Genomic DNA, 144,179 nt, shown 5'->3' on the forward strand with positions numbered 1-144,179 from the left:
TAGTTTCAGTGCTGTTGGAGGGCAGCGGGCTGTAACTCTATCGGCCCCTTCCCCGACCAGAAAACCCCTCCCTGTGTTATGAGGCAGGTGCCACTGAATTATGAAAACTCGCTTTATTTCAGCCTCTCCGCTCAGCCCACGATGCGGAGGTTTGCAAAACACTTCCCCTGCAGGAGTTCTAATAACTAATGCCTTTCTCAGCCACCGTAATTAGCTGTTTACCCCCCAAACATTGCTTTTTTGGCACGACTCTCTCACCATGAGCTCACTCACTTTCCATGCAGGGAAATTTCATGTTTGGGAAATTGGATTATTGGAGGATTTACTTTTCTTTAACAGTGAAAGTGGCTCTCAGCCTGCAGAACAGCTGCGAGGGGCGGCGGGAGGAAGGCGGCAGGAGGAAGGCGGCAGGAGGAGAGGAAGGCTGTGTTTGCCGGTGGACTCCTCCTCCAGCTCGGCAGCTTCTCCAGCTCTGCAGGACCGGCCAGGCTGGGTCAGAGCAGCAGCTGCCGGGTCTTCTCGTATGTCCCCAGGAAGATGAAGCCCCCCAGGCTGATGGCTGCCATCCGTGGGACAACACCTGCGAACAAGCTGAAAGGCAAAGGAAAGGCACTTTCAGAGGGTGAGCAGCGAGCAGATGCTGCACGGCTGGCTGCCGGAGCTTCGGAAAACAAAGACAGGAAAAATCCTCTCTTGCTGGTCTCTTTAATCCCACCCCACTGCTCACTGAAGGAACCTGTCTGGGCTTCCCTAACAGAGCACTCCCAAGCCGGGTGGTTTTTAACGCCTCTCCACGCTCCTCAGGTGCAGAAGCAAAGGTGCAGGAGGCTGCGAGCCGTGCTGTGGAGCTCAGACATATCCCCACAAAGGGCTGCAGGCAGATGGGATGTGTCCCATCCTCTGCTGCCCATCCAGCCTCGGCAGAGGGGCCCCCTCTCTCTGCCGGGAGCCCCCCACTACAGACAGCCCTGCTCACTGCAGCAGCTCGTTCCCAACAATATCCAACAGGGACCAGCAGGAAGGGAGCGGGAATGGCTGTGCATTCAGCTGCCATGATTTTTAGGTGCCTGATCCTAATAGCGAACAGGAAACTCGTGTAAAGCCAATTGCTCAACACATCTAAGCTCACAGTTGGTTTAACAACTTCAGGATAGGTCAATGTATCCTCCCAGAGGATCACAGGCTTACTTCATTGCAAGCCAGGATTAAACATTAGGCTAGAATCTGTTTGACATCCCCCCGCTGATCTATCGCACAACGAGAGCCCTTCGCAGCACGTTTGGCTTGCACTCCGTGGGGACACTGTCATCGGCTTCATCCAAACACGGCATGGACCCTTGTAGGAGCGTGTCCACAGTGGGACAAGGTGTAATTAATTCCTGGCGAGACAGGGCTGTGCAGGAGATGCCCACAATCCCAGGGCTGCTCAGAAGCTTTCCCCTCCTTGCCCGCGCTCGGCTACTCACGCTGCACCGGGGAAACCTCTGGCTGCAGTAACGCTGGTTTTTGTTGTAACGAGCTTTGCTAAGGAGCCTGGAGCACACAGGCAGATGGAAACATTTTATGGCTTTACTAGACAGCAATTGGGTCTATTACCATAATGACAGCTTTAAAACAGAGTAATTTGTACAAGGCATGTATGGACAGAGCGCTGATAGGGTAAATCCTGCGGTGCAGCATCGCTCTCGAAACACACACCATCCTTCTCCCACTGAATTAGGCAGCCCTTACCTCATTACAGGAGCAGTGGCAGACGCTCAGTTATAGAACAGCCCACTCGAGACACAGCTATTACACAAACGGGCAGATAACTGAGTTACGCAGAAGCTGCACCCCTGGCAACCTCTATTACTAACCATCACTTCCAAGAATCCTGGCCCTGCTGCCCCCAGTTTCCCTTTCCCACCTGCCGACCGTGGTCTCTCTGACCCACGCGTCCCCCTGGGCTCCCTTCTGCAGGCAGGGAGAGCTGCACAGCTCCAGGGCTGTCCTGAATCCAGAGCCGAGCTCTGCTGCAGGCCTGACGCAAACCGGTCCCTGCTGGGCCACACCTGCCCTCATCAGCAGATGAGATTAATTGTTTATTTTCTGCTGGCTCCATCAGAAACCCCTCTGGCGGGCACAGGTCTGCTGCCTATTTGTATTTGCTGTCTGTCAGCACAGATTCCACCTGGCACCCTGCCACTCCTCTCTCCATGGCTGTGTTTTCCCTTTTGCTTAAGCAATTCTCCCAGTTACTGGTCAGACCCAGCACCAAGGGCTGGGGGCTTCACCTCACCTTCTCATCACCAACATCTGCAATAAACACACAGCACATCAGTGACTGCAAGGACCAAACATGGGCTTCCAGGTACAGACACATCGCGCTCTCCCAAGCCGTGTGAGGAACGGCTCTGCAGGAGCCACAAATCTGCGAATCACGTTTAAATCCCAGAGCAAGGCCTGGCTGAAGGTGTTAAACCCGCACGGTGTACCCTCCCCAGCCATACGCACACCCTGCAGGGTGCAGCTCTTCATTTCAGGGTTCTCAGCCCATCAACACACCTAATCCCACAGTTCCAGCAGCAAAAGTGATGTCTTGGGGCAACAATTTGGCAACCCAGAGCAAACTCCTTCTCAACAGAGACTAACCAGGACCGCTGTCTAAAGTCACCCTTTATAACAGGTGCTGTGGTGCCTGGAGGCAGCAGAGAGGGACCAGTGCTGGAAAAGGTGCTGTGTGCTCAGCCACAAAACCTCCGCACTACGCTCCAGACCAAAGAGGTGGCCATGCTGAGAAAAATACCATTTTCATCTGACTACAGCTTTGCACTGAGCTCACTCCTGCGGGCAGCCTGTGTTTCACAAAGCAGCAAGCCCTGGGCACGGGAGCTGCTGTCACCACTCACCTCAGCGAGATGCAGCTCCGGAGAGCAGGGTGGTCCATGTCCACCCCGACCAGGATGCTCAGTCAAGGAACAGGACACCTGGTGCGAAGCACCAGCTCCGTTCCCATCTACACACAAGCTGCGACAAACCGTCTCACTGGATTTATCTAATAACTCTCGCCTTTCTCACCGGCCACTGTGAAGCTCCATCCACAGCTTTCAAAAGCCTCCACCTTCTTGTGTGAAAAGCAGCTGGACAAGAAGTAAACACGTTTTCATGCAAATGGCTTATCTGACGCACTGGCAAGAGTGAAGAGGCGCGTGGATCTGCTCACTCCATCCCCATCCCATCTCCCGCCCCAGGCCTGGCTCTCTCCGGACAGAAAGGGATGTGAAATTTCTTGGCGTGAAGCAGAGGGATTTACTAGGTGCAGACCAGGAAGCTGAGCCCTGCACTCTGGTTTTAATAAGGTGGCAATAAGCAATGCATCTTTCTGCCCTTAGAATTCCTCCTCTTCAAGCATGAGATTTATTAGAGGAGCCATAAATCATTTCATGTTGCAACTGGCCAAAAAAGCCTGACATTTTTATTGGTTTTGATTAATAGATTTATAATTGGCAGCAGGCATGGCAGCCTCTGCGTTTATTTTTCCCAAGACTTTCTTCCTTTTCCTTGCAGCTGATGCAGCTTGGCCTCCTTTACACGTTACTTTTTCTCCAAATCTCTTATTGTTTTGATTTCAATTGAATTGTGTTCCCTTTGGTCCTAGTCCACGGGTACTATCTTTAGGCAGTTTAATTTTGGGTTGTTTAGAAAAGGGCATTGCTGAAACACCCTGAAAAGAACACAAATATACATATTTATTTTCTGCTGTTAGCTGGGGAAAGGGCAAGGTTTCCCCAGCCAAATCCATGTCTCTTCACATCCTTCAGAGCTCAACTGCCACCAGCAGCATCCCAGCCACTTCCAAAACGTGCCCTAGAGTCCACCAAGCCACACAGGACCCAAAACTCATCCACCAATGGGTCACTTAATTATCTCAAAGAGCCAACCTGAGACAACCCATCTCTGAGCACTGCCGGGGGGCACAGCGGGACGTCTTCCTGCAATCGGTGTTCAGGAACTTCCTGCAATTTGTTTTGAATTATTTCCCACATGTGTAGAAAGAGGACTGAGCTTTTATTAGCTGGGCAAGCAGAGATCAGGTATTAAGAGAAAATCGTCTCCCACAAATCTGCAATGTGCATGCTGCTTCGAGCCAACAGTTTACAAGTGTTAGAACAGCACCCTGAAAGCATTGGCCACATCAAACGGATTAGAAACCTATGAGAAATTACAGTGAAAAGCCCCATGTAAAGCTTCCAAAAACCCTCCATTTCTCTCCCAGGCCAAGGGCAGGTGGGACAAAAGCCCCACCAAAGGAAGCGCAGGTTCAATCTCAGGAACCAGAGGAGCTGTTTAAGACATATATTCACTACAAGTGGCCAATACCTGGTATGACTCATGCACTAAAAAAGGGCAAGGTAGCGTAAATGAAACAGGTGCCTGTAAAAATCAGTGATCATTTATAAGCCTGTAAAACTTCAAAATGTTCTACAAACTCTAGCAGAGGACTTTTTGTTCACAATGCTGGTGAGAAGAGCAATTCGCTGTCTCAGGATGGGTAAATCAAGGTAACTAAGAGACTGGATTGACATCACCCCAAACTTCTACATTTGGTCAGAAGAAAGGCCAGAACATTTGCACACCCTGGTTACAGAAGGAAAGCAGCCAGAGAGCTGTGTGCGGCTGTCCAGGCCTACTCCTTGCACTCAAGTCTGTCTCAGAAAAATGGCATTTTTGCAACAAGTGCCTCACTGGAGAAATGCAAGTGGGCATGTGCTCAAGCCCAGACCTCATGGGAAGCTCAAAGGACAAGTCAGGGAGCACAGGGCTCCCTTCCTTCTGCTTCAGCTCATCCCTGCTGCTGGCACCATCCCAAATCCCCAATAACGTTTGTTTCTGTGCTCTTCCCTGCACGTTCCTCGCAGCCAGTGCTAAACCAAGGACACTAGACCTCCCCAGAGGAACCTTCTTGCTCCTAGCTACCGGAGAGCTGCTCCCTGGGCATGTGTAGAGCAATTAAAAGTCTTTTCTGTATGATAGGGTTTAAATACAAGCAGACTATCCCATCCTGTCCTGCCCCCCAATACACACAGACACACAACACCCGAGATGCGCTTCTGCAGAATGTCCTTACCCTGACAGGCCTTGTGTCCTCCAGACGTCACCAAGGGTGGCCAGAACATTCCCGCTCGCGTTGCTGGAACCAGCCTGCACCACAGAAAGAGAGAGATGGGAAACTGTTGGCAGAGAGGTCTAGTTATTTACTCAAAGCATCGACAAGCAACTTTGCTGCTCACTGCAAGAGGACAGCAGCCTTTAGATTTACTTAAAAATACATAAGTAGTGTATTACATGTGAGAATTGCCTCGAGTGCAAAAAAGAGCAAGCAGTAGGACTACAGGCAATTAAATTACATGTCGGATCTCATTAGTGTGAGACGACTAATGTAAAGATGCTGTTTGAATGGTTTGAGAACATCCCAACGCACCAGCATTCCCTTACCAACGCTGACCTGGTTGCTCAGGACAGCAGCAGACACAGATGAAATCAATTTCTTACAGTTTTATCGCAAGCACTATCCAAAGGCGAAGAAGCTGCACGAGATACACACCACAGCAACATGGTGACCACAGATGTGTGAGACTCGGCTGGGGAGGTGCATGTCACCAACAAAAAAACTGCCCCCATACTGAGGGACATGAGCAATAGAACAAAAAGCATCCACAGAACCTCTGGGATGCCTGACCTTTGCCAACACAACAGCTATTTTTGGGGCAGGAAAAGGCTTTAGGAATCTACCTGCTGAGGGCTTGTAGCTCTGGGGCTGCTGGGCTCTGCTCTGCATCAGCGAGATGATGACGGGAACACTAGACTTACTAGCAATTTCACTACTTACTAAACTTACTGTTTTTATAAAGCAATCTTCCTTCTCCCCTGGTTGGCAGATGTAAGCCATCACAAACTCCATGGCATAAAATTTTAGGACAGAAAATTCAGTGCCAGCCCTCCTCAGAAAAGACACACGCACACACATACTCAAGCCCAACAATTATCAGAACAACAGAGGAATAAATCCCTGATGGAAGTTTAACTTTGGGTGTCTGACTCTGCAAGGATTTTCTCCTAAAGACACTGCAGGAGACTCTGGAAGCCTGGCACAAACTTAAGCCCCTCTCAGACAGCTCTTTTGGGAAAGGACCACAAGAGCAATTCAAGGAAAGGAACACAACAATTTCATTAGTTCTGCATGTGGAACCTGTTCATATCTAACCTTTCCTTCAAGGACAAGAGCAGAAATCATTACTAATGGGTTCTGATTTTTAATTCTGTAATGCCCATAGAGAAACTGTGGAACTACCCAAGCCATTCACTGGTGTGTCTGCTGGCCTCCTTCACCCTTACCTTTGCCAACATAATTCTTGTCTTCGCTACATCGAGAGGTGTGGTGACTGCAGCTGCAAATCCACCTGAGCAAATTAAAATACCAAACACAAGTGAGACATTGTTAGGTGAATATGAATGCCACACTGCCTATAATTCCCATGGCTGTGGTCAACACTGCTCCATTATTAATGCCTACAGCATGTTTCTTCGCGCCAGAGTCCAGGTACATTTGTCAAAGGTCTGTACACAGAGTGTTTTATTCCTGTGTGTTGACTTAAGGAAACAGCTCTATACTAGTTAATTGTAAATCCAAACATCCCTGTTGAGATTACTGTCCTTTTGTTTTGAACTCTATACACATATGAACATATGAAGTTGGAAGGATAATGTTTTCAAACCTCTACAGACAAGTTTGAAAGGAAGAACCTGCTCGCTCATTTGAAAAGATGGGAGAATAAGCTCATCATACTGTGCTATGCCTTGCCAATTAATTCCAGCCATTCAAATGCTAGAAAGAGACGAAAGATGCTCTGCATCTGAGACACACACGCCACAGGGGCAAAGCTCTCCACAAGATACAGACAGGCTGGATCTGGACCTCAGCAGTCAGACCTGGGACTGTGTTTCAAGGAAAAACGATAAGCCAGTGTTTGGGCTGGAGCTCATCTCCAACAAACAAGATCAGCTCCATTTTGGAAAACAACAATGCAAAACTGCCCATGGGTCTTGGAAGTTGTCAGAAGTCTGGTGCCACGAGTGCCATTATCACCCCATGGGAATCTTTATTCTCCCTAATCACTCCCAAACTTCACCCTTGGAGCTCACCACTTGCACTTGGAGCAGCCAGCTCGGCTGCGGTTTTCCTCCTGAAAGACAGGAATCATCAGCTTAACCATCTGCACGTCTCACCCACAAATCTGTTTGTGTCTGTCTCCTTATTTTAACCCTGTGGTTACAGCCTGGCCTCTTGTGCTACCTAGGGACCAGCTTTGCTGCTTTTACTCCCAGAATCTTATTCCTTTTGCCTTATTTCCCCATCCTAAAAGTAAATCTAATCTTTCTCTCCCTCCTCTGTTCACAATATTTCAAGCAATTCATAATGAGGAAGAGCCAAAGTGAATGAAACTTTTAAAATGCAGGAGCAGCCCAGCAGTAAGTGAAGAAAGAAAAGGGGAGAAGAAAGGGGAGAAGAGAGAGACACTTGTTCTGAAATCTCTCTCTCTTCTTCCTCCTGTTTTTTTCCTCTGGAGCTTGTATAAATCCTGTATCTGCTACAGCAGGGAACAAAGTGACTCCGAAGTCTGAAGCCTACACAGTACCCAGGGAATAAGCTAAAAATAACCTATTTTCTGTTCCAAGTTTTATGGAATGTAGAAAAATTGATCTCTTTCTTTTCTTGGGAAGGGGAAAAAGCACTTCTTTTAAAATCTGTAAAGTAATGAAAAAAATCCAGCTTCCCCACTAGCTTGTGTTTTTACCTCCATCTCTCTCTCTCAACCACCTTGGCTTCAACATACTAAACCCCTGCTTTATGTAAGAAAGGAATCACACCAGCTGGTACCCTACACTGATTTCTTACAGTTAATTAAGGAATGTCCCATGACAGCGCAGGAGATGCAGGATCTCAAACAAGAATAGCAGGGAGGCTGAGTTAGTGAACAGCCCAAAACTCCGGGCTTAGGAGCAGCTTCTGCTCACATAAGTTCAGCCCATCTGGTTGACTCTGCCGGAAGCTTTCTAGCAGTGATACCTCACTAAAAAGCAGAAAAAGGGGTTGTACTCAAGAAGCCAAAGCAGAAACTATGAGTAAGTTAAACTAAATTCCATCCTGTTCTTGGACCTTCTTTAAGGTCAAAAATCTTTTTATTGTGAGCCAGTTTTTGAGTAAATGACCCAAAGGCTTTGAGAGAATGATCTGGTTAGAAACTTTGGTACTCATGTCAGCAATGTATTTTTAGAACAGTAAAAATAATCTCCATGGAAAATAGTGGCTTTTCAAGTCTGGATGTAGAAGCCCTTCCTTTGCCCACAGACCAAGATAAAATTAAACAGTGAACCACATGGCTATCAGGCCTGTATCAAGCAAAAAATCTCAATGCGTCACTCAGCTACAGAGTTGACAGCAACACTTTAGTCCCACTACCTTAGTTCCCTTATCAGATCCCAGTAATTTTTTTAAGCATTTGTTCCTATCAGTTTCTTATTGGTAGAAGGTTCAATTCTGGCTGATAGAGTGATAAGAACAAACACAATGTATCCTCATACAATGTTCTCAAATTCTTATCTGAAAGGTTTAATCAAAGCTGATTGGTTTTCATTTTTTTCCCCGGCTAACATCTGGATGTTTCAGACTCTTTCATCATTAACATTTCAATGTTTCTTTTTCCATCACTGGGAACTATTTGGTACAGATTTACCAATCAATTTAGAATGACAACAGCAACAATAAAATGCTTCATAAGCACAACAAGCGGCAGGATAGCGGCTAAATTAAATGCAAGTTTGTCTATGCTTGACAAAACAAAAGATTAAAGCTAGCATGTGTTGGGAACCGCATTTTATTGAAGGCAGCGAGTCTGACAAAATGAATGAGCTTCAGCCTTAACCCTAAATGTCCAAGATAATTTTAGAGTGACCTCTTCAACTTTAGTACACAGGTATCCAAGAAGAGGCCACAGCACTAGTGAGGTGCTGCTCACTCCCACCTACTGGAACCAGGTAAAGAGACTTAGAACTTCAGAATATTAATCTGTATCGGATTAATACAAGAGATACAAATCTGTACAACCAGAGTCCACTCATTCAAAATAGGAAGGCTGTGCACTGGACTGTCTAATACACAGTAAGGGCCAACAGATCTTTAAGTCACTCCTTTAGTCTATTCCTGCTGCCACTGAATTCTCCAAGAGCTGTCCCATAAGGCTGGAATCTGCTCAACTAGTCAGCAACCAGGAAAACCAGGTATCAAAGTATCAGGTGGACAAGAAAGACCCAGACACATCCAGCCTTACACTCATCATTCTGTCCTCTCTGTGGAGCTGACAAAGAGAAAAAGGCACCTTGTCAGGCAGTCTGTGCACACACAGACAGACTCACTCACCAATGCACTTATGCAGAAAGCTCCTTTCTCCCTTGCCCTAGAAGGATCTGGTGGTGACTTGGGCTCAGCAAGGAGGCATAAAGATGGATTTGCACGTGGGAGAAGGCTCTTAGCTTGTTAATACTTCTATCAGAGTGACAAACTCCTCTATTGGGAAAATAAAACTTCACGCAGTAGTGGAAAACTCATCACCTGTCTCCCAAGAAATTACAATGGACACGGTATATTCACACACGTCACTGAGTGGCTCAACTCTACCAAGCGCAGGGTGTTAAACAGAAAATCCCTCTGCTACTCACACTTTCCCAGTGACCAGCTCTTGATGGAAGTGTTAGTGACAGACATCTGCAGAGAATGATTGACCTTGACTTGGCAACAAGAATAAAAAGTCTTGAAGACTAAAGATATTCCCCAAGGTTCCTGCTGGCATTTCCTACCCTTTTTAGCTGTCATATGCAAATGAAAACTGAGAAGCATCAGAACAGAGTGAAATGTTTCACCTGAGAACAATAACATAACCTCAGAGTAAGGTGACTACCCGCAGAATTTGCTGCTAGTGCTATAGGAAAATGTTTCATGAGTTCTTTTGACACACTTCTCAAATAAGATCCTATGAAGGGAGGAAAACAAGTTCTTCAGTCTCCATATATATATATATATTACCCAGGACTGAATCCCAAATCCAGGTTGAAAAACTGAGTCACACAGGTCCAAACACTAAACCACACAGCATCCTCTTACACTGACTGATTTTCAAGTTCACAATCTTTTTCAGAACTCTTTTAATCAATCAGTTCTTATTTGAACTGTTATTGACATTATGTTAAATTTTTAAGAGGAAGTTTATTCTGGTCCTTTATCACTGTGGAAACACCAGCTGCCAATGGCAAAGTGACCCAAGAAAGAACCTCTTGGGATTTCAGCAGAAATACCAAGAAACAAAGCACTGCTCCTCCAGCGATTCATGTAGCTCAGGGTTAGAAGCACAACCCAAGCAGACACTGCAGGGAAATCTTTATAACTACTCAAAAATTTATTCAGAGCTATAGAGTTAAAGAGGCTTTTAGACACAGTGTGTAATCTTGTCAAAGCAGATTAGATCAAAACAAAAGTGATGGGAAGTCTTCCCTGCTAATGTGCAAAAAGCTCTCGTTAGTGCTTTATTATTCACTAGGCTTGCACCTCCATTCTTGGTGACTTTGTCACCACAGAGAATTAATTATTAATGTTAAGCCACACTTGTTTTTTACAGTAGGGAGAAAGAAGACATCTTTAACAGAGGCAATTTTCAATCACATTAAATGGACACTCAGGTTCTTTGACAAGCTGGAGCTGTCTCGCTGCTCCAGGGCAGCACTTTGCTTTCCCAACAGCTAATACCCCACGGCAGGATTTCCTTGTCACCGGTCCATGTCCATGGAGGACACAGGAAATCCACCCGTGGGCCAGCCTGCCCTGGTACGGTGCAGTGGTCCAGCCAGGCAGCCTAAGCCCAGAGAAGAGTCGAGCACAGAGTGCGGCCTCCACCAGGCCTGGCCTGCCCACAGCACGGGGACGTGCTTCCCTCTTCTACCTCCAGCATACCAAAGCCTGTGCCCAAATCTGAGCTGGTGTCCGAGCAGCTCAGACATCCTTAGGGAAGGTTTGGTTCAAACACAAGCTCAGGCTTAAAATTTTGTGTAGCTCTACCCTTGGGTTCCTCCTTATCGGCTGCTCAGATATCACCTTTTCTCACTCCCTGACTGCTCCAAAGAGACACCAGAGATGGTGATAAAGCTGGACAAGGCCTACAGGGATTAAATTATTAACAGATGAGACAAAGAGGATTCCAAATTGCTGATATTTATGCTCATGCCTATTACATTTCTACAAAAAGCCCACAGATCGCATACATACATCTAACATGTGCACTCAACAAAGAGGAGTCGGGCCTCTCCCAACACTTTGGCTGAAATTGCTGCCATTTCACAGGTGCTGAGGACGGAATTCAATAGATTGTTGCTCTTTGTTCTGTCTTTGCCAAATAATTGATTATGACTTAGCTAGGCACTAACCAACGCACACAGGGAAACAAACAGAAGCCAAATAGGACTTTTCGTACAGTTTGTTTGTGCTTATTACCCTGCCCCATCGGGATATCTAACATATTTTTAGAAGAGCATGTCTGTGTGATTTCACCACCCCACTACTACCACGGTGGCATTTCAAAGCATCACTGCATTTAGAAGTTGTTTTTTTTTGGAAAAATCTTCTCCTTTTAAGGTTTATAACATGATGATTTTACATCACTCAGATGCATACGTCCATTTTCTTTTATTCACAGGGTACTGGTGGTGTTTTCATAATTTTTGTTTTAGAGTGAAAAGAAAGGGATAAAATTTTGTCTGTTGTTTTCTTCCCTTATTTGAAGCTGTATGTAGGCAGTTAATAATTTTTAACCATTCTTCAGAAAGTGGGAAATTATTTTTCCAATGCCTCCATTTAGAAAAAAAGGCTAAATATTTTCACTGAAACAGTACTGGATTAGATCAATACAGGGCCTGCCTGTTATGTGTCTGCAGAGGCAATGGAGATGGAAGGTTCCCATCCGAAACCAGTTTAACCTTGTGAGTTTTGAAGCAGGTCCTCAAAGGACACATGAAAAAAGGAAGTTTAAAATACTACTGGTGAAAAGGAAAGAATAGGGAAACAACAGAGAAGGAAAACCAGGCTGGACAAAGTGAAGCTGGAAGGATGACCCAGAAAATACATATCATCACCAGTTACAACATGATCTACAAACTAGGACTCCAGTTCTGCAAAGATTTATGCTTGGGGAATAAAGCCTATGAAGACAGCTGGGCTGAACATTTCCCACCACCATGGAGCTGGAAGTCCCGGTACCATTCCAGGACCCACTGTCTCCTCCAGCACAAAGTGCTGGGTCTCCCCACCGTCTGCCAAAGGGGAAGGAATTGTCCATGCACAACTGCGCCTCTGGACGCTCCCTCTGCAACATTTCTGCTGGAAAGTAAGCACATACTACTGAACATCCATCAAAGAGTAGTGAGTCCAAGCACAGCTGGTCAGAATCAAGAAATATAGAGAAGGAAATGGAGGAACTGGGCTAAATTTCCAGCTGAGGTACCAAATTGGACTTCAGGAAATTACTCCTCAAGGCCTTGGGTAAATCAGATAACCTTTCCAGCTCTCTGAACATGCCTGAACACAGTATTTGTATCAATCTGACTGTAAAGAAATCAACAGAGCTAAATTAATGATCCTCTATCACACCTGCAGACCTACAGATTGCATTTTAAAGCATGTTTAGCCTGATAGCTTGGTTTCTTTCAAAACAAAAATGAATCATATGCTCCAATTGCTCTGATTTTCTTTGCAATAATTTGATGAAGTCAGTGTAAAATCCAACAGTAGACCAAATTTTAAGCAAAATAAAATCCCTTCCCATCACATAAACATGGAAAATTCAGTTGGACAAGGCCACAAGAGATCATCTAAAATATCCCCACTGACCCAAAATGAAATCAATTCTAATTAAACCATTCCCTCACAGCTCACATGCCCCATCTACTAAAGTGTGTGCAGTTTCAGCCAGGCACCCTTTCTCAGTCATGCAGTTATAGCACCCAGCAAAACGAAGCCACAGCCTCTGCTGGAATTCTGCTGCTATTAATACTTCAGTTCCCTTAACAGGCCGTATTTTTAAAAAATTACATACAACGTAATGGCTCTGATTTTGTAAGTCATCAAAGAACAAGCTTTGCTTTTGGTAATCTCTATTTCAAGAAATGCTATAATTTCTCTTTAAACAGGACTTATTTTTTCCACACATTCTGTTACTTGTTTGGAATCTCAAAATGTATTTTAGCTCCTTGGGGTAAAGCTCTGGCTATCCATCTCTTAACTACTAATCTGTTTTTTCTATTAAGACAGTTGAGTCTCTCCTCCCTCAAACTTGTCAGCTATACTGATGAGTCATTAATTGATTCTTTTTTTCCTCCCTTATTTTTGAAACAACTACAGTAGGCTAAAATCAAGCAAGCCTACTGAAGAATTCAATTAACTTCTGGCTTGTTTGGTAATAAATAGTGCAGCATTGTATTCTGCCACTCCGTATTCTTGTTCTAATGTCTGGAGATTGCCCAGATGTTTCGTCCTCCATATTTTCTTTTTGCCACGGAAGGCTTTTGCCTCCGGGCTGAGCAGCACAAGCCTCTGCTCTCCTGACTCCAGTTAATCTACACGGCTGTCAGAGCTGTCACATGAATGGTGAATCACGGCCTCTCGCTGCAATCACTTCGGGCCCTGGGGAAGCGCTCGGAGCAGACAGCTGCACAAACCCCCCACCCAAGCAAAGTTTCTCCTGGATGAGGGTTTTACAAATCAACTTTGAAATAATCGCAAAGCCTGAGTGACAGGCCCCTGGTTTTTAAATAACAGAAATTTGTCAAAAACAAATTGGTTGTCTTTCAAACAGACACCCTGTTTGAGTCTTTTTTTTCCCCTTTCCTTTGCTGACTTTCCTATTTCCAAACAACAACTGGATCCGTTTTCTTCTAAACAAACTTGAATTACAAAGGAATGTTGTTCTGCTATACTTAATAGATTTGCACATTTTTCTTTCTTCTTTAGTGTTTCCCAGTATAACATATAATCCTTTGCACCTGCAAAAGCTCCACAGACTGCTGACTGCCAAGAATCCACCACGTGACCCTGCTTCCATGACCAGAGATCCTGTGTTTAAAGAGAAAGGAAAATAAAAAGTTATTAAATGTTTGAATCTATCCGATCCCCATGTGAGTTAACTCTGAGGATGGGAACTTAAGTGAAAAGCTATTTTTGTGGCATTTTTCAGTGATGTAATAAGCGATTTTTCCCAAGGAACTTGTGTACTTGAAAAAGCAGATGGAGTGAGAAAGATGTCTGGAACTGAGGAGGGCTCAAAGCAAATTGCTTTCAGAGGTTTCATATGTATGTATTTAAGCCTGTGGCCATGCAACTTTGCAAATATTCTGTGAATTTATTTTCTTTTTGGCAGATAAAACAGTGCAAAGCAAAACACCAAACGGGGGGACAGCATGCAAGAACTATTATCAGTTCAGCCCAGATGTACCAAATACTCCCCTTTAAAACGAACAATACCCAGCACAGCGAGAGTCCTGTTTGCCCCTCTACTTTTCTTAAACCTACTCTTCCTCTCACACCCCCCAAAAAACCCCATCATTAAGAAATTACTCTTATCACTCCCATTATATCCCAAAGCAGGTGTGTCTCTGTTTTTCACTTGGCATCATTAGGGACCACACACCCTTCTCCTCCCCACTACTCCCACACACCGTGCTCCCCTCCATTTAACTCACAGCATCATTAAACACGCACATTTAAAAACACCACCAAGAATGGCGCCTTCTAAAAAACACATTTCAAGAACCACGTCAAACATTTTGATGAGTAGGATCAGTATCAGCAATGAAAGCCAAGGCATGTGGGATAATTTTATTATGCCAGCTACGGTCACTGTGTTCTTTCCTCTTCCACCCTGTTCCATCACCACTTCCCCATCTCCTGAAATGCTTAACATTGGAAGTCCTCTGGAGGAGAGGTTTCTAGTTTATGATGTGAGATCCAGTGCTGAGCAAAAGGCATGGAATCTACCACTCTTCTGAGGCCTACCGCAGAGAAATCAGTAATTCTATTTTATGGCTGTGGCACTATCTCATTCTTTTTAAAGCCATATTACTTCTATACTATAAAATTGTCTTCAAAGCAACCTGATAGCTGTGCTAGGCTGAGAGATTGTTCTCAGGCTCCTGGTCGGCAGTGCAGCCACTTCCCATCGAGGCACGACAACCCATTTCCCTCATTTGCTGACTCTTCATTTAGCACAGTGGCCTTGTGACTTGCTTCTTCCATCTTGGCTGGTGGTTATATTTCAGTTGAATGTTTTAAAAATCAAACTGTTCAAGCAACAATGGCCAGCCACAATGTTGCTTGGTATCCTGCCATAGCTAAATAGCTGCAGCTCTGCTGTAAAAAAGCACTAAAGGGATTTCAGTCTCTTTAATGCTAGCCATTCTTTTCCTGGTGTTTTCAGTATGGGTTTTTATTCTGCTGTCACCCGCAGCAGAAACTGATTTTCATCTCAGAAATAAATAAATAAGGATTCATAATTCTTCAAACCAGTATGACGCTTTTCTGGAAGAACTTAGGCTCTTTGGACACGCAGTTTTCTTCCATGCTGGATGAAGGACGTGTGCCCCCTAAGACAAAAGGTGCAGAAGCTTTCCAGAGCATCTAGGCATTGCCAAAGCACAAATCCCGCCCTCAAAACCCATTTTCAAAACAATTCAGGTGCTTAAGAAACCTCAAACTGAAAGTCTGGGTTTAGAAACTTAACTTCTGGAGCCACTTGATAAAAACAGAATTACTGTATTTTTTCATTAAATGTTCTCCAAACATCTATACATCTACAACTAAACCCAAAAAGCCAGACATTACTTCTGATATGCAAAAAACCACTACGGAAAATCTGCTGGAGGACTAAGAGGAAAACCAGCACATTAATACAGATGTTCATGGCTTTGCCAGAAGCCCAGCCTATTCTCAGTCATGATGGGGTTTTATGTTAATGACATTGTCCAAAGAAGTAGGAAAAGGTCATTCTCACTTCTTGGCATGTAGCTCTGCAATCTGGTTTCTGATAAAGCCTGGCTTCCCAGTACAGTTCTGCACAAAAAGCCTTTGCCAAGCAGGGCAAACGGTGATGAATTCCCATCCGTTATGCCTGCAAATTGACAACAGGTATTTGCAACAGTCAAGCAATACAGAAAATGGTTCAGAAGGGTGGAGCCAGGAACAGTTCAATTAAATTAGGGAAAAGGAGAATTGAGGCTGGAGAACAGGAAGAAAATTCCCCAACAGTGAGGTCTAGTGAACAGCAGAGCCAGCCTCCCCAGGGAGGAGAGGAAAGCCCTCTCCTTCGAGTCATTTAAAAATAGACCGGAGAAGGCACTCCAGACTGTACTGTGGGGAATAATCCTGCGTTGGCAAGGGTAGGGTGAGATGACTTCATGCATTTCTTTCCATCTCTGATTTCGGTGATTCACCCAGAGCTCCAAACCTGAATACGCAGAATAGCAAGACAGAAGTGGGGCAGGAGGACATCATCCCGGAGGAAGCTGGGGGAACAAGTACCACAGGGCCAAGAAGACCAGCAGGACTCCAACCCAAATTCTCTCTAACCACACTCACACGGCGGGCCAAGCTGATGTGCTAAAGGTCACACGTTTTCTCTCACAGCCCACAAACCCACCAATTGACAGGGCTCTGCAGTATGTTGGGCTTGCAAGTTCTTCAGGAACACTTGCCTTTGTGCTGTATCGAGCATGTTTTTAACAGTACTAATACAGGGCAAAGCACAGAACCTATTAGAGGCTTGCAGATATAGGTAATAACATCACTGTAAAACCAGGGCCTTGCTCCTGGAAAGAAATACAGGGTCCACACACATATACCCAAAACACCAACTATGGACAGAATCGCTAGCTATTTGCAGGGATACAGTGTCCAGATCATGCTCTGCAATCCTACATGCTGCACAAATTCAGAAGAGTCACTTCCACTCCGGGGATAACAGAGAGAGCTCAGGTCATGCACAAAAGCGAGTGTCAGAGGCCGGCTCAGAGCCCGCGGGTCACAGCTCCCTGCTCAGGGACTGCCCAGCAGGACAGAAGCACCCGTGTAATGCCTGCAGAAGCCCTGCAGCTACACTGCTTTTCCTACACATGCTCTTTCAATATAAAACATACACCAGGAATCATGAGCAACATGACTGCAACGATTGGATCAGTCTGGTTTCCCCGTCACCAAACGGCTCCTACCTGCTCACACTGTGCTCCTCCTGCAGAAGGCAGCAGGAGATAGCCAGACTTTTCCAGGGCAATACCCATTCCCACCAGTATTCACAGCCCAGGAAAGAAAACGACAAGGAGCACATTACATGAAAGCGGGCCGCCATGCCAAGCCTGTGTCATGTGTATTCTATTAAGCTAAAGGCTGAATAGAAGACTTTGTTTTCCACTTCAAAGGACCCCATCCCAATCTCTCGCTCTTCCCTTATGAATAACAAATTGGAAATAAATCTTCTGGCTGAAGCGCATGGAAATTCATACATTTGGGGCCCTCTGCAGCTTCCCAGCTCAATCACATGCTAATTTTTTTTGTAAACACTTTTATGTGATATATATGTAAATCTCGCTGTGCATTGCTGCACCATGTAAAGCAATACAGCCGGTGTATCCTCAAGGGATGGGACACAGTGGGAAGCCTGAATGCAGATTTCCAATTATTCACAGGGATAATGTTCGCAGAGAAGGCTCAAGTTTTATATGTGGGCAGAACCTCACTTTTCTTCCTAACCAGCCCATTTCATGCTGTCCCATAGGCCAGTGTCCTCTGCTTCTTGCCACAAACACTATTTAGCTCTTTTGATACTGAGAATACAAGGACACCCCATTTTGCTGGGCAGAAGGCACACTGGAAAAGTCTCTCTTGGGATATACCAAAGGCCTTTCAATCTAAAAAACAAATCTTTGACTAGTTCACACAACTCCTTACCTCTGCGTGCCTGTCACCTTTGCCTTGTGTTTGTGGTAAAGGTTTGGGGCAGAGGTCAACTGTCAGTTTTGTGCTGGATCTTGGTCTATATTCAGAACATCCAAGCTGTGGTGATCCTGGCAAAGCGCAACACTCGCACCTCTCTCAAACCTGATGACCAGAACAACATCCCAAATGCTGCAGGAAGCATCACGGAGAATGAGACACCTCTGCCATGGCCTTGCTAGTCTTCAGGCGCCAAGACACAAGCAGACTTCAAGGCATAGACTGAACTTGAGGCCTGCAGCTGAGTAAATATTACAATTCACTCCAATGATAAGCATCTGTAGTATTTCTACGTACCCCTCTGTTCAAGGCAGTGTTCAACTTCATGATAACAGAGAGGAGAAAAACCTCTCTAAATTAATCACATAGATTTGTGCGACTGTACAGTCCTGCAGACTGAGGAAAGAAAAGCAATTCTCACGCTTGTCTTTGCTACTAGGTATTTTACTTGCAACGTGGCATTCTGCATGGCTGATCCTTACAGATGCATGGCACATTAGCTACAGGAGAAGCAAAAAATTCATAAGCTGATTGCAGTTTCTATACATAAAGTCAAAAAGCATAAAGCCAAACATCCTCCCAAGTGAATTTTATGTGCTTATGTGCAGCATATGTGCAATACATGTGCAGTACATGTGTATATTATCTTGCAGGAAACATGCAAGCCCAAACATGGGAAAAATTCAATGATCTAAGTTCACTGTTGACATAAAAGTTGAGACTCTATTCACACTAATAGAGTTGTGCTCACTTATGCTCGTACTGAATTTGGCACTAGAATTAAACCCACACAAATCCTACATAAATTGAGAGAAAGAGAACAAAAGTCAGCCTACATTCAACAGCGTATTTTTCATGTTAAAAGCTTTTCATTCCCTTTTTCTCCCCATGTAATACTGCATTGATGTCTGTGATCCATTTGGATGTAAATCAAAATGGATGTGCTAAAAGCCTGGTTAAAGAAAATGTCTTCGAAACCATGTTTCCATGGCAAGGCAGAACATAATATGCCAGCTACGCTCAGTTTCCATGGCACAAAGGTCCATATATGCCTGGGGAGGAAAATGCACTTCTGAAAAATCACTTCAAAGTTAGGACAGCTTTCCTTAAGCATCTGCACTGCTACTGCCTGCTAATAAATCTGTGCTTCATACAGGCTTGTGTGAATAAATTACATGGAAAAACTACATGAGTCTTTTAAGGTTCTTCAGCAAGAAGCAAGTATCTGAATCAAATGGTGAGCCCTCTATGTTGATTACGTCTATATTCTACCAGACACCATTGGCATCAGCAACTTCCAGAGAACTGCTTGTGGTCTAGGCATGACCAAGAGCATCACAATCTGGCTCTGTATCTACAGACTGCGTGAGCCTGTTCTACTCCTGCCGTTTTAAATGCTGCATTGATGAGCCCAGACCATCTGACTTTCTCAAACGTGTCTGCAGTGCTGTAAGTAAGGATTGCATTTGTTTCTTTCTCTTTGGTGCAGATGGCATACAGCATTCCTTCAACTGTGCTTGGAGAGTGTGTGAATGACACTTACTGTGACACTAATAAAGCTACGGCTGTTTGCTGAACAGCTGTTGGGTACATTGTTCTTTTGTGAGAAAAATGCAGCCGTTATGCTAATGGCATGCACACGCCACATTGGCCGCAAGTTACATCACGCCTTGAAACGGCACCATGGAAATCTGTTTTCCTGATACAGCACCTAAGCAAATGGCAGACACGTTAGCGTTATTTAATGGTTAGGGCTTAATCCCTAAATCAGCCCGATCGTTACTCAAAGACGGAGCGAGGTATGGTAGAACACTTACACTGCCTGCAAGGAAATGGGTTTAAAGTTGGGCCTGGGTTTCATTTACTCTTATATGCAGCTGAGCACAGCAGAAAAGAAATACTAGACTGCTTCTCCAGCAAAAAAGGAAAGCTGTCACCTACCTATAGAGCAGGAAAAGCCATTTTAGGCCAAGTTTGGCTACATTCCTCTATTTTCTACTTACCCTGTTAAACAGCAACAGATTTGATTGTAAATTTTAGGAGGGAAATAGCATGTGGTTTATTGTTTCAATGGTCAAGTTATAAACACATATTACTGCTGAGAACCTCAGCTGCCTGGGCAGAAGCATTCTGTATACTTTTCATTCATATTAACTTTAAAAATCAGGTGCAATGAGCTCCAACCAAGATTAGAGTCCTCGCCCTCCATGGAAACTCCCCAAGCAGTCTTTGCACAGCACGCTTCAAGAGACGTCTCAAAGGCATGTCTGCACTGACAGCTACAAGCAAGGCTGAGCCCACCCTCAAACCAGGATTATTCACACACTATGCTGTCTATACCAGTCCCCACAAACTGAGCTCTCTGGAGGTCCAACTAGCAGAACCAAGCAAACAAGTACATGGCCAATGCCTTCATGTAGATCTTTAGTCCAGTCTACCAGGAGTTTTCCCAAGCTCTGTTCCTCTAAACACGACTGCCTTGTGCCTGGGGCGACAGCTGAGCCTGAACACAATAAAAGGGACTGAAGGAAGTGTAAGCCAAATCCCATGCCTGCTCTCCATCACGTGGGCAGAGCTCAGTTTAGGAACAACATGGGGAACTTCTGATCCAACCAAACTTCTGCTGCTCAGCCTCACAGGTGAATAGCTGGACTCTCCCATTCTCTTTACTGCACTGTCCTGCTTATTTCACAGGGTGGAAAAGAGCCTGTGCATATTCTTCAAACCATTGTCTCTTTCTGAAGCCATGAAAGCATTCCTCTGCTTGTTCAGCACCTTACACCACTATCTCATAACCACCATAGCCATTACAAACTCCCACAAGAGGGACCTGCCTGTGTATCTCACCTCCATATCTCTAGCGATTGCCTCTGAAGGTCCAACCAAATATCTCTCCTTATAAAACACCTGTTAATTGGTAAGACTTACAGAGCTGAGAGAATTGTATTATTGCTAAAGCCAATGACAAAGAAAAAACACATGGGCTCACTGTAGGTTTTGCCCAGCACCAAGATAAAAAGAGGGAAATCTGGGCCCCACTGAGTGCCAGAAGAGCCAGGACATCACCTTGAGCCTGGTCAGCCCAAGGTTTTTATCTTTCCTTGCAGGTGCTGGGCCCATGGAGCAGCACAGTCAGTGCCAGCCCTCCCAGAGAGGCTGTGTGTGCAAGAGCAGGACTCGCTGGCACACACGCTCTGCAGGGTGAAGGCAGCCGGACCCTGACGTTATACAGTCTTAGCAATGACCAAGTGTCTCATCTCAGAATCAGACCTGTCTAATGAAAAAGACAAAAGGTTCCCAGGATAGTAGGTTTGTTTTCCCTCCTTAAAAAAACAACCAACCAACCAAAGAACCCCTTATTTTTCAAGTCTACTCATTTGAGAACTATTTCCTCCTGCCCTGCCTGTTCCTTCTCTCCTCACTGGCTACCAGAGCCTTTTCTCCAGACATATAATACATTTGGTCTATAAAGAGAGCATTCTCCATGTACAGCTGTGTTGGAGTAACTCTCAGAGGCTCTGAAGTGCAGCCAACATGCAGAAATATAAAACCCAAGAGGACTGAGTCTTGTTTCACCTGAGATGGGTTTATCTTACAGCGCTGTTCTCCAAGGGAGCGGACCATTTCCACTCAGACGTAAGCAGCAGGCACTTTTGACAAGATGTTTCTGGACTCGAACATAACCAGAGGCTCCTGATTTTGTGGGGTTTTTTAAAACTCTGTTTTGTTGGGGGGGGGGGGGGGGGGGGAAGGATGCTTTGCATTTCTGTCGTATGAATAGAGCAGAATAGAAGATCACACAGAAGGGATGAACTTCAGTGTCACACTCATCTGAGCGGAGATGACATAGCCCTGGCAGCAGGTGAGAGCCAGAGCTGCGCCAGGCTCCCTGGAACCCACAACAACTTCATGCCAAATATGCAGCCCTGTAATTTGAAATTCCCACAATGAAGAACACATATACAGTATTTCAAAACTGAGTTATAGAGGCACCCTGGAAGTTCCAAGGCAGCCTACAGAGGGGCTGTATCTTACAATGTTATTCCAAAACTTGAACTAATAAGGAAGGCATTGGGCTCAGGAGGCACTGGAGAAGCACACAACTATGTTCTGCTGCCGGTCTTCAAGGCCAGCTGGCTTTGAGATGGGATCAGAAGCACTAACCCCACCTAAAAGAACCTAAACCTGATCAAACTGCCACAGTGCTAATCAGCCACGGTGCTCCTCTGAGGGCTGGTGGAGTCAACGAAATATGAAATGCCCCTTCTTGCCCTGAACTCTGAGGAGACTTCAAAATTGTTTTAGCTGTAAGGTTAAAAAGACAGAGAAGCACTACATTAACTCACCCTAGTAGAGAATTACAATCTCTGTCCTGATATCTGATTCTTCATAGCACAGTTTCCTTCTCCCCTTTGGTTTGTATCAATAATTTGCACCTAACTCAAAATATGGAAAAATTAAGAATTGGGAAGAGAACGGACATTAGGCGTACAATATAGCATTGGATGCTACCTACATTCAAAAAAATGAGGGTTTTTTGTTGTTGTTTTTGTTTGTTTTTTATTAAAATCACCATCATTTCTTTACTGTCGTTTCTTGAGTCACTGTGATCCAAGAAATTAGTCTATTGACTCTTTCTAAACTGTGTGTTCACCTGAGCAATTCGAAGAAAAGCCACTATTTCAAGCGGTATCTATTCCATGCTAATTACTGCAATACCCCTTTTCCAGCACACACAGTGTAGGTAACCTTATAGTTCAGTAATCTGTACAATCTTCTTCTTAGTTTAGTGCACGATATCGAAGTTTACTCTCCTATAGGACAATTAGTCTACATTCACAGACAGAAGAAAGCTGTGCACATAAATATGTGGCTAAAGTCCACTGAAAGCATAAAGAATAATCACAGCAGCTTGGAGCAAAGCAGATACAGAAAATGGGATACAGAGGCACCTGATTTGCTGCCTACAACAAGCCTTTATTGGGCTTCTTTAAGCTTAATACTCTGCTGCTGGCTACAGCCAGCACATGCATTAGAGAAAAGGAAACTCTTCTTCTTCCACGTGCCTTACGAGCTGTCTTTTACAGTGGAAAGATATTTTTCCTCATTTTTACAGTGACTAGCTTTTGGGGGGAATTTGAAGACTGAGTCTATCATCCCTCAGCTTACATAACTTTGTTCTAATGGTTTTAAAAATGACACAGCCACAGGACTCGTACTGTTCTCTTCTGTGAGATGATCCACACACATCATACACAACCGCTCCCGCATTTACTTTCTCAAGTAACCCCATTAATACAGTGCAGAATAGTCCCTCAGGCATTATCTAACCAACAGCTTCAGTAAATTCTTCTGTGTCGAGGCTGCACACTGTCTCTTGTCCTTTGCACTTCTACCTCTTCTTAATTACCGTCTCTTCATGCACCCATGAGAAGCCCTACCCTGAATCGTACTTCTATTGATGCTACTGGCCACTGTTGATGAGACCATAATGATTTTTCTCTTTTGTTGTACTGTCAGGGCAATTTTTTAAGAGGTTCATTCAGACCAACAAAACGTAATCTGTTTTCACTGCCTGGCTTTGATGTGACAAACCTCAAGTTCTCTCCATGTCCTGAGCCAAAGTGACTGGAGCATGCAAGACTGATTTTTGCCATTTTCTACTCCTGCTTCCACAGAATATATTGCAACTGGTCTGTGGAACAAACTAACCCAGTTTTGTTTCTCTTCAGATCTGCACTGGCCTCTTTAGATTAAACATCATGCCTCATCCTAAGTGACTCACTCCTGTAGCTAGTTGAACTAAGTCTTCTTTAAAGCCCGCAATCTAAACAATACATTTTATTGTCACAGCTACGTGGACATTAGTTAAAACAACTTTACATTCTGAAAACAGCTACACAACGTTGCTGTTTTATGTGGTTTTGGCAAGAAGGCTGCACTTCTTTAGCACTGCCACCTCTTGCTCTCAAACACGGCTGCTGCACTAACAATTAGCAGGTCAGGCCAGTATCACTGCCCAGGAGTTTACAGAAAGTCATTCCTAGACACCGGCAGGGAAACAGATTCCTAATAAGGCAGCCAAAGCTGCCCTGTGCAATGGAACGATATCCAGACACCACATCAGACCAAGCTTGTGGAGTTCCTATGGAATCCTCTGCAAAACACAGGTCTGTTCTGTGAAAGCTCTTCATGTTCTTCATGCTCCTCCTGCCTTGGGACTCCCATTTATATCTCACTCCCTGAAGCCTCTGGATCAGGGCTGTCACACTCATTTTCACCGGGGGCTACATCAGAGTAGTTACATTCATATCGTCCTAAAATTACATTTGGCCCTTTGAAGGCAACTGCGAGGCTGGTGTAGCCCCCAGTGAAAATGAGTTTGACACCCCTGCTCTAGATGCAAACATTCACACTGTGGGCTTGTTCCTCCAGAACAAACCAAGCTACTGACACACAAGGGGACAAGCTAATGACCCAACCAAGCATACACGGACCGATGAGAACATAAGCCCTCTTCCCTCAAGAGAAGCAGCAAGGAGCAAGGAAGATCACCAGTGGTTCCCATCCTTCCCAGTTGGGGTCTCAGTGCCAAGCTTTCTCAGAAGTCCAGCACCCTTAAGAAGAAGAAAACTATTCTCTCTCTAGCTCCTCTCTTATAAATATGATATTTTTGCTACATTTTGTTTTAATGATCTGCAATAATTTTCTGTGCTTTCAAGTCAGGATCTCAAAGCACGTGAGAAAACTCTGACCCTTCTGTGATCTTTTGCTGTGAGTTAAAGCAAAAAACAGAGGGACAGAGAAATGACATGACTTCAAATCCAACTCTGTGCTCAAAAATCTGGACGCTGACTCTGCGCATGATAAACAAAGCAACGAGCTAGTGGGAGAACAACACATCATTCTAAAGACTGCACTATTAAAAGATCATGCAGTTGACACCTTCTTTGAATGACCTTTGAAACAGCGCATACACTGCCAATCAAAATAGCTTGCCAGCGATGCGCTGAGAGTCTCTCCCTGCCTATAAACCCGGGCTAAATCAGTCTCCTGTGTATCATTTGCAATTGCCTCTTACCTTGAAGAGTAAAATGCTAAAAAAATTAAAATTAACAAATAGCCACAACACAAGATGGTTCCCAGTTTAATCAGTAAAAACTAGGGTAGCAGATAAGATTTCTGGCATGCTGGGGAATAAAATTCAGACTTCATGCCATATATCAATGGTTAGATGTTCCCTGGGTTTTTTCAGATATTCAGGCAAATGATCTTCGCATGCACAGGTAGGCTGGTACATACTTACTGATTCTTGCATGCACCCATAATTGTGATAACCAAGTTAGATGAGTTACCATGGATAGCCTATGTAAAATGTGTAACATATTTCTATCATTAAAGAGGACTTACCTTTAAGGACTCCCAGAGGGGAAATTGTACCAGAGAGAAAGGAATCTGGAGAGGTGGGGAAAAAAAAGAAAAATACCACAACATAATGTTACAAAAGCAAATTAGGTTGGCACATTCCTTGACTGACTAAATTAGGAACAGTTATTGTTCACTCAGCAAACTGCAGCTTATTACATTTACGAATCTTTAAGGACACTTTATGTATGCTGCCATTCAATGACTGGTTTCACTTTGTTTATCACATTCCCTGCTGAGAGGTTAATGTATCGTTACCAGGGTGGCCTAGAAGAGCAATAAGCAGTATGATCTAGTGCAGGGACGTGCTTGGTTTGACGCTCAGCCAAGAAAGCCAGGAGGATGGCTCCGGAAACACTCCTGAGACCAGGAACACAGCCTGGCAAAAAATAAAATCTTCAGGAATACACATTCTCACAAAAGCTGAGCAGAAAACAGTCGTGCTGCAACCAGGGCTTTGCAGTTTGGGCATCAGATGCAGAGAAAAACTTTTCTGAACATCTCCCAGTGATCTCACATTAACAATCTCCCCAGAGAATTAAAGCAGGTTGTGAAAAGCTACCACAACCCAACCAAAACCCAAGGGAGATGCTTGGTGGTTCTTTTCTCATCACCTACAACAAAAGGTTCTTCTGTCCAGCAACAGCCTGTATCTCCGTCTAGGCTCATTCCTGTTGCCATGTGTTCCCAGCAGTGCCTGTGCAATTCCAGCTCCTTTACAGATTTTGCCCTAATAAATGCCTAATGACCAAGTCTCTTAACACATGGGAGAAAAAGCAAACATGTCCATCAGCTCTGCAGGCTGTGCAGGGCTAACACATGGAGTAAGTGAGTTTTCACCATGAACAGAGTGATTATTTGCAACAAGACACATCACATTCCAAGCTTGCCTTCCCTTACAGTTTTGTCCTCCTCAAATCTCTGCACGACGTTCTGCTGGCTCTTCCTCCTCCTTCACCACTCTGACAAGCCCTGTCCAAAATCCACTTCAGGAAGCAACTCTGCCTTTGCTATCTTCAGCTCAGGTGTCACCTTGGAAGAAAGATTCCCTAGGGAAAGAGCAGCCTGTGCCAGAATTGCCCTACAGCTGTATCTACAGGTCTACTTTGCCCCTTCCTAAACGCTTCTGCAGTTCTTTTCTCCACCTCAACAGCCAGCCAGGCCCAGTTTCAAATCGTCTTCCACATATCTATTTTCTTCTACTCTTATCTTCCTTCCTTAAGCATGATGCATGTCAGATCAGTTTCCCCCTTATGTAGGCTAATTTTGTAGTTTGTGCATCATTTTATTAGCACTTACGCAGGTTTTGCCATGAAAAGTAACATGAGTGATGTCAGGTTAAAAACATTCACTACAGAGATATGAACAGCTTATTAAATCCAACTTCAAGCTACACAAAGGAATCTGAAATGGTACATCCATTCAATATCACAAGAGTTAAAGAGTACTGTCTGCTTCACTGTGTTGCAACTAATGATTAATAAATGAGTCTATTAAGTTAATCTGCCAGGCAAAACTAAGCTTGACAGACACCTGCCACAGAAAATTTGTTATCTATTCAGGCAGGAAATGGCAGTGAGAAGAAATCAATGTCACTGCTGTACATTGAGCTGACAAACTGAAATCTCAGAGGAAGTTTGTCATCTTGAACAATGAGCAATATCCCTGGTGGCATCTCAGAGCCCCACAATAAAGGTCAGACATGGCTCTTATTTATCAGGCCCTTGAAACCCTAGTGTAGCAATTAAATTTTGTTTTTAATACTGGGTGAAAAAGTCCAGCTATTTGACAGTAATATGTGCTAATATATTTATAAGAAGATATATATATCTCCGTATACTGCTGCATCATTGTTGAATTGGAGTTTAATGGCATGGTTTCTTTACAATGTAAAATGAAAAGCAACATAATCTTCTATTATCTAGGCCAAAAAAATAGAAAAAAGACCCCAACAATACCCACTACATTTGCTTCGCATTTGTTAGAAGAGAGAAGAGGAAACGCTCTGTATCCAGCTGTACACCAAACAAAACAAGCTTTCAAATAGTCTCCAAGTTTTGCTTTTTTTACACGCGAATGAGTCGTAAAATTATGCAGCTGTTAATAAGACAACAAGGGAAGCTTTTGACATAAACCCTTTTTTATCTCCTAGCTAGAAGCATTTCAGTTAAAGAGGAAATTTGTTCTTGATTGCTGTTTGATTTTCAAGGGTAGTGATGTTTGCTTTCCGTGTCCCGCTCAGCGGGGACCAGAACTGCATGGAGCTTGTCGGCTTCACTTTTCCCTGTGCGCCCCGCGAGATGCTGCGACGCGCAGGCTTCCAAAACAGCCGGGAAGATTTGGGATGCACGTCAGTGGGACCTGCACAGACACTGGGCAACCTGCTCTCTAAGATGCCTGCAGAATAAGGGCCCAAACATTCACAAGTCACACTTCAACAGGTTTTGGAAACTTGCAAAAAAAACAAACTAGGAAACACCACCAACAAAAACAAGCAGAGCAGCACCTTGGCTTGCATCAAGAAGATCCTAACAAGAGGTGTCCACCATTTTTTACAGTCATCCATCAGAGCCTATTTGACAACATCCTGACTTTAAAACAAAAGCCACACATGGGCGCTGGAACGAAAGGGAGTCTGGCTTCCTGCGGATTTGGGTTTTGTCATCAGATTCTCTGAAGCCAAATAATTTCCAAGCCGGTTTCGGCGATCTTCCCACAACACGGACCTCTATCACATTTCTTCTCGACATCTATTCCACAGCCTCTGTTGAAAGTTCAGTTCCTACTACAAGCCTTTCCTCAAACCCCTTCATCGCCTTTATTCTCTCCTCACACCCATAACTTCAAGAAACTTATAGGAACTTGTATTTCTCTTTGCAGCCTCTGCCTTTCTGCCACATTTCCATGGCAAACACGCCCCAGGCTGCGCAGGCCGCTGTGCGTCCGTGTGCGCAAACACCCCGTGTGCACAAGGCTTGTTCCCCTAAGAGATCAGACTCAACAGCCCACACCCAAAAGCAGGATTAACATATGCAAAAAGAAATAGCTGTGCGAGGGTAACTCGCCCAACAATGCAAAAGCCTTTAGATGGCTTACTGGCCTTTATTCCTCTACCACGACAGACGTGACAAAATCTCACAGTCTGGGGATACTTCTTAATTTGCACATTTACAGTATTTCATTCCTTTTCATATTTTGCTTTTTAGAAGAAAAGCTCTTCAGCAATGAACAGAATCACACCCTGCCAGGCAGCAATATTTATGCCTGAAATAGGCTGAGGCAACAATAAAAATGTGGTCCACACATGTGGGTGACTTTCTGCCAGCAAATATGAAACCCTGGCAAGCTCCACCAACCTCTCATTTGACGTTAATATAAAATAGACAGAGAGTACCAGCTCTCATGTCTGGCCCAATGTTATATAACTGTGCTGTTTGTTCAACAGAGTCAACTCCTACACACACACACACACACAAAAGTTTGAAGCCCCCAGACAGCTGTAAATCATTATTCTAAAATGTTTTATAGGTCAATGAAATTATCATTTACTCTGGTCACTCTAGTCCTTAGCACCTGATGCCTAACGTAATGAAATGAACGTTGCAGATTCTTGTTTCTACAGATCTACTTAAATTTCCTGACACAGATGGATTTAAAAACATTATTTTTAATAAGTTACTTCTAGAAACAGTTGCACTTCACAGCCAGGAAAACAGATACACACTTCTCCACTTCTAAAAAAATACCAATCTTCAAGTACTGAAGACCGACAGCAGAGAAAAAGTCCTCCCATCAAATACTGTTTAATTAAATAAAATAAAGTTAATAATAACTCTTTGTAACTACAACATAGCATTTTAACATAACTCGAAATTCACACATCCAATATCTCATGCTACATTGCAAACTGACATTGTCCAAAAGGAAACACAGCAACCAGGGAGCAAGGAGAGCACGCTGGAGAAATGGCAAAGGAGGAGGGAGAAGAACCAGAAGAAAAATAAAACAAAAAAACAACCTCCTCCCCCCCTACCCTCATCAGTCCCTTCAGAACTGGGATTCCCTTCCAAATATGAGAATTCTTTCACACAAAGAGGAAACAGATGTCCATGGCTGGAATTTGCATGTGGCTTTATTCTCTTCTAGGATACAATAAAACTACTCTTCTTCTCATCCTCCAAGCTAGAAATTAAACAGTGGCATGTCATGCATAGTCCAGCTGTGCTTTCTACTTCCAACCTTTATTAGCAATATATTTAAAAAGAAGAAAAGAGAGAGACAGAAAGAAAGGGAGAAACTAGAAAAGCATAAGAAATGAAAAACCATGTGGTATGTGTTCTCAAAACAATATAAAACCTACAGATGTTCTTAACTAATCTGTGGCACATGTTTGTTTATTCAGGTTTTCCCTGTCTCCAGTTCAGCAGGCTTTGCTCTCCAGAAAAGCTATCTTTTTTTACAAACATTACAGTAAATACTGAAGGAGAGATGGGCATAAACAGCCAGAGGACGAGACAGGCTCACCTCGTAAGAGCTTTCTCAACATCCCTGAAACTGCTCTCACCTACACCTCCACTGCTCCCTACGTTAGCAGAATGGGGAGAAAAGCCCATGGTTATGAAGAGGATTTTGACAGTACTAATATCACAAAGGCCACCAGCAAGAACACCTGTTCACTGCAGGGAGAACGTACCGCAGCCGCCACAGAGCGGCTCTCAAACTTGCACCTCACTTGTCACTTGCCCGGACTTTGATGAGGCTCGTGGAGATGCCATCACCACTGGAACCTGGATTTACAAGGAGATCCCCACTGCAGCGTCTGAGCTGTGGGTGCCAAACTGTGCCTTCTCCATTGTCATTATAAAGAAAAGTCTAATAACCCACTTCTGAATATCAAAAAAATATACTGGTTTCCAAGGATACATAAACCTCAAATTTCAGGACAGCAATCTTCCCTTTACCTAAGTTCTTTTTACATTCCTTTTTTTTTTTTTTAAACAACTTCTTTATAAAAGATGGTTCTTTACAAATATGTTCAAATTACAATAGAATAAAACAACTCTGTCTGCCCACTGGAGTTAACAGTAAAACATTTACATTAATAATCATAGTAAATCTGGTTCAGTGTCTTGTCCTCCTAAAATTCTTCACATGCTTGCCCAATAGATCTGGATTATGATAAACTGATGTTCCAGCTATAAATATACTTCCCCCATGATGTGATTTGATAAAACAGCATGAAATAAGGTAAGTTTCCCCTCCAGCCCTGTCAGAGGTCACAGTAGACACCATTATGAAGACCTGTAGCTTTCCGCAATACTGACTAAAGGTGAAGGTGTAGAGGAGCTCAGCAGAGCCATCATCCATGGTATAGCCCAAAGCAGACAAAGCAGACTTATTTTCTTGCAAAGCTTCAATTAATACTGCTTTCCTGATCCTCCTTGACAAATTGCAGACCCCACAAGGAACCCAACAAAGGTAATTTGTAATCTTAACAAGAATGACTGTCAAAGCCATCGGCCATGTTCCTGCAGCTCCGAGAGATGAAAGATGTAAGCATGGTGAAAGAATGGACATGTTTATATGTTAAATAAATGATGGAGGGCTTTGTTAATAAACTCTGATGCAATTAGAAACAAAACTCTTCAGGCAATATGACAGCATTGGGTTATCGATGTCCAGAGAAGATCTTCTCTTGGCTCCCTTCCACAAGGGACACAGTAAAAGACCACGTTCACATACAGCACCTTCCTATAAGACCACACAAAGCCAAAGAGGTGGAACCCCATGGGAAGCAGGGCCATCAGTGGTAAAACTATCAAGTTGTATTTGCAACAAACAACTTTTCACAGCTCTTGGGAGTGGAACCCATGGCTTTACAGCACTGCCAGAGGCAAAGGAACGGCACTTAGGGTGGTAGAAACACAGGGCTCAACAGTGCCAAGAGTATCATTAAAACAAAAGCTTCGGATCATGCACCAGCATCCACCTGAGGTAATCAGCTATTCCCCCATTTTCAAGCAAATAGCATGAACCCTGTGCGAGTTGGGAGAGAACTGCATGTTATAAATGGGAAGAAATACAAAATTGCTTAATTCTAATCATTATTCTGATTCAAGCATTCACTAGCTCTCAAATAAATATTTGCAACGTGCTTCCTCTGTTTCCCCAGCTCTAAATCCAAAGCATTTCCACTTGTCACCTACCATATGTCAATGTTTAGAAGTAAATTCTTTCCTGAGACAAAACATTATGTGCCCCACATGGTTGCTTAATTTGGTTACAAACCATTCTAACAGGTGTGCTTTGGACATGTGTGGCAGAATTTCACGTAAGACAGGGCTTTTTTTTTTTTAAACAGCACCACGCACTTGTTATAAAATTAACATATAATGGGCATTATGTAGAGACAGATAAGTAGATTGTATGATGCATGGAAAATTCTATCCAGTTTTTCCTCCACTTGAAAAAGCTGTTATGAAACAAACAAACAAAAAAAGTTTCTAGAGGGGTAATATTGACCAGCAGAGGGGAAAGACCCAGGCAGAGATCCAGCATGAGTGCATGTTCCAAAACATGGGGAGAAGAGAAGCACAGAGGCAGATGCACAAACTCAATGCAGGCTGGATTGATTTAAGAGAGCCTGAAGATCGCAGAGCCCTAACTTTGCATGAGACAGACCATCACTGAGCTATTGAAGGCTCTTTTCTCAAAGAAACAATATTAGCAGCTTTCAAAATCACTGCCTTTTGCACCAGCCCCTTACTTTGCTGGGAGGACAGAACACCTATTAGAAAGTGTATAGTGTTAGCCACAGAAGTCAATATTATTAGACTCCAAACAGTAGCTGGACTGACCAGCTCCTAATTATACAAATAATGTCCATGTTCTCCCATTTTCCAACAAACAGGCACTAAAGGAGGTGCCCATTTTGCTATTCCTTCTCAAAAACAATATATCAGAAAAATCCTCAACAAGAAAATGAATATGCTGACATGGGTTTGTACATGCTGTTTTCAAGGCGCAGATAAAAATCTGGTAGGATAAAAGATGAGTTTAGCAGCTCTAGAAGAATGAAGGTATTGTTTAACAGGAAACAGATGTATGTCAGATGGCAAACTCATTAGAGTGTCCCATCGTTAAAGGAAACGGGATAACAACGAGCCATCTGAAAAAACCCGAACTGATCAGGAAATACACAAGCCGCAGCTAATCTCCTATTTATTGGTAGGTAATGCCTTTAAGTCATGCACATGCATTGAGTTTAGGACCATGAAGGACTAATCTTTGTTCTCATGAAAAAAACATAGGGGCAGAACCCTGGAGCATGGAGCATTTCTGGAAGAAGTCTTCTGAGGAAAAACCCTAACATTTGGAGAAGCTATTACAGCAATACGTGGGTACACACACACACACACACACACACGGTTATGTGCTGCTGCTTGGGCAGCATGTCAGTTCTCTGATTTGTATTTGGCATTTGTAATGTACATTTACATACAAGTTACTCTTTTAATGTAATTACAACAACGCTTTATGAAAGGCAACTATCAAATGAGATCCTCCAAGTACAAACATACACAAATCTGACTGAAGCAAAAAAAAAATTCTAGGTAGACACTGGACTGACAGATTTGCAGTATCACAGAAGTTGAACAACTCCTCAAATAAGCATTTTGCACGAGGTAAAAGGACCTGAGTACAGGGAATTAAACAAGCAGCATGTTTGATCCACAAGGCAGGTGGATCTACAGAGAGGAAAGGGTGAGAGTTGCTTCATCCAGCAAATATTCAATCAAAGAAACTTGACAACAGTGCAGCTCTAATTGTACTGACATCAGCACAGGAATTTGCATCCTCAGAATAACAGCCACAAAAAGTTAACAGACTGGAAAGAAACATGTGATTCTTGCTTCCTGGATGTATCTCAACCTATAGCAGTTTTGTTATACATTATGATTACAAAGATAACACAGCAGCTCTCACCATAAAAACTAAATACCATCTCTCTCCAGGAGATTTCTGAATGTCACAAAAAAAAAATCCAAGGGAAAATCCATCTTTGCTTTTGCATATGGGCCTGATCCAAGGTTAATTGAAATCACTGGGAATTTTGCACACGTTTTCGACAGTTTTTGGATGAGGACCTGTGCTCAAGGAGAAAAGAGGAGAGGGCGGGTGAAAGGGTTCTAGCACATAAGGATCAACTAATTCAGATCCCACTGTGTCCTTCCCAGGATGCACACACTCAGACTCACGGTAAGAGCAGGATCCAAGATGTGACCTTTTTCGCATCTTAAGCAGGAACTGCGGCAAATTCGCTGGTTTTGCAGGAGTGGACACAACAGACCTACTAGTATTTGACCCCAAACTGTGTACATTTAAGTACAACTTAAAGTCTCAATAAAGTTAATGCAAGCTAAGCAAATTCTTTTGAATGTCTTACCAAATAGAAACTTTGGTATTCTGCTGCATCAATAGCCTTGATTTTTTGGTAAGGGTGTTACTGTGCATTTGCCTTCTGTAAAAATTCAAACAAACAAACAACAACCACCAAAACCACACCAAAAATGCAGAACAAGACAAGTAACCAAATGCTGATTTAAACAGAACACGCCACAGATACTATAAGAAAATTAGTCTATCGACTCCAGTGCAAAACCAACATTAATGGAAGAACTATTATAAACCAGCAACTTGAAACTTCTTTATTTGAACTGCATGATCCATGCAGCACTGTTTATATATCTTACACCATTATCTCCATCATGTGGCAGAGAGGAAAAAATGCAGATAATTGTCGAGTTTAGTAAATGCTATTCATGTAAAGATATTTTACTTCTCTTACACACATGTATACACACTTCTGTGCATACACATCCAAAATTTTGTGACTAACTCACAAAATGGGGCACAGCTAAGCTTTCTTCTGTGACTGCTATTTGCAACTATTTAGGAACAGCCATATCTGCATTGCACAGTGCAGTAAAAGAAGAAATAGCCTTGTCCTGCAATGGGTGTCAGACCCAATGGGTGTCAATGAAACAAGGCTCAGGGAAAGCCCCCGGACGGGACAGCGAGTGGCTGTCACACAGCAGCCTGACGGGCAGGTCAGCAGAGGTGGCGTTCAAGGACTGATCTTCACAGCCTCCTTCAAAGAGTTTGCCGTGTGTTCTCTGTTGGTGTTGGCTGAACAGGAGTTGGCTCTGCAAAGCACTAAAACACATGTCCAATTTCCCACCTCTTTACAGAGGAGCAATTACGTGTGTCCTGAAGTCCTGTACTTAACAGTCTGACTATCCTGTGTGCCTGAACTAAGACTGCACTATTTTCTCTCCTTCACCTACCTTTTTTAGTTTTTAATAAACAGCTGTGTTGCTTTAGCCCAACCACAAGACAGGGTCTTGCAGAAGTCACAGACTGAAACAACTCAGTCATGTTACATCAGGGGACGTAATAGCTTATGACAATCGTTTCTCTTAGCTTTTACGTATTAAAGCAGGAGCTTTCCTGAACTGTAGCTACAGTTCCACAAACTTTAATCTGATTCTACATTACAAAAGACATAATTTAAACCCCATTAAAGTGATTTGAAAAATCACAACAAGCATTTGACTGAACCCAAATGAACAGTTAGACAACACACGTACAGATACAGGAAGGATGGTTCCTTTATTTTTTTGTTACCCTCTCTTTTTTTTTTTTTTTTGACAGTTTAACCAATTCTGCAGACCCTTTAACTATTTAAACAGGAAGCCCCCTGGACCCCTCAGACCTCCCTGCGTATGCAGCTGGAGAGCTGCTCTGCTCCTAATGGAGCGTTTCTTTCCCCCCCAAGGCAGCAGCTGTAGGATGTCGGGCTGGACACCGCAGGGCCACCTGGGACCCGCTGCCCTCCCAGGTGTGGGCTTGCCGGCTCGTCCGCAGCAATCGAGCCCCTGGGAAAGCCGAAAACCATCTCACTGCCTGCAGCCCCCACCTTCCTGCCTGTCAGCGAGCTGGGAAAAAACTTTAGAGGCGGCTGGCTGCGTGCAGAGAGCGGGAAGGGCTCACTTTCAAGAACCTCTTTCAGGTTTCCTCAAAGGAGTCTAACCCTGCTTGCACAACAGCACCACCATTATAAGACCTGTGGAAATAAAAGCCATTACTCTCCAACTATTTGTTTCAACCCATTGATGGAGAAGATGGTTTCACCATAAGCCTTCAGATTAATTTGCATGTCTTTATACAGCCACCTCATTTCCATCCGCCTAACCACGATATTAAACCACAAAGCTAAACCAAAACAACTTCCCACACTCCGTTTACTCAGCTTGGACATGAGGAAAGTGCACCAAACTGCAAGAGCATGGGAACAGGTTCCAGAGGAACAAAGGTGCTTTGGTGGGCAAGAACTAAACAAATAGAACATCCCAGACACACACAAACCCTTATTTTCTTCATTTGCTCACCCTGCAGGGCTGTCCACACACCCCAGCTATAGGTTTGGGCTGGTTTGGATGGGAACTGAACTCCAGAGCATGGCATCAGCTAACTCTTGTTCTATGAAATCCTGGTTAGAGCTGTGATCAGAGAAGTAGACACTATTAAGTTTCCGCTTTAGCAATATAAATCATCCCCTCCATGCTTGGCAAAGGACTTAAGAACATGCTTAACTTTCACTGTTGCTGAATAGGAGCAAGATTGTGCTTTAAAAACATTAAAGAGCAGACCCGAACAAGTTTTCAGACTCCATACTCTTCTTTACGCTCCCAACTTCCCATTAATCTAAAAGCTCTCCCAGAGTTGGAGCTGAGCCAAAGTGTTGTGTTGAACTGACGCCTAAACAAAGTTTTCTGCTAATTTGGTGCTGCAACTAACGTGGTGAATGAAGAGAAAAGCCAAAGAAAATAGTCTAAACTTTTCTGTGGGTTACTTTATATATACAATAAAGAACTCAAAGTGACCCCAAATAGCCAACAGAGGATAAGCCAAGATAACAACACAACTGCAGCTCCACCAAGAGATTTTAGCAACACAACTAGCAGCAGAAAAACCCAAGCAGTCAATGTAACTGCCAGGGCCCCGCCATGGGATCGGATCCCACCATTTCCAGCACATTCCTCTGTCACGCAGCAGGTCTGAGCACAGCATCTGCTGCACTGATGGTCCCTTTAAGAAACGTCCTTCTGTGGAAACCATCAACACCAAAAGGAGAAAGCCAAATTGCACACCCACTGCAGTGTGGCCTCTAGAGGGAAAGGGATGGGAAATGCTGCTCTCACAGCTTTAATTCATTTAAAGGCCATTTCACATCCAGAAGATTCCACTGAGATTATTTCTTTTCCTCATTGGTTTTGCAACCATGTTAAATGCCCATCACAGCCAAGCAGCAGATTTGCCGATTCCCTGCTGTCATAGGCAGATTCATAAAACCCACAAGTGCAATAGCTTGAGTCGTGTTGCCTGGTATGAGCTTCTGCCTGTGATGCACAGCAGTAGATGGTATTTACAAATATACGGTTTGAGCCACAGTCTTCCTAATCGTTTTCCAGCTGAGAAACAGAAAATCAGCACTGAAATAACTTTCATGCTAACAGTCATTACTTGAGAGGAAAGACAATCAAAGATAAAAATGTTGGTTGGGGAAATATCCGGACATTCCCTAACCAGGAGGAATCTCCAGAAATTTTACCATTTCAGAAGTATTTGAGTATCTTCTTGAGACACCTGCCCTTAATGTAGGTCTACAGAACTGTTTCCGTTCCTGCAGCACTGGATGTCTTATTCTGGGTGCCACCCACAGGTCCTGTAAAGCACACATGATGCTCCTTTCACCCTGAGACTGAGGTGTATCTGCCCAAATTAGCTGAACAAAATTGCAAGGCAGCATCTGAAGGAAAACAACTACTGATCCTGATCTCAGACGTGGTGTCCCTGAGGTTGCACTGCACATAGCGGGACTCAAAGAACTTGGCAACAGGCTGTGCAGTAAAGAAAAATTAACAAACAAGTTAAGAATCAAATAGAAAAGGAAAGAAAGTAATGCTATCACCTAATACAAAGAATGATCTCAAAGCAGTGTAACGTTCATAACCTTTTGGGCTGAAAAGGAACAGACTGGTGTTAGCAGCATATAATATATCCAGGTGACTTAAAACAGTATTTTTTTCTAATGAGATTAGCAAACTATGCGTTACAATTCCCACAATGTTTCAACCTCAAGGCATTTTAATTACATTTTTCATTTATCTTCCTTGGGATTTTCTAATTTGTGCCAGAATGCTTTCTTCACTTAAAACACAGTTTTTATCTCAGAGCAAGTACTAATAGATCATTTCAGACAAAGCAACCAAAATCTGCAGAAGTCATAAAAGAGCAAAAATCAACTAGGGCTTTCAATCAAAAAATACAACATCATTAACACTTTTTTATTTCTGAAATAGTAACAACAAATGCTGGCCGTGGTCTTCGGGATCACGAAAAGTGTTAAGAAACCTATGGAACAGCGTGCTGATTCTGAATCCACACATATAATTTTAAAAGCTCAGTTAACATGATGCCACTAAATGACCTGACTTTGTTTGCAAGTCCTGCAGTGAATACTATCAGTGTCTGAGACCTAGGACTAACCTGAGGTGGAAAGGAGGTTCCCAAACGCGTGCTGAAATGCTGACAGAGATGGTGAAAATAGCCTGTTATGTTGGAGGAAAATGTCCAGTAGACCGAGAAAGAGACTGTGAGACAGAATGAGCTCTGCTTCTGCTCTCTGCTTGCACTCCCCTCCAGCTGCAGCTGTGGGGATGAAGGGGTTACCACTTTCGCCCTGTTCCCAAGTGCTTATCACAACCTGTGACACACCTGACTGTCCCCATCCCTCCCCAGCTCCTGTCTGGCTCCTCAGGTAACTGCTCCATCCCCACTTCATGCCAAATGAGCCAGGTTAAAGATGATGAGTGTAACAGGGGCCATAAACTCCTCAGCTGGCTGTGTAGCCAGAAAAGAATCTCTGAGTATGGCCTAAGCCTGACTTCACTCTCGGGCTTAAACCAAGGATGAGCTATTTCCACCACCACCAGCATGGTGCACCACGCAGCAGCCATCCCAGAAAAAGACCCCAATATGATGCCCTGTACCCACAGACGAACTGGTAAGTACCTATTTGGAAAGCATGGTTGAACCCTGGAAAGACGCTCCTATCCATGTTTCCAGACCCTGAACAACAAACTTCACAAGATGTGCTGATAGAAAAAAGTAAAAAGAACTTGTGCCTTTGCTTTGCAACACGTAGCAACTCAGTAAGATAAAAGACAAAAGCCTTTACTGTGGTGGAATAGTTAAATACCATCACAATAAAATTCCACCTGTCAGCTCCAAAAGCACCCCACATGTAGAATTTACACAAGCTGAACTGGAGCTGGTTCAGGGCATGTCATAACAGTTAGTCATTTCTGCACTGTGCACTGTTAAAATTGGCCTCAAGATGAATTGAGTGCCTGTAAAGGGCAACCATATTTCAAGCAAACCAGGACATGCTCAGGGTAGTTGGGCTGTCCCTTCAGCTGCATTCCAGAGTGTTTAATTTTTGCCACTCGGTTATTACGAAAAATATCTTGAGTACACTTCCAAAAAATTCTGCAATCCAGTAAAAATACTTTGTGGTATTGGAGGAGGAAGGAGAAGAAAGGTATTAGTTGATATTGAAAGGATTTTGCATAGCATTATTCCAACCTACACTCCTAAGCGTAAAAGTAAGAATCACAAATATGTTTTGCTCACAAGCCATTTTTTTGCGATGCTTTGCAGTGACAGCCAGTTCTGGTGTAGGAGACAGCATTACTAATGTAGATAAAGGGCACTGTACTTTATTTCACTCACACTCTGTTTTTTTCCCAAGAAATCTCACAGTGTGCAAAAGACTCTTGAATCAAGCCAGTGGTGCTGAGCATCCACATCCGTTTCTCAAGTCAACTTAACTTCAGGCAACCAAATACAGGGGAAATAATCAGGCATAGCCCTTCTCAGAAACAGTGCATTAGGGCAGTCAGTGTGACACAAATGAATAGAAATCCTCTTGGGCTTTCTCTGAAATTAATGCACCAATAATGCAAGATTAATACGTTATAATGAGACCATTTTCTTCCATGTCACACAAACTACATATAGTATATCAGCACACCACACACACTTTGAAGCCAGCAAATTACATGTCAGCAACAAATACATTTCAGATGTAGCAACTAGAAGGGTCATTAGTGGCAATTTCACAGTGAAGGCTGCATGTCCCCTTTACCTACACAGCTGAAATACGTTTTGGATGCTCTGGTAAACAGATCAGACATTTCAGTGACACATTTTTGGCAGAGTATTTGCTCGATTTTGAAGGTAAATATTTTTGGAAATGATTCACCATTCAAATTTCACAATTCTCATATTTCTTTGGATTTTTCCAAAGGAAAATAAAAAACGCCCTCTCATAACCTTCAAAACCAGATCTCTGAGGCTCATTAAAAAAAGAGGAGAGAATCTGATATTTTGGATTTCCCCTTGCCATACACAGTCCAGACCCCGAACTAGTTAAAACTTCCTCCCCTTTCTATCTCCTGATGTTACCAACATCCCGTTCATAAAATCCACCATTTGGAGAGTTAATGAGAAATCTGAATGGCCAACGGGGCTGCACAAGTCTGTGGTGTCCTCTGGGGAGACCACAGAGTCTTCTGGGCATAAGGCATTGAGCAGGGAGTGATGTGGTAGCAAGGAGTGATCACACATTAGAGAAAGAGAACATGGAAAAAGCAGCTACAATTTTGTCGCAGGTCACTTTTGTACCAATCACTTCACAAATAACTGAAGATTTGCCCCAGGACCTGCAAATGCGGGAGGGGAGGCAAATGTCATTGCTTAATTCACTTAAAAGAAATGCAGCACAGACGCTGTAAGCTGAAGTGCCACTTTGGTGACAGTTTATTCTTGAAAAATAAATCATTTATACACCTGACACAGCTCGTTTCTTCCTTTCATGATAATTATAGTTTTAGAAACCTCATTTAAGGGGTGCAAATTAATTTCCAAATTCCACCTACTGTCAAAGAGTGTATTTTATTAGTTGATTGATTACCTGCAGAAGCACTTCAGGAGACACCTTGGAGGCAAACAAGGATTGCTGTGACAGCTCCTTTAAGATATGGCTCTGCTCCTAAATCCCGATGAGCCCAGAGATAAAATAACTGCATACAGGTGTTATCATCTAGAGAACTCTGGGATGTTTGTGCCTCAGAGAAGTGCATTTCCTCTCTAGAACACACAGATATTTGCCTTGATGGTACAGCCTTTGCTTTGTGAGAAGTCCCATAAGCTCCCTCTGTTGGGCGCATTTCCACAGCAAGGCAAAAAGCCAGAAGAGCCATGGAGAACTCCTAAGGTCTTCTGCACTCCCAAAACACAGATCACTTGGCCTTCTCCAGCTTACAGGCCTGGATGACATTCAACTGGTTTCAAATTTCTGAGCCAAATATACTTCTTGTAAGTTTGATATATGCCAGTTACGGAGGTGGCAGGATTTATAGCAAATTTTACCACGGCTTCTTTGCTGTCATTTCAGACCTCTGCACTGACCAGAGCTTCCAGCAGACCTGTGCTATTCGTGTTGCAGCAAAAAGACCTTTATATGTGCAATGGGAGTTCTCCTTGCAATCCGGTTTGGTGCCCAAAGATCAGGGTGAGAAGAAACCAGTGTAGCCCAGTACATCTCATATACAACAAGTTCAATTACCTCTACACAATACAGTCACCCTAACACATCATTTAGATACTGAAGAAAATCTCCATAGAGAAAAAACTCTTCCAATAACACAAGTGGAGCAATGCAGAGTTTAATGAATTTTATAGGCTTTATCCACTTGTTTTACTGAAGTCTCTTACTCTACACGATACTGAAAGCACTGCTCCCTTATGTTTCTTGTTCACTTTCTCTTACAGCTACACCTGCCATTCCCGGGAATTACAATATTACAGGGAAAACAAGATCCCAAGCTGTAGACCAAGGGCAGTGCCTGTTCCCAACATGCTTGACCTGTTTTAAGGGCCTCTTGTGATGGATGGGCCTGCGTCATGATCAGCTCAGGTGCTGCTTTGTTGGATAGTTCCCCAGAGCTATTTAAGTCATTACTTCTTCACCTTCTCATCACAGGCATAACAACAGATTTTTCTCTTTTCCTTCACAGAAAATTTTCAAGTACTTGTCTTTATTTATCATTTTTCTTCCCTATGGCTTTTTCAATGCTTTTCCTCCCTTTCACACACAAGGACATCAGTCTCAAAGACTGACAAAGGCAATTCTCACTGTGTATTTCATCAGCAAGCCTATGCCAGATTGTTAGCGATAGCTGGTTCAGTCTAAACCAACATTAACCCTTCATGTTTGGAAGCAGAAGAAAATACAGAGTCAGAATAGTCTAACAGAGATTCTCTCATCTGACAGCAATACATTTCTTTTTCTGATTTTGAGCTAGTGAGATGTCACAATCTCCCTTCGGTATGCATGGAAGGAACATCAGAGTTGAACATGTATGAAGTGGAAGAAAAGAACAGAAAAACAGATTTTGAAAATCTGAGAACTTAATACCCTCTGACAAAATAATAATGGAAGATAAAATGTCTTTTCAGAAGTGCTTTGCAAAGCTGAGGATACATGGTGAAGGGACGGATTGCCCTGGACCTTGAAAAGACCACGGGAAGCCAGAATTTATCTACAGCAGTTGTAGTTTTCAAGATGCGGATGCCTAGTGTGACTATTAAACAAGCATAAGTCCTTGACGTGACTCTCAGCTAAAACAAGATCAGAAAGCTACTTGCTGCACTTCTTTTCAATTTCTCTCTCTCTCAAAAAAAAGGGGGGGGCAAAAAATCCCTACAACCAATAACAATAGAAGCAAAACAAACAAACAAACAAACAACCCAACAACACCACCACACAACTTCCGAGAACAACAGTCGGATCTCAGCAAAGATCAAACAGGAGCTTATTGCTCCAAATCTGCCCTTGATTAAACGCGGAGCCTTCCACCACTCAACAGTTGTTACAAGGTTAGAGAGACAACTCTCATCTAAAATGTCATATAACGCAACAGTAATTAACCAACTCTGACAAACACTGTACTACAAACCTACTTCAATTTTAACCTGTATCGTATGCTGGAAACTTGCAGTCGAACATTCTGTATTTTCTCATTTGCCCACATACGCTTGTTATTAAAACCACATGCGGGCACTGAATCATTTCATGGTTCGTTTGGAGACAAACATGCAGAAAATTGTGGGAAACAAGTCTAACCCTAAAAGTCTGTGCACGCCTGTGCAGTCTGAGGCATTCTGTGGTGCAGAAGCTTGAGCTACAGACTATGTTATTGTGGAGCTCAAAAGTGAACAGGAGAGAAGTCACCATATATGTACACTGAATTTCTGAGATCATTAGCAAAGTCAGCCAGTGTGACAGCTTCACCCCGCAGCGCCTTGCAGAAATGGCACGTGTGTGCTTGACTGTTAGTCACAACAAAAAATCCTTAAGTGAGGCAGTAGGACAGTCCTTCGTTTCTGAAACTGGTCTGGCACCGAGAATTCCCCAACTGCATAGGAAGTTGGCAGCATAACCTCAGGCAAAGCACTCAGTCTTTCTGGATCTGACATCTGGAAAAAATGGTAGGTCTTCATCTTGTCCCTTGGACTATAAGGTCATCAGCTCAAAGATGACCTTTTGCTGGGAGGACACAGTAAAACAGTAAGGCTTTGCTTTTGATGGGGTTTGTATGGATTATTCATATTACAGCAGCGGCTGAAGGACCCAAACATAATGTGCCAGCTCAGATGTGCAGTAACACGCATAAAGTCTACCTGAGAACACAACCTCTTTCCATTAATGATTACTGCTGCATTCAGAAGTGTACATTTCCTGAAGGGAAGAACTTCTGGATAAGCGTTTTCTATAAGAACACATCTCACCTACACGTCTTATTCTCCAGCAACACAAGGGACATTCAGATTATGTCCACAGATCTCCAATTTTGCTTTGAAGCCTAAAACAGCACATACGTGATCCAGATTGCTTGTAGAGTCCTCTGTCAAGAGTCAAAAAGGTCAGATCCTGACACTGCAACACAAACATTTCTAGTAGCTGCAAGATCTCAGCTTTCCTCTTACAGGGGCATATGTTCACACATATACGGCATTTTCCATGGAACGCAGTGCTTCAAGATAAAATTAAAGCATTAAATGACAAGGTCTTCCAGGAAGTTCCAGTGGAGACCTCTCAAAGTCAACTCTGATAAAATGGTTGTCGACTAGACGGCTTCACAAAGAAGTCATTTGTGAAGAAAGACAAGGAAGATGATAAATGATACATCTAAAGCTCTATAAACTATCTGGCCAGATAAGGGCCACATATTTCTCACAAGAACACTGGCTTACCTGTAGCTTTACAAGGACAGGAATGACACTCAAAATCTCAATGAAAATCTCAGACCTCACCCTTCCACTAATGTTTCCACCTTGTTTTTATTAATGTAATGCTATAAAGTAGAACTTCTAACTGGTATTAATGAGGCAGTAAACATCCCCTTTCAGAAAAGGAAGATGTAATTTCAAACAGCTGCATATATAAAACTCCATCTCATACTAAATAGCTGATTCCTGAAGAGGGAAAATAAAGCAAGCCCAGCCAGGTTCCTATGACTGAGGCTTCTGATACTTCTGATGGATGGTTGGAAAGGTAGAAAGGAGGGAAGGGGTCACAAAATTAACAAGTATGAAACAATCACAGAACAATATCCACCAAGATGATTACTGCAGTCATTTCAGGACTAGGGAAAGAGGTGGCTTCAGTACCAAAAATCTTCAGTATATACTAAACTTGTTTTTTCAACCAAGCTTTTGAGGTATTAGGAAAAAGTATTTGCTGCTCTGCACTACTCTAGGAAGAGCTATTCATTTCCACTCCACTTGCAACACTGGTGAGCTGCAGACACAAGACAGTTCTTCTCTCCTATGTGCTTCTGAACAGAGATGAAACTTTCTCCAGGAGGAAAATCCGTATCTTTGAAAGAAAGAACTTTATAGTGCAATCTAAATATTCATCAAAGCTCTACTTGTAACAGCAGGAACTTAGCACAGGGAGGCAGGTGGAATGAATAAGAATTTATGGGATGTCTGTAGACATAATAAATATCATAAGTTCTTCAAAGCACAGGTAACACTGAAATGGAGTTTACAGACACAGTTCATTCAAAATACACACGGTGTCAATCTATACTCAATACCTTCTCATATTAAAGCACATTCAGAAGATATCATCTGCTCTTTATAGGCATTGGTAATCAAAAGGTTTTCTGTCACTGTAAGCACAAGCATTAAAGGATATATTGCAGTAAAACTCATGGTAAAACCAAAGCAATGCTCAACTCTGCATTCTTTTGTCCTAAGGTACACCTGTGTGCTTGATCAGAAAGTTTATTCAAGCTGTGGCATCTGCACAGGGCCCATATTCTTGACACTTCAGTTTCCAAAACCTGCAAAATACTTTTGTTCATTAGGATTTTCCAAAGTTGTCATTTCTTTACTGTCAAAGCACAATTTGATGATTTCTCTGTTAGGCAACAAACTTCTATCTCCTGATTATTCTCATGGAAAAATGAAAGAAGGGGAAAGACAAGGTACTAGTAATTTCCTGTCCATTCAACATGCTTCATCAAGTAAAGAAAACCAGGGTACCTGCCATACTGATACCTGGAAGCAGCCTGACCCTGCAAACATCTCATTCAAGCAGTTCACACTTAAGTTAACAGGAGCTTGGAGAGCAGAACAGCTCTTAAGACACAGAAATACCAATAGTTCTGGTTTATAGTGATTTTTCTTTACTGTACTAAAATACTTCAAAACACGCTTTACAAAAAATATTTCTATCCCAGTAACATGGAATGTTAAAATGTGATTGAACAGAAAAGCTTTAGGGTCACAAAATGCTATCCGATTTTACTGTCTCTGATCCAATCTGTAGCCCAGGTATCCACTTTCAAATAGAACTAAAGCACATTGGGAGCTTTATACTCTCTGAACTGTTATTAAGCTGCACTATAAATTTAATTATGGAAACACCTTTGACAGAATTAAATGGTAGTGCTTGTAGGCAGAAATAAAATCACAAATGGTAGAAATAACATCGATAGATTCACATAAAACCTTAGAAGAGTGCTAAACCTGAAAAAAGTGCTAAACCTTAAAAGAAGCAAAGTAGTAGATATCTCAAAAGAAAAAGATTTGTAAGCCCATTCAAGTACCTGTAACAGTTATGGATAGCATTGATTGAAAATAAACCAGCAATGGCACATTTCCTCCTTTGCAAACATACAGCATTTACAAGTCTGACTCATGATGGGTAATGGCCATTACAACTCAATGCACATACAACACCATGCAATTCTATTTTCTTGGCTTTAAGCTGCCTGATCCTCCCTTAACTGACCTTTTTTTTTTTTTTTTGGCTATTTCAGGAATTTCACTATAATAAACTATGGAATTCTGCTCATAGAGAGAAAACTCCATAACTAAATCTTCAATTAAATGGTCTCATATCTACCAGGAAAAGGAAAGTGGTACCTCAGACCTGCGTCACAGTTTGGTTAGTTGCAGACTATCCATAACAACTGCAGAAAGGACATCTGCGCTGATGGAAGTTTGAGGACATTTTGTACCAAGAAGTATTCCTCGTTTTTAATTCCTGAGAGGTTTCAGGAATGCCCTGAACTAAACTTTCAACTTGTTAATCTCCACAAGTATTTGGACTGTAGCCCATGTATTTTCAGTGGGTACCTGAGACATGATAAATGACAGTATTTGGTTAGCACAGTAAAACTTGGTGCCTTTGCCAACTAGCAATACCATAAAACATGGTCCTAATCCAAATTTCACTGGCATTGTTGGGTTTTACCTTCCACCAGCTCCAACTACACAATGTCTGGATGGTAAGGTTTCCACTTCCACCATATGCTTATAATCCGCCTCCAAAAAGTCACTGCTGTACCAGTAAGTAATGGAACACAAGCCATTCTAAAGGATATTTACTGACATCTTGTCTCTGACTGTATAGAGGTGCATTTTTAGACTGGTTTGCTATTGAAGCGGTGCATGAAATTGCCTTCTTTTTCCCCTCTGCTTGGCTTTCGAACTCACCATCTGATGTTCAGCAATTAAGACAGAGTTAGGCACGAAACTCCTAAAACTTCTGTGAACATCAAACAAACATCTCAAATACATCTGCAAGCATTTTGGTTGAGCTGAGAGACTCCATTTGGCAACATCACTTTGCAGGAAAGGCTGCAGAAAGAGCTTAATAGTTATCTGTATGGCACAGGCAGGTGACCAGCACAGGGACACCTGGAGTAGTGCCCCAGCTCATGTTGTCACCTGCTCAACCAAGAGCTCACGGCTGTAGGAGGGAGTTTTGGGGCATGAAAGCAGAGCTTGAGACAGTGCAATAGGGAAAGCAGAGGTGCGGTGGATTACGGGTCCATAGGAAAATGTGTTTCGTTTTTTTATAGACCTACTTTGGTAAAAAAGAGGTCCTATGACCTTGAGAACAGGATGCTGGACAGGCATTGCACCATGTGCAGAGATGACCGGGTGCACGTCCAGGGAAGGTGGCGTGCACACAGCTCAACAGCCGCTCAGAATTTCCTACAGAAAACAGAACCATCCCAAATGTGGCTGAGGGAAAACCACAGATGAAACAACAAAGAAAACAAAAAGCCGCTGCAGACCTGTGTAAATAAACAGTGAAGCTGTTTAAACCCCAAGGATTTTTGGTTTGTGGTGCTGGATTAAAGAGTAAAGCAGAAGCCTAAGAGATTCTGCCTGTATTCTGCTCTCAAAGGAAACATAATGCACAAAAGACAGACAGGCAGCAGAAGGAAGAGCCAGTGTTTGGGGATCAGTGTACAACTATTAAAGCTGAAGTGCTTTTTAACAGGGTTCTCCAACATATAGCTTCTGTGGGGATGCGCTGGAGACCATTTACAGAGCCCTTTCCCAAGCTCAGGGCATCACTTGGTCTTTCTTGGCCACAAAATGTTACCTCTGGCTGTTCAGGACATGTTCCAAGTCTATAGTCTTGCCGAGGAGATGGGGAAATCTGTGAGGCCAATAGGCCAGCAGACATCTGAGGAACAGCTGCTAAGAACTCTGGAAGTTCCAGGGACCTCAAAGTTGATTAAAAATAGAAATAATTTAATCAAGGTCACATTTGTCCTGAGAAAGAAGGAATTCTCTTTAAATACACAGTATTTTATTACAGCAAAAGTACTCCTTGTGTTGGCAATTCACAGGCCTTGGGAAAATAAATACTTTTAAGTCATTCAAGGCCATCCCATCAAACACTGATCTCAGCAAGTGGTCCCATGGTTTCAGTGTCTGCCCCATGACCCAGGCAGGATCTTCCAGCTACCTACTTAGCACAAAATTCATATTGATCCTTGAACTGGCTTCTTCCTGCCAATACTACCCAGCTCTGCTCCCTTTTTAAATTAAAAATTGGGGGAAGTACTAGAGAAAGGAAATTTAGCAATGGGAATAGTGAATAGTTCCCTTACACACACAAGACATTTCCAACTCCCATACTTCAGAGTTGAAGAGCTAAACCTGATTTAAGCACTTAAGCAGCCTTACCTGTTTCTGGAAGTACTAAGCTCCTTCCCCACTGTTAGGGGGAGCTCTGCATGTCTGGTGGTTTTTGAGAGAGCACGAAGGTAAAATGAAATCACAGGCGAGAAGATACATTCTTGTTAGTAATACACAGGATTCCTGCGGCCTGAATGAGTTAATTCCTAAACTGCTGTGACTATCAAGCAAACCATGTTTTTGCCTTCCCTTCTTTATGTTCCCTTCTGTTGAAGTAAATTAGTTTGTCAAACCATAGATATACATATTCTTAGCTGAGAGTCATCACACTTGGAGCTCTGAAAATTTTTAAAAGGACACAGAGCTAAGCATGAGCTGGATAAAACAAGGAAAGGTACTTTCAGTCACTCTGAGCACAGAACACAGATGGGCAGATTGAATTTTCCAAGAGCTGGCCACAATAAACGCATCCCAGGGCACAAGGGGTGACGGCACAGTGGAACAAGGAGGTATTCTTGACTGATTTGGAAGGTTTTGTTTGTGCCCAATGGCTTAAGAAATGTGTTCATCCTTCCTTGAAGACTACATTTGTAATGCTGTACCATCACTGGGGTGAGTCAGAGGTTAAGTTACTGGCCGGATAAATTCCAACAGCGCAATTTATGTTCACCTGACCCATGGATCTGTGCAACATATTGACTCAGAGTAAAACAAAGGACTAAAGATCTTTTGTATGTTGTCTTTCAACACTCTGAACAAGCCACAGCCCTGTAGGATCTCAGGCAGAATCCTCTCCCCATGGTTTGCCAACCCCAAACACTTATTTTTAAGTATTTCTCCCTCACTCAATGGTTGTTGTTTTCCCTCGTTTATTTTCTCTCACAGACATCTGGAATATCTAGGCAGGGTGAGTTTATTCTCAGTCATTGTGCACGAAGGCCATGGCAGTTCACCAGCCTCTTAAATCATACAACTACACTGTCTTCTTCAAACACCCTCCTAAAATTCCGAATCGAGCATCAACAATTATGAAATAGCCTCTAAAAAGTACAGGAATGAAAACAAGCACATCAGGGATTTTTTGTTGGCTGGTGTTTAAAACTTCACCAGAGCATCTAGTTTGCTTCTCATTTTTTCCATGGTTGTTAGATGTATATACACTTCAGTTTTCTCAAAAACAGCTCGTATTTTACATACTCACATCAGTCTAAGAGATGTGTATCGTAAAAGGCACAGCGAGAAGACAGAGTAACATCCAAGTTTATCCAGAGAACATTTATGCACCTGTACATTCCTATTGTCTCTCAGAGCGTATGACACGTATCATAACATCAGGGAAGGGAACACTTCAGTGATTTGAACAGGCACCATGGGCTTCATTCTTCCTCCAGTCAATGACAGTTGAGGCCAGAAGTGCCTAACCTGCCACAGAAATTCCTGGGCTCAGTTTCTAATCTCACACTTTCAGAAACTCTGTGTTCTAAAGTAACAATTAGTACTATTAAATATTCAGAATAAGCATCTCTCAACTATATAATATTCAAGATGAACAGAATAAACACATACACAAACTGACAACAAAAGTGAAATAAATAATAGAGAACATGAGTTAACAGAGCCACAAATCCAAAATGAAATTCCTCCTCTTTAAGATGAAGTATTAGCACTCATAGAAAACATGCATATATTTCAGAGTACCAAGAAGAGTAAATAAATAAGAAAACAAAAGAATAACTAAAAAAATACATAAACTACAACCTTGTGGGATATAGTTTTGATACAAATACTAGGGACAACCAAAAGAGGAATAACATTCTTTAGAATCTAATGCTACCAAATCCCAGAAAAATTTCATATATTAATTTACAAAACAAATCCTGTTTTGCAAGGGAGGATGCAAAAACAAATAAGGCCATTTTTGAAGAGAGACTTGAAGGGAAAGATAAATGGAGAATAAGTAGGAAGGATCATTTATTTTCCCAGATAATAAATATAAGCTGTGCCCCCCAAATATCAATCATTGGAGTAAGAAATCTCCGAGCCAGCTGCATCCAATTAAAAGGGTTAATGTAAAAGTTTGGGATTTGCAATACCTACTTCTACAGTCATTTTTGCTGGGAGTGCTTGTAGGAACAAGGACTCAGTGAGTGGAGGTTGAATGCTTGCCTTTTAACAGCTGCCAGCTGTGAGGCTGAAACACAGCAGGACACCTTTCCTACCTCCCAGCTTCCCTGAGGATTCCACATCTGGCCCCATGAAGAGAGACAAGATACTGGACTGGAGAGAACATGGGTCTGATCCCATCAGGCAAGTGTGAGCTATCTGGCATCTTATTAAGGAACTAGAAACAGAAAAGGGACAGGGTTAGAAAAAGAGCTTGTCTTTCAGCTAAGTTGCAAGCTTATGGGTTTTTGGAGGGCATAGAGGGCTGCAGTGAATTTTCACTCTGTACAAACTTGTATAGGACGAGAACTTTATCCCTAAAGCACTATAAAAACAACTCTCAGGCATTTGTGTAGAACTCAATTATACTATTTAGCAGGGGAAAAAACAAAACAAAACATTGCACTACTGCTGAATGCTTAACTTTTGTAAGCAAAACACTGGGAGTTAAATTAGAAGCAATAGAGTCAGCCAGCTGGAAAGCTGATGGTAAAACACACTGAGAAGCCATAATTCCCCACATTCTTTTGCTACCAAGAAATCATACAGCCCTTTTTAAGGTGACTGATAAGCTCAGAGGTAGTGCATGTAATGAACTATTGAAGGGCAATGATGCTTATTGAACGAGGTCAGCACCTGTGTGTTTCTTTAAGGAGTAACAAACAGTGTCTGCCTGGTGCTGCCCAGCTACTACTGTCTGCTAGATGGCACGTCAGAGTTCAAACCACCACAAAGTTCAGAATTAAGAAAAAGGCTGTTTTGGGCAAGATGCAGGAGGGAAAGGAGCTACGGAGTAAGTTACTGAATGGTGCAGTGAAAATAAACCTTTGGTCCACTTGTTTTATACTGCTGAAAGAGTAAAACAAGACTCCCATTGCCATTGGGTTGTAGAGGATCTGCAATAGAGAAGATGGTTTTTGATTTCATAAAGCATCTGTTGATGGAGTCTGGGGTGCATATTAAGACAGAGAAATGTTTACTGCTTCTTTTAAAACAGGGAGAATGAAAAGAGCTATCTTTGCTAGCGTTCTCTATGAAACCTCAAAACATGAACAGCTTTATTAATCTGATTCAAAACTGTAACTAGAAGCGAGGTCTACATGTAAAAGCAAGAGTCATGAATGTGTTTGATGTATTTTAAGTAAGGCAGTGAACTGCAGTTGTTATTTACAGATCAAAGACGCTCCAGCAGGGTCCTGAAACAATTTAAGTGAGAAATGCCAAAATCTGATTTCATCCATGTCCATATGTTGCTTTGAACTTGTAATTCACAGAATTGGTCACTATATTGAACTAATTATCAAGCTTAACGCTTGCCAATTTTGATGGCTGTGCTCCCTTATAAAAAAGTCAGGTTTGAAGGAAGGCGGAATGATATATTGGAAGACGCGCAGCCTTTATTGAAATCTGGGGAGGAAAAGCAACAAATATACAAAAGATATCCCCTCCCTCCAAAAACAAACCATCATTTAAGTTTTCTAATTGGTTGCTGTGACACAGATTAGCAAAATAATAGTCAGCATAAACCAACAGATATAAAAATAAAGTGGTTAATTCCTCCCTCCTCAAAGGAAAAGTTTCTTGTAGCAGTTAAGTGGAAAAATATCTATGCTATCTAAAAATCTAATGAGAACATATATTGTACATAGAAGTAAACCTAAAACAACAATTTCACAGCACAGCCTAATACATTTAAATTAAAATACAAATGACAGTTAAAAGAAACACTGATAAAGTATTTCTGCAGGCAGGAATATATAAGCACAGTGTGTTCTGGTATCAGTAAAGAGACTAAAAATTACTTTTTTGCCAATTAGTTACAGCGATTGGAAGTGACCACAAACATTGGCTTACCAAAGCAGTGATTTCAGGAATCACACAGCTTAGGCCGTAATTAAAAAGCAATCTATGGGAAATAGGTTATTACCAGTATTTAGCAGCTAATTTGTTCGTTAATGCCTTAACAAAGCTCTCCTTTGATTGCAGTGGAGGGGGAAACAACTTCAAGAGGATTATTTGCTATTAAGACTTGTACTCAATTGTTGAGAAGGGCTGATGTGCTCCTGCAATTACAATTGCAGAGCAGGCACCAGGAAAGCTGGATGGATCCGGCCCGTGCTGCAGGCAGCAATTCCCATGTGCAGGGCAGAACTCTGGCCTCTGAACGTTAAGGATAATTCACAGAGTATCCTCACAAATGTCAGTGTTTGCTAATTAATAGAGAGGTGCAAGCTGAATGTTCCTTGATGACAATCACATGTTTTATTTTACCATCACTCACATCAATGTGGGGTTTTTTTCCCCCCTCTATAGGATTTAATTCTATTTCTGTTGCTTTTCCTGCCAACACCACCTCTTCAGACTCTTATTACCCTATCTCAATTGCCAAGACGTTCCTATAGCAAAAGCTGTGAATAAAAATGTCTTTAACGACATAATTGAACCTGAGGCATACTTTCTATGTAAGAGTTGCTTTGGGGAGCTGTAGCCCAGCTGACACAGAACCTCAGGAAGCCTTCAGCTGCAGAGCAAAGCAAAGAGGCCCATTAATCATATTTATCAAGACTGTCTACCCTGGCTTTCATGCAGTTAGGGGAAATGTGCTATTCTACTTCAGCAACAAGGAGCAAGGCTAAAACAAACTGACCTAACTGCATGGGTCATTTCCAGAAATAGAAAGTATACTGGCAGCACATCTGTGCAGGCCAGAAGGCAAAATGCTGGGAGGGTTGGAGAAAAAGGAGAAAAAAAGAGCCACCCAAAACTTGTGAGGTATGTAGCCAGTGGCAAAATTAATACTGGGCCAAATATTCCTTTAATTGGCATTCAATACATTTAAAGTCAGCAAGACAAGATTCAGCTAAGTGCCTCATGGTCTTATATTTCATGAGACTTCTAAAATGTTTTCTTACACTTCAGGATTTCATATCAGCAAAAGGAAGAACAGAGCAGACAACCTCCCACTAAAGTATGAACATTCATTCTGATATGTATGGATACTTCTTTATTTGCGCTTCTATTTTTAAGTTAAGAGACCATACAATGTCAAATGCAAACACAGAATACAATGTACTAGCTGTTCTCCCATGGAAAGTATCTTGGTTTATGTTTCTCTCTTTCTTTTTGAGGAGTTTGTTTTGTTTGAAAAAGCATTGAGAAGCCTCAGTTTACCCATGACAGAAACGTATCCATGTCACATATTATGCATCACTAGCAGCCTTTAACTGGGAAAGGTCCAAGCCCGGGACAGCCAGAGGGACCCGAGTGTTGCTGCATCTACAGCACGATGCCAAAACCTTCAGGCCAAGCTCTACTTTATCACAACTAGACCTGCTGGCTTCGAAAAGCCAAACCACAATTTTCACATATACAACCAGCATAAAAAGAAAATTTGCAGAGCTTACACTTTATTGGCTTCTATAAAATTAACAGAAAAATAAAAGTGAGATAAGAGCCTCGTTTAATAACACTGTTTCCATCTGCAGTATAAACACCAGACTGGCTTTGCCTACATTTCTATAAAAATAATGAAAATCATGCTACCCGCCATCTCTCCTGTTCCATCCCCCACAGGCATTTCCAACTACACACAAAATGACGTGGGATTCTCAAACTGGGATAATGACCATGTGGTGTGCGCACCTTCTAGATTATAAACCTTACTGTATTTTTTCTTAAAAACTGAAAAACTAAAGAAATGCAGCACCTTGGCAAAAAGTGATGCTAAAATAAAGTTTAAAATAGCTTACTGCATAACCTGTGAAGTCTCAGCATGGACACTGTAATATGTTATGATCATACAAGCTCTTATCTTCTTCACGATCACATAGGCATTATTCCATTGGGCAGGAATACACAGGGAATGCTACAGACCTTATTCAGTTAATTTATAAGAACAAAAACCCAGTCAAATTTTAAAACAGGAATCAATAAAATCGTTCCCAAACTGAATCTCACTCCATTTACTCACACAAGTTAGTCCCCGGAAATTCAATGGGACGAGTCCCCAGAATCAAATAAAATTAATAACGTTTCAAATGTTATGTTTCCTTTGCAGCTGGGTTGAGAGGCACATTAAAGCAAATTCAGTTCCAAGATCCACAGGTCACGCTGAGCCCTTGCGAGAGGCATTTCTCAGGCTGGCACCGCAGCAAGCGCAGGCGTCGCGTGCCCTCTAGTGTGTGGCAGCTCGTAGCACTGCAGTCTGTCTGCCCAAAGCAAGGAAAGAACGGGAGAAAGGGCACTGTGCTCCACTCTTATTTATTATTTTTTTAAATAGAAGCAAAAGTTGCCATGCCCAAAATTAGCTCTTTTCCCCTTAACTGGCCGAAATCTGTACTGTAAGAATTGATTGCTAGTGCACTCCCAAGATTCCCCTTTAAACAAGCCAGGAAAGTTGTTTCATCTATTCTGTTAGCTAAATCCTGGCCTCTGAAATATTCTGAAGCTAGGTATGACTTTCAGTGTTTTCTTTTTTTGGTGTTCACTTCTACACTCAAAACAATGGAAACAATTCTTATTTACTGCAAGACAACAATAAGCTAGTCTTTCTAAAAAAAAGAAGTATGATCTGTATTAAGCACTTGAAAGAAACATTCTTGTAGCAGACTCTCATGAGTGCATCTCCAGCCACTCTTCCAAACATCATAACTGTGAGAAATTATATCAGCTCTCTGCCACAGATCTGGTTTCATTTTCACACCTTTCACCGTAACCTTTGGGTTTCAAATTCAACTTTTCAGTTTCATATTTCTCAATAGATGTCTAATATTTATTTATATATACATAAGTATATATATAAGTATACATTTATATAAACAAGTAACAGAGCCATTATATGCATATATAATCTAGTGACATGTCAGGGGTGGGTGGAATTATTACTGCTCAAATGAAGGCATGGTTTCAGCAGCAGCAGTCTAGATTAAAACCAGTTTCCTCTACATGCTTTAGCTACATCCCTTCAAATCTGCTGTTGTACCTACAGATGAAAGATCATGATCAATACCACCTTCGAAATCTGCACAAAAGGTAATTTGAGGATTAAGGCTCCCAGCAAACCCAGCATCACTGACAGGCATGATATTGAGGATAACTGCAGACCTGAATTTTCATATTGAGGGTATGGATGACAAATTCTTACAATGCTGGGATGATCTAAGAGATTCTCCCCAGCTCCACTGCCAGAGGTTCCTCACGCAGTACCAGAAGAAGCCAGTATATATCAGGCTGTTCTTTGAACTGCAGCTCAAAGCTGCTGCTTCCTGCTACTTTAAGCTAAAGAGGTGTTGAAGCCACAACAGAAAGGAGGACACTGTCCAAAAAAAATCACTAGAGCTCACATGTCAACGCCTTCAGGCCTCCCTCTTGCAGAACTACTTCAACAAGCTACAGAATATGAAAACGTTATCGTTCTGATAAAAGAGAAAGCAAGATGACAGCCACCACTCAATTAGTGGCTGGAGACTCCCAAGTGCTAAAGGCTCTCGGTCACTGCCAAGTTCAAGGGCAAGCAGACACCAGCCAGCCCTGGCTCCTGGCCCCACACCAGCCCTGATCCCCACAACTCCACTATGCCCTCAGGTCCTGAAGAGCATCTTCTCTTGGCCAAAACAGACACTCAGCTCTTTGTGTTAAAGCAGAACCACTGTCTGAGTTAACATCATACAAGAAATTTGGGGAAAAAGCTTTTGATCTTGGATTGCTGATCCTTTTAACTGTGCTTCTGTTTTTTAGCAGATGTAGAGAAATTGGGTAATAGCAGCCCAGGTGTGAAAACCAGACAATTGCTATTAATATTGACAGCAGTGTGATTCCAGCAATGGAAGTATTCCACTGTAAAAATCATGTTTTGGTCTACTCCAGGCTACAATTTCATCCTTGAAAGACAGCCCTGTACTTTTAGAAAATTGCTAAACTGCTTGTTGTTCCACACCAGTCACACGCATTTATAGGACTAGTTGCTTCAGGGAGTCCAAGACGCTTGACAAGATATTATTAAAAACAATACCATATTTTACATGTATATGCATCCCTATGTCTCTTTGTACAGATTTTATATCAACATGCACATACCTTTCTAGGGTTAAAGAATTACCCACTTCAGCACAGACATATAGAAATTGCTTCACCCACAAATGAAGCATCATCTTCACCAGCTACAGCCCGGCCACCAGCAGGATTACTCTACAATTTAGTAAAACAGGAAATCTTCCCTCCCACTGAGAACTACAGAAAGAATTCAGACAGACATAACACAGTTGTCCATAGTGGAATGTGGCTGTGGAATTAAAACTAAGAAGTCACCACTCAGCCAAAAAAGTGCATAGATTTTTGATTGATTCTTTCTTTTTTTGCTTTGAAACAGTCACAAGTGTTAAGGCCAGCCACATTTTACAGCAGTCAGCACAACTGTCCAGTCCCATTAGACTTGTAGTGGCTCCCTCTGACTTCAGTGTGATGCTGTCAGGCTACAATGACTGAAGATTCAAAGTTATTCCATTAACTCTAATATCCTTAGTTTGCCCTGGAACGATTTAAAGATGTTGCTCATCCAGTGACACTATCAGATAGCTTAAAAAAAAAAAAAAAAGTATTTAAATAGCCCTTATCCTCACTTATTTGCCACTTAGTACTTTTACTATTTCAAGTCTCTTCTCCTCCTTTTACAGTGAGGAATAGATCTCTTGGTGCCCGTCCTTCCTCTTTTTACAGTCCCACCTTCCCATCAGGGAAAGGGATGCTTTTGGTGTGTTCTCCTTCATGAGGGATTTGCAACCAATTCCAGATTCTTTGTCACAGGTAAGTTTGTTTAGGTGGGGAAATTCATGCTCTCCAGTGGAGATCGCATGTGTGCTCTTCAAGCCATTGTGAAACATGTGAAGATTAAAAGCAATCAATGTAAAGAATATAGTTTTTAAGTTATGTTAAAATAAAACCCAACCAACCAAACAAACAAACAAAACAAAACAACAACAAAAAACAACAACAACAAAAAACAAACAACATAACAAACCACCACACACAACAACAAAAAAACCATCACGTATACATTATCGCAGCATGAAGAAAACTAGAACAAAGTTAGGAATGTGTTTGGTGAAGAAGAAAATGCCTACATCATGAATACTGCAGAAAACATCATTTGCAAAAATGCTTTAGCAAAGCCACTCACAGAATGTATGGAAATAGTATCTCTGTTTCAAGCATGCAGTAGGATATGCTTCCTTCAAGACACTGCTTGCATACACATTCACTTGGACAGAATCTGCATTATCAAATCACATAAACCCTTTTTAGTCCACATAGTTTTCGAAGTTTTTTCTGTTCAAAGACCCTGGATGCAAGGCCGTGGTGTTCAAAATACAGAAACGCTCTGCATACATGAAATTCTTTTCATCTTAAGATATCCGCTGATACCAGACAGATGCAATAATTGTATGCTCCACTGGTAAACTGCAAATCAATGGCAGCAAGGATGGCTGCATTCTGCTTCTAATGAGTATATATGGATATTACACCTAGCCTGAGAAATAGAGTTCCATTAGAAAATCTGAGATCATTGCACATGCTTGCCAAAAAAAAAAAAAGACACCCCTTGCACTCCAAACTTCACCAAGGAATTTGCTTGAGGTCTCTGTCCACCCTGGCTGGTTTATTTGCCATTCAGGCATGTCACCAAACTTATTTCCCACAACTGGTAAATTAGAAAAAGCAGGGTTATTTTGTGCTCTGTAAAAGTCATTTATAACTGCTTTTCAAGGTCTCCATGTTCATTTCCAAGTACTATTCCAGCGTTTACAGAGAAAAGGTAACAAGCATAACCTACAACAGCAAAAGACAATGATGTCTTTTGTCCATTTGTCAATGTTGCAGGTAAGGAGCAGGGATGTGCCTGAGCTCTTATCCCAGAGCACGAACTTGCCCCCTGCTCTTACCCCACAAGAATTACCTTTAACTCTTACACACCTTTCAAAATGAAAATCCCTTGAACACATATCTAGAATGGCACAAGTGATACAAGAGCTGATACAACTCCAGTGATAGGCTTTCCATGACAGGTTAATGTTAATGGTGTGGGGAAAGCAGGGACTTATTTTTCAACTTTCCTCCCATAAATCATGTCACACAACTTCTGCTCAACTTTCCACATGGCAGGGGCTAGCTAGTTAATCCATTTTACAGTTCCTATCCCTTTCATGAGACTGTTCTTGCTCTATATGGAAACAACACAGCCAAAGAAATGCTGGTTTCCCAGTAAAAGTCAAAACCCCCAGTATTAGAGATCCTGTCTGGCAAATTCCTGGTTAAACCTAACCTGTCTAGAATTGCAAAATAAAAAAAAGCCAGTTCAGTTGTCCAGAAGGTAACAAAAGACAGATACTGCACATATTTCATTAAGGAGGATGTTTATTTTTCCAAATATTGTATTAAGATAGTGTCCTGTTTGCCCATTTCTATGGACATCTGCTCTGTAATACACAGAGAATAGTAGAAGATCAAAGTTCTAATTGTGCAAGTAAAAGAATGTATTAATAACATTCTTTCTGTCCTACAGCAACAGAGATAAACTTTAAAAAAAAAAAAACCTCTAACAGCTAGGAGAACAGGATATTTATATAAAGATGTCCTAACAAAAGAAAAGCATGCAAAACTACCTCTAGTGGATAAACAAACCAGGCTCCCTGTTTGCAGATTGTTCCCTATCGAGCCCAGCCCTCAGAGATCCCCTCCCTCCCTCAGTCAATAGTGTTTAACATATCTCAGCTGGGCTTCACATTTTTACACAAACCCTTCTCAGCATCCTTTGTTCACTGAGCCTTTAAATTTAGGAAAATGCAGCAGGTGTTGCCTTTAAGCCACATTTTGCTGCCAGTTGCTTTAGATTCTCTCTCCCAGGTTGCAAGTCATGTAAGGAGGAGTTTTTTTGTTGGTCTTTTTTCTGTCAGTTCCTTCTTCATCTGCATAGGCTGCACTGCATATCCTGCATATCCCTTTTGATATATACGATATATCAGGACACTAGCTCTGCAGCACACACACAGAAAGCACTACCTCCTCCTCAGGAGACATTATTAGTTCTTGGCTTTCTGAGATTGGGAAGAGCCCCCAATTTGTTGCCTGTTTGTCGCACTGCTTCCACTCATTAATGCAATAGCATACTTTGAACTAGCTGTCTTTCTCCTCTCCAAAATTAATATAGCATGGAGTACTCTCTCTCTCTCTCCCAAGATAGCAGTAGCTGCCTTCATCCACTTAGAGTCCTGACTTGCATACACTGAAGGGGACAAAAAATAAACAAACAAACATAAAAACCACCACAAACCAACCCACAACTGCACTGACTTAAATAAACTAGGACTCTTCAAAGTGATGACTAGGCCGTCTCACTGAAAGTAAAATCAACAGCACGCTGTACAAGAGTTGGGTTCAGACTTACCAGTAGTTTACTTTCAAATTCAGAGCTCTGAGGTCTGAAACAACATTGTCAAGTGAAGTGTCATTACCAGCTCTACCTGAACGGAGGCCACCACAAGCAGAGAGCCTGAACTGTCTCAAAAGAGTCTACAAGTCAGGGGACAAGTTTACTCTGGGCTGCATGCACAGCAAAGGCTGGCATTAGAAAGCGATTCTCAGTCTTCTTTCAAGACACCTGTGAGTTATAAAGAGCCAGTCATCCCCCATGCCCTTTGAGGAAGAGTTTAAAATTAATTTTAGCTCCTTTCGAAACTACTTCTGGGCTATGGCCCAGTCCATCTGCAGTATTTTTGAAAGTGATGAAAGAAATTAAAACCACACAGAACTCAGGACTCGCTCAGTTCTTCCAAACTATGATAACTCAAGACAGAAAGGACACTACAGTTAACGGTGGCACTGCTTGTGCCAAGCTGCAACCTGCGCCTAGAGAGGCAGATGGTGAAGTAACTCATTGTACACAGGCAAACTGGACAAGGCACTTTATTTTCTTGTGTGTTGTCCTCTCATTCATAATAACGTCCTTTTAAGACATCTGCTAGAGTCCTGTAACATTAATGGAAATGGAAAAGCTCCAATGGGAACTCAGGGGTTTCTCTCTTTTTCCCATGAACTGAACATTATGGAATTTTAACAGATGTTCTACTTGGTCATAGTTAATAAAATGAATTATGCAGGAATTAAAAATCTGGCTCCATTTGCTTATATTAGATCTCAGCAGCAGAACTACGTTCCCATTAAATACATTCTAGAGGTTTTACAGTGGATTTATAGTCTGCTCCTGCCTTGTTATAAGATGGCTGGAGATTTTACAAATGAACTTGTCTCTGTTCTGGAAAACATGAGTAAATTTACCTGTTCATTGACTGTTCTTAGTAGCATGATCCAGTTTCCACACTGATGCACACTGATACACTACAACCATAGGAAAGGACAATTCTCACTTGGATTTGCTTTGGAAATGACATAGTGGGAATTCCACATGATTTCACAGCCTCTGATTTCTGTCATTATTCAAAGTCTCATTCAGCAACCTAATAACCGTACTCCCACTTTGTGCTTTATCACAAAAGCTTTCCCTTGGAGCACAGATGCCTCTTCCAGGCTCTTACTGCCAACAGAATGATGCACTGTACCCCACTTCCCTTTCGATTCGAGGATTAGTTCAGTGTAACTACATCAAAGGAAGAAGTAAAGACCAAAATTTAACAGGCATGAGAGAACAGTCACCAAAAAGGAGGTAGGGGAAGTCACCAGCCAAAAATTCCAAGCATTGAGGTACACTCAGACGAAGTTATTTCTTTCTCTTCTGCTATTCATTTGTACAGAAGGTATTTTGACAGGAAAATAAAGGGCATAAGTGAGAGTGAGAATAAAAAATGGATTATGAAACAACTACCTTGCAACAGAACAGAAGCAGCACATCAGCTAATGCAAATCACATGGAGCAGAATGAGGCTGTGCTGAAAAGATCTACTATGCTCTAGGAAAATATGAGGTTTTAACATTGAACTCCCTTTACAAACAATCAGACTCATTTTCATTTGAGTCTAAGCAATTAGCAAGCAGATCTTTATTTAGGGACCAAAATCTGCTTTATGTAATATGAAAAAAATGTTATCCTGATGCAACAACTAAAATAAACCTTTCTTAAATTCTGGCTTAAGAATTTTGCCAGTGCAAGAATATAATCATCTTAAAACTATCAATATTTCCAGCCTTTTCCAATTATTTCTAAATGAAAAATCATGCACTGAAGCCCCTCTATGCAAAAATCCCACTCCACTGTAACTAAACAAAAGGTTTTGTGTAAGTAAAGAACCAAAGCATGTAAACAAATTCTATAAGTACAAAAGTCTTCTGGAATTAAATATTGGCATATATACGTATTGCAGCTACCTGGATGTGTCCCGTAATGAATTAATATAGATTTTTATCTGAAAATAAAGACTTTGCCTTAAGGAAGAACTGTACTTTGTACAGTTTTCCTCTGTACTAGAAGGGAAAATAGTAAAATTAAATATCAGGCTTACAACAGTTCCAGCTGAAGGTTCAATACCCTGTTCTTACTCAAGTGGCCATTGTCTTACAATATTTATTATTAGAAAAATGCAACAGTCTTAACAGTGTTAAATTCAAAGATTTTTTTTTTTTTTTTAGACATCACCTATGATTTGTTTCATCTTGAAAAGAAAGCACATTTCATTTGGTAATCATTTATTTCTCATTCTATTGGACAGATTCTCCCAAAAAGCAATACTTCACCTGAAATCAGTTCTGAAGGATCTTTTATGAATATACATAAAGGAGAGGACCCCCATTATATTTCCAACAAAGTGCTGCCATTTTGAGTAAACAAAGTTATCTCAGCAGGGTCACACACTATGCCATGAATACGGTCTGCAAATTAATTACCACCCTGACATATGTCAAAACAAATATTATGGAGAATAGCACCCAGTAGTAACCATGTGCTTTAGCTACCTGTTAGTATTCAAAATCAGTATTCAATGGGATCTAAATTTATTCATTTATTCAGAACTCCTCAGAGAAATCAAAATGATTCGTTGGCCTTTTTTGCCCATCTCCAAATGAAATCTGAGTGAATAACACATGTTTAGTGAGCCAGAAAATAAGTACAGGATGAAGCTGTGGTGGGGGTTACATTTCAGAAAAGCAGGTGTCATCTCTGCACAAATAACTAATTTTTTAAACATTCAAAACTACTGAAATAGACTGCAGAGCATTATCATTTGTCAGCACTTTAAGGATCACTAAATTGGGTATTTCTTTTTTTAGGTCATATCCATCTTTGTTCCATAAACTTAACAAGAGCTGGCTAACGTAACTGTCCTAAAAACAGTTTTTAGCATGAAGAAAGGCTTTTAAAAGCAGAGCTATTGAACGAAGGCTTAAAAAGCCTCTATTGTCACCAATGGCAATACAATCAACAGATCTGATCCTGTGTTTCAAAAACAAAAGCAGCAAATACCCAAACCTTTTGTACTCAGTTGAGCTATATAAGGAGAGGACAAATCAACACGTATCATTGAACACAGCGAGTAAAGAACCTTTCCTGGACAATAGCTGTTATGTTTCCATATGAATTGAGCCTCCTCTCTGTATCTGAGGTACTCATGATGCAATTTCTGTTTTGTCAAATATGACCTCCTGGGATCCAATTCTGGAACAGTTTTACACTTAAAGTTGTTCATCAGTATGTTTTTCTACTTTTTTTATAATCTGCCTTCAGTTCACACAGCATGTCAAACAATTCCATGACACCAATCCTCTAATTCACAGTACGTTTATGAAGATATTTTCGTTTAGGAACTATTTTCTGCCAAGCAGGCAAAAAATATTTTTAGCTCCATTTGTTTTCCAAGAGTGAAGTATTAATACTTCTGATTTAGAGTTAAGTAATGCCATATCACAGCTACAGACTAAATGAATTTCTTTCACACATTTTTTTTTTCCTTAAATAAAAAAAGAACACACAATCCTCCCTATATACAGATGACAGCTAATCTCTTGGCATCTGCTGACAAATATATTTAAAGAAAGCCTAAATCTGTCTGTGCCAAACCTAGCCTGATGCCACCAGTTCACCATTGTTGGCATACATATTTCACATGACGCAATCACAAGACTTGAGGAAGCTTCCAGTACTTTATTTTATGTTTTTCATCATGTTAACATATACCTTTCCATCCTTTTATGATTTAGCGGCAACAGAAATGAGAGGTGGGATGGTAGATGATGTCTTGCATGTATGACAGGTTTTTTTAGTGCACATTATCAGTATTCTGTTTAAATTACAAGCTCATAATTTATCTAGAATGAAACATGCTAGGATTTAGAACTTATGGTTAGAGCAATTGATCTCAACTGTACTACTATCTTGTTAGAAAACAAAGCAAGGCAAAGGAATCAATTAAAAACAAGAGAAAGACAAGTGTTTTACCTCTCTTAATACTGTGCTTTTATAACCCCGATAAAGTCCTTGAATACCCTGTAAACCAACAAAAGAAAGCATCAGCTATAGGGAATTAGGTTGCCAAAGACCACAATTTATTGGTGATTACAAGGCAAGCGCTACAGCATTACTGAATGTCAGACCTGAACTTCGTGCAAATTGAGTATATTGATTATAACATTGTATACTGTACTCCATGATTTACAATGCCAGAGCTTTTTATGTTCATTTCAAAGAACATTTAACCACTGTTCAGAATAATCAGTAATAGAGAAGAAAATATACCTTACAGTTAAAATTTAAAAGGTGAAAAGGCACAGAAACATACTATTTCAAACTCTACTTGCCCAATATTTTGGTCTAGAGGTATCCACTATCACATAAATATTTCAAAACTACTACTGTTCTGTTTAAATAGCCCATGCAAAATAAACCCATAAGATGTCAGCTTCCAATGTCCACCCTCTAAGCCTTGTTTTAGAGCTTTTATCAAGACAAATATTTCGTATTTTTAGCAAGCTGATAAAATTCAAAACTGTAATTTTATAAGCGCATATAAAATTATGTTTAATATCTTATAGGACATTTTATTCCAGTGTTGGGCAAGTCTCTGGCCAGCTAGAAAGTAGGGGAAAAACATGGTTTTGAACGCACCAGCTTTCCGAGTAGAATGACCAAGTTCAGAAATAACCAAATGACAGAAAGAAGTTCCAGCAAATAAAAATCAATTGGATTATTCAAAGGTCATATTTATGTCTTCCTTCTTCTGGATTTTACATATCAGAAATGGGTATAATATTTTTTCCCCCCAGTGTTTTCAGGACCCACTTTCTCTCATGGAATAAAACTTGCAAAACACCCCTTATGAGACTCTGTAAAAAGAGTGGTGAACAAGTTTTACAGGATTAAACAGTATAACTACTGAAAAGATGACAAAAGCTCTTATTTTCCAGAAGTTGCCAATACTGGATGAGCACTCATTTTCAAAGCTCCTACAGAGCCTCTGCCTCGTGCCTTTAGAATATGCTCCCCCTGAGCCTGCTCCAAAACTGTAAACCATTCAACAAAGTCTAGGTACAGAGACTCGACATCCTGTTCTTCCAGACAAGGGCTGTTTGTATAAATACATGTAGAATTTGGGAAACTGGAAAGCTAAGTCTCATTTTGGTGGTGTTTATTTTTTTGGTTGATTGGGTGTTTTTGTGGTTTTTGTTTGCTTGGGTTTTTTGTGCGTTTTTTTGCCTTTGTTTGTTTTGGGTTTTGTTTTGGTTTTTTTAATTGTAGGTACCCCATATAAAAGGAGGAGGAAACAAAGGAGTCGTTTAGAGTACGCATGCAAGTGCACACACATGGGAGACATGGGGGTTTGGTTTCCTTAGACATAACATGCCAATCACTTTTGACAACAGAAGAATAGGTGGGAAAGTGCTGGGAGACCACGGAACTGGAATAAAGTTGTAGGAATGCTTCCGGACATGTACAGCACTGAGTTGGAAGAAAGAAGCAACTTCTTTCAAATTTTGCTTTGAACTCACCTCATGATACAGGGTGTGGGAGAGAATCCGGAGGGTACTTGAGGAAGAAGAGACCTGGGCCCTTTGCTTGACAACCTCTGATGGAACCCGTATGAGGCATGCGACCTGCAAAAGAAGTGTAAGTTCAGAAAGCAAGTCCTTTTGCTGCCTTGCTTTGCACACAGCTGACACATTTAGACATTGTTCCAAGTACAGAAACCTAAGATATGAGGAAATAATTTTTCTGATTATATGACTTGAACTTAAAAGCTGTTTATGAGCAGCTTATGTATTTGTTCTGAGACCTATATACTTTCTGAACACAAAATTGTACTAACAGAAAAATCTGAGTATCCTTGAGATTTTTGACTTCCAGTAGATTTGGGTGGGATCAATCATCAATGAAACCAAAATTTTGAAGCCGTCTTGCCTTCCGGCATCCACAGGAATTTTTCCCCCACTCTCAAATCTAAACTGGAAATTCAGGACTTGAAGAACAAACTTCCCTCCTAGGTGGTTCCTTTGTGCCCTCTAGTGGCTGATGGCAAGAGACACTCGAGTTAGCATTACATGCATACGATATATTCAAGGTTTACCTTAAAACATGCATTGGATTTCATTCAAGGTGAAGCATTGGATTGATTCTTTCCTATACAATGAATTTACTAGGCAAGAAGGGCCACTGCAGCTGGATGTAATAATGTGGCTGCTGCCACAAAGCTCCAGCTTTTCTTAAAAAGCCTAAAGTGACTTTGAGACGTTCACCAGCCACTATGACTTCAGGTAAGAGTTAAACTTGTGTGCACATAATTCTGAGGAATGAGAATCCTGAAATGTTAGAGAGTTAGAAGCCTCTCAGCTCTCTAGAAAATGCCTGTATATCAGCATTTCAACTTTTAAGACAAGTTTGTCTTCAGTTGGCCCCAGGGACTGGAGGTAAAACACTGGAGACATCACAGGCCTTTGCCAGATTTTTAGCCTTCCTTGGTCTCATCTTGTGCCAGGCTCAGGAACACACTGTGATGAATTTGGTCCCTAGATGTAAAGGTGATCACTGAGTACTTCAAGAGCAACCTAGGGGAAAGCTGTCCACCTGAAGCGGCAAACTAAGCTGCTAACTCAGAAACCCACAGGTGCCAAAGAGAATTTAAGTTCAGGAATCCACAGCCAGATTGCACAGAGATGGCAACCTGAGGGGTCTTTTGTGGGTAACACAGTACGAGGTTTAAGTTCCATTTTCACAAAGAGACCAAGAAAAAATCCGTTATTATGTTACATTCCTACGGGTTTACCACACAACAATATCCAGAAGTCATTACAAACAGATCTAACTCCATACGCTCTTCAGTTCTCAGGGTCAAAAATAACAAGTGACCCCAATCTGTCAAGAAAATAAGAACTGTCAAGTTTTCTGATAGTTCAGCATAAATATTTATAGAACTTCATGCTTCATAACACTCCATGTCCTTATATTAGCTTTTTTATTCCTTAAAAATACGGAGACAGGAGGAAAGCTTTAAAAAGGCTGTGATGAAAACAATCTAGTCAATCAAGAGCAGACAAAGAGCCCAGCGTGGCTTCCTGACATCTGGGGTGCTGCAGTTTTGGCAGGAGAAGGGTGGCTACAAAGTAACATCTCCATTTCCCCGGGACTACTTGGGGTGCATTTCATTTCAAATTAACTTTGATGTTTCTCCCATTTGAATTTGCGCTTGCAAGGGAATCTGTGGCTGCACAAGAACAAAAACAGTGATTACACTGTGTTGTTATGAAAGGAAATAAAGGCTTGTGTCACCTGGGCTGTGCTGTCAGATTGGCTCCACAGGGCACTTCTGGTACTAAAAAAGCCACGAGCTGCAACTGCCAACATCAGACTGAATGGTGACATTTTCACTGTGCACTTGAACTTACAACGTGTTACCTTATTTGTTCCTACATGTGTACCTTACTATCAATAACAATCTGAGCAGTCTTTTCATGTCAAACGTGGGTCTCTAAAGGGAAGTATGCGAGATGAAGTTCACATATATCTTATTAGCCCACAGGGTTAAAAAAAAAAGAAACAACCTAGGACAGAATGGGTGCAGAAAATTCTCAATCAATGCAGCACCTTCCAGGTGACGCTGCCAAAGTTAAAAGAACACAATGCACATCTCCACAGTTTGCTTTCTTAGCTAAATACATTAAAGTAGCACCAGTATGGTAACACTGTACCGATAGAATTCACACTTGAGTTTTCAGACATCAAAAAGCTATAAGCAAATTGCACGAGCAAGAGTGAAAGATATAATTACATGGCTGCACTGTAGTAGCTGTCCATGCATTTGCTTTTACCTGCACATCAAGTACTAGAAAAATAGACACAGAAGACAGACAATAACATGACCTCACATGGTGGGGGCCATTTACTTCCCTAATCACCAAGAGCCCAGGAAGAATTTGCTTTTTAATTTCTTGGCTGTTTACATAGGTGTAACCTGTTGCTCCAGAAGAGCACAACACAGGCAGCAAAACTCAAGCCATTCCTGGTGTATCCTACCAGTTTTGGGGATGTCCCCAGGATGAATTAGCGATCTGGCAACCCTCTGCAGAGCCAGCCATGGAGAGGGGACAGCAGCAGGTCCTTGGTCACCTCAGCAAACATTAGGGCATCAGACAACATCACCCTGTTGATATGGGCTACGCTCATTTTTCCAAGCAAGCTCTAGAGCCAGGAGTTATTTCCATCTTTTGATGGGAATGGAAAGAATCAAGATCCTACAGATCAAGTTCATGGGGAAAATGGGTGCTGACCTATGGGTTCCTTCCTTATTTACCAGGCCAGGTAATACAGTTCTCCAGTTTTCAGCTTCTCTCTCCCATGCCAATGCATACCATACATACCATAAGGGCAGGAAGACAATAACACTGAAACAAAGCTTAAAACTAAAAATCCTTGAGCTGTTAACAAAACCCAATTTTACAGCTACAAGCAAAGCTCTTATTAGTTTACAGACCAGGCAGGCAGAAATGACAATACTAGCATCTATTACCTTTCTAGTCTTTTAATACTGTAATCACTTCTGAACAAAAAAGTATGGAATTTCCAAATCCTTGTCTTAAATCATGACCAGGTCAAAGGGTGACGCTAGTATTTAGATGCAAACCTACATGCATTTTTAATTTGCTACCTTGCGTTAACCAGTTAGGGATAAAAGCAAAACCAGGACTATTTTGTTAACATTTATCTATATATTGCTAAGACAATATATCTTCCAACAAAATGAAGGTGATTTTTTTCTTCTGCCAGTTCAGGGAAAGGTGGTTTTATTTTTTGATACTCCTTGATGAATCGATGCTGCCATCTCCTGGCCAGATTAATGTTGGAAACAGACTTTCCTGATGGTTCTGGCCGATTCCTCAACAGATCATGAAGATTGACTGGTGCAATTAAAGTCTCAAAAGTGCCTTGAAGTCAACACAAAGCCTCTTAAACTTAAACTGTTTCAGTACATCTGAAACCTGTTTCTACATGGCTGTAGCTAACCGAAAAGATATACTGCAAATAGCACCAGAAACCCACAGTCTTTTGCATGGGCTCACCTAAGTTCATTCAAAATACTTTTATTTTAAATCACTAACTTCTAGATAGGAGCCAATCCTACCTAAAGCTGCAGCAGCTGTTCAGAATTAGGCAGTACTCATCTAATCAGCACAAGGCTACCGATCATTTTTGTCTGGACAGTAAGGCACATAACAAAGAGCAAAGAGAGGACAGCCCTGCTTCCAAGGGGGTTTGGTGCAGGTGGGTCTCCCCAGGCCTTGATGATTCAATAGCCAGGGAACTGTGAAAGCTGTGAGCTGTACACAGCTCATCCAGGGAAACCAGCAAACACAGCCTACTGTGAAAATGGCTGAAGAAAACTCCCAACCAAAAGGAGGTTATTCTTTTTTTTAATGGTGTTGTGGTTAACATGACAAAGAGGCTGAATTAGATGGTTGGACTAGAAAAAACCCACTGCATTGCCACTACAAATACACAAATTCTGGAGCAAGCACTTATCTGCAAACCATCATGACACCACTTCTAGTTCACTGGCACGTCCTTGCTTCTCTATCCAATGTTCTGCTCTTTAGGCAAAGCCAAATAGAAGACAGTGACAACATCTTGAGAAAAGAATACAACTCCTCCTGGTCTTCAGAGATGTATTATTATCCAAATATAAACATATCACATTTAGATTAACAGCCTTTCACTTCCACCCTTTGTGCTCCAAGCTAACCATTTTCTACATGACTGGTTTTGTAGGACTTAGTAAACAACCAAAGACAACATGTGCATTTGTTATAAGGCAACTACACTACATTTCAAGCACTAACCTCGCAGGCATGATTTATGCACGAGATGTCTGCAGAACCACGTGAAAGAGGACAGAGCAGGTGTTACACTTGCTATGAAGGACTTGTGCTGGGTATTTAAATTGGGTTGATGCACGGAAGGATTTTCTCAGAACTGGGGAGGCAGCTGGTACAACACTATTCACAGTTTTGTAGCTCTAAGAAGAGCAGCTGGAAAAAGCATTTCCTTACACAGGCTGGCATGCAGCTTGCACAGCTGATTATCTGACTCACACTCTTAAAAGCTCCCACAATCATACTGAGAAGTTCTTATCTTTAATAAAAGACAGATATTACCCATACCCTTAAGACTACTGAAGGGCAAAGATTAAAAGCCCATCCTGTTAAGATGCCGGCACCTGGTGTTCTCGGGGCTAATAAACTGATCTGGTCTCTGAACTAACCCGGGCTTGGGTGAGGATCTAGACCAGAATTTTCCCACTTCATAATTACCCAGCCATTCTGCTCCAAGGCAGGAGAAGAGCAGTCCAGAACTGCTCTGGGACATGATAGGGGCTGGTGATTTGGGAACCTGCACTCAGCGATTCACAGCAAATCTCTGGCTTGCTAAGCCTACTTTGAAATTTGGATCCAGAAACATGTGGTAGGCTCCAGAAAACCTTTCTGTGTTGCAGCTTTAAACCCTTTAAAGCACTTTCTAAAGGATTTTAATTTTAAATTTCCCAAGCAGGAGGTTAGTTTTAATGACTTTGTCTGAATAGGCAGGGAAGCTTTAATTGATGTTCACCACATAAATATAACTTAACACAGAACTAGAGGAACATACCTGGGGAGAGTTACTCTTAAATGTCATTTGCATAAGTTCATTCTTAATCAGATAAGAACCTAATTTATGACACTATACAACTTTGTATCCAGAGAGCAGAGACTTTAAACTAAACCTCACAATACTTGTGCAAGATAATCACTAACCCATTCAGGAGAAAAAGCTGCTGCACAAAAATTACAACAAAGAGGCTATGACTTATCAAAGGACACATGTTTAGGCTGCGGTCAATCTGGTAACAAAATCCTTATCTCTCACCCCATTCTTGAAGGTCAGAAGGATTACCTGTTCCAACATAATGTAGAAAGAGCAAGAAAAATGAAATGGAGCAACTCTAAAACCCTGCTGAAAGAGACTGAACAATAAAGAAGTTTTTAGTTTTGGGGTTTGGTGTGGGTTGGTTTTGTTTGTTTATGTGTTTTTTTTGTTTGGTTGGTTTTTCTTTTTAAGTGCACTCTGTACTGGCCCTGAACACACTCCTGCAGATAAAAGTTACCTTATAGCTTGGGTGTGTGGTGTTGGTGTTAATTTGTTGGGTTTTTTTAATATTAAAAAATGCTGCTTCCCAAAATATATTAATAAATATGACATAATCTGAGCATCTGAATTTCTGTGTCAGATGCTCCCTTTTAAGTAGGAAGTTGCTATTTTTAATCTGAAACGTGAAAAATGTCCTTTTCCATTCCTCAGATAGCTGAATTATTAAATTCATATGCGAGTCTAAAATTAAGAGATCTTAAATTGCACCGATTTCACTTGGATCCTGAAAAAGAAGGAGAAATTTCCCTTTTGGTTCAAGTTCGCGGCTCTCAGCAAGCCTTGAATTCAGCACTGCAGCTTTCCATGCCTTTCCAAACTCTGTAAGTTTATGTTTGGTTTTTCAGATCTCATTGGGATTCCCTTCTCCGATACAAGAGGAAAAATAACTATTTTGATGCAATATTATGAGATTAGCAAAGTATTTCATCCTCCCAATAATTATTTCTAGACTCTGGTCACAGTTCTTGGATTGGGAATGTTAAATAGCAGGGGAGGTGGGGAGCATGAGATTTTATCTGTAGATGGAAGATGAACTGCATCACCCTTCCCACCACCAGGAAAATTAACAGAAAAGCAGAGGAACATGAAATATGCATTTGTCATTTGGTTTCATATTTCCTTTGAAGAGAGAAGCCTGAGTTGCTGCAATCATAGACCCGTAACAGTTCAAACACCAATAGGCCCTCATCTAAATAACTGCTTCCCTTTGGACCAAGACAGAACAAAAATATAAGTTTCTATGGTCTGTGATCTGCTGTGGGTCACAACTCAAGTTGTGAACAAGCCCTTCCACACGTTTGTCAGCAGGCTGTGCTACCTGCTGAAGCAAATCTGAAGTGGGGAATTGAAGAATTGACACCTATTTTAATGAAGAAATTGTCTCCAGGAAGGGCAGAAATTGCCCAATATTTGTACTGTCCACTATCACGTTCTGCTTTAAGTGCCAAGCCCAGAGAAAAAGTGTTTGTCTTCAAAATAAAAACTCAGATTATGCTGATCTTGTTTTCCCTTCCATACTGTGCACAGCACAGATGTGCCCTTTCAGCACAGTTAAATTCAGTCCTGTGCAAAGCTGCTGGGGTCACCAACAGGTGACTCCATTCCTAATTTAAAACCCATGGAGAGAACAAGTTTTGACTAATGGGAAGGTTTAGACAATGCCAAGCTCTTTGTCCCATCTTTTCCTCTGACTGACACAACAGGGCCTTCATAAATTTAATTGCAGCTCCCTGTACGCTGGCAGGAAACATTTCTTCAAAGAGCAATCTCACCCAGCAAGATCCCTCAGATCTCAGCACTTCCCAGAGCTTACAAACATACTATTTCAGAGATGAGACCATTAACAGGAACCGAATATCACAAGCATTTGGAAAACTGGAGCTTCTGCAGAAATGTTTTCAGCTTCCTCGAAGTTTCCACCTTAGATGACTTCACCTAGAATCAGCAGAGCTGTTTTGCAGGGTGCTATTACATGCTGTCATTGTCAAACTTAAGTCAGCTCCCTATTATCGCTTTCCAGAGCTCACTTCTTCCTGCTACAGAGCATCGTCTGCACCACCACGGACTTCTTCCTTCTCAATGGCCATCTTGGCTGAACCTTTTCACCCCAGCTGCCTGAAGTCCATCACTTCATAGCCCTCTCAACATGGGCTCCTTCCCCTCTCTCACCATTTCCTTCCCCACGTGTGGCTCTTCAGTTGCCCAGCGACATGACCTACAACTCTTGCTGTGGGTTCCCTGCCTACTTCTCTATCAGCCACCTCAGAAATACCTTGAAAAATTTTTCTGTCCCCCCTCAAACAGTGGAAATATGTGCCAAGTTCTCTTCACAGCAAGGAGAAACTGTTATACCAGTTATATCAGTTAATGAGCAAAGAAAAGGGCAAGTTTGTGAAGCTGGCAAGCCTGACACTAAACACTTCTTTACAGAAGTACTTCTCCCTGCAGATGTTTTAAAAGTTTGTCTGCTTTGCATAACTAAATTAGTCTTTCAAAGTTTAATCAATGTAGAGTTTGTTTCCTTTTTAAAATTAAATGTAAAACTTACAGAAAGCGGCCAGCTGTTGTGCACAACTCTTTTGTACTCCAGCACAAACTGTCCCACAGATTTTGCTCAGTACAGTCACAAGCAGTTGGTTTAAACTCAAGTGGCAGAAATCAGACAGCTGAATAGCTTAAAGAAAAAAAATCCTCCTTAGCCTGGTTGATGCTTGAATCATAAATTACTACCACATTTAAACACAGAAAGCCCTAAAGCCAAAAGGAAGAGGAGACCCTTAATTCAACCTACAGAATTTTCTGCATGATGCAATCTATCCCAGCAGCTCTTCCACCACTGAGAGTCTGTTAAACTTATTTTGAAAGGTGCAAGAAACTAATCGCATCCACCAGCCAAACTGTTCTTTCAGCAGAAGTAGCGTGGTGCATCCCATCCAGCATAAAACTGTTTCCCAGGAGCCAAGTGGGGTCAGGCTGTGTTACAAGAGGACAAATGTTAATGAGATTCCAGGCAAGAGAACATAGGCAATATTTTCTGAAAACACATTAAGTCTCCTGTTGAAAGATGACTAGTATTTTACAATTTGCTTGGTCTCTTGGGGTTACATTGGCCCAGAACACGGAAATTTCAACTACATTGTATTTTATCAAGTATTTTCCTTTAATTGATCCCCTACTCTTTCCTACAGCCTTTTCACTTGAAGAATTATGGGCTTGTCCACATATGGAGCTATTTAGAAATAGTTATTCCTGACAAATCCTGTACAGAACCTTACTTTGGAATAAACTTACCTTAAACTATCTCAGACATTTTCAAAGCTGACTCTGGCAAAATACATTGCAAGCCAGGAAATCCATCAGGAAATACTTTTCAATTATTTATTTCTCATGTGTACTCTTTAACCCAAATTAGCTTTCCCCTATTGACACTTTGTGCTACAAATATTACTAAATTGGCTGAATATCAGCCCTAGGATTGAAAGAAAAGAGATGACAACCATCAAGCTTCTACTCTTTACTGCAAAGTAGCACGTGCTCTAAGCCCTGAATTGAGTAGATAACACAAAGCAATCTAGGAAAGGTGGCTGATGAAAAGGAGGAGATGCAGTTAACATGGAGCACATGAGAGAAGATCAGCTTGGGTGGCTGTTCAGCTGTTTGACAGTTCTTAATTTGCTGTTTCAGCCTTTAATTGTATGATGAATTTGTTGGCAGCATTTGTGGATTCATGCCTCCATTCATCTTTATTTACAATCAATTTTCAGCTGCAGCTCTAATTTGAGTTTCCATCCGCTCAAACTATGCTCCTCCTCCACTGGCCCTCAATTGCAGCAGTCTCACCTTCACAACCATCTTCCAACCACTCCTCAGCTATGCTTCTGCATAAGGATTTGGCAAAAATCCTGCAGCTCTGTATTACAGAGATGACCTCACCTAGATTAATTTATGAATATTTCAAAATTCAGCACAATTTATTCAAAAGACTACATATGTTGCTGCAGTCCCCACCATTGCTCGTCTTGCTGGGGTCAGCACATTCTCCTTCTCAGTCCCTATATGCACCCAGATATGCGCAGAACAAAAGATACAGTCATGCCTAAAATGACAGGCACTGATCAATGAAAACAGAAAAGAAACAAACAAACAAACTTAAGTACTGTGGAAGAGGTTCCATCAAACTTTGGCTGCTGTCAGACTTTGGATACTACTTTGAATACTATGGTCTGCCAGCCCATACTACACTGGTTGAGAGGAGATAGGATGCACAACAGACAATCCTAAGTTATTAATACCAAGGTTCACGTTCTAATCAGATGAACCACACACTTAACCACAAAATTGTGACAAAACTTTTGGATGTTCAAATGCAAATTGATTCAACATCCCTTTCTCAAATTTTTGGAAAAAAAAGTTAAGTGTGAGGCTACACTAAAATCCTTGCTGAAGACAGCCAAGCCTCTCACCTTCGAAGAGAGTCCCTACCTAACCATTCAGAGCTCTCTCAAACATCGCTGAAGTTTCCATCTCTTCCTGCGAGGTTTGTGTTCCACCAAAGCCCAGCAGGTAGCCCAAGTTTCAGCATTCTTGCAGCCAGACCAGAAACACCTTTCTAGACTTATAAGCTTGTCCAGCATTTATAGAACTCAAGGGACCACAGTGCACAGACACTGAAGCAGAATGAAAACAAGCCAGATGAGGAACCTAAAGTATCATGGCTACATCTGCTTAAAAATTTAACAGGACAAACAAATGCAGGCACAGTGTCACCAATATGATTAGGCAGTTTTCAGGATCTGAGCTACTCTCTGGTGCCACAGCACACTCTGCAGACGCAGCGCTTCATTGCAATAACTTGGGATCTGGCAGCCTTGGGGACATACTGCAGTGTTAACACATCTCCAGCGCTGTAATCCTAAAGTACGCTGGAAACCTGCACAAGGACAAAAGCAGCTCAGTAACTTCAGCTGGTAATCTACTTTCAGAGCATGGTCATTACTGCTAGCTGCCAAAAGAACGGGACATCTACCTCTCACCCTGGTTCTCAGTCCTCCCCCACACTTTCTCTCACAAGTGAGCTGAAGTCAAGGTACCTTGTTTTCCTACAGAGTAGAGGGAAATAGTAATAATAATGTAAAAAAAAGACATCACCAAAAATAGTCAATCAAAAATAAAAGGTCAGAAAGATGAGAGTGAACCTGATATTTACAGGCAACAGCCCAAAACTTTCACTGAATATCTTGCAAGGCTCAGATTGTAACCATAACAACATCTAAACATCAGATGGAAAAGCCTGTTGTCAGCTGCCTGCTCTAGAACGTGATCCAAATGACTTTATTCTCACCTCCACGGAAAAGCCAGCAGAATGTAAACTTAACTGTGCGGAACCCAGCCACTTTGGCACTCATGAAGGAAACCTCATCAGTCAAACTGGGACAATCTCAAACTTGTCTCCTAAAACCATGTTTGCAGGAGCCTGGTAGGGGATGCCCAGAGAGGGATGTCTCTTTATCAAAGTTTCTTGTAATCAATAATATTCACTGTCATAATTAAAGTGCCATAAAAAATGATGTACAAATCAATCTGGGGCTATACAATTAACTATGGATCTGCAAGATGCACCTAGTTATTATTTAAAATGGGCACTAGGAGGTTAAAAATACTGCTCCTTTTCCGAGTTACTTACACCGCCTTAGAATATTAAAAGTAAAATTTTAGAACATCTGGTTTTCCTTTCCACTCCCTATGATATCATGTTTTCCAAGTACATTTGGCAGCTCACTGTAAAGATACAGGCAGACTAAACATACAGGGCAATGCAGACTCAAGATGAAAAATTCCAAAGCCCTGGACTCAGTAAGTGTGTTTCCTATCTCCAAATTTCAGTTACCCAAGTGGTATAATAAGGGTTTTTTCCCCCCTTGGTAACTCATGTATTCTTCAACCTTCTTCCTAGATGAGATGCTATAGCATGTATCTGCTCTCCAGAGTTTTGGCTGTGTCTTTGTAAGTAATTTTTCATGTATTATGGGATACTCAGAGTCCCCATACAGCAAGATTCAGTTATAGGAAAAAATAATTATGTTTAACGGGGTCAGATTTTCTATGTACTTTCCTTTATCTCACTCTGGGAGATGAGATTAGCCTTCTATATTCCTCCTGCCTAAAAGGAAAAGAAAACACATGCTACACCCACTGCTTTTTTACTGCTTGGTTTTGTGCCTCCTCGCCTGGAACTGGGAAATTGGACCAAACCAGTTCCAGGGGACCATGTTTCCCATGAATTTACACAGGCTGTCAACAATACAGAAGAGTGGCTGCTATAAAAACTAAACCCTCCCATTTGACTGACTTCTCCCATATATTTCAATATATCTTGATGCAACCTTTGCATTTTTTTTATCTTTACCCATTTTATTATTTTTACTGGGTCACAGTCAAAACACAGATTAGTCAGTATTAACACACCTTTAAGCTTTGCACATAACTCACATTTTAGCGATGCACAAGAAGGTAGCTGACTCATTTATACTCACCAGTGAAGGAGCAGCAACCCTACAAACTCAACATCAGTTTCTTGCTCTAAATCTTAATTTCTCCATTTTGTAAAAAGACAGTTTGGAAACGTAGAGAGATGCCTTGGGAATCCTAACATGACAGAGTCTTTGGCTCATTATTTCACATTTAAAAGCAATTTATATCATAGTGATTATTAAAGTGTACAAAGGAGAAAAGTACATATTAAAAAAAAAACACTACTGACAAAATAATAGTCCCAGTGGTTATGCCCTGATTAAAATTTAATGACTAATCAATAAAACTATAATTATAGTTTTCACCCTGATGCAATTTGGAATAGTTTATATATTTCTATTGATTGGCTAAGACTTTATATAAAACAAATGTAAGAAGATCTTGCATTATGTTATTTTTATTACAGGTTTGTTGTAGCAAACCTCTAAATCCCTATCTCAATTATTTTACAGCTTAGTTCTCCCATCACACTGAGAGGAAAACCTAGCAAAAAGCAGAACCTTATTAGCTGAAAAACAGCTGTTACAACATCATAGCTTCCATACCATAAAGTCAGATTGCCATTTCAATGGCTATCACTATATATTTCTCTGGCCTTAGAGCAGCAAAGACAAGCACATGATACAGCCCTGAGCAACACATTCAGTTTACGCTGCATCTCCCTTTGTTGGCCTGAAAGTAAAAGCAGTAAATGTCCAAATTGTGAGGGACATGAGACTACAGACCACCTTGGAAAAAACGGGCAACAGGTTTTGTAATCATGCAAGGAATCATCTGTAGCCCACTGTTCTTCAGCTACTGATAATTAAATTACCCAGTTATCATTTTCTCACAGAAAATTATTATTTTCATGAGAACTGTCACAAGTACAGAGATGGTCAACATTCAAAAAAGATATGACATCAAACCTGGGCCTCTCCTCCCACAGACACACAACACATGAACATCTTTCTTACCACTTCCCCAAGGGACGCAGCCACCATGTGCGTTGCAGGCGTCAAGTAAGGTGTAGAGCTGTGGGGCAGCATGGATTTCACATTCTCATAGGTGATAAAAAATGCAGCAGCTGAAATTTAAGAATACATGCAGTCATTTAACTGGTCCTCCACCACAGAACTAGCATAAAAACATTTAAAGGTGGATTTTGTCACCTATTATTCTAACACTGTAGTTGAAAACAGGGTATTTTTACCCCCAAACAGTACAATAGTATCAGCACAATCTGTGGGGTAATTCATTCAGAAGTTCATGCTCCTGGCTGTCACTGGAAAGCCTCATGTTAACAGCAGAGGAATCAAGACTTAAGGCTGTATTTAGTATTGACATAAGGAAAGATGTGTTAATTAGTCACAAATGTCCAATAGGTTTTGAAAAAATGATATCTTCATATTCATATTAAAAGATAGGAAGGGTAAAGAGAAGGCTGGTTTGTTGAACTGGATGGATCGTCTTTATTATTTGGAAAAAAAATAATCAGTTGATTAATTGAAAAGAAAAAAAAAATCACCATACAAGTCTGCTACCCTGCAATGCGCAAACTATTTCAGTACCAGTTATTAAAAACTTCTTCCTAGCTATCATCAGTTTAATATTTGGCACTTTAGCGCCAGAAAAAAATTCTTCAAAGCTTCTGAAGGACTCTTAAAAGTCCTGTCCAGTGAACGAGAAACATACAGAACTAAACTGAGCACAGCAACATGAGCTGTGTTTATTCACTGCAACAGACAACTACAAAGGCACTTGCACCTTAAGGGTTACCCCTTCTTCTAAAGATAATTTTAGCTCTCTGTCATATGTTGGAAAGATAAAATCACAGTTCAGATTTTGAAGATGTAAATCCCAAAAAAAAAAAATGACATGTCTTACGGGGGAACAAATTTTAATTGTAAAGAAGGGCTATGTGAATTGCTTTCTGCTAATCAAAAGATGCTTATCACCACAAAAGGAGATAAGAGAGTAGACAAGATAAAGAAATGAATTTTTTTATATCATCTTATGAAGGACATCAAACATCTGAAGGTGTCAGTGGATTTGTCAGCAAAGTTCTCCTAACATGACTGACAGCATAGCTTGCTGCTTTTTTATCCTTCCCTACAAAGACAAAATGGACAAAGGCATTAGCAATTTTAGATGTCTTTTCTCTCCAGGGACTACAAGCATTTACTTTTTTAAAGCTTCCATTTCAAAAGTATTCCTGATGTCTTCTCATTGTAAGTGTTGTAGTTGTTTCCAGGGAGAAAAGGACAGGCAGAGCAACCCCATGGCAACTAACTTAAAGACCTCCAGTGCTCAAGCACTTTGAATTCCGTCCAGTTCATTTCCAACGCCCTGAAAGGGTGTGTCATGACAAAAGTATCCAGGGGAAGCAAGGCTCAAGCCCTCTCTGGCACCTAGAAATGCTTTAGGGTGTCCCTATAAGTAAGAATAGGCCTATGAGACATCCAGGAACACTTTCACGGAGTAAGGGTTGCTTTTCAGAGCAAACATGCAGCAGCCTTCACTCCAGGCTCACTCAAAGAACTTGTTCAAGGCTGTACAATTCTAGAAACCGCTCCTCACAGCTGGACATGGACTTACAGAATCCAATCACCTGCAGGAGAGGAAGCCACGGACATTAATGTCCTGTACTACGTAAGTTCCCATTTAAAGAAGACAAAGCATAATCCAAAGAAAATTTACCATTTGGAAAGGATCCTATAGCAGTGGACGGAACTCCAGCATAGATGCCACGAAACCCACCAGCCTTCCTAAATCCTTGAGGACTCTGCAGTCTTGTTTTTACAGTATCCAGGGGAAAAAGGATCAAGTCAACACAGACACCAGCAACTCCACCAGCCTTCAAGACAAAACCATGGAATAAAGTATATTAATATTCATTGAGGTGAAGTTGTGGTGCTTATGTAACTGAGGCATGCCTAAAAACCAAAGCACTACTGACCGTATCCTGAGGTCTAATTACAAACTGACAGTCTTACACACACCTCAATAGATTCTATAGCCACAACAAGGAAGCTTCAACAAAAGCAAGAAAGTAACAGACATTACAACTTTTAAACCATTTTTAAGGTATTTTCAAAACAATCTCAGTGTTTTGAATAGCACAAGCAAAGCAATGCAACACTTAACCCCTATGTCTATAAACAAGACAGTGAATGTCACTTACAAAGATGACACAGCACAGAATGACCAGCACCTCTAGGAAGTTGTGTGATAAGATCAGGGAAAGACAGAAGCAAGTCTGCTTCCTTGTAAGCATCGCTAGAAAGCACATTCACATTTTTTGAGCAAAAATCTTCGTTTAAAGTGTTAGCCCCCCGATTTCCTTGGTTGAACAAAGCCTAAAGTAAAACTGCTTTATGTTCTTTTGCTGACAAAAGCCTATAAGGAAAAAATAAAGATACTTTCAGAGTCATAAAGAAAAGGAGAAAGTTTTTATTCAAAGTAATCCTTAAAACTAAACCCCAAATAGTTTCAACTAAAGCTCAATCTTTTTCTGTTGTCTGTTTCTAAATGACATCTGGTTTGTAGAAAATAATGACTTGTTAAAAATAAGAGAGTGAAATAAATGGTTTGAAGTCTACCACATATAGAACAGCACACAAGAAGTAGCTGCACCAATTTTTAACTCAGCCTGAATACAAATCACATGTGTGTGATTCGCACTTTTTTTCTCCAGGGCCAACAGAGGATTCAGGGAGGTGTTCACAATCTACTACTAAAGTTTTAATCAATAAGTTAATTACTTTTTTTAATCTAGTTTGCTATTTTGCATGTATTGATTTTTCTTCCCTCTTTTTCATCAAAATCCTTATCTGTTCAAAATAACATTGATCAGATTTAATCTACCCATCTGTTAAAACATGAATCAAAAGTTACTAATTGCTTCTTTAGTTTTCAAAGTTCTGTATCTTAAATGTCATTTAAATTCATGAAGTGGCTAATAGAGCACCTGCCAGAGGGCGACAACACCTGTGTGCTCACACCATCAACAGAAAGTGGTCATGATTTTTAGATAATAAGACAACTAAAACGCACCTGCTCCCCCACCTTTTGTAACAGCAGCGTTATCAGCAGGGGAACAGCTGAAAACCTTGACCAGGAATTGGACATACCCGTTAAACTTAACGTCAGTAAAGCGATTTAATGAAACCAGGACCTAATTATTGAACCATGACCTTTCAGTTGAGTGCCTCCGGGGTGTCCCCCAGTTCCCCCCTTGCCATGGGGGCACCACAGCCCTACTGCCCCACACAGCGCCGGGGGCGAGCGCTGGGGCTTTGCCAGGGGGTCCCCAGCTCTGGGGCCTGGGGGCTTTGCCCCCCACATGCGGCTCTGTTGGGAGTACGCGTTGAAAAGCAGCTTTAGGGTGGGAAATAAAGCACAAAGTACAGGCTCCATGACCCCGACAACCCCGGCCCGGGGGCGTCTGCTGAAGCCAAAAGGGACGGGCCCAGGCGCGCTCCCGCCACCCAGGCGCGCTCCTGCCGCTCCGCCTGCACAGGCCGCCGTGTCGCCTTGGCAACGGGCAGGCCCGTGTGCGCTCACTCACCGCCAAGGCCGCCCAGGACTCTCGCGGCTCCATGCAGGGGTGGCGGTACGGGGTGGCCACACGACACGGCACAGACCAGCTCCCCGCACCACGGGACGGGACTAAACCCCCCGCTCTGGCCGTGCCCCGGGCGCGCACACGGGCGCAGCCATGTTGCTGCCCCTGACCCGCGGTCAGGCGGGAGCGTGTCCTCACTGCGCATGTGTGCGGACGCCGCGCATGCGCACGGCGGGTGGTGACGCCGCTGCCCACAGCTGGGGAGTAATGTGCTCACTCTGTTAGGGTGAAAGCACCAATCAGTTATTACTAAGCTTTAACTAGTTGTTACTTAATGGTGATTTTCTGTGTGGTAGCAGTCGTGATGCTCCAGGAAACTAGAGAACAGGCATCTCCTGTTGTCCGGGCTTCTGAGGTGCTTGTGGGTTCTCCAATGGCCATTGCAGTTCCTTCTGCACACAGCTGGGATCTGTTCAGAAAATAAAACCTAAGGCCACTGGGAAAAAAAGACGTTTTGAGGGGAAAACATTTCTGAGGTCACCTGGGGCTTTTCCTCAGTTCATGACTTCAGCACAAATGCCCCATGCGTGGTCCTGCTGACACCAGAATTTCCATGGGCTGTTCCTGCAAAGAGCAGATTATAGCAAAGCACAGGGAAGTTAATAAATCCCCCTGGCCACGGTTGTCTCTTCTGCCAGTTTCTGGGAAGAGTGTTCACTCCCTGGAAATGAAAATGTCATTTTTCACTCCCATCCCATCAGGAACACTTTCATATTTGTGTCCCTGAGGCCTCTAACCCTCTCCACTCAAATCCACAGCAGTTTCAAAAGTTGCAAGGAGGATTTTGGCACAGAGGCCTCACATAATCCTCACCCAGCAGGAAACTACACTTGAAATTACGGGAAATAAAATTCTAGGGGAGGGAAAAGGGGTAAATCTTGGAGAGCACTATAGAACATGCAGAGCTGGAAAATTGGCAGGCTTCAATTCCATATTTCCTTGGCTGCAAGCATATCACTGGGGATGGCTTTTGGATGTAGCAGCTGGGGACGTGGTGATGCCTCCATGTTTTCAGCATCAATAACGGCCCTCAGGCAGCTCAGCTCCTCTTCATCAAACTGCTAAGGGTGTTTTCAGGTGGGAAGCACCGTGCTGTCCTGCCCCGTAACATCTGCCTTCAGCAGCACAGTGATTGGCATCAAAGTGCTGTTACCAACTCCAGCAAATTTATTACAGCTCTCCTGCAACACTGTGATTTTTTTTCTGAAGTGCCTCAGTCCCCAGAGACAGGTGATGTTAGAATAGTCTTCATTTAATTTAGTCTTCATTTTCATTTGAGTGAAAAGCTCAAAGCTCTGCAGGCAAAAGTAGAAAGAACCTGAGTTTGTTATATTTCTCAATCTCCTTTGATTTTTAAGGGAGCTCCCTGTTTTTCTGGTCTCAATTTACAATTTTTTATGATAATCTGGCGGATTCTCAGTACTTTATTCTAATTTAGGCTTTGTTATGTTTATTGAGGATCACTTCTTGGTTTCATATCGGACATGATCAAACAGGTGGACTTTGATGTTCTTAGCACACCTGACCCCAGTATGGCAGTCTGACCACCCTTCCTTCCAAAGCCTGTGATATTTGTGAAGCCTAAGGCAGGCCAGTTTGCTGTCCTAGGAATTAATTCCTGAAAACTTTGGTTCTGATTCCTGGAAGAAGTAGGAGCCACAGTTACATATTTCAGCTGTGATGTAACGAAGACTGGACTGTGAGCAGTTATTACAGTAACACCCAGCAGAGTACCTGGCTTTATGAAGGAACTCTGCTATTTAGACAGGAAAAAAAAAATCTGAAATCTACCATTTCCAGCTCTTATTCTGGTAAGTGGCTAAATAAACACAAAAGCTGAAAGTTCCTCAGTTTCCGAGTTCATGTCTGTTGTTAAATTAGGTACTTTGGAGCAGTATTGAGGGGAAAAATCAGACATCTGCATTAAATGAAGCATGCTTTTAGAGTTACTGTTATCCCCATACAACCCACTGATGGCAGGCCTTAAAACGAGACCTTATTCCCTATGTGTGCCCTGGGGATCTCTTGATGTAAAGGTTCTTGGGGTCATAGCAAGGATTTTTCACATTGTTCAGTGTAAAGCTTTCAGTTACACTCAGTGACAGTGACTCTTTGATTTATCACCTTCTGTCAGAAGACCTGCTGCTGCATCAGAGAGGTCACAACCTCCTATTCTTCCAAACCACTGTCCTGTCTTAAATGAACAAGTTCTGCTTAATGCTGCAGGCCACACATTAATCTTTGAGTCCTTCAGTGGACTCCCCCTGAGCTTGAAGAGTAAGCTGAATGAAGAAAGAGACCTATTTTCTCACCTCCTTTCTTCCTTGTGAAGAAATGTCACAGGTGCTGCCCAGCATCTCCACTGCTCAGCCCATCTTCTTCACTTGCAGTGGCAAAGTGCCACTTTGCACCTGGCAAAGGAAGTCCCTGACTGCACCTGGACAACAGATGTTCCTGGTCCCGTACCAAAGCTCAAGCCTATTTTCAGCTCTTTCATGGTCCTGTACCTACTCCCAAGCTGGCTTTCAGCTGTGACTGAAGCTCAGGGGCTGGAGGGCGCGCTGAGGAACAGCCAAGTGCTCCTTTTCCCTGGCACTGAGGGTACAATACGCTATAGCAGAGGAGAGAATAGCTGTGTCCATGCTGCTGCCAGTGCTGACTCTGCCAGCACTGGAGCAGCTTAGTGGCTACCAGCTTTTTGCTTAGTCCATCCTTTCACCTGCTTTTTCATTCCCTTCTCCTCTTTTTCTTACCTGCCCATGGCTGCAGGCTGGTAAGAGTGCTTTTAAAAATGACTGCACCTCACTTGCTTCCCTGAGCCTTTGCAGCATATAAAAGCCTTGGCCCGAGTTGAAAAGCCTTTTAATTACAGTATGATAAAGAAGATATTGCATCTATGGATGCACGGAGTGGGATATAAGCTGCCAACAACATAGCAAACTTCTGGTTTGTACTCTGCAAAAAAGACATTATAGGGAACAAATACCGGCCACTGATGGGTGTACTTTGTCAGGGCTACTTAAGCACCATTTTGGATCGATTTCACACTATTAATTCTTCCACTGGTACAACAATGCAAATGTACAAAAATATGTGTATGTCTATATGTATACGCATATCTGTGTGCTTGTTTGTGTGTATTTCTGCCCCTGCCCGCCCCCCCGAATCTCTAGCTGCTATAGGACTTCTTACACCAGCAGCAGAAGATATATTGATCTGGTCATAACATATTAAGGCTGCTGAAGAGCAGATGTTAAAAACAGACTTCTTGGCATATATCAGCCCCTGGCAGTATCAGTCACAGACATGTTCCAGTTTATTTATTAAAGCAATTGCTCTCCTGATTCTGTTTATTGTCTTTCTCCTGGGCAATTCAGGCATGTCAGAGCCAACCCCTTCCAATCAGTCAGCCCTTCTTGGATTGTGGATTTTTCTTCAGCTCGGACAACACCCTGCAACTCTTGCTTCCTGAGAAACAGGGCCCATCCCACTGTTGCAAAAAGCAGATGGAAATATATCAGCTGCAAAAATTTATCCTGGCATAAATATAGTGAAAATAAAATCTCAGAGATCCTTTTAATTTGATAGTGAGCAGGTAAATAATGGGGCCAGGGAGGCCACCCGGAATGGGAATTTCAATGACATGGCCCCATACAACATCCAAGAGGCTGCAATGCACCACAGGAGCATGGCATGGCAGAGGGGCCTGGTAATTCAAGGTCTAGAAACAAAACATAACCCTTTGGCCATCAAAAACTTTTTAATCTTATTTTATTACAAACAGCTTCAGAACTGTGAAATGAGTGCAGAGCAAACAGCCTTCCCTGAGACCATGTCAGTGCACAGGAGAGCGATGTGCACCAGAAAGATGTGACACTTCTCCAGGAGACAGTGTTGTCACCAGCCTCCTTAAACATCTGCCACATGCACACACTAAGGTGAGGGATCCTGCTCTATCCTTGCAGAAGCACAGGCTTAAATTCTGCCATTTCTTTCTGCCAGGGACGGGACAGCAACACTCTTGGCCACAGCTTCAGCGTAGTACAATCCAAGAGGCCTCCTGACACCAAGTGGCCCGGGGCTCTTGTGCAAAGGAGCAGAGTCCCCTGCCCAGTCTCACTTTTTCTGCCTCAACTCTCCTGCAAACTGTAAGGAAGACTGGTTTAATGTGCATTTTAGGTCACTTTTTGCCACTCAGACACTATAAGCTTCCCCTCACGCTTACAGTAGAGTTCCCTGTTGCTAAGAAATATGGCAGTTTTTAGAAATTTTGCTGAAAAACTAATTGCTGTACATTTTTCTGGAAACAGATGGGGGAACCAGACAGCCAGAGATTTAATAACTCCTTTGAGTACTTAGCAGCAGAAACACTAGTCCCCAAATTCATTAAGAAAAAAAGTGATTAATGAAGATATAGATTTTGCATAATGATAGAAAGCCTTAAACTGTACAACTTTCTGATGATCCTCATTTATTCTGCCTTATTGGCTGCCTGGACAATTGAAAATGAATGGTCTGGGAAAGACAGAAAATATGCATTTTAACTACTGGGTAAAGTAAGTGAAATAACGATCCAGTGGCAACATAGCGACCTTTTTCGTGTGAACACGTTTTCCAGAGACTCTCTGCAGGCAGTCTTACAGCATGGCTGAGTTAATCTAATATTTCCATTTAGCACATGACAGAAATGGAGGAAAATCTTAATTATGCCTGCATTTGCAGTTATAGACCAAACCCCTGACACTGGAATCACTCACATCTGTTCTCAGCTCATTTTGTGGGCTGATGCAATGACTTAGTTGACTCAGGAAGCAGAGTTAAGAAAACGCTTGCAACAGGATGGACCTAAGCTGCCCAGACAGTTGTGCATTACCAGATGGTCCCAGAAGACCATCCCTGACATTCCTGCAGTGTGGCCAAAGCTGGGACACCGGGTTCCTTCGGCCACTGAATTGCTTGAGTCATTCTCCTAGTTATTTAGTACCTTTCTCTATTTAAAAAAAAGAGGATTAACAGACTTGGTCTCTTCCAAAGGCTGCAGCCAGTGTTAATGAAACACAAGGTGGGTTGTCCCCTCATAGGAGAGGGTGCAACATTAGTGCTAGACCCACTGATCCTCCCCTTCCAACCAGTACAGACCAGCAGGAGACCAAGACCATCCTGGTGGAGGCCCAGCATGAGCCCTCAGGCTATTTTGCTTGACCTTAATAAGGAATACACAATTAAAATTTGATTTCGTTGTATTTCATGTTTTTGGAGAGCTGGACACTGACTCCTCCCTGTTCCATCATGATGGATGGATCCTCCATCCTGATGCCACGGCCCAACAACAGTGGCAGCCCCTGAGAGGGGCCTGTGGCTCCAGCTCAAGGATGACCCTCACCTCCACTGCTCAGCTCCATCAACCTTCTGGCAGAAATAAATTGCAATTGTATCCGTATAGACAAGAGGCAATATTTTAGAAAATTAGTTCATTGCCAGCTGTTTGCTCAGCTCAGGGTTTTTATCAGATAAATTCCTTCTCTGGTTCCCAGGGAGCACAGCTGATGGGAAGTACTTGCAGTGACATATAGGGCAGCCACCACAGCTGAAATTATCTACCTATTGGGAGATCCTGCTAAAGAAAGGAGCTTAAGGCTTTATTTGAAGAGCTAAATTTCAGCATGTAAACTACAGCTAATTTTTAAATGTAAACCATAAAAAAAATGCAGTTTGCTTTAAAAAGTGGGCTGTGTATTTGTCGCTGTGTACTTGATATAATTCATTTTTAGTGTCATTTAATTCAAAATATTTTCTCCATCTGTTTTGTCTACTCAGAGAAGGACAAAGAAACAAAAAAACCCACAGATGACAGCATAAGGACATGGAGCAGAGGGCTGAAGGGAGTACAGACTCTCATAAGGACTAGCTGCTGGAGTACATTGCCTGCCCCAAAACTCTTGCACATTCCTTTTTGCTACCACTCCACGCTGCCACCTGCGTTCTGCAAGTCCACATGAAGTCCTGCTTCATTTTCCTCTTCTGCAGAGACAGCACTGGAGTGGATGGAGGTAACTACTCCATGGAGAGTCCCATCTCAAAGTCCAAAACAGAGGCAGGATGTGTGTGCTGCCCTGTCCTAAGGAGGGAGTCAGCAAGGAGGGAGGAAGGCTACTTAACCCCCGTCTTCATTATCCCTGTCTAGTAACTGGGTCTCCAATCTCTGGATGCTAACCTGAAGTCTTACATTAGAGCAGCATCAGTCCAGCACAGATTATACACCTCAACCTGGACAAGTGCAAACCCTATCTGTAGACAATGCTTGATTTTTGAATTATAATGAAGCACAAGAGGAGACTAAAACTTTTGTGGCACTAAATGTTGGGCTAAAATGTTAATAGTCAAACAAAGCTGGGATTACAGTGAGGCAAAAGTGACATAAAACAGGATCGTGTCTCAGCAGTACCTAAACATTTTCAGGTTAATCAGTCCTGACAACTGCAGAAACTTAACCTTATTGGGTATTTTAGACTATCCTTAGAGGCATCTGTGTGCATCTGTTGGCACCCAAAGCCCTGCACCATTGCTGTAACAGCCACTGAATCCAGCAGCCAAGCCTAACAGCCAGGATGTGATTTGACATTGCAAAAAAGGTGTCATTTCATCCCGATAACACAATGCTCCTGGACATCCATGCAGCTGCTCTTCTACATGAGGCTCACACTGCTTTCTCCCTCCGTGCATCTCTTATTCCTAACTGAGATATTTCAGTCTCATCTTGGTCATGACTATGAGATTTCTTCTGTGTTTTCTTTGACATTGTGGAGCACAACCCTTTGGTGAGAAGCAGCCAAAAGATCCTTCCCAGGAACAGCGGAAGGAGGCTGATGAAATTCTTGTTCACCCTCCTGTGACTTTCCAGGGCCCGCTTCCTTTTCCTTCTGTTTTCCAGCAAGAGAGACTTGCCAGCTTTAGTCCTCTCAGTAAAATTATCAGAGCTGGCTTCCGATGAGAAGTTTCCCAACAGGAAAAGTTTTGGATCATTTCTTCATATCGTGCCATTGTGAGCTGCATTGCCATTCCCAGTCGATAACCTGTCATTCGTATTCTGTTGCAGAAAAGCCATTATCTAAAGGAAACACAAAAGCATGGGAACAGAGGCTGTTTGTACATGGGGAAGGAGAAGCATATGACACGTGAATTTGCCAGATGTTACCACTCCAAATCTTATTAAAATATGCCCTGTACTGACCATGGCTGCTTTATTTCTACATGGAAGGAGTTGGAAGATAAAAGACATTTTTACTGACAGTGTTATAATGGCCTGACCAGGCAGCCTGGGAGCGATTCCCTGACACAACATCACAATTTCTTGACATTGTATAGGCTGTTGATCTGGGTTTTGTGTAGTCCTGACCGCTGTTTCATTTGACAGTATCCTTCCTTCACATCTATTCAGACAGATTGTTTTCCAGAAAATTATACCAGCTTCCAATACAATGGATACGTATTACCAAAGAAAGGTTTTTTTTAAAAAGGAAAAAAAAAAATCACTTCTGTTAGTCACGTATTTCTGCATATTGACCTTCAACTTCAACCCTTTACCCAAGGTAACTGATACAATCTACATAAAAAAATTCTGAGATATTAAAAAGATTCATTTTAACTTGTTGACTTCAGAAATCTAACTTACAGCATGAACAAATGTATATTTGGTTTATAAAGGGACCTGACTTTTGTCCAGCTCAGATGATGCCTCAAGGCATGTTTTAATGCTCCTCTGACAGTGTTTTGTGTTTATCTAGTTGAAAATATTCCAGGTGATTAAAAAAATTACTCACTGTTGCTTAAAAACTTATTCTGTATGTATTTATTTCACATATTCTGGCTTTAAAGGAGGCTGTTCCAATTATCCATCCCCTCTTTCCTCAGTCCCTCCCATCTCACACCTAAACATGCTTTGGGGCACGCTGTGTGTGGATGGAGAGGCATAGAATGGCTTAAGCTCAGCCTGCCCACACTTTGAACTGGCTTGGTCCATGCGAGGTCAGATGTGGAGACAGGGCCACGTCAGGTCCTCCACAGCCACCCAAAAGACTGTACCTTTTTGTGCGCAGCACTCTGCCAGCAGGTAGGGAGAATTAAAATCTATCCATCCTCCTCCTTTTGCCACCCCAGGGCCAGTGATGCTCTCTAAAAATGGTTCAGTTCTGGGTCAAATCTATGAGTCTTTTTTCAAATGCAGCTGCAAGTTCAGCTCCCTCTTCTAGACAAGTCAACTTCTCTGCAGAGCACCCACCCTCCTGGTGCTGCCTGCAGGCAAGAAGTGCCAGCTCCTGCCTGCAGATGCCAACAGACCTCTGCATACAGCTCCTGACTCAAGTACCTCCAGGGCAGAGATTGAAACTGCCAGACCTCCAGCATCCAAGTCTTTTTTTTTTTTCAGGGGAAAATCTAAATCTCCCATGCCAAGACTGGTGCCCAAGCTCTTCAAAAGTCCTCAAAGACAGAGAGTGCCCTTAAATGGTGCCTGTTTATTCCTTATTGCCTTTTATTCTCTTCAGGAAACAATATGGGGAGGCTGTTCCAGAAATACAGATATTGTAATTATTATTTTTATTATTACGGAGTGTGCCTAGGAGCTTATTTTTAAGTCAAGTCACCTCTGTACCCTGTAGTGCCTCAATTTGGAAGTTCACACTTGAAAGGAGAGAGAATTGCATCCATACTCATCCTCTGTCCTTATCGGCAGGCATGGGGCTGCACTGATGAGCTCTAATCACACACGTGAGTCTGAAATGGGGAGAGATGGCCTTTCTCTGTGCACAGAATAATCAACTTTGAGTTAAATGCAGTGCTTTGAAGTGATTTGTATCCCTTCTCACCCCCACCTCCTCAGTCTAATTAACTCTTCTAATAGAATTAATCAGCACACTAAATACGAGCCTCACTAACGACTAAAAAAAACATACCACTATCCATTCCAAAATACAATTACACTGACAAACTCAATTACATGCCTCAGTCGCTTCTGAAATTACTCGCTGATATTGGACTGTGCACAGTTTAAGTTTCATTGTTGAAAGAAATCATAAACACTTTCTAAATTGTACAATGTTTACAAAAATACACAGAAGCACAGCTTTTATTACCCATGTGGCAAAATTAATTTGACACATTGAAAGCAAATGAATAGAGCTGGAGGACTCTATTCAGGCAGTATTCTTCCCACTGATACAATTTACACTGGGGGAACATCTAACACATTAACCTTATTAGAATCTGGTGTAGGTAAATAGCATTTCAAAGGGAAGGAGGAAGGTTTAGAATCAAAATCCTTTCTGCATTTGAATGAGAAACACAAATTTCTGCACTTTTAGCTGTTCATTTAGTACAAAAAACCCTTTCACTAAGGAAATTTTTGCTCCAAAATCAGGAAATCTTTTGCAGCAGGAGCTTGGCTTTAGTCTTTTAAGTCTGTGATGAACTCTTCAGCTGAAAATAAATTTCAATTCAACTTGATAATGTAAGTTTAGCTTAATTTGCAAGTCAGAAGAAGTAGAAAAATGTTGCTTGTTGTTTTTTTTTTTAATAACCAAGTTTATCAAAGTTCATATTGATCTGAAGATACAGAGAGTTCCTGAACTTTTTCCTTGTCTGGTTGTACACAACACCTGCTTCTGAGTTTAGTTTCTTTTCAAACTACGATACCAGTCAAACAGTAATATTTGTAACCCACGGGATGGAGCCACTCTTGCTTGTGATTGGCCAGAAGTAAATAAAGATTGAAGCTCCAGGCTAGTGAAGTGCTTGTTGAACTTAAAATACCAGTTTCCTACCACAAGCAACACCCTCCCATACTTAGCAAGAGCTTACATCCTTGTAGAATCAGTACAAACTGTTTTATACCTCTTGAGCCTCAAAACTACAGTGGCACTTGCTTCATGGAGATTTCTCATCTCAGTGGAGTAGATTACTGAAGGAACTAAGGATTATTGTTCTAAATGCCCTTTTAAAAGCCTGGAATTTTGAAGAGTGCTCCAGGGATATAGGGAACATACTGATGGGTGTCGCTCTCTACTGAACCCAAGGGAGACCCAGGACCTGTCAAAGGGAGGGAGGAACAGGAGCCCCAGTTTTAACCAGAACATTAGAGGTGTTAAACCTTGGGCAGATTCATTCAGAGACCTAATGGCTGCTCCACAGGCTCTTTCCTTCTGGCACCAGGATGATGGTGGGAAATGTCTTTGTACCTGCATGTTCGAAGGGACCGATCCCACATACTGTGCTCTGCTGACATCCAGCCTCCTGGAATCCCCCATCCACCCACCCACCCACCCAGGCTCCCCTGCTCTAAAACAGAGAAGAAACCAAAACCTAGTCAAGAAAGGTTGTTCAATGCAGAATGATGATTGGACTGCACTAGCAAGGAAGACTTTCTCATCTGTTCCTTAAAAACTATTGATGCTGGTCTCATGCTGGGACAGTAACATTCTAGAGGCAGGACAAGGGGAAGGGATCTCCAGAAGAACCAATCCAACACCCTTCAGAGGAATGTTTGTCACATTTTTGGCTTTTTGACATGCCTATTTATTTCACAGCATGCCAGTCACTCACTTCTGTGCTCTACTCCCCTTCCTGCTTGAGTTCTCTTCATGTGCAGCCTGCCACTTCATACCCATCTACTGTTACTCCTTTCATCTCCATCAGATATTTAAAGGTATTGAAGTATTAAAACAGATTTTATTCTAATCCACATTCCCAATCCCTGTTACAAGTGCTATAACTTGACCACACAGCTTCATGGCTGAAGATACATGTTGGGATAAAGACAAATCAATGTTATGAAACTGAGGCCTTGAGCAAAGGGCACCTTTTGCTGGAGCTCAAGAACAAGACTGGCTTCATGAACTAATAGATTTTATACTTTCAGAGGAATATCACACATCAAACTGAAACCATTCAGGAAGATTGGATGTGGGGAGCTATTCCACATCCAGGCACCTTCTTTATTAATTCTGCACATTTCCGCAGTCACCAGTGATGCATTAGAGGACACTTGCAAAGGATTACAGACCTGATACAATATTAGATAAAAATTACAAGTGAGAAGCTATTTTACTGCTATTTATTTTCATCAGCTAAGCATCACTCTCCTAAATGGTGTTCTAGTTTGGTCGATATTGGCTTTTCAGACTGCTGAGAAGTTTTGTAATTCTTTTTAGTTCGTAGCTTACATATAGAAATCAATAATAGTTTGCAATTTGTTGAAACAGAAATGGTCATGTTAGGAGTAACACATGCCTGATTTCTTCATGCATTCTATTCCCAGTCCCTCAGCAGAGTGAGAATTGCATTCATTTCTCAGTCAATCCATTATATCCAATAATTAAAACCAGTTATTTCCACATCCCACACACTTTTTTTTTTTAATTGACCTGGTGGTGAAACGTAACAAAGCAAGCATGAACATGGCTGTGCGTTTTCCTTAACATCAAAGGTGTCACAGGGAATCCTTTCTTTGATTCAGGGAAAGCTGGGAGAAGCTCCCTCCCCAGCCAGCACATCTAAAATAGCCTGAATATTGGTCAGTGGGGAACAAAGCCAACCAAGTCTCTTCTGCTTCAGTGCTACTATAAAATTCTTCTATTCTTGAAAGTTTAATGGTATATGACGATTTTTTATAAATATACTTGCAGTAACTGTAAAATAAGCCTTAAAGGTTCTGAGTTTTCAGAGGAAATAAAACAAGTGAAAGGGAATGTCTTACAGACCATTGGGGCCTGGCTATGGAACATCCAAATTAGAGTTTCTAGCCCACCTCCTTCAAAGAACAGGCTCAGTCTGAAAGCGTATTGGAGCCCTAACAACAAAGAATGCAAGTCAGTGAGTACTTTGTGATTTATGCAAAGTAGAATATACGAACATAATCACATATGATAAAATTACCATGGCTTCATGGGTCACAGTCTGCCCATTCCAAACGTGAAACAGGACAACTTCACGTAATAGCCTACAGGCTGTGGTACTTCAGTGGTCTCAGGTGATACTTCCTCACTAAGAAAAACCAAACCAAACCCCAAATAAACAAACAAAAACAACATATGAAAACTAACATGTTTTCCATACCTCATTGACTGCAGCCATTGAGATACCTAGGGCTGGGGTTTCTCTTTTGATCAAAGTTTGCGCTCACATCATCAGAAATAGAAATTTCGCTGGTTTTCAGGTAGATCTGTGGTGATTAACTGCAAAATTATCACACTCAAGATCTCCTTTTTTGGAAATCAGCTGGGAATTGGTTACCAGCTTCCAAACGCACTGCAAAGAGTTCAGTTTTGAATAACATTTCCACACCATAACTGATTCACCTCAAATCTTGTGTTTCAACGAGCAAACCCCACTGAAACAGCCACGACGTACTGTCACTGCAATGTCAGATCTCCACTGAAATGTTTCTGGGCTGAGACTACCATCTAGTGTCCTAATGACAGACTGCGGCTTCTTTGAGGTGGGGGCGGAATTTACAATGCACTTGTTTGTTCACTTCTATAATTACATTATCATAAATAATTAATCTCCTGAGACACATGTACAAATAGGCTAGAGATTGAAGGCCACACAATGCCATCTTATTTTCTCCACTTGAATTAGGACAGGAAAGTCAACTAGGCTTATGATCTTGGAAAAAAAAGCACTGAGCTGATTTAATAATAGCTCTCACAGGAAGCCTAAGTGAAATGTTTGGTTTCTGTACTTTTCTTCCAGAGGTCCAGTGAAATTGATAATACTTTATACTCTTATTAGCACACCTGGGATATCCCACAGAACTGGCCCAGATCAAGCGTGGAATCTCAGTGCTTTACCAGATATCTCTTGCTGCCTTGGGAGCATCTTCAGCTCTCCTTGGAGAAGCCCATGACACAGCTGTGCCAGACCAGTCAATGCTTCCAGACACTTCCTGGTGTGGGGGTGATAAGCATGTTTAGAACCTCTCCAGGGTGAAGAGTTTGTTTTCCTCTAAAATGGGTCTCCCAAATTGGGAACCTTCTTGGAGTCTGAGCCCCAGCCTCACTGCATGGCTGCTTCAATGAGCAACAGGTGACTTCAGCAGCGTTAACCTAAGGGACAGTCTTTGTTTGCTGTGCCCAGCTTATAAAATCAAGTCCAAGGAGACATCAAGTGATCCTCCAGCCCTACAAAGCTGCCTGAAAGGGAGGAGGACTCTGTTCTGTCCAGGTTGCTGCAGGGGAGACTGGAAAATGCATTGGAAGCCACTGAAACACTGAATACTTTGGCAGAGGGAGGGAGCACCTCTTCCAGCCTTTGACTTTTATCAAATTACCATTCACCTTCTATTATACTTTCCAACATAATTTTAAATAAAACACACAATGGGAAGTTCCCCTTTGACCTACAAAAACCTCTTGCGTCTTTCCAAGAGAAGTTACCTTAAAATCCTCCCATTCCTCCACTTACAGTTTCAATGTGCTGTAACAACATTTTCAGCTAGAAAAATATTGCATTAGGGACTGTTGGGGCAGCTCTGCTTTATTGCAGGTATTGAATGATCTGTGACAGACTGTACTATGCTAGGCTCATTATATATGACTTCCATTGAAAACGCTGTAGTTCAGAGAAAGCCTTGAACCTGCTGACAGCAAAGAAGAGCCATTACATTGCTAAATGTAATGCTAAAGCCATAATGGTATTTTATTTCTTCAAATTATTGACACAATTTCACAATTTTGTAAGGGGTCTAGGCATCCTCAAGCTGAAGGTATTGGTGCTCTTGAACCCCTTTTAGAGCGCTTGCCTTTCATTTTCAGCATACTTGAAATATTCTCTCTCACGGGCTGTGAACAAATCTCAAATTTCTCTTAAAGCTCAGACATCCAAGCTGTAACCCTCAGAACACCTTCTCAGACTGATAAAGCCATTTGAAAATTAAAACTGCTTGGTAACATAGGCCAAAGTGAATTTTGCTGCCCTAGAATGAGAGCTGAACCTTTCCTGTAGAGCAAAGGGAGAGGTCACTGGGTTGCAGAGCCCTCTGCTCCTTTGCAGTGAGGGAGAAGATGGAGATCGCTCCCAGCAGAAATTCCCTGCCTGCTCCCTATGCTGGAATCAGGGCTGGCATATAGGTAGGAAATTGGGGCAGATCTCCTGGTCTCACCACAGGCCTGAGCCAGCCAAGATCGGAGAAAGCAGCAAAACTCTCAGGTCATCCAGTTCTGGAGAGACATTTCAAAAGAAAGAGGGGCAGAAACAAGGGTCCCTCTCATTTCTGGTCTGGCCAGAAATGTGACAGCAGGGAGAAATGGCTCAGGACTGACATGCAGGCAAGTTCTTCCATCTAAAATTAAACTGACACTGTTGATATCTAAACCTGATGGTTCTTGTCTCTTGGTGCTAGTTGTTTGGCAGCAGCTAAGAAATCCCTTTTAGAAGAAACCAGTTTTATTGATTTAAGAGAAAACCCTATTTGACAGATTTGTCACCAACATTTGCCCTTGCCACTGATATCCAGCAATCAGAGGAACAGACTATTTCCACCATCCTGGGGTTGATACCAGCAGATATTTTCCTGTCCTGCCTCTCTCCTTCCTTCCCACTTGTTAGTGCCCTTGTCACACAGACCCAAATGAAACCCCTCTCCTACAGTTCCCAGGGCCAGAAGCCACACAGCTGCTCGGGGCAGGCATACCAGGAGATTACCTCAGAGCTCAAAACCAACAGAGATGTCAGGCTAATAATTTAAGAAAATTCATGCAAAAGAGAGAGAGAGAATACATTAATCTACCTGCAACAGCAAAGCCCTCTGTGAAACAAAGGCAACAAGTGTGCATTTTCCATAATAAGTAGAAACTACTTCCCTACTCATAGGAAGCTTCTTTTGGAGTCTTGAACAGCCTGCAGGAAGCCCAGGATTACCAATGTTCATGTTTCAGGGCAACTCCGTTGTCACTAGGACCACATCAGTATTTGTGTGCAGGCATCCCTGAAAACTAGGAAACAAAGTTGTCTTACATGAGCAACCAAGCACAACCCAGAACTTAAATTGCAGGCCTGGTTGTTAGCAGCCTGTTAGGACACAGACAGCCTTTTAACTAGGAAAAAATACACTCAGAAAAGGCTTAAGGTCAACTTACCATAGAAGAAAAAAAAAAAAAAACAAACTACCTTGAGCAGAGCAGCACACAGCATCTCTATGCTGAAAGCTAATCACTGCAAGAAGCAGAGCTTTGCTATATCTTGGTCTTGGGGAACAATAATACAGTGAAAGTTCACCTATTTATTCCCAGCCTTGTTCCATTGCCATGCTCCAAGAGCAGCATACTACAGCACCAGGTCCTCAACTCAGAATGCTTTTAGTCTAAAGAAAAAAATTGCTATACACTCCCTAGATAACTGGGCTCGGCTTTATCTGTGGTGGGCAACTGATGCCTCCCATCCTCAGCTGATCCAAATCAGTCAGTCGCTGACTTAGCTGGGAGAGACAATCCCTTAAAAAGGCAGGTAGGAGAGGCTTAGAGGGAAAGGGTTTTGTCTTCTGATGAACTGGAAGGGAGTACAGGGCAGGTAGAAAGAAGGATGCTCAGGAGTCAGCTGGTTACTAGGCAGTAGATGCTGAGTTAGAAGAGCAATATGACTGAGACAAAAGAGGCGGACTCAATGAGAAGACATGATGAAGAGATAGAGCTGTGAAGTGGGAGGGTTTTTTGAATTATAGTCAAGTTTGCTATGTATCTTAAGAAATGCTTTAGAACATTGTCTGACTAGGATCACCTTAAGTGAGGGTGAGCTGGCTGTAGGGAGTCTTATCGCATGTAATCTTTGCTGAGTTAGCACATAGTCTAGGCAAGAGGACTACTGAAGTCCTTCAGTTTAGACTTTAACAGAGCACTTACTTGATATGCAACCACTTACATGACCATTAGCAGAGCTGATAATATAGAGATGAGTGCATGAAATGTAATGTGGCTTGTGGGTTCTGAAAAAAAAAAGTACTGGTGGTGTGGATGGTTCAGAGGTCCCTAGCAGAACCCCAGGAGCTATTTCAGCCTGATGGAACTCCAGGAGATGAAGGCTGGAGCAGAGCTGGGGCAGGCAGCCCTGGCCTCAGTGTTCATGTGCTGCATAAGCAGGTAAACCCAAGGTGCTGGGAAAGGTAGGCAGGATAGTATTACTATTTCTGCTCCATGTACAGTTGCTCACCACACTGCATGTCTGATTTAGAACAAGCCAACTGGGTTGATTGACTTGTGAGTTTTCTTTAAGCTACCAAGTGGGATTCAGAAATGCCTTTCTGTGAATTTGCAGCTGGAGGGCAGGTGTTACAGCTGAGCCACTATGTGCATCTCTGGGCTGTGTCTTCACATTCATTCTTTTAGTGATGAGTGCTTCCTCAGCCTCTTGGGCCCTGCTTTTTGTCTGCCTCACATAGGAGGAACAGATACAGAAAAGCAAAACAGGTAAGCTAAGCATAAAACCAGAGAAGAGGAAGGGATGAGGGGAAGCCCTGGACAAATAGCTATAGCAAGGCATGTTAATTAAGGCTGAGAGAGGGTCTGCCACACATCAATGCCAGGTTTCTAAAAGCTGCTAGAGGAGAACACTGAGTGCTGCTTGAGTCGCCCTAGTCTTATTTTTTTAAGTAGATCCCTGCTGAATAACAGGGCTTAGGCAGGCAGCCCATGGCCCTGCTCAGAAAGTTCCTGCCACAAATGTAACAGGGTAGGAAAATCGAGTAGCAGTACCTGCTGTCTCAGTTATGGTGGGAAGGAACCAGGCACCTGCCATGGGAGGAGGCATAGGGGCTTCAGTGGTGCTGGGAAGAGTGGGACCAGGGTGAGAAGGAGCTTCAGGGATGGAGCAGGAGTGGCACAGGGAGGACAGGTTTCTATCAGGGTGAGGGCTGAGAACAAGGCAGGTGGTAGTGAAAGGTGTTATGTGGCCCTGCAGAGAGGGGGACCATAAAGATAGCTCTCATATGGGGCATGGAGGTGGAAGTTCTCCATGGGTTGGGATTTTTCTGCCCCAAAACTAATTCTTCTGTTAGTCAAGGGCAATTTACTGAAAATTTTGAAGCAGGTGGCACCCAGGTCTTCATCTTTGAGATCACTGTTATTGAGTACTCTTGAGAAAGCCCTTCAATGACATTAATCAGAGTTTCAAGCATGTTCCTGCACTCTAAATGCTTGAATGGGGGCTGGGTCAGGTCCTCAGCATGTTTGATATTGTATCTGAGCTGGAGGGATTGCTTTAACTTTCATAACAATGACTTGGGATGGATAAGAAGAGCAATTATATGTTCCAAGAGTCAGAACTAGGTGTTTCAATATTATGTTTCTTCTGTCATTTTATTTAATAATCCATTGCCCCTTGGTTAATAGCTTTCCCCTTGATTAACCTGTATAAATCAAAGCTTCATGACTTTATCCCTGACACGTCATATATTCTGAGTTGAGGGTAATGAATCGTACCGTGGGTTAATGTACTCTGCCTCCTGTTTAGAAAAAGTCCTGTATCAAGAAAACACCTTGGCTTTCAAATTGAGTTGTCAGCATACTGTCAAGATTTAGAGAAAGAAATGCTGAGGAACCTAATAATGTGCGGCCAGGGATTACACAGCCCTGAGCAGAATACGAAGCTGCGAGGGCTCACATAGCCTCTGCTGTCGGCCTTCTGGGTGTCTTGGCCAATGCATGCAACTGCCTTGCTCTGCATTTGCTGCCTTTCTGTCCCACATCCTCTGCCCATGCTGCCTCGTTTGTGAGTGGTGCAGGCAGCAGCTGCCCTTTTGCGCTGCGGCTGACCCCAAAGATGTGGCCACAGTAGCCTGTGGGCTGTAAGGGCTGCTGCAAACCTCCCAAATCTATGGCACCTCCCAAATGAACACTGTTTGAAATGCTTTGTGACTTGTTTGTTTGGTGTTTGTGTGTGTGGTGTTTGTTTTTGTTGTTGTGGGAGCTACTGTTTTTCTTAAGGCAGGACGATTGCTGTTTGGGCTCCGAACTTGAACAGCAAGGAGAGAAGCGCTGGTTCCACTTCTGGGCATGGTGATTACTGTTCTTACCAAGCTGAACTGCTCCCCCAAAGACAAGCGCTACTTTCCTTGGCCACTAGATGCAGCTCACGCTGCATTGCAATCTGGTTTGGCATCATTTAGGTTGGTTTGTTTGTGTTTTGTTTTGTTTTTTTTGTTTGTGGCTTTTGGTTGGTTGGTTTTTGTTTGCTTGTTTTCTGGGCATTGCTGTTTAATTATTTCCCTTCTTTCTGAGTGAGTGTGTATTTGGGAAGGGGGGTGTTGAATATTTATCTTATAATCTTCCTGTTTCACTGCCAAGTCTCTCTACCCCCAACTTTTTCCTTGCTGCATAAACTGTATCCATTTGGAATGCCAAATCATCACTCCTCTTGTCTCCATACAGAAATATACTCAGCTGCAATGCTTTGATGGCCCTCTCAGAGCTAATGGGGAGGGAAGAACTCAGGTGAGTGAATGGGGAACACACTGATTTTTCAGCCTCAAGTTGAGTACAAAATTTTATACTGAGCTTTCCACTCCCTGCAGTTTCATTTTTTCCAAGTAGTTCTTATGCTGCAGGTGTTGCATGTCAGTGCTGCCTCTCAGTCGACAGACGTCCAGTGGATGGAGCCTCCAGCTCCCACCTCCTACAAGAGCAAAACCTCAGTGTAGGGCTGGGGAGCATGCGATGGGAATGGGTGAGGACCAGGTTCTGGTTTGAAATCCCACCCTGCCTAAAACAGCAGGATGAGAGCAAGTGTCCTCAGAGAAACAGGGAGGCTGCAGCAGTTGAAGGCATGATTAAAGGCTGTTTGAAGTTGTCTGAGAAGAGATGGAGGAGAGCAGGAATCAGGCTGCCATTGAAAAAATCAGAGTTGTTGAAAGCTGAGGCTGGATGTTGGAACATCAAGGGTTGAGGAACCAAAGGAGTGAAGCTGCAGTGGTCCTTTCTCTTCCCTTACAATGGCTTCAGAGCTCACCTGGCTGTGGGATGCCCTGGGAGATGTGTATGACAGGGGGGCCATGGTGCTCATGAAAGGCTGGTTGAGTCTGTGAAATGCAAGCTTTGCTTTGGCTGATTTCTATGGGAATGTAGGGCCTGTCCTGACACTGCCTTTCAGCACGTTTTCTAGAACTGCATATAATATTCACTATTATCCTCTGCTTAAACCTGTTTTTCTTCTTGAGGATGTTCTTTGCTTTTCCCCTGGGCCCTCGTGGTCTGGGCTCTTACTCCTTCCACTTCACACTCTGTTCAGCCCAGGGGTGTGGGAGGAGGAACAACAGCCTGAGGAACTCTGCACTCTCCCCTTGCACGTTCAAGCCCAGCTGGCTTTGCTTGCTGGGTTTCTAGCTGAAGGGTTCCTGGGTGGAAGGAGCTCCATCACCCACAGGTGATGGATGGGTGCCAGCCCTGGCCACTGTTGAGGCTGGATTAGCTCTGAGTGTCCTGGGACACAGGACATGCTAACCTGGCTGTCACTGTGGCATCAATTCCAGCTTAGTTAATACTATTTTCTTACACAATGAGGTTGTTGGCGATTATGATATTTTTGTAGCTGTGACTTACAAGCAGCCAAGGTGCTAGAAATTACCAGCAGTGGCTGTGGGCACTTGCAGAGAACAGCTGGGGAGGAAGACATACAGGCTGGGTGATTTTATTTTCCTTTGGAGGCAGGGAGATGTTCCTATTCAGCAATTTTCCCCTGGGAGAAGCAGCAAGGTAGCTGCGCTATTACTCCTGAGGTTTTTGTTTGTTTATTTGTATTTTAGGAGATCTAAAATAATTTCTTCATAATGCACCAGATGAGATGGCTCAGACCTGCTGTGAAAGAAGCAGAAAGTAATGCACACAGTTTGTAATATTTCTTTGAGCTTCTGCTTTTGCACTGAAAAATGGGCTTCTTCCAGTTAAAATGCTTTTAAATGGCATATCCACAGATGTTCTCTCCAGCTTGCTTAAATACAAACTCATATTGATCAATGTGATGGCCACTGACTGGCCAGCATCTTCCTCACTTGCTAGGGGCATGGGAATGCTGCAGGCGGCTCCTTGGAGCCTCTCTGAGGCCAGTGTTGCCATCCATCAGCTCCCCTTTCCATCATGCATGAGGCTGAACCAAGGGAAAAGCTTCTTGAGACTGAGCTTTGGGAAGGAGAGGAAAAACATGTCCCCGTGCAGAACTGCAAGAAGGGAGGGTGAGCAGTGAACACCACCAGCTTCAGGGCTGGGGACAGCAAATAACTGGAGAAGTGTCTGCAGCCATACCGGTCATCCTGACTGTGCCAATTCAATCCCCATCCATCGCAACAGGTAAATCAGAACCCAGCTTTTGGAAATCCAGTGGTGCTGTTGGTGCAGGTGCCACCAGTCCCTCCCAGCAGAGCCAGGTCCCAGCCCGGCACCCAGTCTGTCGGCACAGTGCTGTCCTGTGTCTCCTCCCTAACAAGGCTTTGATTGGTTTCATTTCCCATTGAGGAAAAATACAGCAGAAAAATAGAAGCAGATGTTTTTAGACAATGTCTAGGGCTCCTGGAGCTTCAAAGAACTTTTTGATTGCATAGGCTTTAAAAAAAAACACATATAAAAGAGAGCCCTTCACTGTATTTTCACTTAGGCAAAGCCTTCTTTGAAATTCGTATGAGGAGAGATTGTCAGACTAAGCCACCATGGGGAGAGCCTTATTGCTCACAAAACATATTTAAAATCCTTTTCAGATTTTTCTTTTTTCAATGTGCTGCCTCGGAGGGCACGGTCAGTTCCTGGGCCGTGCCAGGAGGGCTGGCAGAGGGCTCGCTCCCCTCCATGGGCTGCGTGTCCAGCAGTGCTGAGCTCTGCCCAACACCCCCAGGACCCACTATGCTCCCCTCGGCTGAATCCAGCGGAGAAATTGCAGCTCTACCAGGTCTGCTGCATGTTGGTGCTTCCATCTGCACGTATCTAACCATCTCCTTTGGACCCACAGGACATTATGGTCATGGGGGTAAGTCCAGATTCCTCTGGATGCAAGTGCAGTTTTCAATGCAATTGCTTGTACAGTTCCATTTTGGCAAGTTGTTTTGTCTCCATAAGAGCTGAAGGAGTGTTGTTACTGCAGGGAGGACATGAAGACATGTATTTTTCTGCATGTCAAAGAAGTCTAGGAAAGCTTTTGCATTTGTGTTTGAAAAATCCCTTTTTCTGATTAATTTGAGAACTTTTTTCCTACCTATATGGGGATCTGAAACAGCTTTGAATGATAGAAAGCAGGCACGTGGCTTCAAAATAGAAGCCCCGTCACCATGCACAAGCAGAGATGCACAACCATTGGGAAATCCTTTCATCAACTTCAGATCACTTCTCTCTCCCTTCTGCATGAATCCTACCTGCAGCTCCACACATTCTGGATGTTGCATGGGCCTTTCCAGAAATTGCTTTTAAATACCTGGTTGTTTTTTGGTTTTGGTTTGTTTTCTTCCCATGCTTGATAAGAAGGAAACACTTCCACTTCAATTGCCTTAAGCTTCTACTTCTTGCAAAGAATTCTCTAGGAAATGGTATTGTTTTTGCAAAGTTATCTTCTGAATGAGGAAAAATGAGAGATTAGAGCTCTCAAAAGCACCTGTTTATGATAAAGTCATATTATTTTGCAGCCAGCTAAAGACATATTACATAAATGGTCCCATATGTCTCACAGGGCTTCCCCTAGCCCTTTGCAGAGGCACCTGACACAGGTCTCCCACAGCACTGGGGGTCCAGCAAAACCACAAACCTTCAACAGCAGATTGCAGCAAAAATGATAGTTTGGAGGCTTTTCACTCTCAGTCAAAACTCCCAGAAACGTATTAGCAGCTCTTAGGATGTGACTAAGTCCTCTCCTGGTCCCCGCTTGCAGCCCTCTCCTGCCAGGAGCAGCCACTTCTGGGATGCCTGAGTGAGCTGGGCCAGTTATTTCTCAGCCAGGTGATTTTATATTTTGGGGTTATAGCAAGTCATGTAGCCTTGGCTCCCAAGAATGTCCTCCCAATCCTGTGTTTGTCCCAGCTGGGTTTTGGCAGCTCCAGGAGGGCTCTGCAGGCAGGACAGGAAGCACAAAGCAGCTGGGAGCCTGTGCTGTGCCCAGGCCTGGCTTTGCTTGCTGCCAGGAGCACGTAATGCCCAGAAAAACGTTCACTGTAAGAGCTCTCCACTGCAATCTTAAAAACACGAGGGATGTATGAGGAGGTATATTTATAGTGACTAAATGCTGGTACAGGGAGTGCACAAGGTGATAAAAAAAAATCCTCATCTCTACCTTGCTTAATGGTCTGGAAAAAACCTGGCATGTTCTCAGGGACCGCAGAGAGTTTACTATCTGGCTGATGATGCTAATTTAATTATACGCCAGCAGGTGGTGCCCAAGTAGAAAAAGGAAACTAATACAGTGTTCTCACCCGATGTGCAGTTGAGAGTGGCATTTCATTTCCCTGCTCAAGTGATGCTCCAGTCGTTCAGGCAACATTTAACAACTCAATATTGGCGTTTTCTTCTTTCTGCCTTATCCCATCTCCCCAGACAGCCTCCAGATCCTCATACCTTGTGAGAGAGGACTGGGAAATACCAGTTGATACTAAGGAAAACAGTTTTGCATGCACACCCAGTCCAATGGGTCTGCGTGGTCCCACCACAGTTGAAACTGTAGAGAGGGGACAGATTAAACCAAATTAGTGTCTCATGGTTTGCAGGCTGCAGTTTTTCCCAGCTGCGATCATTACTGCTAGAGATTGTACCAAAAATGTGGAAAATAAAGAGCCTGGCCCTGTTGAATGTTTTATGCAGGAGCGAGAAGTGGCTTCTCTTGGCCTCCTTTTAAAAATACAAGGAAAGGGATTTTGTGTCATCTGCTTTCTCCTGCAAAAAAGACATGAACCTACTCAGCTGGTTCCCACTAAGCAGATGCAAAAATACCAGTTTATGTATTCTGTAGCTCTGGCAAGTTGCTGATCTGAGTGTTTTTTGCAGGTGCTAAAACACAGAACACAGACACTGCCTCTGCAGGGCTGGCAGGCTCTTTAAAGGAAAGCACAAACCCCTGCAATTCCTTAACTTCAGTAAAAAATGAGACCAGTTTTTCTCTGGAGTAGGACAAGAAACCTGTAAAGGGCACTTTCATGAGCCTGTTTCCCTGCATTGAAAACAAGGAGTGAAGCTTTGCCACTTTGCTGTGGTTACGCTGGTCTGTGTGATACGAAGCTGGTCACACTTGGCCCTGCCTGAGCAATGGGAAACACAGGCAGATGTCCAGGTAGCACCAGCCATCTCCCAGCTGAAAAACAGCCTTGTTAAAATGTAAGCTGGATATCCAGCTCAGCAGGAGGCTGTTGCCGTCTTGTTACTCCTGAAAATGGAGGCCAAGGTAACTAAGTAATGCCTAGGAGCGACTTTTTCCTCTGATCGGTGAGAGTAAAGGGCCTGAGCCCCCCCAAGAGCAGATTCTGCTGCAGGAGATTTTCTGCCAGTTGGAAAGCAGAGTCTCTCTTCTCCCTCCTCTTGTTGAAATTCCCGACACAAGCAGACAAGCCTGATTAGAGTCAGTATATACTGGTCCTTTAGGAGCTGAGCAGACAGGGAAGACTGTCAGGGAAGAGATTGCTTCCACTGGTAATTTATGCAGTTATTCTCCCTTTTTTTTCCCCCTACGGAGAACATAAAACATTTCTGCTAGAGAGGAGATGAGCCACTTCAACCATCTGCAGAAACCACTGAACACAGATCGCTTAGAGGCCTTAGAGCAGGTTGGCCTCTTTGCTGGCAGTGGCACTACCTATATGTTAGCCACGTTTATCTCATTGGAGTGAGGATCCGAGTCATTTCATCTTCTAGAGAGCTGAATAAAACAAAAGCCAGAACATCACAAGGTCCAGATTCATATCCTGGGGAGGAGGTGAAAAGACAAGGCTACTAAATGATGAATTTTTTTGTTTGTTTTACTCCTTGGTAACCTGTTTTTCTGATCTTTGCTGAAAATACACAGTGCTTTCATGGCTCAAGCCTGGTTCCTGTCAGTGCTGCAGATGGTTGTGCTGCTTCTCCTTCTATATTAATGCTGACAGTCATGTATCGCTGAAAGGCTTGCAGAAAAGGTCCCATGTGCTGTGTGTTTGCACTGGGGAACCAGTGCAGGAACAGCAGAGAAAACAGACTTGTAGGCAATGATTTGTGTTGCTTTCCTGGCACACATATACATACAGATACCAAGAACATAGTTTCAAAGCTCAGTGGTGAGCTTGGCCCATGATGTGCGCTGGACCTCACTGCAACTCCAGCTGCTCCCACTGCTCAGATATTGGACAAGCCCAGACGTAGTCCTGGGCATCCTTGCAAATGGCTGAGTGTTGCAGAAAGGCAGAATGGTTGGGTAGCCCCAGAGAGTACCAAATCCCCCCAAGTCACAAGAATATAAAGTACATCTCTAGCATGAGGACATCCTTTGTTTCTTGCCCAGTGTTTCACAACCCATTGCAGCATCACCCTCCCCAGCTGGTCTTTGCCCTTCCCAGTCTCACACAATACACATTATTATTAAATTAGGTCTCAAGCTGTCCCTGCCATTGCTCAGGGCTACATTCTGACAGTGCCTGGCAGGGCAGGGGACACCTGCCAGGTGCTCACCTTCAGATCCCCTCTCAGACACCGTTGCTTGCAGCGGTAATACACAGGCAATACCTCCAAGGAGTTAATTTAATAATGTCTCAGATTGTACCCGTTCCACTCAGTTATTACTGCGCAAGTCAGGACAACCGCACAGTGTGTTCAGCTTATCTGGGAGATAACATTTTATCAACATGCCAAGAGCTACAACTAATGAGGCACAGAACAGAGGAAGCCAAGTGTAGTAACTGGTACGTACCATCTTTCCAAACACTGATATCAGTCTCTTGCAGGGAAGAGCACACAAAGAACTAATGAGTAAATACCCAGGAACCAGGCAGAGCCAGCAGCTGTCCCTAGACATTTGATCTGTTCTTAACAGAACCTACAAATTGCTGTTGTATAGTCAGTAGGATCTTACACAGCATCTCAGTCACCTGTTTTAATACTCAGATTAAATTTAAGGTTTGTGAACAATCAAAGATGGGAATTTGAGGGTCCCCAGTCCCAAAGAGAGCTGCTGGCAGGGCCTTGGACGGGTTCCTGCTGTCAGACCAGGTCCTTTTCTTCTCAACCTCCCATTCGGCCCTGCCAAAAGGTGCCAACAGGGCCCTTTGTTTGTGGCAATATTAAGGACAGGGCAAAAAGCCAAAGCAATCACAGAGAGCCAAATCAGTCACTGATACAGGGGGATTAACACATCTCAAGACACGCCACTTGCTTTTGAGAGCAGGCATACAGCAAAAGCCTTGATGTACTCTAGGAAACCTCTGCTCACTTCAGCCTCTTCTCCCAGGGCTGCTAAAGAAGGGAGCTCTGGCCAGGAGCAGAGGTTGCCTTTGGGGCTTGGAAGTACCAGCAAACAGAAAGGCTCAGCCCAAGAGCGGTGTGTCCTTGGTAGGCAAGAGGGAAACATCTGTTTCTGTAGGAGACTCTGCTCTTGCCAAGAGCAGGAGGCTCAAGCAAGAGAGAAGAAAGTGTTACGTGGGCAGAGAACTAAAATCTCTTTTATAATGAATGCCTGATGGAGAATAGGCTTAAAGTTTAAACATAAGATGGCAGAGCCAAGTCAGAGAAACCACTCTGTCACACCAACAAACTTCTGAGTGGGCATATGATTCCTTGAGGCTCCTGTCCTTTTTGTTGGTTATGTTATCTAGAAGAAAAGAAGAAGAGCCTGATCACCCAGCTATGGCTCATTATTTTTGTGTTTTTCTGGTGAAGAGATAAATTATTTTTATTTATTACCATTGACTGGGTGCCCTACCTCATTACTGACTGCCATTTTTCACAAACAAAGATTAAGCAAACGGCTGCAGATTGCAGTGCCGAGGGCAATTGGGCCATGTAAAGCAGTCAGTCCCTTTGCCACCCCATCCTGCAGCAGGGCTTGGCTGGGTGTTCGATCCCAAATCTCTTCCCAGCCTCCTAGGGCCAGGAATCAACGCAATCCACGCTCCCCGTATCTGCTCTGTGGAGAGCTTTAGCTCCAACTTTAAAGCGAATACAGCTGTGAAATGAGAGCTGTATATCTTTTTGAGGCACATTTTACCTTGTCAGTGACTATAGCATTAACATTGGCAGCTTCCCAAGCCCTCTCGCCTTTCCAATTTAAATAAAACCAGAACAACAGCAAGGCTGGAACGAAAGGCTGTGCTGTCAGTCTCCCTGGATCACACTCTTCTGTCAAGGGTCAGGTAACCATGCCAGTCAAATCACAACCCTCCTCCATCCCAAGGCCTCAGGTCACATTTTTGGAAAAATCCAAGCAAATCTTTGCACAAGTCATCACACCTGCACTCAGACTGTTTGTAAAGAACATATTTTGTATTAATAGAACACATTTTCAGGGACTTCTTGCCCCCAGGAGTTCTCTTTGAGGCAAAGAATTTATTAAGAAGTTTAAAAAAAAAGAGAGACGTTTATATCCATAGGAAGGATATCCAGGAGAATAGTCAGCATACGTAAGACTGCAGACTTCCAGAAAGGATATAAACTCAGTCAAACATTAATAAACAATAAGCTGTTTTCAGTCTTTGCTCTTTCTTTTCTACCATGCCTGCTGATAGGAGGTAAAAGCTTTCATTCAGGGAACTGGGACAGATGGTTATTGCTCCTAAAAAGAAAGAAGGAACACCAGTTTCTGGTAGAAAAATCAGATAATGCCAGAAACATTTGCAGGCAAAATTTACCCTGCTGAAAGTAACAGAAGTTTTGCCTTAGAGACAGCAAAAAAATCACAGAATCAGAGAGTAGATGAGACTGGGAGGCAGCTTTTGAGATCATGTTGTCCCTGCTCAAAGCAGAGTCATGTACAGCAGGTTGCCTAGGACCATGTCCCGTTGAGCTTTGAACATCTGCATGGATGGAGACACTAGAACCCCTCTGGGCAACCTGTTTCAGTGTTCAACCACCCTCCTAGTAAGGAAATTGTTTCTTATGTTTAAGTGGAATTTCCTGTATTTCAGTTTGTGCCCATTGCCTCTTGTTCTTTCACTGAGCACCACTGAGAAGAGTCTTGACCTGCTGGCAATGCTCTACCTGAAGCATTCCAGGAGACCGTGACCTTCTTTGCCCCAGGTGGCACACTGCTGCCTCATGTTCAACTTGCTGGCCACCAGGACCCCCAGGACTTTCTCTGCAGAACTTCTCTCCAGCTGGTTAGCACCCAGCCTGTCCTGGTTCCTGGGGTTATTCCTGCCCAGGCACGGGACTTTGAATTTGTTGGCCCATTTCTCCAGCCTGCCAAGGTCTCTCTGAAGGGCAGAATAACCATCTGGTATACTACCACGCTTCCTAGTTTTGTATTGTCTGTCCCCTCTCTTCCCTTAAGTTCCCAGCACCTCAGACACCCTCATTTTTCATCAAGGTGGGACTTTCTTAATGTGGCTGAGCTTGGAAGAGGCTCTCAGCAAACCATTTCTCAGGTGCTGCAGCTCTTATTCCTCCCACAGACTTGCTTGTGTTCCCATGCTTCATCAGCCTGGGTGCTCTGAGCTCTGATGTAACTTTCTGACAGAAAGAGAAAAGAAGGACAAGAAAAAACGCAAAGGTTGTGTAAGCAGAGAGGGAATTTGGAGGGTACCTCTAATTAAGTTATTCGTGAACGAAGCCAAACACCTTTACAAAATGAAAAGATCATCTGTGAAACTGGCACTGAATCCAGCTTCTAAAATTAATCCAGAGAGGAAAGACGGAGAGATAAAACACCAGCCAAGGAAAAGTTGTTAATTGCCAAGACAGGCGGCTGCTTTCTCTGCACTGTGAGTATTAACTGCGGTTAGAGACAGGAAGAGTTGGATTAAGGCTACCAGAGCTGATGTGAACCACCATCCTTGAACTCAAATCCCAGGAGAACCAAAAGACCTGGAGGTGAGTTAATAGCAACAAAAGGTCTTTCAGCCTGCTGGACCACCTACTACTTTGATGAGGCTTAGGAAAACTGAGGAAATTTACCATTAAGATTAAAAGGCAGCCATGGAAGATGAGTTGTTTTTGCATGACACTCAGGCAAGTATCTTCCTGGACCATCATTTCCAAAACCTGGCTGCTTCCGGTACAAGTGACATGGCTGAGGAGACCAGATTAAAGACTTGCATGTCAAGAGAAATGGATGGAATACTGTCATCTTCTACTAATTTATTATTATTTCGCCCAGCTTGGAACCAGGGAGAAGAACTGATTATTCACTGCTCTGACCCTGCATGGACCCATTCGCCACCGGGGTCAGCATTAATTCCAGTTTCTGGAAGCAGCAGTGGCCTTATACCTAACCATTAATTAGAGGTAAGATGCATTTGTCCTGTGTTTTCCAGAGAGATCACTGAAGTTCTGGGTTATATGAATGAACCTGAGGCAAAGCTTGTTGCTGGCCTGCTCTTCACAAGCAGACCATGCTGCAGGGACCAAGGTCAGCAGTACCAGGTGGGTGGAGGAGAGTTGTAGTTTCTCCTTGTAGCTCCTGGCCAGAGGATTCAAAAATGAGTTGTTTCTTCCCTCGGGCAGGATCTGTGAGTGCTGAGCTACCAGCTGGTCCACACCTCAGTCACACTGCAGGAAGGCTCAGCAGTACCTGTTCTTCAGGATGAAGAGTGAGGTTGCAAGCCAGCTCAGAAAATGCTTCCATTTACAGTAACTGAAGGATGAAACCTATATAATAACCTTCCTACAGGTCATTAACTGAAGATAAATGCCACGCAATTATGAATATATCTGATATTTATTATAATGGCACTGATCATAATGAATTAAGTCAGTGTTTAGGTGAGTTATTTCCATAAGTCATTTAGTATAAGTTAAATTTTCCTTTACCAAATCTGTTTTAGAGCCCATAACTTTATCTTTAATGCATGATGTATCACTTAATGACAGCTTTTGGCTGTGCATTAGTGAACTCCAGTTGATACAGTATTTCTTCCAGATAATTTTCCTTATAAAGGAAATACAGCATTTGTACCCAATTTCATGCCAACTCTTGAAAAAGGGGCTAAGAGTGAAAGTGTATGTATTTATCTATGAGGGAGGTGAAGGTGAATATTTACAGAGCATCTTCCCAGCAATGCCTTTGCTTGCACTTGGTCAAGTACCAGTGGATTAAAGACCATGGCTGTATAATTGGGCTGAAGATAATTCTTCATCAATGTCAGCAGTAGTGGTACCCTTTTCTGAAATGTAGCCACCACAGAATGAAACCATGAGGATGATCTTATGTCTAACAAAGTTTCGGAGAAGCTGAGAGTTGGACAGGGTTGTGTGACCTTCAGAAAACAGGATTAGTTCAGGATTAGTAACCTTGTTCACAGGTATCTCCAGTGTAATTAAACTGTGATCAAAAGCAACATCAATAAGTGATATAATGCTTAAAGTATATTGCTGAATTAATGACCTCTCTTGCTGACAGCTGAACTTTGGTGAGACAGGCCACAAACACCAGCTAGGAGCTAGCTGTGGTTTGGAATTGAAAATTAAAACATAAAAACCGAGAGTCTTCAAAGAATAATGAAGAGGACATTTGGGATGCGCAAGTGCACTGTAGGTGCGGAGCAAGGGCTTCAGAAGTCCTTGGAGGGGCTTTCTTGAACTGCAAAGAGAAGAAAAGGCACTTTTTCTGTCTCTTGCATACCAATATTTAGCAATACTGCTTTGGTTGAATGTTTTCTAATGTACTTAATTTTCTTTCTTATCAAGAAAGAAATGTAGTTTAAAAGGACTGCTCAGCTGCAAGTGTCTTCCTACAAAGAATTTTAAAATTTTACCTTTTCAGAGGAAAAAAAAATAAGCTTTTTAGCCTCTGAAATTTCAGTAATTACTTTCTAAATCAGAGTGCTGCACCTCCAAATGCAGCTAGTGGAGCAAAGATTTGTACTTGCTGCTGATCAGCAAATGCCAACAAGGTAATGTATTTTGTAAGGTCTTGATGACAAGAACAATCTATTAGGAAAGTCGGGAAGGTCAAATGTGATATAATGAAATCTCCCAGAATGTCATCTTTTACAGCCATAATGCTCCTTTCTGGGTTGGTGCTGTGGATCAGAGAGGCGGTGGTGTGCCCGGTGGGGACGGTGCTCCTGTAATGTATTTGGAGATGGTGTCAACCAAGCTGGACTCCACAGGGAACTGCAAGTCCCCTTTCCATAGTGTCTAATGAATAACAGATACGATGAATAACATGTTTCAGAAATTGATCATAACCCTGCTCTGCCCAAAGGCGGGGTTCAGCTGCTTTACCTGCTTGTTTGCCTGCAGCAACGCATCCTCTGACACTCTGCCTCGGGCAGGTGGGATGCTGCAGCTGAATTTTGTGCCTCTGAGCTGCTCCTCTTTCCCTATACCTGGGGTTTTCAAGATATTTCAAACCTTTTACAAAAGGGAGTTACAACATCTTGCCATTAATTTGTATAAGTTTGCACAAAGCTCCTGATACTATGATGCCTTAATGGAATCATACTAGTCTTACACAGAAAGCTAATTTCATTAAAAAACTGACATGGGCAATGCCACAAAGATCTTCTACGTGGCTTTAGTTCCTGCTTCAACTCTTCTGCAGAACCACTGTCTCAATACAGCCCATCCAGGTAGCACATTGTGCTGTAGCTCTACTTTCAGTATGGAATCAGACCAAGTTTATCACTGCACTGATGAACCTGTATTAGCTGTGCTGTTTATTGGAGATGCATATCCAAAACCAATTCATATTTCAATACAAAGACCACCAGTCACTGTGGCAGTGGTCTGCACCACTTCTCTGCAAAATGGTATACAAGTGATTTCTTCATAAAAATCTTCCTACCTTCTTAATTGAAATCTTCTCTCTGAAACGAGCAAGAAGTTTTCTATGCTGTGGCCCACCGTCATGGGGCATCCTGATTGGCTTTAGGTGTAAAAATTAGGATGACTGGACAGTGAAACAAAAGAACAGTTTTTAACAGTGCAAAACATTTTGAGTTTGCTGCCAGCCAGAGCTCAGCATGTTTAATTAAGGTCTGTGAGCTTGAAGGAGGCTAATCTTTGCTGTTGAAGCTAATTTTTGCTGGTTTATTAGATAATACAGTAAAAGACAGATTGAGATTCCTTTTTCCCATTTTCTTTTCCTTGTCACCAGAAGTAGGGGAGGGAGATAAAATCCCTTCACATGAAATCATCCTAATGAAGGACCAGAATCACTACAATTAACCGGAGGCACAGCTGCACACCTCGCTGCGCACACCCAGGTCCCACTCTCCATTTCCCCAGTAAGGATGTTTCCAGAATGACTGCTTGGGCTAAAGTTCGTAATTAAAACTGTAAATCTTGGCTCACTGCTAAATTTGCCCATATGCAGAGAGAGAGTAGGAGGGAAAAGGAGGAGAGTGCGTCTCCCTCCCAGGAAGCCTTGTTTACTATTATAGTATTTTGGGGTTTTCTTATGTTAGTGGTGCTTATCAGGCTTGCAAAGAGACAGGTACTGAGGGCACTCCTATATAGAGATTTTTTGGGGACCTGATGACCATCAGCAGTACCAGCTTGTTTCTGTTTTGCAGCAGAACCCTGCAATACAGAAGCATTGGTGGAGCCAGATGTCTTCACCCAGGGTTCCCACGCCAGCAGCAAGATTTGGGGGGTGATCAGGGACATCCTGTTGCCATGAAGCACAGATGAAAGCTTCAAATTGAAATGCTTTGCTGTGCAATTCGTCATCCTCGCTGCAGCTCTTCAGCAGTGCCCTGGGAGGAGCAGGGTAGCAGCGAGTCTCCTAGAAAGACCTGATCCCTTAGGAGGTTGGGGGACACTCATGAACGATTGCAGTTTAATCAATGAGTAATCTACTGCCTGTAATTAATAGCTGTCGTTGCACATTTTCAGCACAAAACTGGTGAGCAAATCCCTACAGCGTGAGCTGGGACTAGACAGAGCCCGGCTCGCACATCATGCAGCCCTGCACATCCTCCACCACCTGAATTTTACATGTTATTTTTTTTTCCCAGTGGAAAAGGCATATCTAATTTACCAGCAGCTATGATCCTCTGTCACATACTTCTGACAGGGTTGCGTGTAAACAAGTCCCTCTTTATCATTTGTCCATCATCTGTCTGAATATGGCAGAATAAGGTTTTATTGAAAATGTTCGTGTGCCCATGGCATGGGGCTTAGTCACTGCTTGCAGTAAACAAAGCAAGACAAAGCTGTAGAGCATGTCTCTTAATAAACATGATGAATCCATACCTTTATGAGTAAAAGCTGCATGTCTCTGCTCAGGAGACAGCCCTTTGTTGAAATGATGATTTATTGCTATTAAAATTGTGTGATTAGCCAAGCTTGGAAAGCAGACCCAGAAAATCTCACGGCTGCCTACTCACATGATGAGTTTCACCGAGCACAGAAATGTAGGAACAGAATCGCACAGAATCACAGAATCGACTGGGTTGGAAAAGACCTCAGAGATCATCGAGTCCAACCCTTGGTCCAACTCTAGTCCGTTTATTAGATCATGGCACTAAGTGCCATGTCCAATCTCAGTTTAAAAACCTCCAGGGATGGCGAGTCCACCACCTCCCTGGGCAGCCATTCCAATGCCTGACCACTCTCTCTGTAAAGAATTTCTTTCTAATATCCAGCCTAAATTTCCCCTGGCAGAGTTTAAGCCCATGCCCCCTTGTCCTATTGCTAACTGCCTGGGAGAAGAGACCAATCCCCACCTGGCTATAACTTCCCTTCAGGTAGTTCTAGAGAGTGATGAGGTCACCTCTAAGCCTCCTCTTCTCTAGACTAAACAACCCCAGCTCCCTCAGCCTCTCCCCATAGGTCTTATGCTCAAGTCCCATTCTATCAAGTCAGAATTTCAGAGGAAAACATTTAATTATAAGGTCAGTTCCTGATGATGCAAATGTGGATTTTCAGTTGCAAAATTACTACATGATTTATAATGAAGTTTACATTTGAAATTCTAAAATATTCACACACACACACCCCCCAAGAAAGAAAGAAGAAGTGCTGTGATAAAGCCTAATTATATGGTGTCAATCAGCCATCTGTTGTGCACTGTGGTTTCTAATGATCAAGGTGAAAACTTTGGTAGGCTGTAAAAATAGAAAATTACAACAATCTCCCTGCAGTAAATACTTTAAGCATAGTCAACGTGAGGTAACATATGCTGGAATTATCACTGAGTTCAGTTGTATCATGAACAAATCTGAACAGCTGATACCCGAGGTGGGACATTCAGCCAAGGAGATACTATTATTTGTGGATGCACCAAACAGGGCTCTGTAGTACAGATCTGATGAGGAAAAGAAAGAGAAAGGGGAATCCCCTACATTAGTGTGAAAACTGTCATCCAAATAACCCTGCAGAGCCCCAGAGCGTGCCATGTGCTATCTGCTGACCTTTATGTACATAAGTAAATCAATTTTCCTTTGGAGTGGGTCCTTTATATGATCACCTACCCTTTGCTGGCTCATTTTATTTACCTTAGATATCTCAATAACAGCATAATATGAACCCACCAAAAGCCTTATCTGATGAAATCTCTTTGGGTGGCTACTTTCATGCTCCCATTTTCAATGGATTCGAAGGTAATGTTCTCTTTACTTTTCCTCCTAAAGGATATTTTCCTTATCACCTGCGCCAACTTGGAAGCACATGTACATCTTTTTTTAAAAGTTAGCCTGTTTTGAAATGGTTGCTATCACTGGGCCTGAGCTCATCATTGTGAGATGGTCGTTGAGATGATTTGGCCTTGGAGGAGTGAGGCTTCAGAGGAAGGAACCAGGGCTTGTTGGTTCATAATGAGCAACCCAGGATTTCTTCTCCTGAATTACACCTGTGGAGGAGCGGGTAGATATAAACTATGTGGTAATTACCCATACAAGTGGCCAGACAAGATCTTTTGTGCAAAGATGTAGTTATTTGTCATTTGCCTTTTCATGGATGACCTTTTCTCTTTCTTGACACAGCATGTTCTAACTCTACGAAATCTGAGAAACACAAACAGGAATCTGTATGTTGATTACATGAAGATCATAAAGATGCACTGGATGGATGATACATTATAATAGCTCTTAGAAAGAAACAGTGATGCATCTGTGAGCCTGCATTCATTTGACATGTTGCAAGTCTGGAGGCCAAGGTCAGCAGGTGCATATTGAGCCAGATTTCATGAACATAACTGACTAAATCCTGCCAGGCAGCTGCCAGCCAGAATCCTGCAAGACGATGCTCCCAAAGTCAACTTCTCTGCTTAGAAGCAGATTGTGAATCATAAATCTGAACACAGAGCTCTGTGATAGATTCAGTCCATTTCATGGGGTTTGGCTCCAGCTGCTGGCAGAGGTTGCAGTCATGGGCTGCTGGGCTCACCATCTGCACCATCATCCAAAAAATAACAGCCTGTTATTAGTGGTATTGCAAAGGCTGGCAGCCCATGGCTCTGCAGCATTCATACCTTATGGTGGAAGCTGCATCTGTGTCTGCTGAAGGTAGAAATCAAGATGAGGGGACTGTACTGTGTGTCCCTCCCCAGTACCTGCTGAACCAACTGGCCATCATCAGCAGAGTTGAAGAGTGATGAGGACACCTCAGAGGTGTTAAAGATTTTAGGTCCTGAGCAGAGCACAGTGACCCAGATTAGTACAACAGGATCAACCACAGCAGGAGGCCAGCAATTATCTGCTTAATTTGGCTGGGGCACAAGAAAATTAGTACCAGCTGCTGGCCAGACAGGGAGCACATCACAGCTGGTGCAGCCACCCCAGCCTGACCCCCTGGAGGTTAAAAGACGGGGGATCTGATGGTTACCATAATGCAGGGCTGCTGGGCAGAGGCTGTATTAGCCTCACTGCTTGTGGGCTGATGTACCCCAGGGCTTAAACCAGCATGCTGTGTGACCCAGTGTGCAACAAGGTAATCCCAAAACTGTTTGCTTAGAGTAACATCTTAGGAAGACTCCTGCACTGGAAGAAAGAGGCAGTTGTTGTTTGATCAGTGCGATGCTTCAGGTTCTCGTCCCCACGGTGTGCTTTGGTTTTCTTGTTGTTTCTTAGTGTGCCTTGTGCTTACCCCTTAACAGTTTTCAAGACAGATGGCACTAAGAAATGGAGTCTTACCTTGCAGTGTGGTGACATAAACAGGGGTCTCTGTTTCTGTCAGTGTGGAAGAGCATCCTCTAAGTGTGGCATCATGGGAACTTAGCACCTCAATAACAGACACTGTTTGGAAAGCTGGCAAGATATTATATTAAAGGCAGATGCTACAGGAACAAAGAGGCAAACAATTGTATTACTACTTCAAAAGGAGCTGATTCTGCAAGTAGTTGACTGTTTTTCAGGTAAAATCTTTCATATATATATATATATAAATGTGCCTATGAAAACATTACATTGGCCCTTAAAATATATCCAGGTTTCCTGAGCTGGCAGAGAAAAAGGCTGGCCAAGGTGGGGTTTGCTGGTGAATGGTGTATTGCAACCATTCCACAGGAATGTAGTAGGGCACTGTGCTTCTGCAGCACTCAAAGGGCTTTGGGCTTGGATGGGTGCTCAGACCCATCTATGTGCTCTGAGCTTCCTCCTGGTCTGTGGTGGGGTTGTATTTAGTGGCAGAATGCCAACTCCATGGCTGGCAAACAGCTTGTGGCTGAAGGGCACAATGGGTCCTTGCAGGAGAACGGAGCTGATTTAACTGTTTTTTAGTAAGTAGTGTTAATTTGGAGAGAGAAAATTCCTCCCCCTGAAATTTAGCAATTATCTGGTGAGGGGACCAGGGAGCCAGTTTGGTGTGCAGCAGTGAAGCCCAGAGCAAAACTGCCTCTGAGCAGCTCCATGCAGCCTCACCGAGTGGTCCACCCTGCAGAATAGCAGTACAGGCAGTCTCCCAGCCAAAAGCCTCAATGATGGAGCTGTTTTTTAATGGTCACCTGTACAGCTGTTAGACCTTAAAGAGAATTTACATTACAGCCAGCTGTTATGAAGGTATTTTATTGATATAGGAAATACAGAAAGAGAAATGGTGGCTTTTAGTCTTCTGGTTGCTTGTGCTTTCCTGCCCCATAATTCACAACCTTTTGTGTCAGAGGCTAAAATCTGTCCTGGTGTGTGCTCTGAGGTGTCCCCTTGTTCCTCCCACTTGGCCAGACCAAAACCCCCCTTAGGTGCTTCCTTCCCACCTGCTTCCCAGGTCTTCTGCTTCTGGTCAGGCACCTGAGGGATGGGGGGGCTTGTGAGAGCAGAAGGGCTGAAATGGCACCTGTGAAACACATAAAAGCAGTGAAGTCTGGCACAGTGTTAGACGGGAGCCACAGGGAGCATGAGAAATGCTGCAGTAACAGGCAGAGGCGAATCCTTTTCTGAGTGCCCCTACAGAGGGCACGTGCAACAGCAGGGCTTAAACTTATGTCTTCTTGTTTCATTTTGCTTTGTGGTTGGGTGAGTGCTCGGTCTTTCCACTTCATTTATGCACAGGATACAAGAAGATGCCTCATTTCACAGGGATGCACACAGGCACAACATACCACGGAACACGTGCATCACATCCAGTCCCAGGAGTGCCGCCTGCTAATATTAAATTAACCACAAGGGCACTAACAGCGCTGCAGCAGCGTATGAGCTTTTCTCCCTGCCCAGCCTCTGTGGCTGTCATTTGGCACCTCGGCTGAAAAGCTTGGCTGGGATGTTTGGCAATGTGCAATGGGAAGCAAAGGCAGGATCCGTAGTTGTTCTGCTTCCCCGGAGTATATATGCAGTGACTGTGGGACTGGGATTAGGACATAGGGCTGATGCCAAGCCTGCAGCTCAGAGTGGCACTGGTAGACTTCATGAATGACCCACAAACACTGTGCAGATGAGGGGAGGCTGAGAGCAGAAGCAGAACTGCAGAAAAATACCTGATGTCTGTCCACTGAGGTGTGAACCATTAGAATTACACAGGATGTTATTTTCCCTATTGCAAGTCATGCCTGAAATTTGTTCTCATAAATGAGCTTGTTTTTATTAGTGGGAACTTGCCTTTACTGGGTTATAAATCTGAACGTGAATGCTAATTTTATTGCCCCCCGTTCTATAGGATAGCAGAAATACAAACATTACAATCCAAATAGCATACGTAAAAGCACAGACACTGCAACTGAGCGTGTTCCTGAGGAATTTCAAGCAGGACATGAGCGCTGCCTGTCTCACCTCCTAGTTGGCTGCTCTAGAGCTGGCTCAGGTGAGCTGATACCTGCCTGGCACAGCTCACAGCATAAGTAAGAGTTAAACAATGATGGAGAATTGGTAGTGTTGGCTGGTGTGATTCCAAAGTTTAGGTACATTTTTGAAATTCCTATGGCACTTGCTTAGTGTCCCAGTTATAGCAATAGGGCAGGTTGTCTCTCATATTCCTTTCTGCTGTAGCAGAATCAGCTGTAGCTACTGGGTGCAGGTGCAGAGTGATGGGAGTGAACCTGCACCCAGCACCATCTTGCTATGAGGAACGAGCCCAGTGAGGCTCCAGAGGAGGCTGGTGGCATTAGCTGCATCATGGTTCTCTGACCAAGTTGTTTTCTCATGCACGAATTACGTTGCTCCTCTCCGAAATTATTTGGTTGGAACATTTTCTTTGGTGCAGAGCTCCAGTGAAGAGGTTCTGGCTATATAAACAAAAAAATTACGTGATTTCAGGTCGCTGTGAATAGCACAGATTTCCATGGAACAAAAGCTCTTGGAGGTTCCTTGCCTGCCTTGCTGAGAGAAGTGATTTCAAATGTAGTAGAATACTCTGTCCCCAGTGCTCAAATTACAGCTGAGTCTACAGTAGAAACTCTTCCTGGGAAGGAAATAGGAGTTGAGAGTTTAAATTTTTTGGCCAACACTTGTTTGTTGGTAAAAGGAATTTTATGCTGGCATAGCTGCATTCACATGACTTTTGTTGGTGTAGAAATGTCATGAAAAATGGTATTCCTAAGGAGTATTGCTGTGCTGTCAAAACTTTTTATCTATAACTCAGTCCTGGAGATAATTTGTGACTGTGACTAGAGTCAGTGTATTTTTGTTTGTGTAACTTATGTCATTTCTTTGACTAAACTAAGCCATCATTTTAGAGTTACCTTGGCAAAGCTTTTTGTTGCAGACAGGACCTATGTGTTGATTAAAAACAGACAAATGGGCACACAACACAAGTGTTAAAAAGATATTTTTGTGATAAACACTAAGGATGCTGATTAACTCTCTGCTGCCAAGTGTTAAAACTGTGCAGTGTGCTGACCCCGCTCTGGGGCAGGTACCTCGGCAGATGCTGCAAATCAAAGTAAGGAACAGAGCTGTTCAGTGGTTTTCATACTGACCATGGCATGCAGCAAAGTCCTGCATTGCCCCATATAGAAAGTGGCTCAGCTCGAACATCGGGTGCCCAGTTGGCATGTATGTGCTCGCTGTAGTCCCTTGTTTCCAGCAGGCTCTGGAGGCACCCTGTGGTCACGTGGGAAAGCCTGGATGAGCAAACTAGAAGAAAATCTGTTCATCTGATGATTCAAGTGAATTCAGCTAAAAAATGGCAAGATGTGGTGCTGCAGTGAGGTTGTAGTTAGCTGTGTCACTCAGCTAATCCAAAGGTTTGATTTTTCTTTTGGGCATTATAATAGGACACAGTTGATGCATGTTTCAAAGCTGTTTTCACCACCTGAATTTGCAATGAGGAAGGCCAACTTTTTTCCACTAATATACCCCTCGCACTACAGAGATGTACTTTGATCTGAGGCATGCTGGTCAGTGCAGCTGCAAGACCTCAGCTGATCTTATAGGGTCCTTCTTCTTTTGCTTTGAAGACTTGTACAAAGGTGCTGAACTCAGTCAGGAAGGAAGGATGTGAATGTCCTAGAGACCCATTTCCCACTACAATTATGTAACTCACCCCAGAAACCCAGGAGAAGTCATTTACACTTCCATTTACATCACATTTGCAGCTTCTCATCCAGAGGCATGGCTAAGCCGCCTCCTTCCCCATCTGTACTTTAAATGTCTCAGGATGCAAAAGTGTGTGGAGCAGGATCTTCCTCCCAAGACAGTCCTGAAAGCCATCTTAAATCATGGTCCTGGCATGAAAAATGAGTCACTCAGAACCACAACATATTTCACCTTCTTCGAGTAGTTTTAAGCCAAATTTTCATATTATTTTTTTTTAACCTTATCTGGAGATTTGATATGCACTTATTTAAATGAATTCCCTTTAAAATGCTGTTTGTGCTCATCCCCAGACTTTAAATCTGTTTGAGGGGAGAGAGTTGGAGCAGATAACTATGATCTGAATACCTCACAAGTTAATGAAGTGTTAATGATGTGCTATCTTTGTGGCATTTGCTTCTAAAGCACCCCACAGGTGCTCAGTGTAGCCAAGTGCTGCCAACTTCTGCCAGGGCTTGTAAGGGGAAGGCTCAAAAACCAAGCGCTGAAGCCCAGCACAGAAGCAGTGAGACCATCCTCTTGCTGGATCTGCCAGGCTGAGTTAGGGCAGGGGACAAGGCAAATAATTCCTCCACCCTCACAGGCTGGGAGGGTTGAGGTCCAGAAGTTCTATCTTCTGCTGGCCACTGGGCCATGTCATCTGTGCATCTAAAATGTCTGCTTGGGGGTGGATGCTTCCCCAAGTTCAGCCATCTGTTCTCAGCCTTTGTTGGCATAGAAACATCCTTTCCAATTAACCTTCAGCAAAATATACACATACAGAAGTATTCCACAAACAAATGATTCTTTCTTTCTTTCTTTCTTTGAAAATGAGGAGTCAAAAGTGTGAACCTGGGTCGTCTTAATTTTGGAGTATTTCAGGTTCTCTGCAGACTGTTGCCAGGCTGTGTAGCTGTTCCCTACTGATAGTAACAGGCAGACAAAATACTAAGCAGTCAAATTTCCCCTCTCATTCAGCCTTGTCCTCTGCATGTTTTAGAGAAGAGAATGGGAAGTGGTCCTAATAACTATGTAAATTGCTTGAAGCAGGAAACAATCAAGTGAGGATTAGTAAACTCAAGGCTTTTGAAAGGTTGGGACAAATCCCTCACAAAGGTACCTGAATTACTGCCAAATGCCCCATCCTATTGGAAAATGTCCTGCATACCTGTCACTGCCCATCAGTGCCAGACTCATGATGGGCTCATACTGCATTTGCCAAAGCTGGAGGAGAAGGTGTCCTGGCCCAGCCTCCTCCCTTGCTGAAACTGCTGAATTCAGAAGTCAGGAAAGCAATCCCTGGGTTACCCTCCTCCTCTTCTCCTCCTGCCTGTATTCAAGCCCTTGGTGAGACCCATCCCCAAGGAGTAACCATGACATTCCCCTGGAAAGAAAAGGAATATGATCCTTCTTGCATACTGGTGGAAAAGAATAGTGCTCAGGTTCTGAGCCTGAAACTCATCAAGGCAAAGGATCCCACTGATGAGCAAAGCTGGTTTACTGGAGGGAAGGGAGCAGATGAACACTTTATGCTTCACCCCAGCATCACACAGCCTTGTTTGTTCCTGTATCACACTAGTCACACAGCTCCTCTTACAGATGAAGGCTGTTCCTGCTCCCAGGATGGATCTGGACACAAGCAATGTCTTTAAGATTCATAAAAAGCTGAACCAGCAGAGCTAAAGTCTAAACTAACTTTTCCTAGGTTGTTCCTAGGATAACGACACCTTAACTGTGTAGTACCCAACTGTGCCTTTGGCTTGAAGAAAGGAAATAATAAATGAGATTTTCCAGGGGATATGGAAAGCAAGTATATTCTTCTTTTTGCTCCTGTGAAGGTTCAGGGAGGCTTGTGGTGTACCTAAAAGAACAGAGGAAAAGGTCAGTGAAGAACATGCCTGTGGCATGAAGGCTGAAGATGCATGCAATGAATTTCATTTAAATACATTGTTTTCTAGCTAGTGTTGGGTATAAAAAAAAATATATGCATCAAATGTGGCTAGTTACTGACTATGAGAAAAAATGGTGCACACTGCACTTTGTGTCCCTGCCCAAGTAACTATTAATAGTAGAAAATAGGATGTGTTGTAGCTTGTGTGGCATGAGAGGCTTGAAATACCATCTAGGTGATACCAAGGTGCAGTACACAGAGTGCGACAGGCATTTTTAACCCAAGTGCCTGCAGACAGAGTGCTGGCTGCCTGTGGTGCCCATGGAGGGGTGTGAAATTACAGCCCATCACAGAGGTACGATGGCATTCCAGCATGCTGCCATTTTCATTACAGTCTTTGTCAAAAAGATGGATACAGATGCTGTGTAGTGTTCTTGGTATTAAAATAAGAAAGGGTTTTTTTTTTTTCCATCTTCTGTTCTCAGCATCAGCTATCAGAGTGAGCCATCAGTCAGATGGCAGTGCTGATAGATCTTCATTTTCACTGTGTGCTTTCACTCAATTTTGTGACAAAGATTGCTAGACCAGAAAATAGTGTGCCATTAATACATTCCACTGGTAATATTAGGACTAAAATGGAACAGGGGAAGTGGCACAAGATGTGCCTTTCCAATGAACAAAGATAGCAGCATAAGAGAATGAAACAACGCAAAAAGAAGCAAAGTTTGGCTGGTAGGTAAAATCCAAGCAATCCATCCCATGCTGTGTTCACCTGTAGCCCTGCCATTTGGGTCCATCGTTTGGAGTCTCAGCTTTGTGGTTCTTATACAATGTCCAGCATGATGGGATGCCAATCCAGGCTGTGCCCAAGTTGCAGCTGTGTTGTAAATGCTTAAAATCCATCCAGGCTAATAACTCTAAGTAGGCATGGCTGTGACTTAATGAGGCTGGAGGATCTGGCACATCTGCAAAATGACTTACAGCGGGGTGTGAAGGATGTATGACCACAAATTGTGTCCTTTCTTCCACCTTTCCACTGGGCACTTTCTATGCTGCTTTAGCAAGGTTGTTCATGTTTCCTCGTTTCCATCTCTACCAGGGTTTCATAAGGCAAGAAAGCACAGCAGGAAAGTGTACCATCTTTGCAACACAAGAAGCATTGCAGCCAGCAGCTCTGGTGAGGTGCTACGGTAGCCCAGTATGTTTAAGGCGTGTGAAAGAAGTAGACAAAAGCGATGTTGCAGCATCCTCTGCAAATGTCATGTCCATCTGCCTTTATGCCAATCTGAAAAAGGTTGGATGCGTGTTCATCAGGCGGATTAGGACAGGCTGTCAGCAGTGTAAGGCTCAGGCAGAGCAGGACACAGCAGCTCTTGTCAGCACAGCCTCTCCCTGTGAAGTCTGCAGCAAAGAGTCTCAGAGCTATAAAATGTCATTCGGCTGTTACCAGCCTGTCACGTTAGCTTCCTGATGGTAGTGGGTGCTTCTTGTCTTTCTGATCATACAGGTCACTTCTAAATAATTCTTCTAAATAGATACAACAATGATTCTAATAAGTAGGATGGCTGTAAACTTTTGAAGAAGGGTTTGTTTTTTTTTTTTAAGCCTTAGAGTTAAGGTACGGACTCTAACAACCTAAAGAGTAAAAATTTCTTTCCCTCTGAACATCCTTCTACTCATTCACAGTCAGTGACACTGCAGTATCCACATCTCTCCCGTTGCTTTTATAAACAGTAATTAGGGAATAATGTTCCTGTCAAATAATAGATCATTACACTATATTTCTAGGAGAAAAACCACCTTTGTAACAGGCAATAAGCAGTGCCATTGCAGTGCAATATACCATGTCTAAGCTGGAGATGTGTGGCTTAGAAGTTCATACATGGACAGCCCTAAATTACAGCATCAGATCCAAATGCATCCTATGTGTTCTTCTGTGACTGGGTTGGGATCTTTAGCCCTGGAGATCAAAAGGCTTCTAGCCCTGGATACTGAGGCTGTTGGTCCTGCTTCACTGCTGCTTTCTGCCTTGCACTGACTCCTCAGCAAGTGGAAATCCTTGGAGTTCAGTGAGGAAACACTAGAAAAATTGAGCAAGACTTTTCTATTATTTGTTTGGTCATCTCCTTTGCTATCTGTTGAATCACAAATATTGGGTGATTTATGACTTATATTGCCAGGAAGAGATACTTCCCAGCTACCCTTAAACTGTAGTGTTGCCCACCCTGTCTCCAGCCAACACCAGCCATAGCATTGCCCTGCTGGCATTCAAAGTACTACTGGGTGGGATCTGCTCTCACCGTGCCTGTTTGGAGGGAATGAGTCACACTGGTGTCCTTTATTCCCTTTATGGATCACTGGAAACTGCCTCAGGAGCTGGAGTGACATCCAGAGCTGCAAACTGGGCAATGGGCTCTCTAACCCAGATACTCCACGTGACAGCTGAGCTGACTGGCTCAAGTCTGGACATCTGTCATGTCCATCTTCCTCTTGCTGCTCCATTTCCCCGCACTGCAGGAGAACCAGGGGTGCTCAAATGTGGATGGAATTTTTTGGCAAAGGCTGCACAGACAGTCTTGATGCTTTATTATACACAAGGTATGCAGGCCAGCCTAGAAACAGGTGGGAGCAGTGCAAGGTGTGTATATTTTCCTATTTCTAGTCCCCTTTTTGTCAAAACCCAGCCCACCAAATGAGCCATCAGACACCTTCCTCATTTGCAGATCCTACTTCCAAAGTTGAATGTCTATATACTCATGGGCATGACTGTTTCCTTCCCTCCCTGCACCTACCTTAATGCATTTTGGCTCTTTGCCCTCTGGAGTCCAGTTCTGAAGTCCATAAATTTCTTTCTATAAGTGACCTTTGAATCAACCCCTAGGATACTGCAGTCTCAGAGAAAGAAGCTGGAGCTTCATTATTTATTTTAATGGATGTAAACTGTAGCAAATTTCTAAACTTTGCTTTTTTAAAACACAGGGCGATAAGAAAGGTTCTTAATGGAGACATATCCGCATACCTTGCTCACACAACATCACCCATTATGATCCATTAGTATGTTACCAGAGTGAGGACTGAAGATCTTGGTCTTGTGTCACTTCTCATTTCCAGCCTAACCTATAAGCTTCTCTAGAGATAATTTTGTAAACATACATGGCAGATTGCTGAGCATGTGTATTCATCGCTTAAATCAGTACATCCGGCAAGCAACCCCAAGCACAGAGGCCAGCAGGTTATGCTGTTGAAAGCTTTGTGGGATTTCTCCAAGCTCGATGCATTTTATGTCATGTATTTGGTATGCTGGTAGTGAATCTGTTGTAAAGAAATGGGCTTAAACATTTTCAGGCACACTTTTTGTATGTAAATCTTTGCCAGCAATTATCACATGTAGCCCAGGAGTTTTGCTAATGATCAAATAAAATAAATGATCTTGTTTATTTCTTTCACTCGCTTCATTATAATGGTTTGGTCTCAAAATCCAATTACAGATAGTTTGGCTCTGTGCTAAGTTTTGCGTCCAACCTCTTTTGGTAGGCCCATCCTGAGAACTGTATTTCAGTAATCTGTTGACAATGCTGCAATTTCTTCTGGACCACTAATTTATAGGCGAGGAAACAAATAGCTCTTGCAGACAGTAGGAGCAGAGGAGTAAGCACATAAAAAAAGCAGATGGTAAGTAAAGCCACTTAGTGTGATTCAGGTTCTTAAAGAGAATGTTCACTGTACTGAGCAGTTCCAGTATGTTATGAGAAGCATCTATCCTGAGCAAAAGGTGGGCAATGGATGATAATGACACCTGATTGAAATTCAGAAGGAAACAGTAATACAGGCTTTTACAGCAAGAGCTGAGACTCACCAGAGACTAAGCACAAATTATTTTGATGACTAACAGCTCAGCTGAAACAAGCGGAGTGTGTTTGAGTCTTTTCCTTTCATGAATCAAAAGTTTATGATCAGGGCTATTTTTTCCCCTTTAAGGGAGGCGCTGGAGGTGAGAAGTGAAGATTGCCCATGAAATCTCATATCCAAGTTCTCCTGTTCAGGAACTCGCAGCTTTTTCAGTCACAGGCTCACAGTTTGGGCAAGTGAAGTAACAAAGCACTGGGCTGGAAAAGCCAAAGAGCAGAGGTAATACCTGTTATTTCTCCAGAGCATCCAAGTCATCAGTTTATTCCAGACTCTTTGCTGTCCAAGTACTCCTGCAATTAGCCCTAACCCTTGTGAACAGTTAAGTAGCAAGGGGAGTGAGATTGCAAAGGTGAGTTACCAAAATATTCCCTGCAAACAACTCTACCCTCTCTCCTTCCCTTCTGTGCTAAAGAAAGGCTGGAGAGAGGTGACAGTGAAATACAGATATGAGTAGGAAAACAAAGAGCTGTAGAGGGAGAAGAAAAGTGATGGAGAAATGTAGGCAGTAAAAAAATCCCAGAGGGCAGAAGAAGCAGAGGAAGGCATGGGAAGAGACCGCTTCTGGAGTCTAACCAAGACAAAATATCTCCTTAATTAGGCAGAGGCACACAGCTTCCAGCCTCAGCATGTCCCAGACATCAACCCTTGTGATTAGCACATTTCTGTGTATTACAGCATCTTCTTCAAGTCACTAGAGGTGTTCCAGCTTTCCACTCATTATCATTTTCCTCTCTGAACTGGATGTGGCTGGGCTTCTCAGCACAGGGTAGTGAAGTATCATGCCAACAGGCAGAAGTGTGCAGAAATCTCCCACTGGCTCTTGTTTAGGATATGCACAGTCAAGGATATGGAGTTCCTCCTGGAGCCTTCTCCTCTTTCCAGCTGCGTGCCAGCTTGTGGCACTGCCTCTACCATTCACCCCAGGCCAAGCTTGGCCCGCAGGCTCTAGGAGGTCCTGTGAAGTTGACCTTTCCTTGCAATGCTTGCTAAAGAATAATTTTTGTACAGCCAGAGTGGCATTTCAACCTCCATATCCACTGATGGTCAGTTCTGTGCCTCCATCTGTCACCTGCTCATGGCAAGCACCCAGAGCATGGCAATCCTTGCGGCGGTGATACAGCTGTCTCACTTCTTGAGCAGCCCCGATGCCTGAGGTAGGTGTTACATTAGTGGTGTGTTTGGTGATGGGAGCTTGCATGACCTCACTTTGATGGGACATTTCTCAACAGCATTTCTAGCAGGCAGCATCACTGCCCTTGACGCTGGGTTGTTCAGAACATCTCCTTTTCCTGCTTGTCTGTAGCTCAGCCCTCTCAGAGGTTATTGATTGGTGTTTGGTTTGTTTCGGGGTTGTTTTGTTGTTATTTGTTTGTTTTCCCATTCTCTTCTTTCTCAAGTCCTCCCAAAGTGGGAGAAGATTTGAATAGTGTTTTAAAGGTTTATGTTGACACAATTTAAAAATGGTATTGAAGGCTCTGGTGTCTTGGCAGGGATGGGAGGTTGCTTATAGCTTCTGTAGAGGAAATATATTCAAGATGACTTCCTTCACCACAAGGGTCGTTACTCCATGCTGACCACCCTGAGTACAAAGCATTGCCCTTCACTAGTGTGGGCAAAACCTGGAGTCCTTAGGGTCTGAGGTAAAGCTGTAGGATATGGTGCGATATTACACCCATTCTAGTGTTATTACTTAACCAGCTCCTGTGCAGCTACAGTTCCTTGAGCATGTTAGTAACAAATCCATCAAGTTTAGAAAATCCCAAGGGATGGCAATGGTTTAGCTGTGATGGAGAAAATGCTTGAAAACCTGGCTAGCTCCCACCAAATTTGGGAAGTAAATTCCACTGAGGTTGGATGATGGTCTGGTCCATCTATTCCAAAGACCCTATAGCATGAGTCTGCCCGCTGTAGTGGCCTCGTGCGTCTATTAATAAAAGATCAACCATTTAACTTACCCATACAAGCTCCAACCATATTTAGTGTTTCAGAAATGGCCACCCAGGTGTATTTTGCAACTGTGACAGTAGTTTCTTCCAGCCCAAACTGTGTGCCATACCTGGCCATGGCTACACTCAGTGATAGCCGCAAGATCCTGCAGAACAGAAGGAGAGTACTGCTTCCAAATACCTTGAAAGTATTGAATTATTGCAGGTTTTAATGTTCAGTAGATTAAGTTACCCTTTCAAGTGACCTGAAATGTAATAAAGAACCACGACTAGTCAGTGCAGTGGTTTTATTGCATAAAATCGCAAAATGATGTACTGTAGCAGTATAAACTTGTAATAAATTACTTTGAGTAATGAACCATGCGAAAAACTAAAGGCATGTAAACTGTGTATTTCTAGGGGAAGATGCCTGTGGTGGGTAAAATACATACATAGATCCCATAAGAAAATTGTAGGTGTGATTTAGTTGGATTTATTTCCTACTGAGACTCAGTCATACTGATTTGACTACGATAATGTCTGTGGCAAAATTCCTGTACATAGCAGTGAGTGTAGAGTGTCATTGTTATGGATTAGTGAAAATGACCTGTCTGTGTCAAAAGGTACAATCAGGTATTAGAACTACCTGCATTTTTTTGATTCATGCTTTTTGTGTTCTCTGTATTTTGGTGTTGGTTCAGTCATTTAGATCCTGCCTCATTGACTTAAGTCCAACTATTTCTCCAGAAAATATATAGGGCTGGCTCCACAGCTGATATAAATATGCATAGTTCCATCACTTCAGTGGAGCTTTGCTGATTTATATTGTGGCTAGGAGATTCTTCCTGAGATTCATCAGTGTAACAACTTCATATTAACTGTTATGACAGAGGATAAAATGCACAGTGACTTTAACTTACTATGAATCACTGTTTTCAGGCAGTGGGGCTTCTCACTGAGGGATGGATTCTGCATTAGGAGTACATTTTCTTAGGAAAACATTGTCCAGGACAGACCACCCCTTTTATGAGAGGATTTAATCCCTTTTCAAAAGGGCAGGCAAAGGTGTGACTGCTATATGCTGCAGCTGCAGGGGTGTTTCTTGGGCCAATGTGCATACATACAGCCATAACCTGACCCAACTGCATGAGTGCTTGAATGACTCTACTGCAAAGCCAAATGGGCTGTGATAGAGGGAAGGGAGGTTAACATACTACTTGTGTTATAAATAGAGCTGCATGTGTGGAGGAAGTTCTGAGCAGGAAGGGCAAAGAGCCAAAAAAAGAAGAGATGCTGTGGTCAGGCAGTGTGTTGCAGTTGTGTATTAGGGCACCTCTGCAGCCTCTGCTCCAGGCTCTTGCTCCTCATCTCCAGCTGAGCCATACATGCATTGAACTCAAAGCCATTCCTGTATAATTAAGGGAAATTCTCTGCATGCATAGGAGCCATGGTTGTGAAAGTTTGGTGTAAGCCAGGGACAACATGGAAATTTAGAAGCACTGGGTGTGCAGTAAGTCCCTGAATTACTCGTGCTCTTACCATTGCCTGCTGGGGAAGTGCCAGTGAATATTTTTGTAGAGCAAATAGGGCATACAGCCATCTCCCTGCCCTTTCAGATGGTGTGTAATAAAACTCAGAGGGTTGACTCTCGAATTAATTAACTGACATGAGAATAATTTTGAATGCAAATACATTGTAATTGATATATTGTTTTTATTTGTGAAATATAAAGAAATGAGTCTGAACTAACATATCAGATTTGAATTATCTTGCAGCTGGGTGGATTTGATCCAGTCTATTGAGGAGATTAAGTTCAGCATTAAGTCCAGCATTTTAATTGTTATTAAATATTTGCAGAGTAACTAGAAGCCATAGTTGATAGAAAATTGCTAGCACACTAGTCCCGCGTATCTGCAGGAAAATCCCTACCTGGAAGAGGGTCATAATCGAACTAGACAAGATGGACAAGGGATGTGCTGTCAGGCAAATAGGAATGGAGTCACAGAGGAAGGACATCACTTGCCCAGGGTGACAGAGGAGGTCTGTGGCAGAGCCAGGGACTGAAATCAGATCTTAAGGGCAACAAGATTGTTCAACTGAGCTTAGCCTAAAGTCGTATCATTTTTCACTACAAAGTTAAGCCAATCATCCAAAAAATTTTCAATGGATGCGGTAAATGAACAGTTAATTAAGCCCTGGAATGGGATGTGGTAAATTCTGTGCTCATTGTAGTCTCTGAGTTAAGGTTGGATGTCCTCCTCTTAGACATGCTCTGCATTCTCCACAAATTCCCGGATTAAAGCTGGGAAGTGCTGGGTGTATTTCAGAGGTCTTCAGTACATGACAGCCTGAGCTGGGTGACAGTGGCGGTACTTCATGGCCTCCAGATGCATGAACCTGGGAGAACTTCTGAGTCCTGAGCAAGACCCTGACCATGTGCTGTTTGAACTTCCGCTTTAAAGATCTTCGCCTTCAGTTCAGGGCTGTTGCTAACAGTAACTTAAACTAAATGGATATGAACTCCCATTTTTCCCAAATGTAAATCACTGAAAAGGGAAAGAAAGCTGAAACTTTCTAAGACTTCATCCATTTTGAGAACCAGGCAAAAGAATGCAGAATTTATACCTGCCTTTATTCCATGTGAAACAATTATTGTAAGTGACTATAAGCAGACAGTAAAGTTTCAGGCTGGTTTTATCTTTGAATTTCACCTCATGACTCTAAGGATGAAGTGTGAGAGCAGGGAGGCTGGGACATGGACCAAGCACATCACGGCTGCCTGCTTGCCAGAGAGCCAGGAAAAGTATTCTTATTCGTCTCTCTAATCCCTGTGGCACATGATGAATTACTGGCATTAATCTATCTGGCCATAACAGCCTCAGAGCTCACAAGTCATATGTTCATGCCACTGCCTTTTGTAAACATGTATTTTAAATATGCATTGATCGGGTATGCACAGTTATTATTCATCAAAATGTTCTCGTCTCTCAGCATTTAATAACAATAATAAAGATTAATGCTAAGCTCCAACAAAGAAAAAGGCTGCATGGCTATGTATTTATTTTGCAAGTTTAATTAAGGCTGTTTGTTACAATAAAAATTAATGTTATTGTCTTCTCAAGTGCAGCATAGCCAATGCGAAATAACTGGATTTCACACTGCAGCTATCTGAAATGGCACTGGGCTGGAATCAGTCAAAAGGAGATGATACCCTAGATGCGTTTGTGTTTATAACTTTTTTAGTTGATGAATGATAAAAAAACATGGTTACTGCAGTTTTCTTTTGGTGAGGGTAAATGGGTGGTCTGAACCACTTTTTCATCTCTCACTTTGTAAGAGCCACTACCGGTGACCTTAGATAAATCATTTACCCTCTTAAGACTTTGTTTACCCTTCAGGAACTTGTTGGATTGAACCCAAAACTAAGAAAGGGCTTTTAAACTATGAATGAAAGGGGAAAAAAGGTTTTTATGGATATATTGTAATTAGTCCTTGATATTATTTGAAGCAGAAACCTGTTCTTATGATAAGCTAGAAATTGCCAGGCAATGAGTCAATGCATTTCTCTTTCTTCCAGCATCACCATGGCTGAGAATGACATTGGCCAACCTGAGCCCCTCTGTGAAGGGAGGACACAGGGGTGCTTGCTGTGACTGAGGGAACCAGCCCTCCTCTCCGAACCCAAGTAAAACTGCATGCTGGACTTGATCGATGCATTACAGAGAAGCAGAAAGCTTCTGTTTCTGGAGGGCTGCTCTCCTCATTTCCCAGCCAAAACTTCTTAAACCCCCAATGCTGGTCCCAGCCACTGGGTCTTCTAGCAGTTCCAAAAACACCAGCACAACTATGAGTGGCCATTGCCTTTGTGTCCCGCCCCTGTGCCAAACTGCCAGGTGGTTTTGGACAGCCCTGGCACCCTCTCCTCCATGCCCATCCCTGGCAGGACTGACTCTATCCAGTGCCCAGCTGGCACCAACCCATGAGGGCTGTCACGCAGGAGCTCCCAGCATCTCACCCTCCATGGGATTTTTGAAGGAAGTGGTTGCTGCTTCTGAAGCTTCACAATCAAGAGAAATGGGTAAAAACCCTCATGTTTTCCATATGTCTCTGTAATTGAAGTAACTGGCCTTTACCCTGCAAGAAGCAGCTGGCATATCCTGTTACTGCAAATAGGTTTCAAAGTAAGATGTATTTGATTTGCTTTATTTCAATCAATAACTCTCAAACGTACTTTGGATTTGCCATCTCGATATGCTCACTTGAAATTGGTGTGAGTATATTAGGCTGCAAAGAAGCAAGGACGGTCACAAGAAAGGACACCAGGCACAACCTGCCACTTTTCCTTTCTCTTTTTTTATGGTGCATTGCAGTGCCTGTACCTCCTAGTCCTTTGCTTCCACCAGTGCTATTAGCCCTGCTACACCCCAGCATATTCACATCCTGAATACAAATTTGCAGCTACCTTACAGAGTAAGATATTAGGTTTGAAAATGTTTCTTTGGCTGGGAGTATTTCCTAAATGCAATATTACTCTGGGCAAAACTATCTGCTGGCTTCTGAATATCTGCAATCAGAAAAAATTCAGCAGGTCTGGTTTTATCCATTGGAGGGCAAAGCCACCCACTGGCAGCCTAGGCTGTCCAGGAGCCTTTTCCTGGCTTCATGCCACTGTTTCCCTTAAAAACACAATTAAACATCCTCAGACCTCAAAGATGGCCCATGGGAAATGCACTTTGGAAAACAAGTCCTTTTTCCAGATGGGTCCCTGCACATGGGATGGACCAGCACTCTTGGTAACTGGGCACAGTGTTTTCATAATCTGTCTTTTATGAGCCTTTTCTCTGTGTTTTGCATGAAAATTGTGACATTAAGGACCCTTACTGCTGTAAGAGCAGGAAACAGACGACTCTTGCTGGAAAGAGAACGAACTGTGAGTAGAGCAGGTAAAGGGGGAAAAGCATGAGGAACAACGTGGCCAAAGGTCCACCCAAGGAGGACCAGCGTGTTTCAGCCCCTCTGTCACCTTACCATACCCCTTATTTCATAGCTCTTTATTACTTATCCTCCCACCCCAATCACCATCTATGTAATTCTGTACATGAATAGCTCACGATCACTGTGTCTGCCCACTGAAAGAGGAGCGTTCAGGGTGAAACTTTCTAGGGCCAGGCTGCCCCACTGCTGCCATTGAGATCAACAGGAGCAAATGATGTCCTGCTCACCATAGAAGTGTAGGAATTGGGCTACAATTCATCTACCTCAGTATGGCGGCTCCAGCTATGACCAAGAGCATTAGAGGATGCTCAAGCAAATTGTACTAGGAGTGTGCTGAGTAATTAGCCTACCAACAGCCTTGTTGTAATCCTAAATTGTTAGGGATCGCATTGCTCTTCACAGCAGAATATTTTTATCCTTTCCAAAGCTCTTTGTATAAACTGTTGCTAAAAGTTATTGCTTCCTCCAATCTGCTCAGTTCTTGGCTTGAAAATGAGATAATTTCTATCTGTGTTTTATAAAGTTATGATCAAATTCTAATCAAAACACTAACCCCAAGGTATTTCCAGATGCCTTGCCAATAACTAACAGAGACAGTAAATACGATTTGATACCTTAGAGCTCCTCCAAGTCTGATTCTCATTGAGATTAAAGCCTTCAGGCAACTGAGAATTTGGCTCCTACGCTGCTGACAAAAATCTAATCAGAAATAGGGGTGGGATTCCCAGTGGTTCCCGAGAGATCCTTGCCTGGCTATGAAATGAGCATTTAGGGTTTCATTTCTGGCAGTTGTCTGTTGGAAAAATAAAACCTGACATTTTAATGTGAGCCCTTCATACAAAAGGAGTTTTAGAAAGCAGAGAGATCTGCAAAGCCACACACAAAAAGAAGAGAAGAAGGGAAAATTAGATGGAGGAAACATCTGCTAAAGCTTTCCTGTTATTTCAGGAATGTTTGTATAACTCAAGCATTCCCTAACTCTTTTCATATCACAGACATCTTTGCTAAAATATTGTCTTGTGTCCCACTCCCCATCACATAAACTCTCTCCCCGCTTGCGTTTGCTTACACAGAAAAGCAATATCAGGAATGTACTTAATGCATCCGAGTTTTGTTTCAATGGGGTCGAGCGGCTGGAGATGAGAAGGGCATTGCAGTCCCTCATCTCCAGCAAGCTGCTGGCAGCAGCTTTGCCAACCATAACTGGAAACCCTCTGAATCTCTTCATCTCCTCTTGCAGCTGTTAAAGCAAGGAGAAAACACCCCCAGAACTGAGGCAGCCTTGTGTTTCTTGTTATAAAGTTAATGCAAAAGGCTGGTCTCATTAAACTTTTAGTAGCAGTTTGGTTTAGATCTGTGCAAAAAAAAAAAAAAGTGTTGGATACTGGTCTGATTATTAAATTTGCTCAGACCTTGCTGAAATTGTAATGGATGGAGTGCATTACATTTAGGATAAAAGGTAAAAACTCACTTGGATTGTCCTGGTGCTGTCATAAATGAATCATCACTTAGCTATTAAGACCCATGCTCAGTCATGCAATTTAGAGCATACTGAAAAGAAGCACTGGCTGATTCATATAACAATATCAAAGCACAGCACATTTGCCTGCTTGTTCACAGTGAAATATCCAGGAGGTTTGACAGACTTCGATGCACTTTGGTTGCAAAGCTGGAAGAGTGTTCCTGCTGGGTGTATCTGTCCAAGCAGAAGGAAAAAAAGGCAAGGAAAGCTTCAGTCATACACTTGGATGGTCATCAAGGGGTAGTCTGTCCATCTGGGCAACCTGGTATTTGTTGCCATCTGAGATTCTGATCACTGGTGCTGGCCATGCTGTCACCTGCAATGTGGACACCTCCCACTAGAGGATAGACAGAAAAGACCAAATTTTCTCAGTTTCTTGAGCAGCTTCCTGAAACGACTCCCCTAGCTGGGTTTTACATAGTAAAGTGGGGTCTTGGTCCTGTTACCAATCCTCTAAGGGTTTCCCCTCCTCCATGCCTGTATAAGATACATAACAAAATCCATCCTGTAAGGAAACTTTTCTTTTGTTCAATCAGAAACATATGATATTAACCTTTTGGGGAAAATACATCAAGTTTTACATTTGCTCCTACAGTAACATTAGGAATTGATTTTAGGACAGACTACAGCAATCCTAGTTAGTACTTTAGCAGTACTGTAAAAATAGGTTTCAAGTTACTAGTATGGGAATCATTGCCTAGATACCATAATAGCAGGCAATATGGGAAAACCTTAAATAGACAGTGATTATATATATAAGTAGAGCATGTAATTTAGTGTGGGAATGGCTGGGCTTAACACCTGTATGTAGTCCTTAAGTATGTTCAGCGAAGTAATTTCCAGAAGCCTAAATTAATAAATTGAGTGGTGTTTTTCTTCTCATTAGACAGACTTGACTCCTTGTTTTTATTACCATTACATGCCAAGTAAGGCTCTTTTCTCCCTCAGGCCCAAGGACTGAGTAACAATTTCATGTACAAAGCTCTTTCCAAAAGCCGCCTGTGCTCTGCCCCCATGTTTCCAAGTGGAAGCAGTGAGATGGAGGGGGCTCATGGCTGAAAGGTCCCAACCAGAGCTGCTCTTGTGATCATGGGCAGTACAGAAGCTGTCTGGATGAGGAAGAAATTGGGTCTCTCTTCCCGTAGATGTCAAAATATCCTGCTTATGTTAAAAAAACCCAAGCTACTAATGCAAACTTATGCCCCCCCCTTAACTTCCACGTTTCAAACATCAGAAAACACTGTCTGCTAGTAGTGTGAACCTCTTTCTAGCAAAGATACTGCCCAAAACTTTATTCTCTCCATTTTTTCCCCCCTTTACCTGTGTGCTCTCTGACATGCAGACAAGCAATACCTGGCAGATCTCTGCTCACACAGTTGCTTTCCTGCCTCATGTGTAACAACTGGGCGCTGGTTCCTGTTCCAGCTCCATAAGGAGCTAAATGCTCTTGTATTTATCTAGGGTTAGGGTAGTTTGCCGTGCCACCAATTTCAATGAAACTTCCCACAAACTTCAGTGTGATGTGTAGCACAGACCCTTCCACTGTGCATGTCATAAAAATCACTGCGATGTGGGATCAGCCACCGATGTTGTAAAATAGTGTAATGACTCTTAGTTTCTTTTACGTGCATGTGTATGGATGTATCAGTGCACATGACTATTTCCCATTAGAAAGCAAGTTCTGTGAACATGAATGGAATAAAAGTAGTAATCCACCAGCCTGAGTTAGAGCCTTGGGGTAAACAAGAGTGACCCACTGAAGCCAAAAAGAATTTGCAAAGTTTTGTCCCCGTTGTTGTCTCTGACAGCACTCCTCTGAAAACAAAAGTGTTAGATATGAAAAACAATTAGCAGGCATAGAATAATCCAAATCTTTCATCTAGAAAACATTATGCTTTATTTATTTTTTCCACAATCAAGCAATGTTTAAAAAGCTGGGTTCTGCTTTCTGTCAGAAGAAAATTAATAACCTCCATTTCTTCTTCCCTACTTTAGAAAGAAGGTTTGTGTCAGTAACAGATCAGAGAATGCACAGAGGTTTCTGATCAATTTACAGCTGATGTTTGTTTGCATTGTTTTAGAGTTTGATCATTTTTTAAGTTATCCTTCAGCTATCACCACATGAAATATCTGCCAGAGCCCATGGGAGAGCTTGCAGATCACCTCTGTGGGGGCTTTGCTCTTCTCGAGAAAGAAAAAACCCTTTAGTAAAGAGCTGAGTGACTCTGCAATGCTTGCCCATGTCCTCCTCCAGCTCTCGGCCACTGATCTTAGTGAGTGCTGTGCTTATTGATCTCTTTGAAAGATGTATCTGGAGTACTAGCCAGAAAACAGGTTGGATCTTTAGTTTAGTACACTTGGGGTTATTTACTGCATTGGCCTGAATCGGAGAGGAAGGTTTACAAAATAAATGGGGATCTGAAAAGTAATGACCCCTCTTATATTCCTGGATTATGCCCCAGGAGTTGATTTACTGCACATCAGTTTGGAGAGCTGCAGCAGCCCCTCCGGAGGCTGGAGCCCGGAGATGTGGGAGCAGGACAAGATCTGGGATGTGATCCTGGAGTCACCCCAAGATGTGATCTTGGAGGAGCTCTGCTGCAGCACTGCCCTGCAGGATGGGGTGCACAATGAGCCACCCCAAATCCCCTCCATCAGCACTGTATGGATCCAGGATGCTCATGTGGTGGAGAGGATGGTCATTTACTGTCAGTAAAGCTGATGGATAACTGAAGTCACTCAGTCACCAAACAGTGTGAATCACATTGCATGCTTTGCCATGAGAAAGCTATTTGGACAAGCAGGGAAATTAACAGATCAAGAGAAAATTTGGTATTATATCAGTTGTGACAGTTGCAAATTCTGCTAATTTTTATCAATTGACTGGAAGTTTAATTAGGCCAGGATGTCAATTCAAGCTTGGCCATAAAAATGTGTATTTCAACTAAGATAATAATCAATGGTTCTCTTTAAATGTTCTAAACACTTTTCTGAACAGGCAGGTTGAATGTCGTGTTATTGAAGCTGCTAATTTAGTACACTACTCAGTGGACGTAAATCATTGCTCACATGAACACTAACTTCTCAGTTCTTCAGCTAAAGGTAGTATTTTTTCTGGAAGCATATTTGGACACTTTATATTAGTCATTAATAATGCAGAAACTAAACAGCAGTTAAAGTGAGAAAGAAATATATGCTGTGGTTTGTAGGACTGCTGAGTAACTGCAGTCCTAGTTAGAGATAACAGATGTTGTGGGTGTTCTGCACTTCAAAAATATCCTTCCCATGGTCCTCAGGAAAATGAATGGGTCTAATTTAAATGAAGAGATTCTTCTATTTTCTGAAATATCATATGGATTCATTTTATTGACTCATTAGTAAATTAATCCATTGATCCTTAAGCTCTTTGATCAATAAAATACATGCCCAGGAGTGTCTTTGGGCTATCATGGCTATTAAATGTAGTACAGTGGTTGGGCTGCTTTTGTTTTTTAATGAATTGCTTGGTTTGGCTGTGAACAATGAACACTTTCCAGTGTGTATGGAACAAGCTTAGGGATGTGGAGGAGACAAATTAATGTACTTAGCTTCTTGCTGCCACAGGGACAGCCACCTTGAATGTTGGTGTGTGACGTTCTGTCACCGCTCAGCCCGTGATGGGCAAAGCTGAGCATGGCTCCTCTTCCTGAATTTCAGGATTTTCTTGTTTCCCCTCTCCCGTAGTGTGTCCTTGCCATGTGCCTTCCTCTGAGGCGTCAAGCAGCTCTGTGTTTGCCAGGCTGTTTTATCACAGCAGTTGTGTGAGAAGGAGTTGAGGTTTGAAGGGGTTAAGCTGCTTTCCCATCTCGTGTTGGTTTGTGTGGTAAAACATGATGGGTCAAGTTCTGTGGTCTAACCTAGCTGCTCTGAGCTCAACTCTGAGAGCAGAGTGGTTGAACTGGTTTTAGGTCACCCTCTCGGCACTTCTTGTTTTGGCTCAGCTTTAGTCTGAGGTCTGGGGAGAAACGAGAAGGTCTTGGACGTTGCTTGGGCTGCAGGGGCTGTCAGGAGCCTCAGCAACAGTCCTGGGTGGGTAATCCCTGCTCCCATGCCAGACATAGGCTGTGAGAGCCCCCAGCCCAGCCAGAGGAGCCCAAGGTGCATATTTCTCCCTTGAGTTGTTGTTCCCTGCCCTCCTATCCAGGGCAGAGACATTTTAATCCCGTTCATAAGCCTTTGGTCTGGTTCAGAGGGGCTTGAAGAGCTTGGACCTGTTTTGGATGTGACGCAATTGCCAAGTTTGACACACTATGGTCTGGGTTCTGGTTTGGACTGGTCTGGAATGAAATTTTAGGCATTGGAAAAGCATTACACTCCCTCCAAAAAAGCCTGAGCCTTTCTTGAGAGCTCATTTCTTTTTCTGGGTCTCAGCCAAACTTCTGACATTGCAGGAGTTTTGTGTGCTGTAAGGATTCTTGCTTCTAAAGGCTGTTCATGGGTAATGCACTGCTTTCTGCCAGCATGGGCACCAACTTTACTTTGAAATGCCGGTTTTATTCTTCCTTATTAGACCACAAAAGAGATTATCATCTGCTTTCACACTCTGAGTAAAGAAACCATCGTAGGGGCAGTGCAGGCAGTCCCCTTTCTTCAAAACCTAATGCCCTGAAAACAGTCTGGTTACACCTGCATCTCCTGGAGACGAGCATCTGGCAGAACTGGAGCTAATCCAGGCTCCTAAATTAGAGGGAAATTTACATGCTCTCCCTTCTTTCCTTTTGTCAGAAACCTAAGGAAGTCAGATGGTCTTAGATCAAGATAGGTTGACTATTTACATTACGTTTTCTCCTGTAAATGATCAGCTACCTTCTATGTGTTGGTTAGGACGACGAAGTGGCGTCTTTTTGCTTGATCTTTTCAAAGATGAGGATTGAAATAACTTAATACGGAAGAATGGCTCTCCTCCTGTCTTCAAATAGGAGCATAGGAGCAAATTTCAGGCTTTAATCCGGTTTCTTTGGAGGTCAGGCCTGAAAACTGGATTGTGAATGTCCATTGAATGCCAAAGTAAAAGCTGCAAATCTTTGTACTAAGGAAAAACAACTGACTTAAAATTAGGCATTTCCATAGGGAAGGAGTTCTTTGGTCTCAGCTGTGGTCCCAGTGGTGTCTGGCAAAGTTTGATGCTCTTGTTGTGTTATATTTGGTATAACAGAAGTGGCCTCATTAGATACAAGCTCCATTTGATAAATTATAGATCTAAAAATATCCATCACAACTAGATGATGTAATGAAACAAATTTTAGCTTAGGAGCAGAAGAAAGAGAGGAACTTGATAAGTAACAATTGGATACAACGTCTGCTGAGACTTCTGTGATGGTTCTGCTAAACATTAAGCACAATTAATTTCATGTGTAAAATGCCATTTTCACAGCCTTGTACCTGGGCGTGTGTCAAGATCTGTGCATGGTCACAGAGCTGCAGAAACCTGGGTGTAACACGGTGACCTTTTGCTGTCAGGTCGATTTTACACCCTTTTCAGGACAAAGACTGCAAAATCCACTCTGCCAGTGGACATTGGCTGGGGCTGATTGCAAGTATTTCTGGTCATACAACATATATTGTGTGGGGCTAAAACACTTCTAAACACTTTTCAATTGAATGTGCCAGCAACCTTCAGAGATTTACAGATTTGCTGCTTTGTCATACTTTGCATGTGATTTGCATTCACTGGGGTGTGCTGAGAGGAGTTGGGAACAGGCAGCTGTGTGGTGTTGGGTGTCCTGTGCCAAGGATGCAGTTAGAAAGTCGTGGAGATGGGCTGGGTGGCCACAGCATCTGTGATTAGCTGGGATGTGCCCCAGAACAGTGATGCAGTGTGGATAAGGACTAAATAAGTCCTGGATTTTGGAAAAGCTGCTGAGCCAAACTTCCCATGCAGCAGCTTGATACACATTTCCAAAGCAATCTCTTGCCCTGAAAAGGGCTAAGGAGCTGTAGACACTTAAAGAATGAAAGCTTATATTAGGTGTGACAGGTACAGAAACTTGCAACTGAAGAAGCTGCCGCTGGAAGCCCTAAGGTCAAACACAACTAGTGAGATCTCACATCTCATTCAGGATCTGCATTTCAAACAAGCAGTTGTTACTTAGATCCTCGCTGGATGCTTCAGCCGCTTCCTACCATCAGTAGAGGTTCATCACTGTGGCCACAAATATTATTAACATGAGATTGGCTTTGGACGGGATTGTCCATGCTGCTTTTCCAGCATGAATTCATATTAAGATATGCATCAGATGTCACCCCAGATACCCAGTTTAACCCTTCTGGCCCCATAGTCATAAATCTTTATCTTTGTTTGTCCTGTGTGTGTTTCTGTCTCTGTGTCTCCTGCAAGTAAATGTTTGTGGTATCACTAACCATGTGTATCATTTGCTTTTACCCCGTGCTCTCATGCTCAATTTAAAGCATAAATCAGTGAAATTAATTAAGGTTTCTTTGAGTGCACTATTGCTTCCAAGTCCTTTAGTGCCTTCGTTTAAATAGGCAATGCATGACTAGGGTCATAGCCAAGGATGTCAAATGCTTTTTTTACACTGCTGAAGCAATGGTCGTGGTGTGCACTGTTTATGTGGGTGATGACAGGCTGCTGCCTTTGAATTCTTATTCAGTCTGCAGCCATTTACTGCAGGACAGAAGCTATAATGACTAGGAGGAAAATTTGCTCCATTTCAGACAGAGTTATTAAAAGAAAATTATTCTCAAAGCAATTCTTATCTCATGATGGGATTGCTGAATTACTGCATATTATGGGAAAGGGAATTGCACATGTTGACTTCTCTTCCCATTAGAACTATTGTTTTATTACAATTGTCATACATCCACACACACATTTTTGTTTTAAATCTTTTTCAAAAATGAAACTGTCCTGCATTAGGTACTGAACATAAGCTAAAGTTAGCAAAATTAAAGAGCAGACTGTTCAGACAGGTTTTCAAAGGTTAGCAGGAATGGCGATTCCTTCTGTTGGCCCTCTAAGTGCACATCTCAGACACAAGCAAGAGCAAGGCACTGAGGAATAACGTGTCCGTACTTACAGGACTACCCAGAGAGGTAATGCTGCCCAAGAGAGACAGCTCAAACAGTCCCAGACACTGCCCCCCGCTCCTTATCCCATCCCATACTATCACCAGGGTACAAATTCATAAGTAGCACATAAATATCTAGTGTGGGAGTCTGCAAGTCAGCCCCACAAGCTAATCATGGTGAGAACCTGGCTGCAAAAGGACGTCAGTGCTCATGGTTTTACGCCGTCCCACATCCAAAAAGCCCTTTTTGGTGCCTTGGGTCAGTTTGTGGTTCTGATCCAGTCTGGTTCATGTCTCCCACCACCTGACGTACTGCTCGGTGGGGCCAGGAATCACCTTGCTCACCCTCCCTTGCCCATGCAACCTCGTTGGATTTGATGGCCCTGTCTGCAGATGTGTAATGCAACTGAACTATGTAAGAAGTAACTATTTTCACTTACCTCTGGTTTTAGACCAAAATGCTAAATCTAAATGTGCTTCAACTTCTATCACAAATGCCCAAGGCAATGGTGTGGAAATAATATGTAGCTTAGAAAAGAAATCAGAAGAAATACTTTTCTTGACCTCTTGTGTGTTACAGAACATTAGTCCACTGACACCTTCCCACAGAAGCTGTGCAGGCAGTGCTTTTTGATGTTGTTTCCAAAGTGTGTACCAGGTGCTTGGGATTTATCAGAGGAGAAGAGGCTTGAGTTTGGCTGAATGCAGCCGTGCCATGGTTCCAGGTGTGCACAGCAGCACGGCGTACGCTCACACAGAGGATGCTGACCCAGCAGTCTGCAGCCACCACACCGAAACCTTTTCCTGTTGGAAAGGGCTTCATCATCTCTTCTCTTACCTTTAGTTTCCTTCTCCAAAAGCTTCTGCATGATAACAGGAAACAAATGTGGAATCAGGAAACTGCCTGATACTCCCCAGTTGACCAATTAATCACTGGTCTGCGTGCCTGTGATGATGGGCCCTAATAAACAGTGGTGCCACTACCCCTTCCCCTTCCGACTGCTTATCTCTTCCATACCCCCTTCTCTGCCAGCTCAGCCCCTCTCCTCTGCAGCATTGCAGCAGCCAGCTCAAGGACACAGCCCTGAGTTTCTCTCCAGAGGTTCTGCTGCTAATGTGCCGTTCTCAAACTATAATGAGTATTTTTGTGCCTAAACAAACAAGCCCCCTATAGATCTATACATGTCGCTGCCTGTTTTTGGCTGGGGTGGGAGATCCTTCAGCCATGGGAAGCAGAAATCAGCTAAGTGTATGTCAGCCGCTCAGTTCATGTCTTGATCTGCCTCCTGGGATGAGGAAAAGGACTCATGTTGTTGTGAAACCTCTTTGCTCACCAGGCTCCTCCTGCAAATGGTGTAGGAACAGGAAACCATTTTCCTCCTCTTTAAAGTTTTGGTGTAATTTGAGAGTCAAGCTCTATGCAAATCAGAACATGTTAGTAATGTCTGGAAAGTAATTACTGCATACATTATTATTTTAATATTTACTAAGTGCTGACAGTGTAATACTTTTATTAAAACTTCAGGAAGGGTGAAATACATACCGCAAGGCACGGTGAGATGAGGATAGTGTTCTGAAATCACTCATTTATATTTCAATTTTGCAGTCACATTCCTGTGACCTACGTTTAATCATATATTGGCTTCTTTGTGTCTTAAATTTATGTGAGGTAGCTAATGATTTTAATTTAAAGTTCTTTATGGAAGAATGCAAATAATATTTTTGCCCAGTGAAGCCATGCTGGGAACTACTTCTTGAAAAGCAATTTATCATTGTATCCAAGAGCACTGGAAGAGGTTGAGCTTTGCTAGAAGCTGGAAGTCTTTCTTTTCACTTATTGTGACCATAGAAGAGCAATATGCCAAGGGTCATCAGGACAAGATATCTATGTTTAAAAAAGAACTGATGAAACTAAAATCCTTTTGGCCTCTGGATTTTTTCTCTACAATGAGGGGAATCCACTAAAACAATCTTACAAAATAAAAGAGCAGCATTTGCAATATTCTTTTGAATCTGGCAAGCTGGATAATCTAATCCAATCCAGATTTTCTACTGATTTTTTTTTCTGTCCCAAACAAAATTATCATAACCAATCAAGGTAGGTTTAAACTTTTTATCTAGCTTGCATACTCTTTGGAGATTGTGCAGGCTTGTCACCTAAAGGAATGGATTTCTCTATGGAAAAGCATTGGTGATAGTGGTTTGACTC

General features: G+C 42.6%; 1 protein-coding gene across 3 annotated transcripts; it reads right to left on the reverse strand.

Moving 5' to 3' along the window:
* Nucleotides 1-343: 343 nt before the first annotated feature.
* SLC25A26 (solute carrier family 25 member 26) lies at nucleotides 344-81,777 on the reverse strand. 3 transcript variants are annotated; one of them, XM_082060382.1, is made up of 10 exons: nucleotides 81,598-81,777; nucleotides 79,728-79,884; nucleotides 78,005-78,114; nucleotides 65,336-65,440; nucleotides 63,789-63,836; nucleotides 25,529-25,573; nucleotides 14,122-14,191; nucleotides 6,376-6,440; nucleotides 5,108-5,181; nucleotides 344-591 (listed from the first exon to the last, which is right to left on the reverse strand). In XM_082060382.1, the coding sequence occupies exons 1-10, from the start codon at nucleotides 81,628-81,630 to the stop codon at nucleotides 495-497; spliced, it is 804 nt and encodes a 267-aa protein (XP_081916508.1). In that variant the 5' UTR covers nucleotides 81,631-81,777; the 3' UTR covers nucleotides 344-494. The 3 variants fall into 3 exon arrangements, with proteins under 3 accessions (XP_081916508.1, XP_081916510.1, XP_081916509.1); XM_082060384.1 differs by lacking the exon at nucleotides 79,728-79,884; XM_082060383.1 differs by lacking the exon at nucleotides 25,529-25,573.
* Between the last annotated feature and the right edge of the window lie 62,402 nt (nucleotides 81,778-144,179).

This window comes from Streptopelia decaocto (genome assembly GCF_964273445.1).
Source record: "Streptopelia decaocto genome assembly, chromosome: 8".
NCBI classification, from domain to species: Eukaryota; Metazoa; Chordata; class Aves; order Columbiformes; family Columbidae; genus Streptopelia; species Streptopelia decaocto.

Coding starts and splice junctions, on each gene's coding strand:
- SLC25A26 (XM_082060382.1), bottom strand. CDS start 81,630: ATGGAGCCGCGAGAGTCCTGGGCGGCCTTGGCG. Junction 5,182..6,375: donor CAAGAATTATGTTGGCAAAG/GTAAGGGTGAAG, acceptor TCTGTGGTGCAG/GCTGGTTCCAGCAACGCGAG. Junction 592..5,107: donor AGGACACAAGGCCTGTCAGG/GTAAGGACATTC, acceptor TTTGCCTTTCAG/CTTGTTCGCAGGTGTTGTCC.